This window comes from Cinclus cinclus, chromosome Z, assembly GCF_963662255.1.
Source record: "Cinclus cinclus chromosome Z, bCinCin1.1, whole genome shotgun sequence".
Classification (NCBI taxonomy): Eukaryota; Metazoa; Chordata; class Aves; order Passeriformes; family Cinclidae; genus Cinclus; species Cinclus cinclus.
The window spans coordinates 61280094-61424272 of NC_085084.1; the positions used below are offsets into that span (position 1 = coordinate 61280094).

The following is a 144179-nucleotide window of genomic DNA, read 5'->3' on the forward strand; positions in this document are numbered from 1 at the left end:
GCTGCTTGTGTGGAAACGACCACCGAATTGCTGCCTGGGGAAACTGTTCAGCGCTGTCAGGAGAGCTGCAGTTGCATTTCTCAACTTTTGAGCGCTGAGAAGTTTTTGATTCCAGCCAGCCAAAGGGTCTGCCTCGACAGCAGCAGCCTAAGCCTTTTAAATGTGGTGTGGTCAGTGTTGTTCTAGAAAATTTGCTTGTAATTAGGTGTATGTGGCCACTGTCCTGCCAGAAGTTAAGCTCCTCGGGTAAATGCTAACACCTATTGCTACTGCTAGTGACTGAAGACCGTTGTTGCTATGTGTTTCTGTATGTTACTCTTACTCTTCAAAACGGCGCAGTAAAGGTTTGCTGCCTCTCAAAACATAGCTGTTAGTAAGGACATTCCCATTTTGGCCCATTCTAGGGGAAATGACTGTAGGTGTTCATCCCCAGGAGGGAATCTCCATCCCTGGGGCAGCTCATCACCCCTCAGCAGTGAGGAGCAAAATGCCAGGACTGCATCTTCTCCTACCCGTAGGGAGGGACAAATAACTGCGGACAGAGAAGGGCAGGAGCCAATTCAACTTCCTTGCATGCACACAAAGCAGTGGAGAAGGCAGAGAGTAAAAGACGGCCACCTGCCCCTCTGTGCACTCTCAGAACTGTTTGTGCCTGGACACTTACATAGTGGCGAGGGCTGCTAATGGAAAGGAAACCAGACTGAGTTTCCTTTTCAGCTTTGCTCCCTTGAAACAGGCTTATTTCCTCACTTGCAAAACATTCATAATGTATTTTATGAATATCTTGGCAAAACTGAACTAGAGTGGCATTGTCCAAACCCGTCAAAATCTGAAGGAAGATCAAAGTCAAGTTAAATGGTGGGATTAGCAAGAAATTCCAGGAACCTCTCTCTATTGAACAATACCTTCTGGAGGGTATCTTTTTAGTAGGATTTTGTGACTGGGAGACTGCTATTCACAGCAGTCCCAGAGACAGTGTAACAAAACCAAGGTAAATTAAAATGCAGTTTTGCTGCAATGAGTGATTTTTCAAAGTTATGAAATTAAAGGAATTTGGGGAAAGTTGTTTTTTTTTTTTAAATATGATTTTGCTCTTTGGTTGAGTTTGAGAGAGGTCATTGCTGTCAGTGATATTCCTCTTTATTTCTTTGTTGAGTGAGTCATTGGATTTGTGGACTGAAAACCACATTTTGCTCTTTCTCAAACAAAAGTAACCTTCACCTCTTGTATTTATCATCTTTTTCATTTCAAAGTGCCATGATTTCTTGTATTGTTGATGAGTAAGAGCATTAAGTTAGCATCTGATAATATGTTATATATTACCAAAGTACCATAAAGATGGGGGGGGTTTAGCAAAACAGAGGTGTAACAGAGAAAAGTTCTATTCTAGCTGTCATGATTATTTTTCTCATATGTTTAGGTTAGAAACAGTGCATGTAGTCTGGAAAATTTAAATAATTTTTAGGTATTTAATATGCTCTAATCTGGGTGTATAGGATATTAGTAGTTAAGAAATTTGTTGGACCAATATGAAAGGTCTGTGAAACTGTTGAGCCTACTAAGAGCTGAGTAATTTTTTTTTCTGTACAGACTTATTTATACATTCTTAAACTGTTTTTACAGTACATGAACCATGAACAGAGGTAACTGTCTTCAATAGCTGGTTGTCAAGTACCAGATTTTCAAGTCTCTGTAAAATACGACCTCTGAAGTAGTATATTATTACTGCATTGAACTGGGATTTACAGATGATACTTCCAATAATACCAACATAAACTTAGCAACCTACTCATCACATAAAGCCTTAATATTGAGGTCAGAGTGAAGCCTATGACTGGCTTTGGAAGGGATATAAAGTTTTGAGGAGTATATTTTCCTCATTCTGGAGGGATTTTCAGGTGTAAACACCATAGAGAATGTATATCTACTGCTTTCTACTGGAAAAAAAACAAAACAAAATAACAAGATGCTCCAGGGTTCTACTGCTGGCTACCAAAATCAGTCATATGCTTAAATTCATTGTGCTGAAATTAGTCATGTGTAAAAAATCGGTTTCCTTTTGGCATAAAATTCGTTAGGATTTATAAAGCTGCTGTTAAAGCCAGCAAAGGCTCTTTAGTAGTGGAAAAACTGATACATGTGAATATTTTCCAGTGCCTGGGTGCACTGACTTCATTCTGGGGCCATAATAAATATATATGTCTAAGGGCAGATTCTACTTCAATATAGCTGTCCCTTGTGTACATCCTTGGTTGGCGCGTGCTGCTTGCAGTGAAGCCTTCTGCTTTAGTGCCCATCAGTCAGAGCATAGTGCAGTAAAATGGCTTCAGGACCATGACTAGAGTGCCCTGTAAGAGGTGGTGCAAATGTGCACCCTCTCTAAATATTCCCTTTGTCTCCTTGTTTGGTAAATCCATGCTTGTCTTCTCACAGGCAAGATGCAGGAAGAGCACCAATGGTAGGAAAAGGAGTCTTTTAACTTTCCTTTAGTTCCTACTTCGGTGGCAGACATACGTCCCCTCTGCAGCCACTCACTCAACATCCCTCCAGCTTCTGCTCACACTGATCATCACTTACTGGTTCTGTCTCCCTAAGTTCCTCCTGAGCACTGTGCTTCTGAGGGGAGGCTGAGCTGAGAGTGTTGAGACTGGAGAAGAGCAGACTCAGGGCGTATCTCATCAATGTAAAACTGAAGGGAGGGTGCAAGGAAAACAGATTCTTTCAGTGGTGCCCAGTGACAGGCCCAGAGGCAATGAACATGAAAGAAACTAAAATGGGAGATCCTCTCTGAGCATCAGCAGGGAGCTGTAGGAGTGACACAACACTGGAATGAATAGGTAGTCCACAGATGTCATCTTCATACGTGAATTTAAAATATACATTCAGTTATGCCCATCCCAAGCAACCAGCTATAGATGGCCCTTCTTGGATGTGTGGGGGATTCGACCAGATGACCCTTTCAAACTCAACCGTCCTTTGCTTCTAGGACTTTTTGATCCTGCTGTCAGGCAAAGCATTGTTACTCTTCACACTCTCCTGTTGCTTTTCAGCAGTCCTCATAGTTCCCCATCCTGCAGCAGCCTTCTCTCCTCTTAAGCACACTGGCACATTGCACAGAGAAGCTCATCCTCTAGTTGTGCTCTTTCACCATTGATCTAAAGTAAACAGCATGGGGGTTACTGCATTTAGCGATGCTTCTCCAGAACTGTGACTTCTTATTCCTACAACTTATTTTCTGGTATCAACTCAAATGTATACCTAAGTGAGGGAAATTCATGTGAGAACGGGCAGATTCCTGCAAGGCTGCCTGAAATCAATAGTGAAGTTGTCACTGAATTCAGTGGGAACAGGGCAGAAACTGGAATACTAGGATGTTAAGGAAAACTGACTGCCTGACTGACTGACTAACAAAATAACTTATCTGAGAATTGATATCTATTCAGGAAAAGGGACTGTCAATAGCTAGTAACCAATTTAGGGTATGGCATAGTATTTTCATCAAGCTAAGTCTGCAAAGTCAAAATACGGTTTATGTTCACATCTTTTAATAAAATTCTAAATGCTATTGATACCTGGAGTGGGTAAATTCCCATTTAAAAAGTCTCAGACTAGGTAGTCATCTATTCTTAGAGGTCTTCTGGGTAACACTGCTTAGCCAAAAGTGATAGGTTTTGAGTGCATCCCACAAGTGTATGGGTTCTGAGTGACATTCCTGACCTCTTGGCTCTCTTCCAAATCTCAATTGTGGTCTAGGGCAGGCAGTTCAAATCCCCAACATAAATTTCCTAACCATTAATAGAAAGGAAGAGAGACTTGAGAGTATTGCAATGAATGCATAGAACTGGCTGCTTCTGTTAAGTGAGGTTTTATGACACATTTATCTGCAACTAAGTGCATTATGCTCTGGGAGGCAGTGAGGTCTCACCCAGAGCTGCAGTCTAAACAACAACAAAGGCTGCAAGGTTGAGTGATGAAGCACAGTCTGCTTCATTTTACTTACACTGAGCCTATCTTCAAGGTTGTCCTCAAAGATAGCCACCAGCAGAGCGCCGTGGCAAATGTGTCTCAAATGCAGGATGTAAGCCACAACTTGATTTGTGAACAGTGACAGCTAGTGGGGAAAACAGTTACCTAGAAAATTGTTATCACCAGGGCCAACATGGGCTCGCTGTGGTAACTGGAAAACTAAAAATACTTTGTCAAACAGATTGATGAGCTCAGTCCAGTTTCTTGATGGATTAGCACCTGCCTATGCTGCCATTGCAATGACCCATGAACTACATCAAGAGAGACAGAGGGTAAGGCTCAAAGTCTCCCTAAACATTTTAGCTGTGAAACCACCACTTATGAATAAACTAAAATCTAATTAATTGAAGTGTTTCAAAGCATGAAGAGCCAAAAATAACATATTCAGACCATTTTGTCATACAACATCACAATCCTTGCACCAACCATGCTTCATGTTCCTAGTATTTTTACATCGCTCAGTAAAACTAGGTGGAGAAACAGTGGTCAAACATCAGGTAATATTCCAAGAAAAAGAAAAGGTATATACACAAGTGTTCCTTGGTGACTGGGTTTCAGATAAATGCTTTATTAGGCAAGAAGCATACTGCTTGGATGACATTACCAATTCTTGAAGGATTTATTATGTGCCATTTAAAACAAATTTAAACTAAAATCTTGCAAAGGCTTAAAACCTCCATGTTTAGCTTTACACCTCCTACATAGTTTCACTGAGGTCAATGAAACTATTCACTGTGGAAAGCTAAGAAGGTGTGTAAATCTCTGTAGCATTAAACATGTTTCTTGATTATCTCACCAGGGACTGGAAACAGGGATTGGCAGTTATCAGACAGCTAGGGCAAAATGGCAACTTGTGTCATTGAATATTGGCTTAATTGAAAAGCAGCATTAAGAATTGTGAAACAATTCCGGCCTTTTTTCCCTAACTTGCAGTGGGTGCTATGTGGCTCTAAACTGTTCCCTTCAGTACCCCCAAACAACTGAGATTTGCTTACCCATGACTAAGGCACATTTTGACTGTCAAAATAAGTAATATAACTTTTTTTTGAAATAGCATTTAGCGCCAACTGGGGTGGCTGGGTGTGTTTATGCGCGCACGTGTGTGTGTAATGTTGTCCATTTGGGAGGCTGTAAAGCAGACCCTCTGCCTGGGACACCAGCGGGCTGCACCACCGAAAATGATCCTTCTTCTCATCCTTCTCCTCGTGATTCTTATCCCCCTCCTCATCCTCCTGCGCTTCCCCCCACCCCAGGTGGACACAACCCGGTCGGTGGTCGCAGGCGCTTCGTAAGACGCTGCCGAGGAAGGGAAGGGGTTTGGCAGGTCTGGGGGCCCCGGAGGCAGCGCGGGGAACGGGCGGAGGTGACGGGGAGGCGCCGCAGGGGCGGGAGTGGCCGGGGCAGCGCCAGCGGCGGGGGGAGGCGCCGGTGCCGGCGGCGCGGGGTGCGCGGCGCAGGGGCGGCGGCCCCGCAGCCCGGGCGGGCGGCAGGTGGGAGCGGAGCGGCGGTGCAGCGGGGCGGGGTGGCTGGGAAGGGAAGGGAAGGGATGGGCTGCGCACCCAGCATCCACGTCTCGCATAGCGGTGTGATATACTGCCGGGACTCGGAGGAGTCCAACTCCCCGCACCAGACCACCACGATCTCGCAGGGCACCACCACCCTGCACGGCCTCTTCGTTAAGACAGACGCGGCCGACTCCATCCCCTCCGTCCTCGCCTACCAGAGCCGGCAGCCGCCGCCCTCCGCCGGCCCCCGCCGCAAAGAGCGCAGGGAGTCCGGCGGCGCCTCCGCCCGGTCCAGGACGCCCCACTGCTGCAGCGTCGAGGCGGAGACCCAGACCAGCAGCTCCAGCGCCAAGGTAAGCGTCTGGGCTCCGGAGGGGTCTCCGGCGGTGCTGGCGGGGGTGCCCGCCGGCCCCGGCAGAGGGAGGACGCTGCGCGGAGCCAGCGCCTCCCCCGCCGGAGGATGCTCGGCGGGCGGGATGCAGCTGTCAGGAGCGCTGCCCTAGAGCCCACTGACTCACCGCAGCTGCGGCGGCCGGGCCGGGCCGGGCCGGGCCGGGCCGGGCTGGCACTGCTGCGGGGGGACCGCCTCGCCCTGAGCTCGCCCTGGGGAGCAGCGGCCGCCGGACCCTCGGGCTCTCTCCGCCTCTCCCCGCCCCGAGCCCACAGCCTTGGTGCGGCTCCGGGGCGCCCTGTGCTGGGATCGGTCACACAGCGCACACACAGCGAGCGGGGAAGGGGTTTGTTTTGGGCTCTGTGACCGATGCCAGAGAGTACTTGGTGCTGGCTTTACTTCATCCCTTTTCCTTCCCGCCGTATCTGGTTAAAATGAACTGTTGCTCCTAGGCGTGGATGTTGGGCTGAGATCCGAACCGCTGTGATCTGCACACGTATATGCTAATGCACCTTGCTGGTGTAGGGCTGTGGAGATGCGCCTGGAGGAGCGGGCGGGGGCTGCGTCTGTCTGTAGGGTACCTGGGAGGCTTTGGTCCCCCTCTCAGTGGCCAAGGCAGGCACTGCTGCAACTTGCCTGTCAACGTTTTCACTTAAGTTTAGCACTTGAAAAGAGATCATTGAGCTGGATTTTTTTTCCCCCATGAAGTTTGTTGGTTGTTGGTTTTTTTCTATGTATATACGAATAGGTAACTTCCCTGAAAGCTTTTTGGAAATTAAATTTTACTTTGTTTCCCTCTTCCAAAGTTCATTAATTAAAAAAAACCAACCAAACAAAAAACAAACCAGTGTCATGATCCTAACTGCACCTTAGGTTACTTTTCTGTTGTTCTAAGAAAGCAGGATGTCATGTCACAAAGTAATCATACTACTGTGTTAGAATATCAGTAAGAAATTCCAATAACGATTTAAAATTCAGAAGTCCTCTTAAGGAAAATATAAATGGGAGAAATCACAGAAAAAAACCCAAACACCCCAAACAACCCATTGTCAGTTTGTAAGTTCAAATGCTGAGAAACTTGTAGAACTGTCTGCAGTCACACTGACTGTTTTACTCACTCAGATGAGGAGCCTGAATCACCAACAAATGGGACAAAATTCAAGCATAACTGGAGTAAAATAATTCTTGTATTCCTTGGATTTATAGATTTATTTTCTTTTTACTTGTCAGAGTAAAATACTTCAGTCAAAATATGGTTTATTTTTTAATGTAGAGGAGAGCAAAATTAAAATACTTTCACAATAGTTTTAAGTTGAGAATTGAAAAAAAAATGGAAATAATTGAAAAAAAAGTTTCTTTAGAGCCATAACTTGCTTCTCAATATTATATGTTATTACATTATGTGCTGTTAGAAACAAATATATTTCCCAACTTTCTAGTTATTAAAACTGAATGCATTTCAGATGGTTTTGTACCTTCTGATTAGTATTTTTAATGTTACAGGTTCAACAAGGCCCAGTGCTGGGTCCTGCCCTTGGGTCACAACAACCCCAGGCAGTGCCACAGGCTGGGACAGAGTGGCTGGAAAGGACCTGGGGGTGCTGGTGACAGCAGCTGAAGATGAGCCAGGCTGTGCCCAGGTGGCCAAGAAGGCCAATGGCATCCTGGGCTGGATCAGCAATAGTGTGGGCAGCAGGAGCAGGGCAGGGATTGTCCCCCTGTGCTGGGCACTGCTGAGGCCACACCTCAAATCTTGTGCTCAGTTTTGGGCTCTTCACTACCAGACATCGAGGGGCTGAAGTGAGTCCAGGGAAAGGAAACAGCTGGTGAAGGGTCTGGAGCACAAGTCCTGTGAAGAACAGCTGAGGGAGCTGGGAGGGTTTAGCCTTGAAAAAAGGAAGCTCAGAGGGGACCATCCCACTCTCTACAATTGCCTGAAAGGAGGGTGTAGCCAGGTGGGATTGGTATCTTCTCCCAGGCAGAGAGAGACAGGATTAGAGGTTATAGCCTCAAACTGCTCCAGAGGAGGCTCAGGTAGAACATCAGGAAGCATTTCTTCACATAAAGTACTGTCAAGCATTGGAAGAGATTGCCCAGGAGAATGACAGTCATCATCCCTGGAGTTGCTCAAGAAATTACTTTTGGCACTCAAGAAATATTGTGGCACTTTGTGCCATGACCTCGCTGATACAGTGGCGATTGTTCAAAGGTTGGATTTGATCTTGGACATCTTTTCACAGAATCACAGAATTAACTAGGTTGGAAAAGACTTATGAGATCATCAAGTCCAACCCATGACATAACATCACTTTGTCAACTAGATCATGGCACTAAGTGCCTCATCCAGTCTTTTCTAAATTATTCTGTGGTTCAGTGATTATTTTTGATAGCTTCACTTCTTTTAACAATTTCTGAGTTTGTTATGCGTCTGGGATTTTTAAAGTTACTTAACAACTGTTTCGATCATAAGTAGAAATATTTCCATTCTTATAAGTATTAAGATCTGTAATTTTTTTTTTTTGTACATCACACTAAAATATTGATTAAATCAGGGTTGGATTATTACAGAACTGTCATAAAGGCAAATAGTATGCTTGATGGATTATAAGAAGTGGGAAAGTGTGGAAACATGTTTCTGCAGTAGTACACGATTACAATATATATTTCCATAAAAGCTCAAAATTGAAGAAAAATATTATTTATTTTGGTAGGGAAAGAGTGTCTAGCAATACCATGAGGTTTATCTCCTAAAGTGCTTGGTTGCATGTATTAGCTATATTGGGTATTCCATACCATATGGCATCACACTTCGGGAAAGAAGGAGGAAGGGAAGGGACATTTAGAGTGATGGTGTTTGTCTTCCCAAGTAGCCACTGGACATGATAGGCCCTGCTCTCCTGGGGATGACTTTACACCTGCCTTAACACCTGACTTAATTCCTTGTTTTGCTTTGCTCATGTGTACACCTCTTGCTTTACCTAGTAAAGTGTCAAAATTCATGAGTAATTTCACTTCTACTCTTCAGATTGTCTCCCCATCCTATGGATGGTGGAGTGAATGAGCATCTGCCTGGGGCTTAGCTGCCATCTGGGGTTAAAACACCACAAAATCTCCTCTAAATATATTCAGGGACAAAACCAATATACTGGTCAAATGGCTGTTAGCACTCTTATATATTAAAATAATTTCCAGTTGTGTAACTGCTCAAACCACTTAAACCCTGTCACTTGGTGTGTCTTCATTTTGTGTTCTAAACTGCTGTTTAGTTGTTTACACAATCAAGTATTGCACTATTTGCATCTGATCCTGTCTTTATACAATTTTTTAAAACTCATCCACACCAAGGCATGAAACGAGCATTAAAATAAATCAGCCCATAATAATTTCAACTCCACTCAATTAAAACAAAAAATAAAATAAAAGAGAACCAAACAAAAAATTATCCCATATCACTTAAAATGAATGGCTTATCTAAACTCTTACTTTCAAAGTCTATTTGACCTGTATTAATTTGGCATGAGGTCAGAATTATAAAAGACAATTCTCTCCTCTCCTCTCCTCTCCTCTCCTCTCCTCTCCTCTCCTCTCCTCTCCTCTCCTCTCCTCTCCTCTCCTCTCCTCTCCTCTCCTCTCCTCTCCTCTCCTCTCCTCTCCTCTCCTCTCCTCTCCTCTCCTCTCCTCTCCTCTCCTCTCCTCTCCTCTCCTCTCCTCTCCAATTAAAAGTTCTGAACTGTTCAGAGCATTGAGATGTGTTGGTCCCATCCCAGTCACACTGTTCATGAGTGACTGTTCAGCAGTTTTGGTGGGTGGGTGTGTTTATTTTGATCTTGAAAGCCTGGTAAGTTTGTCAGGTTGCCTGATAAAGGTCTCAAGTGGACTTGTTAAGACTTAGAAGACACATCTGTACCTTGATTTGGGAGAAGACCCACAGTTTCTGGTGCCCAGCCATACACTCTGTTATTAAGGTACTTGGGCAGAAGCACTCTGAAAAAAGCTGAAAAAACAGACATTTCTTCCCTTTGTACCCTCCTTAACAAAGCCAAACAGTATAATGAAAAGAAAGAGTGGTAATATCTCAAACGCTCCATCAGCTTTGTATAAAGATCCAAGGCATTCAGCTTCCATCATGGAAGCATAACAATGAACTGAGATGATGCTGACTCTATAATGGCTGCTTGATCCATTGCTCAGTTATTGCTGATTCTGAAGTGCAACAGTACCAGCTGTTTAGCAAGAAGTAAACTTTTGACACTTCCTTGGGGATTTGAAAATGTTAAAAAAAGTTTATATATGTTTACATCTTTTAATTATGACCAAATCTTAATCCCAGAAGTTGTGAATAGTTCTGGTTTTTTTGAATATCTTGAGACTACAGCATTAACAAAACTTTACAGCAACAGACAAGTTTCAAAGCTCATGTTGCTAACATATTAGCTAGATGGAAAAAACCTCCAAACAACTTGAAGTCTTCCATTGATTACTTTATCATCTTTTTCTTCCTGAAATTACAAGAACAGCAGGTGTAATGATTTGGTTCTTCTTATGCTGTTTTCATTGTGGAAAAGAAAGACGTGTTTATGAACCTCTCTTGATCAGTCACAGTAGGAATAGGCTTTGACAGTTTTCAGGGTTTTCTGTAGCAAAATAATTAGTAGAAGCAAAACTCATAAATAAGCAAAAATATGGAATATGGTGGACAGTATCTCTTAGCAATGTTGGTCTGTGTTAAGTTCCAAGGTGAAAGTGTTGGGACATATCCTTCTCTTCAAAATGACAAGGACCTAGTTCTTTTTTTATTATTGTTATTATTTTTATTTATTTATTTTATTTTATTGTGGGGGAATAAGTCAAATACTCAAAGACTTCAGCTGCCAAATACAAAGTGGAGAAGATTGAAAAATACAGCCACCACAAGAGTTGCATCAGGTCCATATGTCCTGTAGAAATGAAGTCGTAAGTATTGCCTTGATTTCAAATACAGTTGTCTTTCAAGCAGTACCATGTGTAAGAAAACTCAGTGTACTACTTGCACTTCTGGTTTTGTTTGAAGCGTACTATGGTTTAACTGGCTGCTAGTAAGGTCTGTGCATGTGGAACATGCCAGATGTAGTGTAAACTTGGAAAATAAACCTTCCAACTCTCTAGCTTTGTGGGATGAAGGTCCATTTCATTACTCAGTAGGACAACTGAGACATAAGACACCTCTTGAATGTAGTTGAGGCCTGCAGAGTTGAAATAAAAAAATGAGCAGACCAAAAATTGTTGAAATATGTTACAGTGCAGGAGCTTGTTAATTTAGGCCAGTGGTTCACTGAGAGGTGCTGGCCTGAATACCATAAAGAAAATTGCTAGTATAGAAGTGCTCTTCTGTGACTAAGCCCAGACATCTTAAATGAATACAGTGAAAGGACTTCTGCTGCTCTGTATCTGACCTTTCCATTCCTCCTTCAAAGGATGCAGGTAAACTTTGGCAAGCACTGTAGTTATGCCCTTAAGCAATGCTAGACAGAAGGACTATTACAGAACAGATAAAAGCATTTCTTCAGAAATATTAAACCACGTGGCAAAGAGAAGCCTGATGAGTGACTTCACACTGAGCCACACAACATTCTGAACTTTGAAAACTCCTCTGGATGATATGCATTCATATCTCTAAATATAAAATGAGCACACATGCGTATGCACACACGTGTATAAGAGAATTGTTAAAAGCTTGTAAGAGAACAATAAGCCCTAATAATTTCATTAGAACACAATTAGAACACACATTAGAAATCACTAGAACACAACAGGTCCAAGAACCCTCTCAATCTTTCTGTAAAAATTTATTTTGGAACTTTGGCTTTCAGTGCCCAACATACCAAGTGCTTTTAAACTGACCACTAGCAGCATCTGTTTTCCACCTTTTACTGTTTGCTATGCACAAAATGAGATGGAGGTTTTATCTTCTGAGAAGCTTGGTGTAAATCTTTGGAAATTTTCTCTATTGTACGTGTAACTTTTCTAAAAGACCCTTTAGTGAACACTGGATGTACCTGTGTGGCTAGAAAACAGCATGTGAAGTGGTTTATGATGCAGCAGAGTTTACCTCCTTTTGGTGAGCCTTATCAGACTCGGGATTATAGCTTAAGGAAAACAGCAATCATATTTACTCATGTGAAGATAAAAGTACGGAGCATTATGAAAAGCAACCTGTGTGTTTGAAGTGTTTAGGGACATGAGCTTACAGTAACAATTACCAGCTGATGATCTCTTGTGTAGTTCTCATCTGTAGTCTCCCTCTGGCACAGATCAGTAGGTGCATTTTTAGCCCAGAAAGTAACCAGCCTTGCAGGGCAGCAACACAACACCTGGCTGTCCCCTTGCTTCTCCAAGGGCATATTCTCTGGGGCAATCTCACAGGCCATGATGTAGAATGAGCTCATTCTGCAGGAGCTTCCACAGCTCCCCCAAGTGCCAGTGCTTTTGGCTTATGAAGCTTGAGTCACCTATCCCTCTATGTGAGGAAGAACCTCTGTCCAAAGATACATTACTAATTCTGAGTTAAAGTGACATTCTGTACAGCTTTTTGGTGGCGGTGTCTGCTCCACATAACTTTCTTCATATGAGAGGACCGTTAATCCATTTGGTGAACTTTATTTTTCCCTTTCATTCAGCCATTTGTGTCAACCACATCCCCGTCCTTCAGTATCCAATTATTTATAAATGTCTTTCTCACCCGTGTTGTCAGCTGTAATAGAACAAAATGCATTAGAGACATGCTGTTCCTTTGTATTACTTCTGACTCCTTGAATAGCGAGGTACTCTGAAGAATAGTTTTTAAAAATCCCTGTGTATCTCTACCCTGTATATTTCTGACTTAGCTATCCAACATCACATATTTCATATCTTGGAATAGATTTATGCTGAAAAACCTCTCATGGTGCTACTTCTGAAATGGTGCTACTTCAGAAACTGTCTCAATATTAAACTCTTAATAATGTGAGTTACTCACTTTGAAAATGCATATCTAATTTTGCAGTAGATTTACAATTTGTTGATCTTTTGCCCTGGATTCAGACTGCATTTGAAGAGGCAGCTTTTGTTCCGAAAGGATGGGGAAAACGGACCAACACAGTTGGTTTCATAGCATGGAAAAATGGAGCAGGAATTGCAAAGATCTGGGCCACCCGGACTCCAGCACACAGAATTCACCAGCAATGCAAACAAGTGTGAGCATGTGTATAGATATTATTAAACCACATTTAAATAAGAATTCCAAAGGAACAATGGATAGTTGAGAGACTCTGCACCAGTAGGGCCAGTAACATCCACTGATGAAATGGGCAGAATGGAGTTCTGAAGCAATATATGTATTAAAAATCAAGCTATTCAACATCTGTTATTAAGCCTAGGAGAAACTGCTCTCAGGCCATTTTGCATATAGAGCTGCAGCCTGTCAGATTTAATTACAATTCATTTGTTTATATTTGGAGGAGTGAGGTCTGATTCCTATCTTGTTATATGCATGTTTTCATCAAATAGTGATATAGTTATAGGTGGGATACTGTCAGTGATGTAAAAAAAAATATAAAAAAAATCAGTGTAATTGAATGTGGCATTGGACATAAGGTCTCTGGTGTTAGCTTGGGATCTGCTTCCAGCAGTCAATTTTCCCTTTTTTCTTAGGTTTGCTGTTTTGCCAAAAGGACCATGGGAGAGGCTTTCCTCTTCCCTTGTTGCAGATTTGGAAAGCTGTCTGAGGGCACTGTGGACTTGAATGTTGTCAATGGTCATTGTTCTGCAGTTATCATGTTCATTATGAAATGCAATTTATCAAACCATTGTGCTAGCCAGAGAACCAAGAAACCTCTTCTAGAAAAGGAGAGAGAAAATGAGGCTTTAGCTTTTTGTGCGTGTTCTTTTCCAAAGTAAATCAACTTTCTTCTGATACCCCAGAATATGTGTTAATGTGGTGACTCTGGTATTTTTGGCAGAGGCACCCAAGCTTAAGTCTCTGTTTTGAAAGAGTCTTAAAAAGGTTCTCCCATGTGAGTGAGTAATCTTCTTCCTGGACTGTTGGCAATTTTGGGTTTCTCTTTCTCTTGCTTTTAAGATCGCTTCCCTGCAATTCATGCGTTCCAAAGGGTCCTGCCTGATTAATCACTACTTCCTCCTTATCACAAAGAAAAAATCTTTATTAAACAGCTTAAACACAGTATTTCTCAAACACAGAATTTCAGAAAGGGTGGTTATATTAGATTTCAGAATAAATCCATTCACATGTGTTAGATATTTAGGTCTGTCTTAATGTTCCAATCAATGTTGTGGCTTGTGTTAGAAGTCAGTAACTTCTGTTACTGACTGTCAAGCACCTTGTTTCAGGCTGCTTCATTTTACCTCAAATTGCAATGTGAAGGATACTAGGATAGCATCACAAAATATTAAGATTTCTTGCATTCTCATGATCATGGGGCACTGGTCTGCAGCTGCTGGACAGCGCTCCTTCCCCTTGGAGCTCTGGGCAGCAGTGTACTGGTGGAAACCTGGGAAATCTTTGGCTGCCTTTGTTCTAAAGACATAAAGAAGGTCAGCTGGAGTACTATGATGGTGTGGTGGATGGTTGGAGAAGAGATGGTTGAAGTCCAGCCTAAGCTAAGGTGGTTGTGGATGGGTCCTGTGTTATGGGCTGGAGGAGGTCAGGGCAGAGATGTGCCAAAGGGAATTGGGCTTAAGTGGCATGTGGGTAGAGAGGTGGTCTGGGGGGAAATAAAAGTCTTTTCTTGGTGGTACAGGATGTCTTTGACACTTGGGAGTCTTGAAGAGATGTGATGTCTGAATATAGAGATTTCTGTCCAAATCTTAGAGCTGCACAACGAAAATATGTCTTACCTCTCAGTGCTGCTGCAGCAGGAATTGCCTGGATGATGTTCTGTGTACAAAACTGTAATAATGTATCCACTGCTGCCTAAAGTCACTTGATAGTCTGTGCTTGTCTCCCTTCTATTGAGTCCATCACAATAGCAGAGGACCCCTTCTACATCTTATAATTAAACATTTGAAAGCAAGAGAGAAGTATCTAATGTTTGTCTAGACAAACTGAAGATCACTAACCACCTGTTTTCTGAAGAAGGCTTTAACAAAAGAAAGGCAAAGTTGTTCTCCCCTTATCCAAAATTACAGCAAAATAACACCAAAGCAAAATGAGTAAACACCAAGAATCAAAATTTTTCTAATATGGTGATACATTTGGTATAACTGGTTTTGGTATAACTTCTGTGATAACTTGTTAAATGGCAGCATGCAGTCCTGTATTGCTGTCTCAATTAGGAGGGAATTCACACAATGTGTTAGCTCTGTGATCATGGTGCATGAAAATAATTTAAACTTAATGGTAATTTTTTTCTTTCAAATGTGACTTTGTATAAATATTGTCATTTTGTTTGGTGAAACAGCTTCTTTGATACATTCTGTGATTTTTTTCCGTTCAGCATGACAGAGCTTTTACTACTCTAATCCTTCAGGTAAGGTGGGACTGAGCCACAGAACTGTTTTTTTTTTTTTTCCTCACACCATTAGTGGGTTAAAAACTATGTGTTTGATAGATTTATTTAAGGCTCACACTCAAGAGTTATGCTAGTCTTAAAGACAATATATATTTTTAAAGTCATAATATTAAGTTCAATCCTGTGCATCCTGGTAGTAAAGATGTCAGACTTTTTCTTTCAGGTTCATGAAACTGAAATATAAAATTATCAAGAACAGGAAAACTAGTGGGGCTGATGAGTATTACACTCAACCAGAATAGGTTGAGATACACATTAACATGAACAGCTGATGCACATACAGACCTGTCTTGGCCCTCTGGCATTTTAGTGGCTTAGAGGCTATCTATACAGTTCAAAGAGTTCAGCAATGAACTGTTTTCAAAGAAGAGAACATTTTTCACGGGTTCTACTGCATTTATACAAGAGGCTACTTTTAGATGAAGGATTATTGTGCCCCTTTAGAGCTATAAGATATCTGTGACTTCACCTTAGATTTGCTGTGCTGGAAGTTACTCCTTTAAGGCCTTCCTTTCATGTTTGCTTTATTGTTATTTTTCATTTAGTCCCAAATATTTGCAGATCTGTAGTTAGTCAGATAGTTTTAAACTGAAAAGGGCTCTGTCTGTAGCTCACATGTGAAGTCTTGTCAGAGAATACTGTTTTCCTGCATGGTTGATGACAATTGCCTGTCAAAGGATGACCCTTAATCATCTGAATTTTTCATGTACCATTTCCTATCACTGAAGATAGAGAAGCATTTTATTTCAAAATCGTATGAATGAGCTTAAAATACAGTGTTTACTGTACAAAACAATGTTTAATGATACAACATAAAAACTTGGTATAATTTTGCACTTCCAGCCTCAGTGCAGAAATGTGAAGTGCATACATATAGCCCAGTAGTACCAATTCAGAAGCCACCACTCCATATGTTAAGAATGCAAATCTTGCATCTGGAAAGACTCCCACTGACATCAGTGAGATGAAGATCTGGCTTTTTTTAGATAGGCAGTGGGCAAAAGACTATTCACATTTTCTGAAAATTTTTGCTCATTTTATTTTTAACTCAATAGAAATAAATGACTGGGCCATGATATATCCTCCTCTGTTGAAGGGGCTAATGGGGATCAAAACAGCTGGTGCTATAACTCCTACACAGCCCTTTTAACTATTTTGGCTGTAGTTGGGCTGGGCATTGCTGCTTCTCCAAATAGCTTGTTCCTAATGCTTCCTGATAACTGTTCAACATTTCTTGGTGGGTGAAGAAGATAGTGGCAGGGCTTCGGTGCAGCATACAAGATTTGCATCACTTGGAGATGTTAGCAGTGCTTCCTTTAGTTGATCTGCCACTCTGCCTGTCATGGGATTTTTATTTTTCACCTGTTTTTTTTAGCATAGGATCACTGAGGAAGTGATCACATAGGAAGAGAATGATCTGCCTTCTTTGAACAATGGGAGTTTCCTTTGTATGTTTGTACATATACTTGCTATGTTGTTATCTGCAGGTTGGGTGAGCCATCTGCTGGCATCTTTCCTCCAGTTTTGGTTATTTTTATCACCAAAATACATTTCATTTATTTTATTGCCCCTCTTCTTGTACTTTCAAACAGGTATTACCATTACTGAAAATGGGATCAAAGCAGGATACATTTAGATGTGTGGATTTCTTGGTTCTTTTTGGTCACAGTTCACAGCCTGCTTCTACCAGCTGCTAAGTTGCTATCTTAAATCATTCTTCCTCACTCTGAAGGAAAGCTGTTCTTTCTCTATTCCAAGTATTGTCTAAACTGATTAGTATCTGGCAATGTAGGGGTATATTTTTTTACTGTGCCATGGGCTAGAAAAAATCATCACATAAATGTGTAGCACAGAAAAGTACCTTCATGCTGCCTATCACAGGATTCAGCGTAAAACAGGGAAGAACCTTCTGTGCATCTTCTCTAACCTCCTTTCAAACTTTTCCTGCTCATCTGCTTAGAAATTCACTCAGCAATTGAATTGTCTGCAAATAGGAAGTTAGGGAGAATTGGATTTTCTCTTTATTTGAAAATTTCATTTCAACAAGGAAAATATATCAAGGAAAAAATTCTGGAAAAATGTTTCATGTAAATTAGAACTTACTATAGTCAATTTGAGATTCTGGCTACACTTTGAGAAAAACATTCACCTGATTTACTGCTTCTTCAAAAGGCTTTATTTCTAATACAACAGTATCTTCTATTAGCTGGGAGAATCCAGCTGAAAAATTTCTCACTCTCTGGTACTCCTAACTTCACTTCATGCTGCAGTGAGGAGGTCCAAAGACATGTTACCATAGAGATACCCACAGTAGTTTTAAACCAACTTCAGGTTACTAAAGCTTGAGTGCTAATGATTACTGCAACATCAGCTGCAGAATGCACACTGTCAGGCTGGATATATGCTTCAGCAGCTGACTTTACTGACTACACCACCTATACCCCAGTGATGTTCCTTTATGAGGCTGAAAGCATAGGGCTGAGACCTTCCAGCTCCTCCTGAGACACAGCCACTCTTGTACTAGGGAACCTGACCAGCTGCATAAGCACATCAATTGTGCCATTATTGTAAGGGAGAGGCAGGTGGCCTTGGACGACTAGGTCAGATCTAAAAAGGCCCAGTGTCTCCCCAAATGGAACTGCAGTGCTTACTGCCCTTCCTCCTTGTTTGGTAACTGACATGGGTTTTTTTTACTTTTGGTGATGATGTATTTCACATCTCGGGTAGAAGGTGCTCTGTTAGATCAATACTCAGGGTGAAAAATAAATTGAGTGATTATTTATTCATCTCACCACTAGTCATAACATCTTCTATGTAGTTACAGATTTGGCTCCACTGTGTGTTTAATGCTTGCAGATGTACTCAGTGAGCATGTATGGAAGTCGAAGTTCACTCCCTTTTGAAGAAAAAGATGCAGTGGAGCACTAAGGCAAATAATTAAGCAATCTTTAAATAAATATGGTTTCTTACTTGGTTTGGTTTTGATCCCAAATCAGTCAAAAGAAACTAAGAAAGGTGGATGAGTAGGCTGTTGCTGGTTCTGTTGTCATTATGTTTCTTTTCATGGAGAGCCTAGTCATATGAGGCAGCACATAAATGAAATGCTTTCCTGATACTGCTGGCTGTGACAGAAGGGTAAAGTGTATGACAGTGGGTTGTGTATGTTCTGCTGTACATATAAGTTCATGATGACTACTGTGCTGCTGCATGCTGTACACATTCCAGTGAAAAGTAATAATCTCAGGCAGCACCACCTGCAAGTCTACCTGTCAGGAGCAACATAGACAACCATTAAACCAAGTCATCCTAAATAAATGAGTACTCTTGTAGCGGTTTCAGTTTCTTAGAATCAGTCTCTAAAGCAGTAAAGCATGCTTATAAATCTTTTTGCAACGGAGTGTATTTATCCTTTTTCTACAGTCACAGCCTCTTCACTAGTCTTCCAAAGACAATAGAACAATTTGTGATGGGTACCAGTGAAATTATTGTGTTCATAGTATAATCCAGTTACTTGAATCTTTGTAAAGACTGTGCAAACCTCTGTCTAAACCTGTGTAAATAGTGCACTTTTTTGTAAGTGTCTCATGCAGCAAAGAAAATTTAAAGTAACTGGCATGCATGAGAAATGTGGGAATAGTTTTTATTTGCTGTGAACATAGGTAAGGCTTCTTCATTTTCCTAATGTAGTAACATGATCAATAACTACAAAATTATTGCATTTTATTACATGCAGGAGCAGGGTAAAATCTTTTATGAGCTGATATAGGAAAAGTTTGAAATTTCAGTGTCCCAAGGTCTGAGATGGCCCAATGCCTTTCACTCAGTGGCTTTTGCCTCCCCAGAGAACACTGGCTCTGAAGACAATTTCTGCTTTGGTATGAGGATTCCTGCAACACCACGGAGGTGATCACACTGTGACCAAGTGGGAGCAAATCCTTGGCTGGAAAGGTAGTTTCCAATGCACCAATGAAGATCCCACTCCCCAAAAATACGGGAACTGTGCCTAGACTTGCTTTTAGCTTGCCTTTCTAAATTTCTGAATATATGTTTCTTAGCTTACTCATGCTGTTTTGAGGCAATCATATTTTGACTGTGGTAAAAGTGATTGAATAATTTAAAAATGCCTCTGCATACATCACAATTGAAATTAAAATACAAGACTAGAGAATGACTTTTGTTTTCATTTTTACTTTTAAAAGCAAAATATATTTTTGGGGGTTGTTTTAATGAAGTGAAATATAAAAAAGTCCAGTTAATACAAATTCATTTCATTGAAACTTTTATGGGACAAACGGTATCTGCAAATACATGTGTGTGTCTACTTGAAGAGGAATTGAAACACAAGAAACTTCTGTAACATGAAATACTAAGCATAAAGCCAGCACTTCAGATTTTTATTGGGAAATGGCATTTTCTCAGTATTATTTTTTGCATTCAGTTAACATTTTTTAAAAAATTGATGCCGAGATGGGTCAGCTGTGCATGCTTGTATAAACTCCCCATAGCTCTCATAAATAGCAAAATTACTTCTCATCTTCTTTCTTATCTTTCTGCTAACTTTCATGGGCGCTCTTTTCTTGAGACCTCCACTTGTCTTCTAGAGTACACAAGGCAAATCCCCATCCCAGAACAGATCTCTCTGCATGGTAAGTGCACCATGCTGACTGTAAAATTGCCTTTAAGTCTGTCAGGGCTGTTGTCTCTGACCTACTGCAGATTCATACCTACTGCAGTGGTATGTCAAGGCCACTTGTTTTTTAGAGTACACAAGACAAATTCCCATTTCAGAACAGACCTCTCTGCACAGTAAGTCCACCATGCTGACTGTAAAATTGCCTTTAAGACTATCAGAGCTGCTGTCTCAGACTTACTGTGGATTCAGGGTATGTTGATTCACACCAGCTTTGAAAATATGACTATATCTACCTAGAGGACTTAAAAATGTCTCTGCTTTATTTTAAATGAAAATTTTCTGAATATTCTGTATCTGTTACATGAAAAACATAATGACTGCAAATTACAGAATGTGTCAGACTGTGCTGGGCTTCTTAGCTATATACAAAAAAGGAGGTAGTGTTCCATAGTGCACATAGTGTGAGTTCCCAACAACAGTACAAAAATAAGTAAAAGAGCATTTCTGGGAAGATTAATAAGTAATAAATTACTCCTGTATATTTTGGAAATGTCTAAGGCCTTCCATAGGGAATGGATGTGGGAGGTGTCACACATGCTTACACTGGTCTGGTACAAATTATCCTGTGTTGACCATTCTCAGAGATATGATGTTAGTTTGGTGGCTTGATATGACCCTCTGCAGCTGTTATGTCTTTGCAATCCTGACCTTCATTGAAGCCTGACTTAGCAAAATATTTAAGGGCACAATTAGAACCATCCAGCTTGACTGGAAAAACCAGAGCACCCGTTTGACTTAACATTTTCACAGGGTCACTGCACCCAGAAGAAGTCTAAAACAGCCTTGGGGTGGTTATGACCCGTGTCTGGCAGCAAAATTTGGAGCAGTTGGTTAACTCCATGACATTAAGGTCTAAAAGTGGGGTTTCTCCAAGAACTGCATATCTTAAAATTAATTGTTATAGTGATTTTATATAGATCTGAAGACTTGAGGTCTGTATTTGCAATGCCCTAACTGAGAGGGTATGGGGTGCTCTTGTGTTAGTCAGTGTGAGGATCCAACAATGCACATTACCACTTTATCACAGGGTTTCTACAGGTGGGACTAGTAAGTCAGAGTGTTCTATGTGTGACCAGAATTGAACTTTTTATACTCCTTGACTATAACAACTACAGACATTTTATTACATAGGAGGAGGCCTCTAAGCCCAATGTCTCTTATTTGCTTTTGGGAAAGCATTTGATCTTGAACAGGCATTTGCTATGTGAAGTAAAATGTAATTTCTGGACTCTTGGGTCAGAGCTGGCCCTTGCAATTGTCAGAAGCTACCTCCTGTAACTCCTTTGGTTTCATCAAAGCCTTGAAAAAGTTTATTTCTGGTCTTCTCTGATCTACTGATGGGAGTCCTAAGCTGTAATCTCTGCTTTTTCTGACCTACTCAGCTAAGAAGTTTTTAACAGCTAGCAACATGGTTCTTTATATTGTTTGAATTTCACCTCATTTTGATGACTCCTGCCGTCAAGCTTCTGCTATCCTACCTATCTTGCAGTTGTTTTTTTCTCCAGTTTCTAAAAGAGTTTTGCCTGCGGCATTCCAACAAACCCTTTACAGCACTCTTGAGCAGGATGAGTTTATTAAATTTCCTTTCTTTTGAAAACAGCATTTATGATTTTATATATTTTTATATATTTGTATAAATATTTAAATATGGTTTTATCTGCACTCATCTTACAGTGACCCTATATGTTTATAAAATATATTGCATTGCATCTTTTGTTCAATATAACTCAATGTTTTTGTTCAGAACTCTGTCACAGAGTGACACAACAACACAAGGGGCCTAAATGCCCAAGCCACTTTACCTGCTCTCTTGGCAGCTCATTTCTCCCACTTCATGACAATCAAATATTTCTTAACTGCTTTGAAAAGTGAATGGGACCCAGTAAGAAACTCAGAGAAATTACTGCTTCCTGTCTTGTGACATGCACTTGTAATAAGTACATTAACAGGAAATACAACATATTTCCCTGCAGAGTACCTCCAAAGACAGCTGTAAAATAAAGAGATATATGAGAGAGAAATATATAACAGAAAACTTAACAATAGATTTTTCTGTTGTAATTTCACGGGCTGTAGTGTAACTGTGAACAATTTATGCACAAGCAGCTATTCACTGGAGCTGTACTTGATACAGGATCTAATCCACAGAAGTGAAGACATCATGTTTTATAAAATCAGTGTTGGTGAAAATGTTTGTCTGTGAATTGAAACTAAAATATTTTATGGCTTTTGGAGACTAGATTTCTTAATAAGGGTGGTTGGAAAGCATCAGGCATTTACTATCCATGTGATCTCTTGGAGAGGAGAATACTCTTCCATAGTTCATGATATGTATATAGTTCCTGTTGCTTAATAAGGGCTTAATTCAGTGAAGTCCTGGACATTTGGGCTATGATGCCTTTAACTGTACAAGAAGCTCTTTTTGTCTCCAGAAATCTTGCTCATAAAATAGAATTAAAGAATTGTTAAGCTGAGATCAGCTTCTGCAATATAAGGTGCATTGACACAAGGCAATTGCAACTCTACTTTGGGGAGAGAAAGCTTGGCAGTTAACATTGCACCCAGAAGGCAGAACTTCTGCTTTTAATTCTGAAGGGTGGAAGTTCATGCTGTGCATGTGCAGAAGCCATGGGAGAACATTGATTGCCAAGACATTTGCAAAAGAATTGTGCTTCACTCTGTGTGTGGAGTATAACAGTGAAATTTTTTAATCTTTTCATTAATGTGTTGGTAGTAAGTTGCATAATTACATCCTCATGATGGACAATCCTAATGGTGGACAAAAATTACTATATTTAGTTCAAAAAGGTGTCAGTACATAAAAAACTGGAGTAGCAGTAAGAGGTCTCTGTAGAGCATTTCATGAGTCTTGTAATGCTGGGTCTGAACTGTAGCACTTAATTCAATGGTGCTTCTCCTTGATAAGACTGAAACAAAGTGTTCAAAAAATACTTTTTCCAGAAAGCTTTTAATTTCACACACACACAAACACACACACACACACACACACACACACACACACACACTGTGTAAGTAGTGATGAGTAATTCCAAAATTATTATTCCTTATTCTGTAAGTAATAATTTGTACTGGTTCAGTAGACCAGGTGAAGGTCTACTGTATGACTTCTTTCCATGCTTTTGCAGAGCTTATTTGGATTGCAATTGCATGCAAAACTTAAACCATAAAATCAGATTCTGATCCTACCTGCATTTATATGAATAGAATAATGGTAGTCAAATTTTATGACTGCATTCAAGTTTGTAATACTGGGTAAGTAAGTTTCATCACAGTGTTTCTTTTCTTTTGCGAGGTATGAATTCTTCAGGTGTATCTAACACCTGCTCCTCTGTTCCTCTGTGTCAGGGCTTCCCCTTTCTCTACCACTTCATCTGTATCACTTATACCTCCCTTGCATAAATACTCCTTCTACCCTTCCTTACTCTTCATCTCTGTTTGGGTAGGGCTTACCTTATCAGTCAGCCCATGTGCCCTATTGTAAAAGTAAGAGACAATCTTTGTCTTTGAGAATTGTAAAATAAGTGAGACAACCTTTGTAAACACTGTAGTCTTGAACAACAAAACACAGAGGGTGGAAATGCTGGGTTTGGGTAATGTCTGTGTGGCTTAGTTGGATGACTCACGAGTGGGCAAGGCACTGTGCATATCACAGAGTGTGATATCCGGATATCAGTCTTGGAGTATTTGAGACATGACTGCTGCTGTCTGGATTAGTTGCAGTGGCTTTGTCAAAACTAAAATAGAAACTTGAACTGAATTAAATGTGATCATGAATTATTCAGTCAGTGTGAGAGCCTTGGAGCTGTTTATTTTGATGAGAATTTGGCTTTGATTTTCGTTGTCTGCACAATTTTTAGTGTGAGACATGGCACAGACTTTCATGTTGATAATTTGTAGTTTCACAACAACAGACAGTGCTAAACTGGAGGCTTTGTTACAGGAGACAGCATGACCCGTGATACCTGAGATGGTAGGGTCTGCTCTGGGGATAATTCTATTTGTGGGTCTCTAACTAAAGGATCAATGACAAAATAGTTATTTTTGACATATACTTAAATTCTGTTTTTGGATTTTAAAGTCCATGTTAGACTGTAATGAGAAAAGTGTCCATAGATGTCTGTTATCCTATAAACTTGGGAAGATTTAATTTTTGTTTTATTGGTGTTTGTACTGTGAATTTGCAGTTTGGAGTGTTGTTGGGTTTTATATTTTTTGTGGGGGTTTGGTGATTTTTTCAATAGAGTTCCTAGGCATAATTCTAAGACATACCTTGTGGATGCTAAAGTTTTAGTCAAAAGCCAAACTAGCTGTTTTCCACTGCCTGCTCCTAAACTCAACAGTCAAAACAGAAGTGTTGCAAAACAAATGCTGTCTGACAGTGTGAAGGAGCAGGGATGAGAGAACATTATGTTTTTAAAGGACATATATCTGTCCTTTATGTACAATACCCTGTTCTTTACTGGAGTTTGTTTTGGTATATTTGTAAAATGTAGATCAAAGTTCAATGCTGAGGTTTTTTCCTAACTGCAAGACAATTCAGAAAACTTCAGTAAATGACTCACTCTCATTAGAACATGCTTGTTCTGGGTTTTGTTGGGGTTTATTTGGCTTTTTTTCTTCTTTGTTCCAGCAAGAGGAATATAGTGTTTTATGGAGGTTTTAGGCTGAGATAGTATATTTTAGGCTTTCATGAGCTGGCAAAATAAGATAAGAACAGACCTCTCTGAGCCAGAAAAAAATTCCTTCCAGCAATGCCCACCCAAGAGAAGAAGTGAGAGGAGGCATACAAAGCCAACTCTCTGATGGTGACATCCATCATGCATCTCCAATGAAGCAGCCTGGTAACCACTGCAGTCTAGGTTTGATGTTGAAAGCTAGCAGTATCTACAATGAATACTGTTGGAAAAATGGAAGAGCAAAACCACAGGGGTTGGTTTTGCACAGCCCAGGGACCACAGAGGTGTTTTCTGTGAGAAGCTGCTGGAAGCTTCCACCATGTCCAGCAGAGACAATCCCTGATGGCTCTGAAGATGGACATGCTGCTGGGCCAATTAGAGATGTTGGTAATGCCTCTGTGATAACATACTTAAGAAGAAAATCAAAACAGAAGTGGTGACACAGTTTTAATTCTGCCTGTGGGAGGAACTCCATGGTTTTACAGGGAAGGACTCCTCTCCCTGAGCAGCAAAAGAAAACCTTGGGTGATGAACTGACCAAAATCCCCACAGGAGTCGGGTCTCCCTGTGCTGTCAGTGGAAAGGATGGAGGGGCTGGGGGGGGGAAATGTGTTCATTAAGGGCTTATTTTACTTCTCATTTTCCTTCTCTGATTCTGTTAGAAATAAACTCAATATCATTAATTTTAGACTATTTTGCCCTTGGAGAGTTTTCTCCCAGTCCTTAACTCATGAACCCTTCATGAAATTTTCTCTCCTCTGTCCAGCTGTAGCAGGGAGGGTGAGTGAGGTGCCTGGCATTTGGCCAGTGTCAAACCATGACACCACAGCTCATACCTTGAGTCAAAATGTCTTTTTTTTCCTTTTAACCTTTGTAGTAGAGTCCATAATTAACTACATGTGCACTTGCACACCAGGATTTCAGGTGCTGCTTCTGACTACTCTTAGACTGTTGAGGGGCATAATCTTAGTGATTTTGTTTACTTTCAGTAAAAGGCTATACAGTTTATGTTAAACAGTGGAAGCCAAGACAAGTACATTTTTCAGATTATCTACTGCTTGAAGAGTAATGTCAAATTAATTGAGGCAGGTAACTCAGGTGTATGCAGGTAACTTCCAGACGCTTCTTCTTAATCAGTGTTTGGAAGACAAAGTAAATTTTACATTTTAAAGTGAATGTTTGATTGCAGACTAGCAGTATGTTTCACAAGTTATGGGTATTACCTAGGCCAAGAGGTGTTGGAAGACTATCATGACTATGTAGCTTATCTCCTCCTGCAATACGATGTTCTAGCCATTTCTGTTTATATTTCTATTATCATATTACCTGGAATTTCCAGTATTGAAATTTACTTCTTGGGGGTTTTGTATCAATTTTAATAGCCATACCCAAGAATTGATCTACTGTATTAAACTGCAAATGTGTCTGCCTGTTACTTTGTCTTGGGCAAGTGTAAGGAGCCTTAGGCAACAGAGAGAAAAGAGGGCAGCTGGAGAGGGATCACTCCCTGGGCCTCTTTTATAACTGAAGGGCCTGTGAGTCGAGGTTATGTTCCTAGTGATGTGTTCTGCTGCAGCACAAGGGGCCTACCTTTGGTAAGGTTTGTTCAACTGCTCTTTTAACAATGACCCTTCCAGTGGCCTGCTCTAAGTGCAGGCATCAGATTTCTTGTACTGGGAATACTCTTGGTGAGTCATTCTTCCTTCTGCTCTACACTACTTCTGATTTCATAGATACCTATTCAGTTCCTTAGGAGGTTCTCTTCCTTGAAGAAGCAACCTAGTCTTTTTAGTAATCCAAAGATATCTTGAAATTTCATGATTATTCTTGTTGCTTTCTCTTTAATTTTTCTAGTTTTCCTTAGTTTATCTCAAGGAAAGCAAAAGATTACATACAACATTGAAAGCGTTGGTTCACCATAAATTTATGTGGTAGTATAAAGCTGTTTTTTAGCATCTTTGTTCCTATCCTCACACTGGTTGCTTCTTTGACTACCTCATCATACAAAGATGAAAATATATCTTTCTCTCTATATATCTTTCTCTATCTATAGTCCTGGATTTTACTTTCTCACAGATACCAGTGCATGTATTTTTGAAACAGCTCAGTCTCCGTTGGTGTGTTTTTCCCTAAGGTTGATGTAGAGAGATTTGATCGGATTCCTCAATAATGTGTGTGACTCATGCTTCTGTGAAGTTGAGAATGGACAGTAATGACAGAAGGATTTGCAGAAAGAAGTATCACCACACCAAGATCCATAAGTCTGGACATATTCTGTTCACTCTGACAGATGTTTGGAAAAGTTTGTTTTCCCTTCACCTTTTCACACTGTGAGGGCTTTAACATAACTTAACTGCCATTCATATTTAGTTAAGTGAAATTTGTGTGCTAAAAAAGTAAATATACTTTCAGGGAATCTTCTGTTGATAAATTCAACAAAACAACAAAAAGTCAACAACAAAAGTATTGAAAATAAAATTGATGCATTCTGTAGTTGGTTTTCCTTCCAAAATTCAAAGAACACAGAAATTTGGAAATTACAGCACTTGTCCAGTAAATGGGTTTTAATTTCTGTCTTGTCAGAACAGGCTGGAATGTGATTGCTGAACAGCAGCCATGCTGAAAAGGGATAGGCAAAGCCATGACTGGCCTGATCAAGCATTGCAGTAGCACCACTTGGAGAGACTAGCCAAAAGTTTTTCGATTTTTTTATTCATTGTTGTTTCAGTGAACATCTCAAACCATTAGCCAAACCCTTCTTATTCATGTTCTGATAATCTGGGGAAAGGGGAGGAAGTTTCCCAGTGCTGTGAATTTTGAGATACTCCACATGGTCAGTGAAGAAACAGATGATCTTAATTTACATGCCCTGCTGCTTTGTGAGCAGAAAAGCATAAGTTAAGATGAGCTATAAATGCTAGGGGATGTAAAGGTTCAGGGGTGTAAGGGACAGTGTCACTTTATGTTTGCCCTAGTTTTGCTTTTTACAGTTTTCCATTTTTTTTTGCCACTTCTGAAGACAGGATGTTGGACCAAGATTGGTTGGTTTGACTGATTTTTTGATTGTTCCTCATAGGTTTTTTAAAAATGTGAATGTGTTTAGAAATCTCCCTAGAGATTTTTTGGGTTTTATTAAGGAGCATCCTACTCAAATGTATTCAACCAACTGTATTTTGAATACCAAATTTATTCTATGCTTACATCAAGAACCAGAATTTTAATAGTGGTCCTAATAGTGGATCATGATCCTTGAATCCATATAAGAAAAATCTGCATGGTCAGAAGTGGTGTGTACAAACTGCAGGACTGTTTCCAGATGCTGTTGAAAGCCTTAATCTGCAGATTATAGGAATAAGTGGGATGTGGGATATCCTCTACGGACTGAGGGTTTCTGAGTCTTTTTGTAGCCTTGAAAGGTCTACAAGTAGCTGTTGCTGCTGTGAGCAGAATTGAGGACTGCTCAACAGCAGTAGTGTCTATGCCAAATGTAGCACCATAATGGCTAGTAGGACAACTGAGACGTGAGATGCCTCTTGAACATAGTTGAGGCCTGCAGAGTTGACATAAAAAAATGAGCAGACCAAAAATTGTTGAAATATGTTACAGTGCAGGAGCTTGTTAATTTAGGCCAGTGGTTCACTGAGAGGTGCTGGCCTGAATACCATAAAGAAAATTGCTAGTATAGAAGTGCTCTTCTGTGACTAAGCCCAGACATCTTAAATGAATACAGTGAAAGGACTTCTGCTGCTCTGTATCTGACCTTTCCATTCCTCCTTCAAAGGATGCAGGTAAACTTTGGCAAGCACTGTAGTTATGCCCTTAAGCAATGCTAGACAGAAGGACTATTACAGAACAGATAAAAGCATTTCTTCAGAAATATTAAACCACGTGGCAAAGAGAAGCCTGATGAGTGACTTCACACTGAGCCACACAACATTCTGAACTTTGAAAACTCCTCTGGATGATATGCATTCATATCTCTAAATATAAAATGAGCACACATGCGTATGCACACACGTGTATAAGAGAATTGTTAAAAGCTTGTAAGAGAACAATAAGCCTTAATAATTTCATCATTAGAACACAACAGGTCCAAGAACCCTCTAAATCCTAGTGTCTTTTCTGCTTGTTTGTCCTGTTGTCCTACTATGAGAATGTATTCACAAGGAAGCTGCTACCAAACTGTGAACAGCATGTAAAAAGTCCTTAAATAATATTCGTTCTTCAGTTACCATTTTATATCAGATACAGCTCATAGGTGTATCTTAGACCTCATAGGATTATTTCAGAAGTGTCAGCTTGCGTGTTCAAGAGGTTATCTAAAATCTCTATCAACTTGACACTGACATTTCTTTCTCAATTTTGTTTTCCCTAGGATGATCCACTGCTTGTGACCTGTTGGTGCTAACTGCCTTTTGTTTCCCTCTCTCTTCCCCTTGTCTTTCAGAGGTTTACCTGCATCTCCCTGGTTTGCTTTTCTTCCCTTACCACTGATTTTAAATTGAAACAGCAAGATTATATGATCACTACTGACTCTAGTTGCTTTAAAATGGATGATTTATGTCCTGGGCAGAAAAAAAGGAGTGAGAAATAGAGAAGAAACAGATCTGTGGTTTTGACTACTTATTTTTCTAATTTCTTATTTGAAACACAAGCCAGGAAATCATATAGAAAGGAATGAGAATGAAGGAAGCAAGAAATCTTAACATCTGTTCCTGAAGCTGATTCTGAGAACTTTTCAGCTTTGCACAACAGGAGTTGTAGAAGTAGATTCTGAGAACAAAACACAAAAAGACCCTGAGCAACTTAGACATTTAATATGTTATGAGCTGCATAATTCACAGAAATTCAATTTTAGGCATTTGATCCTTACTTTGAAGTTTTTATGAGGACTTCTTTTTATCTCCAGAACTGGTGACTCTCTTATCTCTACTAAGATATGAAGTCTTGGCACATGGCTCACACTGAAGAACATGGAGTTTGCTGCTAGAGGTACCTCTATGGCAGGACCCCTGAGGAACCCAGTCAGTCTGGTTTTCAGAGCACAGGAGAAATGCAGGGACTGCATTGGGCTGGTGGATCTGATATGGGATATTCTATGCCGAGCCATGCTTGGTTTCAAATGCTTCACTGCCAAATGAGTGCTCTCCCACTAGGTGAAGGCAAGGCTGGTGGGGAAGAAGGAGGTAGGAAAGAAAGGGCTTAATGCTCCTTTTCAAACACAGGTCACTGCAGAAAAGGAGCTCAAAGATCATGGGTGAGAGCACAGAACAGGAGCTGGATTTCATCGCCCAGAGGTGAAAGTAGTCATGGAAGGAAGGGCTCTTCCTCTTGACCTCATTCTCCTCCCTTGTAAATTTCTCATTCTCTTGTGTGCAGTGACATAGCTTTAACTGGGGGTATTGATATGGCCTCAGCCCAATTCTGCTTGCTTTTGAGAGGCAAAACCAGATGCAGGTTTGTGAACACTACCCTTGAGCTACACACAGACCCTGCCAAACCTACGTGTCTTGTGGATTTGGGGTCCTGTGGATCCAGTATTTTCATGCTGAATGCCTCAGTGTGTATTATCACACACGTTGTTAACAGGTCACCACTTCCAAATGCATGTGTGCATTTTTTTCTTATCTATCCACCTCATAGGTCAGGTTTCTGCTAGGAGAGCTTGCAGAGACTGCAGTGGCTGCACCAGCAGTGACAATACTTTATTTCTTCTAAGTAATATGTGTGTTTGATCATTGTTTTCAGGAAATAAAATAGCCAGACGTTGCAATATCTTCAGAGTTGAGATATACAGCTATCTAATGCTCTGTACTCCGTGGAAAAGTGGCAGTCGGCTAGCAAGAGTGGAGCAAAGTGAGCTGGCAGCCCTCTAGTGGGGGCAAAGAAAATGAAGGGCACAGCAGCTCAGGAAGCAGATGTAGGATCAACTGGAAACCACAGGAAGGAGAATTTGACAGGAAAAACCCAAAACCAAAACAACAGCAACTACAGAACCCAACAGAATTTGCCAACAAGGTGGCAGAGAGCAGTCCTTCTTGAAAGAGAATTGCTGTAGCTGTGCTGGTGGGTGGAGAGGATAAAGAGGCAGTCAGTCAAATGAATGGTTTCTGAAAATGGTTTCTGAAAAAGCTGGGGAGGTCAGACCAAAAACCATCTAGCTCAGGACCAAGTCTCCAGCAGCATGAGTATGTACTGTAGGAGTGATTCATCCTACTTAGTCTCCCAGCCTTTGCCAAATTATTATTTTGGGGCTTTTTGACTCAGAGGTGAAAAGAGCTCTTCAGTTTTCCCCAGTAAATCTGCCCCTTCTTTGTAACAGAAATTGCTAAACAGGTCAAGTGATACTCTGTAAGAGTTGAAGCTGACAAAGAAAGGGGGAAACCAAACTGAGAAAGAGTGGCTGTGTTTTAAACTATACAAAAATGCTCATGGATTGGAGTTGAATGGACCAGAAGTGATAAAAAACTAAAAGACAAGAAAGATTGTGATATAGTTCTACTAAAGAAGACAAGACAAAGGCAAAGAGGCAAAGAACAGAAGAGTGCAGCTTAGCTGAAAGGGAGCTGGGCACCCTTGTCTGGTGTGCTGAAGCAAGCAGAAGTGCAGGACACCACCTCCAGGCCAAGGGTGTTGGATAGCAGCTCTTGGCCCTGTGTCTCATAAAGGAATTCATGCAAGACTAAGGCCAGGGTTGAAGTCATACACAGCTGTGTACTGCAGTTGGGCTGGGGGGGAGGGGGTGGGCAACAAGGAGAAAAAAATGGATTTGAGGTTAAAATCAAACGTGGAAATGGTAATAGCCAATGAACAGACTGAAGTGCCAGTCTTTGCCAGTGGTGTGGATAGAGGAAACTGAGCTGGAGGGAAGTTCAAAAGAGCTCTTTTTACAAAAGGTAAAGATGCAGAGATGTGGCCAGGGATCACAAGGCTGAGGTGAAAGCTGGCTCAAAAAGAGATTCCTGTTACCTGCTTGCCAAACAAAGGGACAGGTGTCTGAAAACACTGCAAAGCTGAATGAAGGGATGCACTAGTGAAAGGAAAAGGGAAGAGGGCAAGAAGTCTTCAGGGCAAAAGGGTATCCAAAGGGTCCTTGGCATCTGTGTGCTGCCTCTCAACTGGCATATCCATCCTGAGCACTTTCAGTAGGCTGAATTCACCAACACCTTTGCTGCACTCCTTGGTTGGCCCTAGCTGCTATTGTTGGTCTGAAGCAGCACAGAATTATGCAAGATTTTTCTGTACTAATTAGTCAACACTAATTGCAGTGGCGTGTTGGTAATTATCGATGATTCATAAACTGCAAAGGCTGTAAGTCTGCAGCTGAAATGGGGTAAAGACTTTTGTACTGGTGATTTAGAAAGGTGAAAATTCAATGAAGTAGCAAGTGCTATTTTGCCTAATGGCACTGCTATGATAGTAAGGTAATTGGTGATCACTGAATAACACCAAAGCACAAGAGTGAAGAAAGTGTTATTGACTTTGTCTAGTTATTTGTTTCATAGCTGATTCCTGTGGAGATTGCTTAGAAGATTACAATGATACTGAAAATAATATTGGGCAGTTAAAAATGTCAAAACAAACATTTTTTTTTCTCTGTTTTTAAGCTTTTATTATTTCTAGGTAGTTATTTCTTTGCTTGCAACACAGTGTCTCTTTCTCTGCTCACTGAAATTGGGGATTTTCTCACTGGCCTCTTTGGAATCAGGCTTGTTTCTGAATGTTTTACCAGAAAAGTCTGTTATGAGCTACTACACTAATTGATTTAGGTTGCAGATCTATTAGCAGTCCTTCCTGGCAGTCAGTCAAATAATGAGAGCTTTATTTAAATTGGAAATCATCAGCAATATTATACTCCCTTAAGTGAGGAAATGAACAGAGGTATCATGGTATCACTAATATGCAATGTCCACATGGTCAGATTCTTCTGGGAGTTCAGAAAATGTGGAATTAGTTCCTTCAGGCAAGCGAGAGATCTGTAAGATATTTGTGAAGGCCAGGCAGACATGCCATTATTTTTGCTGCCTCCTTCAGCTGAGTTTTGGCAGAGAAAAGTGAGCCAGTTACTTATAGCCACAGCAGTTTGGGCATATAAATCCAAGGGTCTGATTCAGGTTGTAAAGCAGGACTCAAAGATCAGAAATAAGGATGTCAGACATAGCTTTTGCTGTATCTAATGAGAAGGTTTATTTATCCTTCCCATACGCAGGTTCATTACCAGTCTTAATTTGACAGCCCCATCTGTTTCTGTGCATTGTGTAAGTAATGAAGTTGAGCATTTTAGGAACGTAAAGACTACACATAGCAATCTTTCAGGTATAACAGCACCTATTCTGCATCCCTCTGTGGTTCTGACCCTATCATGTCTGCACCCAGCAGGACAGGGACACGTTCACCTACATCGCGGGTCTCTGATTTTCTAATTTTCACTTAGTTTTTCTGCTGTTAGGAAAGGCAGGAGCACCCTGAATCTGGAAGGGAGGAAGAGAGAGAAAGACCCTGGGTTGTTTTTTTGTTTTTTTCTTTTTTTTCCTTTTCTGTTTTCTATTCATGAGGCTGACACAGAAACAGCCAGGAGAAAAACTCTGAGTCAGAGGATTATTTTGTTGCTGTTGTTTTAAAATAAACAGGATAAGAAAAGTGGCTAATCTATAAAGTAATTTCTGTAAAGGACTTGATAGACTCACCTGCATTGATCTCTGTCTTGGACACAATTATTCCATTTTTGACAATACAGAGTGACTAACACAAGATGTCTTCTGAAGTGGTAGAAAGTGAAAGGCATTAATTTACAATGTGAGTTCCCTGATATTTCTCTGGCATTAATAAATGGATAATAAAATAAATATTTGTGTCCAAACATACATGGAAGTGTCTGTACTCTTCTTTTGTTGAAGAATCTCATGCTCTTGATCAACACATTCTGAGACAGTTTGAGCTATGTATTGCCAAAAAATTTGCTTTTGCTCTGAGACTGACTGAAGTCTGCTGTGTAGTCTTACAGATTTGTCTAATGAGATTACTTCAAAACCTTCTTTTTAAAATCAAAATATATGATGATAAAATTTTTATTGAAGAGTTTCCTATTGAATACCACTGGAGTGTGAATGGGCTGTTTTTCTCTTTTGGTTGGGGGGAATAGGAGTTGTGAGTTTTCAGAGAATTGTTTCTTTAACTTACTCTTTACTCATGGTAATGATGAATGCTAACTTCCATTTCTGTTCAGTTATGCTTACTGGAACTAAGCTACATTTTGCTACAGCAGGAGTTCAAGTGGGAAGAGAAGCTTTTCTCTGAGAAAAGGAGAGGTTAACTACACTTATATTGGGGGCAGCTTTTGCTTTGGAAAACAGTGGCAGGCTTTGTAGTTTAATCTTTTGGAGTACTGCCCATTACCACCTTCTGACGTACGTTGTAGGGCTGAGAAGAATCGATGCGCAGTGGTGCATGAAAGTCCAACGTGTCAATTGTAGCTATACATAATGCCACTGTCTCACATGCAGGCAAGGCTGTTAATGCTTAACACAGTATTGTATTCTCTAAAAAAAAAGAGTAGAATACCAGGAACTTCATCTGTTTTAAATGTTTATACACATTCCTTTGAAAAATACATTTTTTTAAGGATTAAGTATAGCCTGTATAAAAGGCTCAAATTAGTGAGCACCACAAAGAAATAAGGCTTCAGCATTCCTATATGCCAGGGAATGGCTTTGGTTATCTGCCTACTATTAGGATTTTGGTTAGATTACATGTCTTGCAGGGTGATTGCTTTAGCTCACCTACACCTGGGACAACTGGGGTAACTGGTAACCAGGAAAGCAAAGAATCTGGCCTTTTGGAGATTGGTAAATTGCAACTAATACTCCATATGCATGAACATTTTCAGGGTTCTCTGAACTCTTCTCATTAAGCATGTGCACCTGTGTGAGGACATATGTATTGTTCTGTTGCTTAACAACCTTCTGTAGCTAACGATTTGAAGTGAAACAAATCAGTAGTGCACAGGAGAAGTGTACTGAAATGTATCAAGACACAAAAAGTACTAAGGTAGTCCAGTTCCTAAGAAGTATAACAAACAAAGCAGCCACAGCCCACATATACTGGCTTTCTTGTAGCAGGTTTAAATTATGATGTGCAATTATGTCTTCTGAAAATGTCATGGCTCACATGGTAGTGGCATTTTTACCTGAAAACTGAAGGCTATGGTTCTGGAAAACAACTTCAGAACAAGTTCGCTTTTCTGAAAAGTCACTTCTTTCCTTATCAATCCCATTAAAATGTTATTATTTACAATACATCACAACACCTTTAATAAAAGTTCTGTATTCCATTCAAATGAATAACTTCTGGCCAGAGATAAATAGCTTCCTGTAGTCTCCAGCAAAAGCAAGTCCTTCTATGTAACCTAGCTACTCTGTTGGGAAAAGAGGAGAAAAGGAAATGTGTTTTTCTTTTTTCCTTATTTAAAACCCTACCATATTTAACTTAAAAGACAAGTAAAACAAAAATAGGAATTTGGTAAAGATGACCATGTATGATGCCCTTAAAAGAAAATAAATTAAGGCTACTAGTCATATGCCAGTGTGCCTTTTAGATTTTTCATGGTTCTGTTTCATCTTTAATTTTTATATGTAAAGTGCCATCTTCTTAAGAACCAGACTGAAAAAAAAAAAATAAAAATCTCTATTTCTCTTCTTTAGCAGGCTTCAACTGCAGAAGTACAAGTTGGACCCATGAGACTGACACAATACCCAATTCAGGTAAGATGCTCCTTCAGTTTCTGAGAGTTCTTCAGTTTCTTCGGTTTCCTTCAGTTTCAGTGTTAATAGGTGGAGAAATTAAGATTCAGCCTCTATAGTTAATACTTTAATTTCACTTGTAGGAAGGACTGTGAGATGGATAATGTATGTTTTGTGTATCTGAATGCTTGAAAAGAGATCTACAAGTAAATGAACTTGGTAAATAAGACCTTAAGACTTCCATTAACATCCCCTCAGTCCCTGTATCTGTTCTGCCAATAGGAATGTGTGTGTATGTGCATCAACTAGAAAAAGTTGATATTAGAAAAATATCAAAAAAGTTGGATATTAGAAACTGGTCAGTTCTGATATACCAAAGCTGAGAGCAAAACAGGACAGAGAATTGTTTTACAGACCACCAATCCAAGAAATCACACAACCTCCAACAAGACAGGTCCAGTAGCAACAACTCTCATCCATACATGCTTCTTTTTCTGTACATTTTTTTCCTGTGACAGTACCAGATGCCAAGTTATTTTTTTCACTTTACAGTGGATGTTGGAACTCTCAGATTATAGGAAATTAAATAATTTTAGCCTTTAACATAGTTTTAGGGATACATAATTAATCTGAATTAATTTATGGGGTCAGTTAATTCTGTAAAATACAGAGACATTTAGTGATCAGTCACCCTTTCTGTGAAAAGCCTATGTGTGGAAGAAAGGCATAAAGATTTCCATTTTTATGTCTTTACAATCGGTTTTAATGATGACTCAACCTGATGAAATTACTTGTTTTTGTTGTAATAAGACTGTGGAGCAGTGGCTTCAGCAGTAGAACTGTCCTCACTTTTGCAGGGAATTTTAACATAGAAGTGTGGAACTTTTCACAGAAAAATGTTTTTACATCATGTTCATCTTTAGAAAGATTATCAAACTGATATTCAACAACTACAAATACTCTCAGGGCTTTTGTCAGGATATTACTTTATAGAAATTGAATTTGCCCAAGGGAAAGTTGGATTTTTGTTATTTTTGAAAACTGACATTCTTGGTATCTTTTCAGATGGGGGTGTTATTTTGTCTTACATTTCACAACTGAGAATCTGTGTAAGAAAAGAATCTGTCTTAAGCAGAAATTATTAAGTAAAATCATTAACTGAAGCATTTTTCTTAAAGATGTTGCCATACATTAACTTATTTACAGTTAAGTAAAACACTTTATGTAAACCCACCTCGTTTGTGGAACAAATCACATTATCTCAGATAATGTGGCAAGTAATGCACACATCCACACATTTAAAAACATGTGCTAATATTTTATTTCATTTTGACAATACAGTCATGTGTTTCTCTGTGCAGTGCAAACATCTACTGAATATCACATTTTAAATGTCTATTTGTGCATGATTAATCATGTCTACAATTGTCTGAGAAATTAAATTCCTTTTGTTACAACAATTGCCACTGGGGCTTTTCTTAGTGAAGTTCATTTTATTCTGGTGTGTTTCATGCTGTTATGGGACACCTGTGCCAACCTCCAAATGGCACATATTTTTTGTCTGAGAAGTGACCTCACTTGTGCCTGTGACCTGCCATAAACCATTTAATAGATTCCCCACTGGACTTCATGACCATATATGTCAGAGTAAAAATCTGGTTTAGTTTGTACAGAATTGTGACCCAGGCGCTCCTGGCCTTAAGAGGCAAAGGGAAGCGTCCAAAGCAAAACAGCCAGCTCCAACCCTCCAAACATTCCATATACAGCTTGCACAATTGTCTCAACTTTGTACAAAGGCTTGTAAATAGCAATGGTTTGATTTCAGAAATTACCATGCTGAAAGTACACGAAAATGTGGTTATTATAAACAATTAGTGCACGTAAAAAAGGTATTGGATCCTCTTACTGAAATGTTTACTCATAAATGTTTGAATGTGTTCCTGTTCAAATGCTGCATTTTCTCACCTTTTTAGGACATTTATTTGCTATTATCTCTTTTCAAAGCATTGACTCTGTGATATTCCCTGACGAGCTGCAAATGAAGCACAATGATGCACAGCATTTTGCTGTTCCCTCATACCAATGTAGCAGGAGTCCCTCTGCAACTTTATTCAGAGATACTATGTCTTTTCCATCTTGAAAGTCTCTTGCTGGGATATGATGATTTGAAAATAATTATCTTCTTAAGTTGCTGTAACTTTCTTTTCTCTTTAGGTATCCTTCATACAGCAAAAACAAAAACAAAAAACAAAACAAAAAAATCCACCTATATGAAGTTTTTTTCCAAGGAACACAGATGGAATATAATTATTTCCTTTATTGTGTTATTTATGTGGATTGTTATATTTTTGCCTTGATGTTGACAGCATTGTTCAAATATACTTGTAGTTACATTATGTTCTGACGATTTATAGTAAGATCCGCATGAATGTTAATGAGAAAGCATAGTAGTAATACTTTAAAACAACTTTTAGAGTTAATATTCTTGGAAGGATTTGTGCACTGATAATTAGGTACCAGTGAGAGACTGGATGGTTTAATTAAGCTCCATTATTTTACAGCTGGTAAATTACTGCATTTTGTCATCTTTTATTTCCAAACTGGGAATGCTAAGAGAAGGAAGATAGCAAAAAATGCACCACCCCCTCTCCCCTCAAATTTTCTTTCCACATAATGTTTCAAACTAGGAACAAAATAAAACTAATGGCAGTTGGAACCAAACAGAAGATTGTTGTCAGAGTAGGGACTTCACTCAGGAAGAAAACCTGTGTCTTGGCTACATCACTGCTTTCCAGCACTTTGATGGCTGGGAAAAAAAAAAACAAAAAAAAACAGGAATTAGGAAGAATGACAGCAGTTACCTTGGATGTTAACTGTTAACAAACCAAATCTGCTTATTGATAACTGTAATCAAAAACCATGCAATACATTGAAACTTTTGCTTAATATTTACATAATAGTTACAGAATATTTACAGAAATTCTAAGCATATAATTTTCTTCCATTGTATAATGAAACTCTGACTGCTTGTCCTGTCACAGTAACGACTGATTTTTTTTTTATTGTTTAGAATTCAACAGTAGAGACAGCTAAAGATCAGAGGAAAGTTATTGTCACCTTTTCTAGCTTCTGAAATTCATGTGCTGACATCACAGCTGCATAAAGCAAGGTGGATAAAGGTTATTGAGCTTTCCTACGGGCATTTGGAGCAAAATTTTGCTATTTTTCTTGAACAGGTTGTTTCAGTAAAGTCAAGGGATGACTTTTATTTGTGAAATGAAAAGGATTTTGCTTTATACATGACTAGTCTCTGGTTGCTGACTTTTTGTGCAATTTTAATAACTGTGGATAAACTTTTAACTTTTTGAGGCCTTCTTTTTCACAGCTTATTTGCATTAAATTAGCCCTTTTCTCCATCTGACATATAGGGTAGCATGGTTAGTTACCAGTCTCTATGGTAAATATGTGCAACTGTAATAGGGAATGTCTGCATGAATGTCTTGGATGAATAAATCGGTGCTGATAAACTGCATTATGGGGCAAGGATGAAATATTTATTCTCTCTGAAAAACATGACAAGCACAGAAATACAGCTGTTTTCAGCTTCTATTCTGTGTGTCAGCTTGCAAACAAGCTTCCTACAGCATCTGCTTGATCTTTAGAGTGGCACCTCAGTACACTTCCAACCTGATCTTGTGTGAACAGTTCCTTAAGTATTCAGTTGGTTTGTCTAAACTACTTTTATGCTCAGGGATAATCTGGTACAATTTATTTGGTAAAAAATTCTCACATTTGAATATTTTTCCTCCTGTACGTACCTGCTTGCCTCTTGTTCTTTTCAGCATAAAATAGTATTGGTTAATGCCATTTTTTTTGTGATTAAAGAAGAAATAACAAATAAAACTGTGTTAATTTTTGCCCATGTCTTCAGGGATGATAAGTGATAATTAAGGCAGTTGCATTTCACACAGTTCATTACAATCAAAAGTGTGTGTAGCTGGGATGGCCTGATGAGAGTGGCAATGATGTTTGAACACTCTGGCTGGTTGCTGATTGAATTGGAACAGGAGCTAGGAAAAAATTATCATGTGGCAAGCTGGTTTTGTCCAAAATACCAGTCCTTGTTTAAAAGAGTTAACTATTGATTATCTGTTGATGACCACTGTATCCATTAAGAAAGATGTACTACTGCTTCCCACTTTTAAAGCAGATTCAATCTTCCAAAGGGCAGAAGCGTTTGTTAAGACTTGCTCCATGCAGAGGACTACTTTATATGCTTAATGTGGTGCTGATGTTTTCCATCCCCTGCAGGTTTTGCTGATCTTTGCAAAAGAAGACAACCAAAGCAATGGTTTCTGGTGGGCTTGTGACAGAGCAGGATACAGGTGCAATGTTGCCTGGACTCTGGAGTCAGCACTTGAATGTTTCCTGGATAAGCACCAGGAAATAATTGTTATAGATCACAGGAACTCCAAATATTTTGATGCAGAAGATATCTGCAGGTAACCTGAAACACCTTATGTTTCTCTTAAGCTTCAGAATACACCATATGAAACCAAAGCACCTAATTTTAAACCAAAAAATGGGGGGGGGAACAAAAAAAAACAACAAACAAAAAATGAGCACCTAAAATTGTGGTAGAATGGAAGTTTGGGGTCTGAGGACAGAAGGTTTGCATAAATCTGTAAGAGAATAACAATATGAAAACTACAGTATGCCAAAGCTGAACTGTAGAATTATCTCCAGGTCATGGGGCTTCTATCAGAGCATAAGCCAAAGCTGTTGTGATGCTATTCCCTTCTGCGGGTGCTGCTTCTTTCCTGGCTTACTGCTGCAGCAAAATCTGAAGCTGCAGACTTCAAAGGAATGTGTTTGTTTGTCCACAAGGTCAGGCACTGCCAGTTCCTCGCAAAAGTTTGCATCACACTTCTAGTCCACATGGTTGTGTTTAAGCTACTTTAAGATTACAAGTGCTCAGTAATGGGATCCTTTGCTAAAATACACTGTTTCAGCTGAACCATACATTTTGCAACATACTGTGCTACTGCCATGAGCTGAAATTTGCCAAACTAATGACAAGGGATATTTTAATGCTCAAATCCTTGTGCTGATCTAAATTCTTCTAAAAGACCAATAGATAAACGTAAAGATTGTTTACTCAGAACAGTGTGATATGAGTGAAAAAAACAACCTTATCATTTGCCAGTAAAACACAAACAGAACGTTCTTCTGATAGCTGGTTTCTTTTTGGTTTCTCAGTAATATGAGACATGGTAACATTTTGTTTATTCAGGATTTAATAAACTATAGGATTTTGTAATTTGCTATGCCCACTTTTCTTACTTTCATTCCTTGAAAGCACTTCTCACCCTCCAAACAAAATTTTGCAATGTCTAGAAGGACAGTGGTAAATATGAGAGGGGGTAGAGATTCTTGTTTAAATTAGTCAAGGGCACTGAAGATGCTTTGCATGGACTGACCTTTCTTGACTCGCGCATTCAGGGCAATCTGCCCCAGATAAGGTCAGTACCTTAGCAAAGGGGAAACCTTCAGAGTGGGTCTAAAAAGCTAATGTTTGCCCGCTGTGGTTTTGGAGCTTTTGCCTTCTTACCTATGAAGAATGCCTTCTTTGCGTAGAGCAAAATGAGAAATGTGGTGGCAAAATGAAAATGGTTTGTCTAAATGGGGATAGTTAGGTTTGGCAGGGCACTATCACATTGTTTGGCCTCAGCATTGTCTTTTAGTCCTGACTTCCATTTATCGTTTCAGCGAAGGTACTCAGAGCAATATTGAGAAAGCATTCAGTGTAACTGAGAATTTTTTGTTTCCTCAGGTCTATTCGTGCCACAGAGCTATCAGAGCATACTGTAATACTTGCTGTGGTTCCACGCACGTAAGTATTACTGGTTTGTGAAAAAATTTTATTTTACCCCATAAGAACAGCTATTTAATCTACAGAAGTTATTTAATAATAAAAAGTATCTTACTAGCAAGTCTTACAGAATAAATGCACTGTTTTTTCATCTGAAATGGGCTAGTGATGTTTTATATTTTATTTGAGTGTATGGTAACATCTCTGTCACCTTCATTATGGGTTGTATAGTAAGGATGTCAGACAGATACGTGGTTTTTTCCTAAGAGAAATGGAAAATAAAAATCCAAACCAGAAAGCTGCGTATTACTTTCTAAAGGAAATAACTAGATAAATAACAGATTGTTGTTTACTGAACTGGGTGAAAGGGGCAAACTTCAATCCTGTTGATACTAAATCCACCAGAATGTTGTCCTTAAACCCTTATTCAGTAATTCATAACCCAAGCATTTAGGAAGAATTCTTACTGACTTAAATATACATTTATCAAATACCTTCAAATACCCCAGTTAGAACTCCTACACACTACTGAATCCATTGCCAGTTTTATTCATTTCCTAAACCAATTAAAGTATTAGGGAATAGAGTGGCAAGTGAACTATTACTGAAAGATCTGAAAATCAACTAAATTTGCTGCTGAACAAGGTTTTACAACTTAGTTTCACCTTTATCTTAATAACATGTTCTTAGATTATTTCTCATAGGATACCAGACAATGTCTTTTATCTTCTTCATACATATTTTTTTGCAATCCCCTTCTGTGTATGTAAAGAGATACAGGACTCCTCTGGAGGATTTGTCAGGTTTACTGTAGGAGTTACTATCAAGCTGTATAAAAGCTGCAAATATCTATAACAGAGGACTGTAGCACCAACTTTTGCAACAGTATGATTTTATGTATGTATTCAAGGAAAAACTCTTCTCACTGAATTCATTATACTTAGAGAACTATGTCAGATTCATGCCATCTAGTGCCTCAGGTGTTGTGTCCCCTTATAGTAGATAATATACCAGCCCTGCTTAATAACTGTATCAATTACCTGGACAAGGGGATTGAGTGCAGCCTCAGTCAGTTCACAGGTGACACCAAGCTGTGTGGGTTATTGATCTGCTGGAGGGCAGGAAGGCTCTGCAGAGGGATCTGGACAGGCTGGATCATGGCTGAGGTCAGTGGTGTGAGGTTCAACAAGGCCCAGTGCCGGGTCCTGCTCTTGGGTCACAACAACCCCAGGCAGTGCCACAGGCTGGGACAGAGCGGCTGGAAAGGACCTGGGGGTGCTGGTGACAGCAGCTGAAGAGGAGACAGGGTGTGCCCAGGTGGCCAAGAAGGCCAATGGCATCCTGGGCTGGATCAGCAATAGTGTGGGCAGCAGGAGCAGGGCAGGGATTGTCCCTCTGTTCTGGACTGATGAGGTCACACCTCGAGTGCTGTGTCCAGTTCTGGGCCCCTCACAACAAGAAGGTCTGAGGGGCTGGAGTGAGTCCAGAGAAGGGCAATGGAGCTGGGGAAGGGTCTGGAGCACAAGTCCTGTGAAGAACAGCTGAGGGAGCTGGGGGTGTTTAGCCTGCAGAAGGGGAGGCTCAGGGAGACTTTGCTTCTCTGTACAAGAGCCTGAAAGGAGGGTATACCCAGGTCAGTCTTTTCTCCAAAGCAGCAAGAGATCTGACAAGAGAAAATGGCCTCAGGTTGCATTAAAAGAGGTTTCAATTGGTCATTAGGAAAAATTTCTTCCCTGAAAGAGTTGCAAGCATTGGAACAGGCTGCCAAGGACAGTGGAATCACCATCCCTTGAAGTATTTAAAAGATGTGTGCATATGGCACTTGGGAAGTGGTTCACTGGTGGGCTTAGTACTGCTAGGTCAAAGGTTGAACCTAATGATCTTAGTCTTTTCCAACCTGAATAATTCTGTGGTTCTGTGATTTTGTTTTGTAGATCTGCTGACCAAGAAGAGACTTCTGTTCTCCCTCTTCTTGATGCAGGCTTTGATAGGGTATGTATAAATTGCCAATGTAATACAGAAAACATGGTAACTTCATAAATTACGGACATGTCTGCTTCCTCAAATTGAAAATTACACATCCTCTTCTGTCATAAATTTATTGATAAGAAACCAGTGGCAGTTGATTTAGTTTTCTTTTCAAGAGTGTATTCCAGAAGCATATGAAACATGAAGTTCTGTGATCTAGCTAGTCCTTTCAGAATAGTAGCTGTACTGTGATTATCTTTGTTTGGTCTGGCTGGGTAGAAGGTGGTTTTTGTTTATGACTGCACTAAGAAATAAGGGTGGGAGACTCTGATTAACATTGCAGCATGCTGGCTCGTCACCCAGGCCCCTCTGTGTGTCTCAGGCTGCTGGGATTTCTCTTCTAAAGGGATTATAAATCTGGTCTGACCTGTCATGTGAAGATTAATTTTCCCCCCAGTTTATCTGTTATGTTGGTTTGCTCCAGTTCTTCTCAGTACAGCTAGAGACACTCCCGTACAAGCAGCAGAAGGGAAGGTAGCTGTTCATACTGTTCCTCAAAGCGCTTTGTAGGAGAGAGTAGAAAGGCAGGAGTTCTCAGCTCTGAAAATCTAGTTTGCTTACCCTCTTCCAGTCTTTGTGTGAGTGGCTTTGGATGGATATTAATGTTATATTACTCTAAAATAAACCAGCTGTACTTTCTTAAATATATATATATGTTTAGGAAAATTAACTGTAGTTAGGAAAATCAGGGAAGAGATGAAATTAACCCAGGCAAAATCTCATTCTCCTATGCTCATACTGAGTCCAGTATCTGAGCTGACTCACATTCAGCCCAAGTTTGTTTATACAAGCAGAACATGAACCAGAATGACCATTTTCAGATGAGCTCCCAAAAAAGACGTATATGATCTTGTCGCTACTGTAAGAGTTTTGTGGGGGCAAAGCATTTCCAAAGCACTTAGACACTCTGAAAATTGGAAATGTAAGTCTAAGAAAAAGGTCAGCCCAAGAATGCCAGTGCTTTATTAGTGTAGTTTCTCTCTCTCTCTCTCTGGCTTTAATATTTTTCAAAGAAAAGTTTATTACTTCTCAGGTCTAGTGTTTCATTTTAACACAATGCAGGGCAATGTGTTTTGTGAGCTAGATTAAAACTGTAGGTGTAGTACCAAGTAAAGTCAGAGGTGACTCAATGGCTGTGACACATGGCTCAGTGGTACTCTCTGACTTGGAAGGAAAAATCTTTTTTGCACCTGACAGCTGCACTAACTACTCTCTCTTGCTGTCCCAAATTTATCGGAGAGCTTGCATAATGTAATAATTCCCTATTGGAATTATTTTCAAGACTTTAAAACACATCTGATGTCAAAGTTTCTATTTTTGCTGTGGGGTGGGCATCATAATTCTTTTTGCTAGGATGAGGATCAACAGGGACTAAATCCATTGCCACACATAGATTTAAAAATATGCCTCTTCAAACAGAGAGGTTGTATTTGCAGGGAGTCTCTTCCTCAGCAGCACAAATGAAATTTATTTTTGAAAAATTGCACCTGTTTAAATCATAAATTTTTCTTTATGCTGACTTATTTCTGGTTTTTCTTCCTTCTTCTCAAGAAAGTCTACTTTATTACATCTGATTTTCCCTCTATATCATTAACAGCTTTTGTGTTTATGTAATAATCCTGCTGCTAATCCAGTACATTAATTAGGCTGATATTTTTTCTCCTCTCAGCCTCACAAATCTAATAGTGGTGGCCTACTTAGGATGGGCTAATTTGAATAAGCAATTTAGCTTCCTGACTGATTTTTAGCTATGATTCAAATCAGCAAACAGGGGATTTAATGTTTGCAGTTACTGAATTACAACCTTGTCTTGTATTTTGGACTTCTTTTCCTTAACAAGTGTTGATTGTCATTGACCAGATACTATTAAAACTTTCTGGATTGTAATAAAAGAAGTCTTTAATATTAAAACTAATTCTTATTGCTAAGCAAAAAGAAGGATGCATTCCTGCTAGCTTATAACTCTTGTGGCTTGTACTAAATTCTGTATAGAACAACAATGGCATCCCATTATGATGAAGTAAAAAAATAATTTAAGAGTACGTGTTACTCAAATCAAGATGTACTGCATAAATACAAAACTTTGTAAAAAGAAAGTGTTTTGTCTGCCTTCTAATATCTGAGAGTTCAGAGATTTTACTCCTGTGTCCCATTAGAAGCAGAGATTAGAAAAAGAAATGTTTCCTGCTGTTTTCATGTCCCAGTTGATTTCTCAGTTTTGGGTCAGCTAGCGAATGACCAGCATCAGCACCATGAACTTAGATAAAGTGATTCTGTATATCTGCAGAAGACTATACAACAGTTAAGAGCTTGGTCAGCACTTTGATAAGCTGCAATTCTTGATTCTTAGCAAAAAGATTTGTGTCAGAAGTGTTGCCAGTGAACAGCAGTACTTAATTTTTTTCAGTAAAACACACTACAGTAAAATTCAGTTTCTAAAGAGCCTTAGTATATTCTAGTAAGTCTATTTAATAAAATAGGTTGCCATCATGGATACATTTTATATTATTGATAGATTTGTTCTTATTGTTTTAAAATTAGCACAAATGTATTTGAATATTTAAAAGAGCATCCTAAAACTGAAAATCTAAGTCTACATTGCTATAGAAGAGAAGTTTGTTTGCAGGCAGATTGATATGCAAACAGCACAACATTGTTTGCACATCTGCTTCTGCCAACTTGTTATTGTACCTTTTGTTTTCCCATGCATTCTGTAGTGTGTGAAGTGAAAGTTCCAGAAATATTTTAAGACCTTAACATTAAGGAGTGAAACAGACCCATGCCAACAGTTGTTTTTAATTTTACTTTTTTTACATTTTGCTCACAACTTGGAATTAAGCCACTGGTCTCCACAACAGTTTTTCATACAGGACAGAAGCAGAGATTTATTGAAAGCCTTCAAGAAATTCTTTGGAGGTATGCATGCTACTCTGGATCGTGCATGCAGCTGTGCTGTGAGAACTAGTGACAACAGAGGACATTTCCTATGATAACTAAAGTCACTGCATGAGATTGGTCAATAAACTTTAACTGAAGTCAGAGAATCTACTTCTTTTGTAGCAACTTAACATTTCTGATTTCAGCAGGACCAAGCACAAGACCTTTCAGACCTAACAGAGAAAGAACATTCTCTCCTGTCTGGCTGGAGTAAAAGTTTTTTTCACTATGGTCAGATGCTTCTTACTTTATATACTTTTATGCACTTCTGAATTCACAGTGACAGCTCAGTGAGATTACTTGTGAAGCAAAGTTATTTCACCTTCAGAGCTCCAGCTGCAATAGTTGCTTGGAAACAAACCAGTATATATTTTTATTTCTTCCATTTTTTTAGCATGTATGTTTTATATCTTTAGGGTTTTCCATTTCCATTCTGAATAAAGGATAAATATTCAAAATAAAACACCAAGGCAACACTGGTTCTTTGTGAGACTGTGTTTGGGGTGTTTTTTAGAGTATCTGTTGTGTTACTAAACCAAACGGGAAAATCCAGTAAAGGATTTAGCATATTTTTATACTTGCTTTGTATTTAGATATTTGTGTTGTTTAAAAAACTAGAAACTCATTCATAAGGAGAAGATCATTATTCACAACACAAAAGGTACAACAAAGGCTTATTTCTACCAAAAAAGGAAATACAGTTGAGGTTGGAATAGACTTCTAAAGTTCATCTTGCCTAACTTCCCTGCTCAAGTAGAGCCCCCTAAAGCAAGTTGTCCAAGACCATGCCACACAGCTTTTGAACATCTCCAAGGATGGAGATTCTGCAACCTCTCTGGGCAACCTGTGTCCAAGTCACCCCCATAGTAAAAAAAAAAAAGTGTTGCCTGATGTTCAGGCTCCCTGAAACTCCTTTGCTCCTGTTTGTGCCCACTGCCTTTGGTCCTGTCACTGGGCACCACTGGATAGAAGCTGGCTGTGTCTTCTTACAGTGTCCCTTCAGATATTTATATACCTTTATATGTTCTCCAATTCAGTGTTCTCCTTTTCAGGCTGAAAAGTCCTAGCTCTCTTGGCCAGTCTCACAACAGAGGTGCTTAATCACCCTGGTGGGCCTTTGCTGACCTCATGCCAGCTCTCTTTAAGAAGTTAAAGTTTTAGACATAGAAACAGAAATAACAGTTTAAAACTGTTCCAGCCTATGTCATGCACTTTTGATTTGTCTTGCAGCAATTCATGGAGAACAGCAGCGTAACTGCTTGTTACAATGAACTGGTTCAAATAGAACATGGCGAAGTACGATCTCAGTTCAAACTGCGGTATGTAAAAGTGTGAGAAACTGCAAGCATCAACCTCTTGGTCTAAATTGTGTTACTTTTCTGCTTCTTCTCACCTATGTATATATATATGCCTTGCATCTATATGTTTACTGCACTTTTGTATTTCCTCCTTATGTTACTTTGCAAAGGATGAACTCAGTGCTTTGAGTAACTGGTACCCTGAGAAATCTTGGTAATGTAGATGTGGGCTGCAAATTTACATGATGGTAAAACTTAACAAAGTCATTCTTGATTTCATGTGTCTGAGCTTTCATATTTGAAGGCTTGAGCTGAATGCAATCTTGATTCAGCTCTGAGTTTTTATTTTCTTACTTGGCCAAGACTTGGCAGACCAGGAGTACAATTTTATGTTACTGGGAAGTAAATTATGTTCATTCCCATATGCACTTTTTCTTTAATGTGACTAATTCTATATGTAATACAGGTTCTTTTGCAGGCATGTAGATATTTTTGCAATGCAACCATATGAAACTAGGAAAGAAATGCAAAGAAGGGGCTGTTATCTCTGTGGCATAAATTAATTCCAGTTCCATCTCCAGAAAATACTATCATTTTTCTACAGTTTCAGTGTCTCTGTTTAAGAAGATGATTTTTTCTAAGATTTTCTTTGCAAACTGTCTATACCAAACTGTCTTCACATTTTGAGTGATATTCATGCATGCAAACTGCAATTTACAGTAAAATATCAGGGAAAAATTTGAATTTTCATTTGTACAATTTTAATAGTTGTTTTCTGAAACTCAGCAGGAATGTCTTTCCCTTACCTCTGTCTTATTAGGCAGATGCCATTAAAAACTAAACAGAACTGATACAGGTTATGACATTCAGGCATTTTTTTTTTTCATTTGTGTGGTTTAATTAAGTGGGGAAAAGAGTGTTGCACTGCACATCTGTGCTGCTTGTTGTTGATCTGTGGGTCTTCCATACAGCTTTGTAAAAGTGAAAGAGAAGAGAATGCAGTTGATAGAATTAAACTCAGGATACGTCACATGCTCAGACACAAGAAAAATGTGGTGAAAAAGTAGCACCAGCCCCAGAGAGTAGTAGATGAGGTCATGTCAGTGGTCAGAAGTGACTTTCCACTCCTAGCACAGACTCCGCTTTTCCACCCTGCTGGTTCTGGTTTGAAACTTGGTTGGACATCTGTGTGGTTATTAAAGGGGATATGGGCCATTTAAACTTGTAATCTTGCTAACTTGCTTGCCAGATCAAATGAAAATACTAAGGCTTGAATAGTGCAAACATAGCTGTGTGTTTTCTTACAGAAAGTCTATTTAATTACATTTGTTAGCAGCTGATGTACCAGACAGGCATCTATCACTGAGACAAATTAGTTCCTTCACACAGCACAAAATCACACTTGGGAACCAGCTTGAATTGCTAGAAAATCACATATAAAATTACACTCTGAGCTCCTTTTATTATATAAGCAGAAGCACTACTGTCATCTTCTGTATAAAATACTTTTTTCCTACAAATCTTCATCAACATGGCTGCATGTCTGTGTTTCTTCGTATGTCTCTTTGTGTATCCTATTTTGTTTTGAGTTACTTCCACAATAAGCACAAGCAGCAGTGTCCTGAATTTCTTAATTCTCCAGTCAGTTGCCCTAACTCAAGTCTTACTATGCAGCCTGGAAGCAATATGTTCCTTTTAGGTAATAACTGTACAAGAATGTTTATGCATGGTGTGTTTTTGCTCCCTGCAATGAGAGTTATATAAAAGATAATTAGGTTGTCTTTAGACCAAATCAAAGATGAGGTACTGACATCTACCAAAGCAAGAACGCCTGAGCTGTTTCTTCTAGTCTTCATTCTTCCAGGCCATGGTAGGGTCTTGGAACTACATTATCTTCATGTCCCTTCCAACCCAAATCATCCTATGATTCTATGAGATATACATTTTTTCCCCAGTATTAGAAGTCTATATTAACATTATTGCCATCCTGTGTAAATCATAATTTAAGCAATTTGAATTCTGCAGCAAGAAGATAAAGCTTTTGTTTTTCTGCATTAGTTCAAGGATAGCCCTGAAAAAAATGGGTAACAAAGGTCATCTGGGTCCTGAAAGATCAGGATGTACAGAAATCAAGTCACTGCATTATTACTTGGAAGAAGAAAAATTGGTAATTTTTGGACTAGACTTTTGAGATAGCTCAAATTGTTTCCTTCAACTGTGTTGTATTACAGTTTCTTTGGTAGTGCCAACGCATTTGCTGTATTGAAAACTTTGTATATATCTGCTGTCATGATTCTTGTGTTCCCAATCTTATATGATCACAAAACTTTCTGATGTAATAGTAATTGCTATTTTTACTGCTAATTGTTAGTTCCTGCTGTTCAGAGCATGTGTGTAGATACAAGCATACTATTAAGATGATGCAGTACCTATGAGCACTTATACAATGTAATCTACAGTAAAAGCACATTAATAACAGGGATGTCTGAAGCAGGATGTTCTGAAAAAGTCATAATAAAGACAGTGATATGGTCTAGTCAAAACAACTGCTACTTTGTGGTTCAGCTATCAATAAGTACAATTTAATCACGTATTTATAGTGAACAAAATGTTCTAACAGTAAAACTAATGTGCTAATCATTTGCTACTTTCAGGGCTTGTAATGCAGTGTTTACAGCATTAGACCATTGTCAGGAAGCTGTAGAAATAACCAGTGAAGATCATGTCATTCAGGTAGGGGAGGAAATATTAACTATTTTATAGAATTTGAAAAGAGGAACCCTAAAGAGATCTTGGCTCAGCAGTTCCTGTTCTATATCAGCATTTTAGTTTTCTTGCCCATTAAAAAACCTTGTGCATTAAACTGCTTAATTTCTGGTTGCTGCACATTGAAGCCTGATGAATTTTTAAGACTTTTCCTTCTGTAACTTCATTTAGATGATAGTTTTCAGTAACACTGTTTCTGGTAAAACCTGCATTAGTGCTCATTCTGTGACTGCTGATGGATTACATATTGCCTTCTCTGTTCAGCCTCTTACTTGAATACAATGTTTCACCATTACATAGTACTTTTATATGAGAAACACTTAATTGTAGGAGTGTGTGTGTGGCTGGGATTTAGGATATAACTTATATATAACTTACTAGCCTTTAAATAAGTTATTTTTTTATTGTCCTAATGTACCTTTGTTTTGGCAGTATGTTAATCCAGCCTTTGAACGGATGATGGGGTACTGCAAGGGAGAACTTATTGGCAAGGAGCTCACTGAACTCCCTAAAAGTGATAAAAACTCTGCAGATCTTTTGGACAACATACACACATTTATTAAAAAAGGAAAGGTAAGCAAATGAAACAAACTCATGTGAAATTGCTATAGAGCTCTATTCTGATTTGGTTTTATTGCTGTAGGTTTAAGAACACAAGATGTGTTCTTCATGAGTACTCATGTAAGACCAGAATACTGTTTCTCAGATATCTAAGCACAACAGCCCATACCACAGACAAGTGACTACATATTTCATTTGCTTTGATTTTAGGATCTGACTGAACTCCTGCTGATTTGCTGGCTTAAGATCTGTATCAGAATGTTTTCTGTTTCTGTTTTGCTTAGAGCCCATGGAGCTTTTGTTAGTTGGAATGTAACAATTTGTCCCTCAGTTAGTCTCTCAGGTGGCTGAATCATCCAATCAAAATGTGTAACTTCTGTCAAACAGCCCAGCCTTCACTGACTGCATATTTAAAGCACCAAAATGCATTGGCACCCAGTGGGATGCCAATTGCTTTCCTAGTAACTATAGTTAGAATATCTGCAGTGCACTGTGAACTCCTGTCCTTGAGGTGATGGGCCTGGCAATACATTCCCCTAATTCATGCAACAGTCTCTTACCCCATCTCCCCTGGGCTGCAGAAGTACCTGTCGCCCTTCTCACATTCTGCTTCAAGACCTTTGGGGAGTTCTTGAACCTTTGAGTCACATCCAGCAATGATCTGAGCTTTGTGAGTCACTGTCTGGAGTTGTTTGCAGGTTCACCTTGGTTCATTAGCAATACCTACAGGACGGTCCTGCTGTGCTCCTCCTCATTTATATGGGCTGCCCAGCAGCTAGCACTGTCTGCTTAAAGGTATCTTCCACCCATTTTCCAACTTCATCCTACCCTGCTGCCAGGTAGCTCCCTCCTTAAGATCTTTCCTCTTTGAGGTTAGTTGAATATATTGCATGACAACTGACAACTTCAGTCAAATGGTGCTTGGCACAGGGCTCATTTTTGCCTGTTCCCAGGGAAATCCTCTGGAGGTGTTGCAGCCACTGCTTCTTATAGTGGCACCTAGCAAGAATGTCTGTCACCTCTTTAAGTAGATGATACCTAAAGTTCCTTGTAAAATTGTAAAGGTCCTTGTAAAAAATAACTTCTCCCAGGTGGAACATAATTATACTGTCCTTCTGTTAGTTAAATGTGCTGCTCTCCATTGGGTGAATATGTGCTATACTCCGTGTTATACTTAAGAGTACGTTAATTTTATACTATTTTTGAAAAGGCAACCATGAAATAAAAAAAATAATTCAGTACATAAGGACTATGCAGTAATAGATGAATACTCCACTGCAAGCTATGCATGCTCAGATGCTGTCTCTGTTTTGTGTGTTTCTTTAGGAATGGCAAGGAGTTTACTACGCAAGAAGAAAATCAGGAGACAATATCCAGCAGCATGTGAAGATAACACCTGTGGTTGGTCAAGGAGGGTAACTAACTTGTCCGGAACATAATTGCTTTCTGGGTTTTAGGGCCTTCTCTCTGCTTTCTGCATCTGTAAGTCTGATATGAACCTCCATGTATTTAGCAACTGGGCAACCCCCATGTTTGTGTGTATGCTTGTAAATGTTCCCACCTTCACAATTTAGAATGGACACATCGCCAAATTCAACTCCTAGATGTGCAGGAGAGTTCCTGGTCCAACACAAGGATCAGGTGTCCTGGGACAAAAATCTCAATGTTATTCTGAAGGAGTGTTTGTCACCTAGTTGTCTTGCTGGTGTTGGGTTTGGTATGTTTTCCTGATGGCTTGAAAATCTCTCCTTTAGAAAATAGTAATGTATCACTTCACTTCTCTCTTTACAGTTTGATATGGTAACAAGTTATTATTTCTGTTGCTAGGAAAATAAGACACTTTGTGTCCCTCAAAAGGCTGCATTGTACCAATGAAAACAACAAACAGGTATTGTATTTCTTTCATGTGATAATTTTCATAGCTTTTAGTGAACTGATATTTTTTTGGTTTATAAATTTTTCCAAGAAAATGTGATCTGTATTGTCAATGAGATTCTCACTGATCATTGGAGCAAGAAAGAAAACTTCAACATTTGCATGCATTAGTCTCTGTAGGATTCCTGAGCAGAGGAAGACCATCTTTCATTTTCTGGAGCATGGATATGACAGTTGAGCCCATGACACTGTGGAGCAACACAGACCACAATTCAAAGGGAGTTCAGCTTTTTTCTGTAGAGCTGTTTTTGCCAGTCTGATCTGGTATACTTATGACAACTAATGACCTGTGTTCAGTGGTCCCAGGGTTTGACAGTGTGTAGTACTTACATGAAGCGTAGCCCTCATGCTGGCCCTGAGATGTCACACACCTGCCAGAACAGGTGCTGAAGAAGGGTGCAACTCAAGTCATGATCCAAGTAAACCAGAAGTAGTGGCAGAGCTGGGACTGCGGACCAGACACAAATGCCACACCAGCTGTTCCTGCAACAAACCTGGTGGTGTCTGCTGTCATCTTCTGGTTTCCTCCCTCTCATAGTGTCTGAGGCAAATGATCATATCACATACTTTGCCCCAGAAATCCTCTAGTAAGTGCCCTGTAGAGTAAAGATGTCTGGACTTGTGTGAGCAAACAAATAAAGCCTGTCTTTGGCATGTGGTCTCTAGGGGTGAGATAGAAAGTGAGAAGCATAGGAAGTGGCTGGAAACATTTTAGACCAAGCATGTGCTCCACAAATAGGGTATTAGGGGAGGGGTTATATATCTTGTTTAATTTAGAATTTTATGTGCTTTTATCTGTGATGTGGGTAAAGACACTTAAGCAGGAAAAGTATTCAGAAAGTCACTAGTATGTCTAGTTGCCCCTTCTTGAGTAGAACAATACTCAATATTAACATATTATTGGAAAAACACTAATGCTAAAAGAATTTCATATGTAGTAACATTTGACTGTTGAAACCATCCTCCTTGTACAAGTTTTTGTGAAGGTAAATAGTAACAAATCAAAGAGAACTCTGCATAATTCAGAAGAACTTTTCAAGTCTATCACTGAAAAATAAGACTCATAGTATTTTAAGCTGACTTAATATTTGAACTACAACATGTATTTTAGTATTACAAGTGAAGTATCACTTACAGTCACAGGATGTTTTAAAATGCTCAGGCTAGAATGCAACAGAGTTTTAAAATAAAAGCAGTGATAATGTTACAGGTATTTCTTTTTAATACATTGTTTAAACCTCATAACTGTTGTTTCATTTATAGCTGCTTTGATGTTGAATTTAAAGTAAGACATAATCTGATGGCTTTTTCTATATTATACCCACAGCTGAAAGAGCGGTACAGGGAGGTGTATACATAATATGTTTAATGCAAGATAATAAGTATTACAAACTTGTACCCATATGTAAAAAAAAGCACTAATATACAAAAAAGGTCCTTTTGTTCTTATTTGCCTTGTAGATTGGGCTACTTAAACCAGTAAGAATCACAGAATCATAGATTGATTTGGCTGAAAAGGCACCTTAAAGATCACCTAGTTCCAACCCCCTTGTCACAGGCAGGATCACTTTCCACTAGACCAGGTTGTTCAAAGCCCCACCCTACCTGGCCTTGAATTTCCAGGGATAGGGCATCCACAACTCCCCTGAGCAACCTGTTCCAGTATCTCACCAGCCACACAGTAAATAACTTCTTCCTGATAGCTAGTTTAAACCTACCCTCTTTCAGTATAAAACCATCTCCTCCTTGTCTTATCACTACTCACCCTTGTAAAATTTCCTCTCATTTTCTTGTAGGGCCATTTAGTAACTGGAAGATGCTAAAAGACCTCCCAGAGTCTTCTGTAGACTAAACAACCCCAACTCTCTCACTCTTTTCACATGAGAGAGGTGTTACAGCTCTCTGGTCAGTTCTGTGGCCTTTCTCTGGATCTGCTCCAGCAGGTTCATGTCTTATGCTGGAGGCCTCTCTGGCCTGTTGTGGCCCCTCAAACAGCTGTCACACCACAAACCTTGGTGTCATCAGCCAACCTGCTGATGGTGCACCTGATCCCACTGTCTGTGTCCCTGACAAAGATGTTGTGCAGTACTGGTCCTAGTGCAGACTCCCAAGGAGCACCTCTCATCCCTCCTCTCCACCCAGACTCCCATCCATTGGCCACAACTCTGAGCAGGACCATTCAGGCATTCCTTATCCACTGAGTGATCCACCTGTCAGATCCAGGTGGCTCCCCTGTGTAGTCAAGGGTGAGCATGGAAGTATCAAATGCTTTGCAAAGGTCCAGTTAGATGACATTCCCTTATCCACCTGTTGTAGGAGGCCACCAAATATGCCAGGCATGATTTGCCCTTAGTGAAGCTGTGGTTGTTGTCACCAATTATCTCCTTTATTTTCCATGTGCCTTAGCATAGTTTCCAGGAGAATTTGCTCTATAACTTGCAGGGCACAGAGATGAGACTGGCCTGTCATTCTCTGGGTTTTCCTTTTTCTTTTTTAATCTTTAGAAACTACAGTTAAGTAAATTTCCCCATTTCCAGTCACTGGAAACTTCACTGGATTGCCATGACTTCTCAGATCTGATTGATAGTGGCTGAGCCACTTACTTCACCAGCTCCTTCAGGACCTTCAAATGCCAATCAGGTCCTGTGATCTGGTGCACCTTCAAGTTCCTTGGATGTTCCCAAACCTGATCTTCTCCTACAGCAGGTGGTTTTCATTTTCCCAGTCCCTGCCTTTACCTCCTGTTACTCAGGCAGTATGTGGCTGGAACACTTGTTGGTAAAGACTGAGGCAAAAAAGACAGAAAGTACCTCAGCCTTCTATATGTCCTAGATAACCACATCCCCTGTTTCCTTCCAGAGAGGGACCAGATTTTCCCTAATCTTTCTTTAATTCACCAAGGTACCTGTAGCAGCTTTCCTTGTTGTTCTTTATGGCCCTGGCCAGATTTAATTGTGAGGCTTTAAATTTCCTAACATGATCCCTGGCTCTACAGACATTTTCTATACTACCCCCAGGCTACCAGTCCTTGCTTGCACTCTCTTTAGGATTCCTCCTTTTGTTTGAGTTTGTCAACAAGTTCTTTGTTCATCCACACAGGCCTCCTGGCATTTCTGCCTGACTTCTCTTTGTTGTGAAGTATCACTCCTGAACTTGAAAGAGGTGATTTTTGAATATTAACCAGGTTTCTTGGGTCCCTCTTCCCTCCAGGGTTTATTCCATGGCACTCTACCAAACAGGTTTGTGAAGAAGCCCAAGTCTGCTCTCCTGAGGTCCACAGTAGTGAGTTTACTGTGTGCCCTCATCAATGCCCTGAGGATCTTGTACTCCTCCATTTCATGATTCCTGCAGCCCAGGCTGCCCTTGAACTTCATGTGCCCCATAAGCCTCTCATTAGTGAGAAAAAGGGAAGTTAAGAAACAAATCTTATTTAAGGACTTGTGTCCAAGGCAACATTTATATTCTCCTGTACTGCTAGAAAGCAGCACCCATTCCTGTCTTCTTAGTATTGGTCCACGAGAAGCTACTTAAGCACTACAGACCTGGGGAGTTTTACACTTGGTGATCCAAGGCAATATGGCCTTCAAAAGATTCTACACAATTACAGAGGTCTGCCACCAAGGTTAAAGACTGCAGCCTAACAGAACATACGGTCTGTGGAGATTTAAGGTCACTTGGGGAAAAACAAGGTGTATCTTACAGAACTATGTAATTGTTCTGTTTCACTTCTGGCACAGAAATATCTCATGCCTGTAGGAGATCCTGGACAAGGCAGTTTTCCTAACATCCATGCCTTAATACTTGCAGCAGTACAACTTTTCCTTACACTAAAAGACTTGGGTTCCTTTCCAAGCCACAGATAAATCTTTATGGAAGGATAAAAAGAAATCAAATGAAATATTTACTTAAGTTACAGCACAGCAAAAGCTATCATAATTCAAATTTTGATGCAAATGTCTAATATTTCACTGCATCAACATAATTTTAAACAGCTTGATCTCAGCACTCAGAGAGTATATGTTGACTTCAAAACACCCTTACATTATTATACACTGTTTCACTTTAAAAAATGTCTGTGTGTTTTCTGCCAGTACCAACAGCCTCTGTAAGGGATATCAGAGACCACTGGAACCTTCATGCATTTCCATGCCAGATTTATCACACAGAAAAACCTAGCACATTAAATTTATGCATGGAAAAAAAAAAAATCTAAAATAGCATTGAGCATTCTTACAGGGAAGATTTATGAATGGGGATTGACTTTCATGTGACTATTCCCATGTGCTGAGCCTAGGTAATCATTAATGCTGCCATTGTCAATTTGAGACCTGGCAGGATAGAGTCCAGTCTTTTCACATTCATAAATTTACAAGAGGTGTTGTTTCTTTCAAGAACATATTGACCCAAGATTAACTGTGTAACTGCCCTCATAACTTACCTTACATGGCTCTTTCAGGACATGCCTGCAGAAGGGGAAGAGAAGTATTCAGAACAGAAATGTGGTTTATTTTTTTAGTAAAGCACTTGGAGGACTCTGCCTATGTTTCTGCCAGTTGTGCAGTAGAGAGAGATATATCCATTGGCTTTGAGAGAAGCTCCAGGCTGAGGCCAGAACAAGCTGTTCAGATGCCTTGTGTCACTGTACCATATTTGATGAGATTTCCTTAACCTTACTCTGTTTGAATGAGGTTATTTCTCTGAGAGTTTCCACGTGGTTACAAGACAGTTGTTCAAGCTTTCAAAATTCTTTTGGATGAAGAGTCAGGTCTTACACTCCCCTGAACAAGATTTATATGGAGGATGAGCAAAGGGCTTCCCATTTGTGTTTTTCTAATTAATTACAAAAAGCCATGCCTGAATTTTGTGGGTTTTTACTCCTTTCCATTTTCTCTTTTCATTTACCCTCTTTACCTGCCTCCCTCCCACAGCAGAAAGAAAAAAATAAAAGGTTTGCAAGAATGACAGAAAAGAGAATTTGTATTATTCCTTTCCTTTCTTTCCTGAATAATCCCCATGAGGACCCTGCAGCACGCACTGTCACAAACTGATACAGACACTAAAAGCACAAGTACAACCTTGTCATACTCTCCTTTTAACTGACAGGTTGCAACCATGGATTTCATGCTTCCATGCAATCTAGTGCTTTGCTACAGGCAGGTGATGGATTTGGTCAGAGGAACCAGTCACCATACGATAGCAATGGGCTCCTAAATATTATGTGTACTGAATAATGTGTAATTACAGTGTCAAGCACTGACAATTATTCATCTGAAGAGGGTATGTGTATCTTCTTTAGTGACTGCAGTAAAAAAAAGTAATGCATTATTTCATGTCTTTCTCTGTGACTCTGTTAGCTATACTTAAATGCATCACACACCAATTTTCAAGGGATAACTTAAGGAACTGCCATTTCTGGTCAGTTTTCCTATTAACAGCAAAATACTTTCTTCTAATCACATAACAAAGGAAAGGGGTGAGGTGATCAGCAGGTATTAAACTGTCACAACTAGACAGTACTTTTGTTTTTGAGAAAAATGAAAAAGCAGAGGAACATTTAATCTGTGTTATTGCAGACCAAGCAATAGCTGTAAATTTCAACAGATGGAAGTATCTTATCTACATTCTAAGAAAGCTTGTAATACCTACTGCTGGAACTACCCAAGAAGTTTCAGCAGCACAAAGAAGTAAGATTTTGTGTTTAACTTTTCATTCATGAGAATGATTAAAAGCTACTTGGAAATAAAGGTCTGATGAACAACACATACTTATTTCCTGGAGAGTAGTTTTTTATAACTGAGTTTTTTGAAGTCCAGTTTATCAGTGATCCATGAAAGGATGCATTCAATATTAGTTTCAATAGTTCCAGGAAAATTATTTTTAAAGCACAAAAAATAATGTTGTAGGATTTTTAAAAATTTTATTCTTTCAGGTTCACATGCAATTTGCACTTAAACACTGCCTAAATGAGTATCAGCTCTCTTGTAAACACCAGCATTAATCAAAAATTCAGTACATAAAAGCACTTGTATCTGTGGTTTTCTGCCTGGTGTAACTGTTTGATTTCATATTATTTCTCTACATCTAATTACATGTGAAGAAGAGTCTTTGCCAATTTTTTTTTTTAAATAGCTGAATGGAAAGTGCTGGATATGGGCAGTATTGAATGCAGCCTGTTTAAAGTGTTTCTGTGTTCTTTTTTCTTATGTATGTATTTTACTTTTATCTCCAGCTCTACAAGAGTCACCGTGAAGATAAGAGCACAGGAGACAATTCCCAGTCAGGTTAGAATATTACCATTTACCTCTATATTCCACTGTGCTGGACATGGTTCTCTGGGTTCTCTGCTGGTATGAATTGTCTCTTCTCCCTGTCTTGTCAGTGGTCAGAGCTGATGGCCAAGGACAGATGTCAGCTGCCTGATATCACACCATGAATTGAACTTGCAATCATCAGTAATTGAGTCACCTGTGAAGACCACTTGCTGTGCATTTGAAGTTCAGATGCATTGCTCTTTGTTGTATTAAAACAGTGTGTTTGATCCTGCAGCTGGTGTACCTTGGCACCTCTTTTGGAATGTGCTGATTTGTGCCAGCACACCTGCCAGTAGGCCATTGGTTTGGCCTCAGCCCAGGCTAAGACAGTTGTCTGAGGTGTCCAGGCCTGAGCAACTCAGTTCCAGTCAGCAGTGAGTTGCTGCAGTATGTCTGCAACCCTTGTCTTGTGTCTTAGGTAGGTTTGCTTGCAGACAGCACAGTCCAGCTGTCCTTGAATTTTGCAGAGAGCTTTTGACTAGAAGTGTGGAGCATAAGAGAATAATTCCTTTCTCCAGTGTTAGGTAGTGTTTGGAATACCACTTTTCCCTGTAGAAGAAGGTACTTAAGTCCAATTTTAAGCTTGTGACTCTAGTGGTCTCAGCCAGACTGATGTCTTATAATTATGAGTGAAAAGATTCTCATGCCTTGTTACCTTTTGGCACCTGAGACCTTTCCCGCTATGAAAGGTGAGACAACACTGCTGTACAACTTCAGGCACTCACATGGGAGGAGGATGTAACATACTAAGGGCATGGGATGTGACTGCTTGAAATCCCCTACTCTTTCAAGGAGCCTGAGAATACATACAAACATCTGAAAGCTTTGTGATGCCAAATAACAGTGGGCAGGGGGAAGAAGAGACAATATGAAATCAGCTGCTCATTCCCATTGCTGCCACCAGAACTGATCCACAGTATATTAAACCATTTGCTCCTGTATCCCTGTAATAAAAGCAGATTTTCTTGTCACTGTTTCTTTCCTGTAAACAGGAAGGTGAGGAAGCCCATGAATTAAGCAGGACACTTGTTACTAATTAATACATTTATATTAGCTTATTAATGTTTTAGGTTTGCTTATTATTGTGACAGGTTTCAGCAAGACTGGGAAGCCCCATCCTAGGACAGCACATTGACTACAGTGCAGTGAAAGCAGGCAGTCTCAGAGCATGTGATGTTGGTTATCCTTCCCTGCACTCCATGGCTGTGCTCCAAGAGTAAATTTTCAGAGCCATGGGCATACACCAATATGCAGTGAACATATAAAAGTAATCCATGTGTATTGTGCTGCTTGCAGTGGTGTGATTCAGAACAATCTGTATGATAAGATTTTCTGCTCACCAGGTGAAGGAAAAATTTTTATGTGGGCATTTAAATATTTACAGATGAAACCACAGTATGGCAGAAAGTAGCTTTTATGCACCTGTGAGTTTCTGGGTGGCACTAGCGAAGTTTCTGACTTGTTAGTTGGTATTTAACACAAAGAGAGTTGTTCCATCAGCTATACCCACTCACAGCTATGTTTATGTGTAAACACTTGCTCCCACTCAAATGCCTTATGATAAACACATCCAAATGTTAATGAAAGAATGGGGTTTGTAAGAGGAATACTATCAAATAAATAAATAAAATTATTCAATGTGCATTAGTTTTTCCCTGCTCTTCAGTGTCAACAGAGGAAGATGATTTCAATTTTTCCTGTTCAGACTACAGCAGAGAAAACCCAAGCTGTCTTATAAGTCTGTGGTAGAAAAAGTGGATTAAGAAAGAAACTATTTCAGTAATTTTTGGGATGGATAACCTTCTAATTCTAGAGAATTTTATGTTAACATTTTATTTTGCTAAAGAGAGTCTGCATATGTACTGCCCTGTGATATTATAATGAAAATTGGTCTTTATGTTAAGAATATCAAAGTCATGATACTTCTGATTCTTCAAATGGTTTTATCTGATTTTGAAAGCCTGCTAAGGTCTCTGTTCCTTAAGCAGCACTTTAGATACCTGGGAATAGGTACTACAGAGACTCTTGGAAAGTGGTCAATGGTTGCACAGTTGCTGTTTTCAAACATAAGGGAGTGTGCAGACTTTAACTGGAAAAAAATGAAATTTTACCAGATTTTTTTGGAGACTCTTTCCTGGCATTTCATCCAGCTTTTGAATTTAACTGCATGTGATAATTTCTCTTGCTTTAGCAAACAGCAGTTTCAAAAATAACAGCTTGTTGCATGGCCAATATTCAAAATAACTAAATAGATTATTTAATCATTCTCAAGCATGTTGGATTTTCCTTAAACACAGGCTACAAATAATTATTGCAAATAAAAGCAAAAGCTGTCTGAGTCTGAACTATGCTTTGGCTTTAAGAGTATGGACTGAGATGAGACTCTTCTCAATTGGCTAAAGTTTTAGGCAGTTAAACTCTGGCTTGTTCAGTGGCCAGAGGAGATGAAAAAGAACTTGCACAAGAGGTTCATCGACCTGCCTGAGACATCTCTCCTGAAGCAGGATCTCTGATAACCTTAGATGATGACAGCCTCCAAGACTGCTGCTTTTAGGGAGCTAAGTTAAAAAAAGCAAGTCTCCTGTTCCATAAGGAATCTTGACTTCCTTGCAAAACACCCTTCCAGGTGACTTCAGACAAGTTGCTTTAAATTGATAGACACTGAGCTCGTTGTTCTGATGTGCAGGAATTGCAATATTTCCCCCACTTATGTGATATTGTTAAGATCACTTAATTAAATTTCCAGAATTTTAGATGGATATTTTATAGAGGTTTTACTTGATGCATTTTTAAAGCTTTTGTTTTGTACTTACAGAATCTGGTTCTTACAAGTGCAAGAACAGAAGGAAAGACTCAGTTGACGTTAAGTCAATAACATCTCAAAATAGTGATGGTAAGAAAACAAACTGTATGTACAATACTATAAATATACACTAATATATATTTTAATATATATTTATAAATAAATGAAGAACAGACTTGGCTTGGGTAATAAAACTGCTGAACAAAAGAATAACCAGACAGATTCACAGCTGACTAAACAGAGATTATTCAATTTTTCTGTAACAGCTGTAAAATTTCTTTCAAATTTGCAAAGCATGCCCCAACCTAAGTACCAGCATCATAATACAATGCATGGCAGCACTGAATGACTTCACAGGGAGGAGGAGTGACTCTGCCAAGGGATAGAAGCAGCCTGCTGAAAGAGTGTGTGGTGAAGCATTAGTGCCACCTCCCTTAGAAAGCTGCAACTTGTGCTTCTCAATACATATTTTTGGTTTATTAGTGTTTAACATAAAGGAACCTATTGCTGTTGGTTTCTTACAGTACTTCTACTGATCCCATCTGTGACTGCTTACTGGGGTGGGACAATGGTGGCAGAGATTTGTTTCTGCCCCTGTGTGTACTGAGAGAAGCACTCATGGGGAGTAGGAATGGTTTTCATTAGAGCACTTATACCACCAAGATGAGGAACACACACAGACTTACAGGAGGAGTAATGTCTGATAGAGATTCATTGCAATCAAAGGACATGAACCATTCTGAAGTGAAGGATGGATGGAAAATCTGACAGCAAAAATGAGGGGTGGCTGCCAAGAAGGCAGACAAGTACAAGAAATGAAACAGTGAAAAACTTGCAGGGGGAAAGATACAGGAGAAATACGGCTGTATTTCATTGTGCTGTTCCCCTGCCATCTGCACTCTTCAAATGCTGTCTTCTGATTCACACTCTCTTTAATGGCAGCTCCAAGTTTACAGACCCGACGGTACTCTTCAATGGCACGGATTCATTCTATGACAATAGAAGCTCCTATCACAAAGGTGAGTCCCGAGCACTGACTTTTTCCACAAACTCCAGTTTTGAGTTGCGCTCATAGGGAAGTATGTATTTTCTGGACAGAGAAGTAGAGGCTTCCTGCACTTTGTATTTAACAGAGTAAGTAATTTTTTTTATCACTTTCTACATCTCGTCATGGCATCCCAAATGCTAGTCATAAGGAAGAATACTAAGGAGGGGAGAAGGGTGCCCTTGCTAAATGCATGGCTTTTGGCAGGAAAGGGACACTGGTGTGTTGGGTCATATGTGACTAGGAGGATGTTCTTCCAGTCTTACCTTTGCTCTCACTACTGCCATGCAGAAGAGGGAGCACCTGCACCATCTTCTGTCTCCCCAACTTTTTTCAGCCTTCCTTCACTATGTTATAAAAATTCTGCTGTCACAAATCAGCTGCACATTGACTTATAAGACACCAGGGTATCAGGTATCTTCCACTTTGAAACCATCCTTTCCCTTTCCCTTTCCCTTTCCCTTTTCCTTTCCCTTTCATTTTTCCTTTCTCTTCCTATCCTCAAGCTCTTACTTCCCAGCACCACTGTGAGTGCAAGAGCAACTTACATGTCTCCTTTCCTTTTCTTGATCCTCAGTCATATCCACAGGGAGACTTGTAGTGGCTGTGGAACAGCCTCTAGCTCCTGGAGAAGACAGCACTGGGACTTTCTTCCTGCTATTCTTGGCAGAGCTAGGAGCAGACATTGGTACATTTCTGGATTGTGGCTGAGGCACAGTGTGGATTTCAAAGAGCCTCTTCTCCCACAGTCCAGCTCTTTCTGCTCTCTACCCTTCACTTCTACACGGAGAAAACTAAGGCATTACATCTAATATCAGAATATCTGAGTCACATCCAAGAGTTTGTTTTGTTTGGGTTTTCCTCCAGGAATTGAATAATTTGTTTCAGAGCAGACCTGGATATGCTGAAGGTCTAGGACATTGCTAGCTTTTGGTCCATCCACTGAGAACTATTTCAGATACTTCACACCATTCCACTTCCACTTTGCAGGAGTTTGCCAGTTAAAAATAGCAGATGGATACCAGGAAATCGGAGCACAAATTTACATTTTCAGAGTTGTACTTCAAGGGTTGTGGGGAATTACATTGCATTTGATGAGAATTAGCATAATCAAGACAAGAATAAAAATCCTGTAATAAGAAAGAAGTGTCATTCACTTTTCTTGCCTGCCTCCTTTATCTGCTTTCAGGTTATTAACATAATTAATGCTGCCCAGGAAAACAGCCCGATCACAGTAGCAGAGGCCTTGGACAGAGTCCTGGAAATTCTGCGGACAACAGAACTCTATTCCCCTCAGCTAGGTACCAAAGATGAAGATCCTCACACAAGTGATCTTGTTGGAGGTTTGATGAATGTGAGTAAAATTAGTAAAGATTAAATTGCTGCTACTAGTGTCCTACATCACAGTTCAGTGCTCTGCTGTGCTAAAATTTCCCAAGCAATGGGAAGGGGACTTATAATTCATCACCATTTCATTTAATTATTTTGGCCTCTTTACCAGAGGTAATGCAGGATGTAGTAAGCTATGGCCACATCTCAGTCCACTGGGTGCATTCATCCTCAGATACAACTGAACAGACTTGCCACCAGAAACTATATCCAATCTCTCAGAAGATACTGAAGGAGATACTTTATACAAATTCTACAAGCTTACATGGGTTTAGAGGGATTGCTCTATAGCTGGTCCAGTGTATCAGTGAGGTGGCTTTAACCAGGTTCCAATTTTGGTCCCATAAGAGCAGCAAGACACAGACGACCTCAATTTTGTCATTAAATTACTAATTTTTTAATAGACACTGAGCTAATCCTCACCAAAATAATATAAAGAAAATGAAAAATAAATTATAATGGCTGATTTGAATGATGAAATCCTGCAGGTACAAATGAGAGGGTCAAGGAAGGGAACACCCTGTGTATTTAATATCTTTTCTGGAGGTCTCATGCCAGTCTTCTGGGGATCCTTTCATGTTTGTTTTGAAACACCCTAAAACAAGGATTATGTTACAGTATCCCAGTAAGAGCAGTGCTTTTAATACCCAGGAAAAGTACCTGAAGTGCATGTAGTATTTTTACAACTAGTGATTGAAAAAACACTAAGATAAACTGGCTTTGTTTTTCAGGATGGCTTGAGAAGACTGTCAGGAAATGAGTATGTGTTTTCTAAGAGTAAGCCATCATTTTAAACTTCCCTTTGCACGTGTGACTTCTCTTGTTGATATTGCTAACATACAGCTTCTGGCTAATTTGCAGTGGGATATATGTCTCTGAAAACGCTTGCCTAAATTACTGTGGCACAAGTGCTAGGCTGCTTCTATTTTGGTGGTGAAACAGGCTCAAATAATTAAAATAATGCATTTCAAAATGTTGGCAAAAAAACCAAATTGTCAAAGAAATATTCATTCATCTTTTTGGTTTATGTCCAAATGCTCTGTAATAAACCTTTCTATTATAGGCATTTACAGACTTTTTCATGTAAGGAGAAAAAGCTGTTTTTCTTGAAAAGCAGTTGTTCTCTAAATGGAATGCTGAAGAGGGGTTGTGGCACTGTAGAGGGAATAACCCAGAAATGTGTTAATGCCCAAATTCCATTTCAACAGATATGAACCTGAGCCATACTCACCTTCCAGTGCCAAACACCATCAATGATGTTCCACCCTGTATTGCACAGCTCCTAGATAACGAGGAAAGTTGGGACTTCAATATTTTTGAGTTGGAGGCTGTTACAAATAAAAGGTACTGGACTCCTTTGCCTGGGTGCCCATAGAAAGTTTGCTAAAGAACTTGTAGCTCTGGAAAAACTGAAGCAAGACACAGCAAATCTGTGAGAGCTGAACTGCTTGACTCACATCCACTCTATCCAAGTGACACTGTTCAATATAGTCCAATGTTGTCACATCTTGGGTCCCCTCCAGATGCCCCTTTTTCTTGCTCATGTGCAAATAATCAGGCTGGAAAAAGCAAACCTCTCACGTTCCTCACCTAAATAATTCCATGATTTGGGAAGATCTAAAGCAACTGTGGTTTTTGATTATAGGCATAAAAAAATGGGATGGAGGATAAAGCAGTGATAGGATCAACAGACTGGGCTTCTAAAGTTTGTAATGAAAACAGACTTCAGTAGTTTTGGGGTCATGCAGACTGCAAAAAAAAAGCACATCATACAGAGAGATAAGTTGTTTTCATTCCAAGACACAAAGAATCAAACAGACTACCTGTTCTTGTGTACTCTTTGCATAAAATGGCCATTTTTGAAATCTGCATTTGCCTGGTTTTAATCTGCCGATGCTGGGGTTTGGTTATGCCTTTCTCAACTCAGAGGCTGTGTAGATCATCTTGCAGGATTGAAAAATGTAACTAATGGATAGGACTCTCACAGGCAACACAGAGTGGATTTGGATTTAAGAATTCACTCTGTTTACTGTTTCACACATGGGCTTCTCAGCACTGCACAAACACACACACACAGAGCACTTCAGAGTTGACATTTGACCTTTTTTTGGCTTACGACGTTTTAGTCTATGGCATGTACTCATGCCACATTCAAAGTCTGCTTATTCCCCTCAGGAAAAAATTTAATGGAATTTTATTTCATTGACAGATACTAAACACAAAAAAATGGGCTTTTAAGATGTTTTTTTCTGAAGCCACAAGAATTGTTTTAACTCTAATGGAAGTGTACCATTTTTACAAAACATTAAAATAATGTCTGAAAGGATAATAGATGCAATCATTTTGTAACCTTGACCAGGCTTTTTAGAGGTTATAGATATGCAATTTAAAAATGTTTAACTTCACTCACTCCTTCTAGAAGGAAGTCTTGGTTTCTTTGTTGAATGTATCACTTCTAGAACACCACAAGTTCCTATTTTACAGCAGTGCTTTTTTTCTTCTGTTGTTTTTCAGGCCATTAGTGTATTTGGGGTTAAAAGTTTTTGCCCGGTTTGGGGTCTCGGAGTTTTTAAATTGTTCGGAAGCAACGCTGCGGGCATGGCTGCAGGTCATTGAAGCCAACTACCATTCCTCCAATTCATACCACAACTCCACACATGCAGCAGATGTTCTGCATGCTACTGCCTTCTTTCTTGGGAAGGAGAGAGTTAAGGTAGAATCATCATCTAGGAGTTCTCTGAGCTAGGATTTCAGCGTGTTTGCCATTTTATGTGTGTCGTCCAGAAGTCAAATGTTTAAATAACGGCTTCATAAACTTTCTCTGTCCTTGAAGTCTTCCTGTGATGCAAGCTGGCCCACAGTTTCTCTAAAGTCTGTTTATACAAATTTACATTTTTAAGTAGCAATGATGGAGGTGGGGAGGGAACCTGGCTCTTTTCTGTCTCTTGTAAATTGGTTGTAGGTAACAGTTCTTAATAAAGCTTCACAAAAGCTTTGGAGAGGGAGGTGTGAGCTAGTCTCCCTGGTACCCAGCAGCATATGGGAAAGGCTCAAAGTTGTGCCAGGGGAGGTTCAGACTGGACATCAGGAAACATTTCTTTACTGTGTGGTTAAATACTGGAACAGGCTTCCCAGAGAGGCAGCCCCCCGCCACTGTCAGTGTTTAAGGGGCATTTGGACAATGCCCATAATAACATGCTTCAACTTTTGTTCAGCCCTGAAATGGTCAGGTAGTTTGGCCAATGATTGTTGCAGGTTTCACTTCCAAGTGAAATAGCCTATCCTATGTTAAAAATGTGTAGGAGCAGAGTCAATACAGATGCATTCAGGCAAGCAACAAAGTGGAAGGAAACCCCAAGGTGATCTATCCATTGAAGAATTCTATGCAAACATACTGCTCAGGTGACAGCAGTGTAAAAAGCTTCACTAAAGAAAGCATATTTGGATAAGGGTAGGAGTAGAAATTTTGTGGTTGGTAAGCTGTGGGCACAGTGAATGGAAAATGACTGTAAGGAGGTAGGATCTCTGTTTAAGTTTACACTTGTCTAATTGTGGGTACCTGGAAATTATCAGAAAATATTTATTGTAACTTTTGTGCCACATCGTAATTTTTCTCTCTTCCTGTAGGGAAGTCTGGACCATTTAGATGAGGTAGCTGCATTAATAGCTGCCACCATTCATGATGTAGACCATCCTGGACGGACCAACTCATTCCTCTGCAATGCAGGCAGCGAATTAGCTGTCCTTTACAATGATACAGCTGTATTAGAGAGTCATCACACAGCACTGGCGTTTCAGCTTACAACAAAAGACAGCAAATACAACATTTTCAAGAATATTGATAGGTGTGTCTGCTGGAGTGTCCACATGTGGACTGCTTATTTGGCAGTTTTACTTTGGGGCAAACTGAGAGCCTACCTTCTAAACAAGAATACATAGTTTAAATACAGATAATAAAATTTAACTGCTTCTAGAATCCTATGTAGATATGATTTATAAAAAGTTTGTCATTTGCCCCTCACCAGCCCTGTCTTCCAGTTTGTAATTATTGGAAGCTTAGAGAGATGTTTAATAATCTTTCATTAATTACATTAATTTTGTCCAGTTAACAGCCTCAAGGCTGCATGTAGGCCCACTGCCTTTTCATTGAAAGAGCCCGGGCATTATTTTTTTGGGGTATGTTTTACACACCAGCAGCTAGATGCTGCATGTTGTGTCTGCACAAGGTCCTATGCATCCCAGCACTCCATTTACATGGAATGGAAAAGGTGGTAGCAGAGGACTTGAAGCTCTGGGAGAGCTGGAAGCTCCGTGTGGTTGGCTGGGCATGCAAGTAGCTTAAGAGTTCCCACCGCATGACTCCAGCTTTTCTAGGGACAAGGTGAGAAGAAAAGAGCTCTTAAAGGGAAAGAAGTAATTGATTTGTCTACCTCCCTGTTGTTTTTGAAAAGCCTGAGATTTGCATTCCAATCTAACACACTAACATGCAGTGCAATGGACACATTGGTACCATTCCTGGAGAACTTAGTCTTACCAGCATTATGCAACTGAGTTGTAAATTTTTGTTGACTTCACAGGATTGATTTTCATTAGGTAAAAAATAACGTAGCAGGGGGAATTTAGAGAGGCATGATCTTGTCCATTCCTCTATCAATCCTTAGAATGTTCCTAACTCTGAAGGCCCCAGCTTGTGGCTGAGCCCCTAAGCAGTGCTTTGTAGCAGTGTGTGGGCAGGGATGAGGAAAGGGCAGAGTCCTGTCTGGCAAGCTCATAAGCAAGAACTCTCTCTTTCCTAGAAATCGCTACAGGACATTGCGACAGGCCATTATTGACATGGTTTTGGCAACAGAGATGACGAAGCACTTTGAGCATGTCAACAAATTTGTGAACAGTATCAACAAGCCTATGGCATCTGAGGAGGCCAGCCCACGTGTAAGTGCTTGCAGGACTTTATGTCTTCAGGTATTTCAGTGAGATTTTTTCCAGACAACCTTAAGTACCATTTTCATTCACCTTGCATTAATTTGTGTTGTGGTAATGTCCAAAAGGCACAAATGGATTTGTGGCCTCACATATCTAAGTGTGAAAAAATATAATTCCTCTCTTTTCTGCTCTTACTTCATTTAAACACTTCGTTTTATAAGCTGTGTTCAAAGCCATCTTGTATTAAGGAAATATATGGGTGGATGTTGTTTTACATGGAACATTCTGTGCATGGAGCCGGCTGGCACCTGTTCCTATGATCCTGTCTCCAAAGAGTGGGATTTGTCTGAGTGTAGGGATGTAACTGAGGAACCTCCTCAACAGTTTTGTCTCAGTGTAATCTGGAGCCTTCAAGATCTGAGACCACTCCTGATTTTACTAAGAGATGTCCAGAACTTTTTGTCTAACAGTTACACACCCTAATGCTCCACCAGCGTTTATTTAATTAGCTGTCTCTGAGTTTCCTATCCCCTCTTACCTTCTCTTGCTGCCTCTTGAGGCTGACCCAGGGCCTGACCAGGTTTTTCAGGGCACTGTTACCTGAGGAAAGACTATCTTAATTCGCCTTAGTGAATATAATGCTTTGCTGGAAACATGCAAAAAAAAATCAGACAAGGTCAGCAATGCTAAACAGAAATACCTTCTATTAGCTATCCATAATTGGACTTTGTACTGTAGGCTGTCATGGGTACCGTTTACAACTTTAAAGACATCATTCTGTTAGCTGAAATTAACTGCTTCTAGAGACCACTGAGCTCCACTCCTGCAAAAATATGAGCTGAACTTATCTCACAATAAACAGAGAGGAGAGAACCACTTCCACTACAGACTTATTGTTTTCCCTATTGGGTTGTTCTGTTCTTTACTGTTAACAGTGGCTCCTTCTGGTTTTGGTCTTGAATAGCAGTTAAGGTACAGGGTTAACCTGACAGTTCTTTGCTGGGCTACCCATGCTGAAAAAGGATTAACTGCTAAATATAAAGTTAGAAGATAAATGCCTAAATTGGCAAAAGTCACTGAAAAATATTTCCCCATAAGCCACAAAGATACTAATTTAGTTGTGGTGACAAAAAGTACTTACATTCAGTTTTTCACTCAAGAGTTGAATTTAGCAGTCAGTGAAAGGAAGACAAAATTCTATAAATACATTATTTTGAGAATAGCATTAGTGCCATGTGAGCAGAGTCATTACTCCATAATATACCAGTGCCTTTCTAAACTGGTCAAGACCCAGAATATGATGCCACAGCAGACTAGGAAAAACTACCTTATCACCTCCACCTGGTCTCCAGAGAAGTCAGTAAGAAGTTTGGAATTTACTGTCTAAGAAGCAGAGAATTTCTGCAGTCAGTCTGCTGCTCCTGTGATTTCCTACTGTTAATCTCATAGATTATGTAAAATTTCATCCTCCCTGGGAACTGAAATCAAAGATTACTCCAGGTTGAAGGTTCAAAATCTGGTACAAAGAAAGCAGCTCTCCTTAGAAACATGCTGGAACTGAATGTCAGAGATCTGCTCTTCTCTGTGTAAAAGAAATAGTCAATTCAACCCCTGTGCCTGTCTCAGTTTTCTATTTAGGAATAAAAATCTAACTCCAGAAACATCCCGGAGTGAAGTAGTCCCCTACCATTACCACCCCTATATTTAAACATTCAGAAGTGAGGATTGTTTATGAGCTTGCAGTTAGTGGATGCATCCCTTGTTATGGTCCTCTTCCAAGAGGGCCAGGGTGGGATGCAGAGTCTGTGGCACCTTATTTCACAAATTTTGATACTAATTTTGAGAATGTCCACAACTGTAGTTTGTATTTTGGCTATCATTAGTTACTTAGCAAGGCTCCAGTTCTCAGACATCACCTTCTTCTCCAAGTTCTTGGTGCTCTGCTTGAAATTGTAAGACAGCCTACTGGGTGCCTGCTTAGTGCCTATGTCTGGTACAGCTGATGATGCCGCCCTCGGTCCTGCTAGCAGGGATGCTGCCACAGGTCCCTGTAACCAAATCTTCTTTACAGAGTGAAGGCAGCGAAACTGAATGCACAACCAACATAAAGAATTTTCCAGACAACCAGACATTGATCAAGCGTATGATGATTAAATGTGCAGATGTAGCAAATCCATGTCGCCCCCTAGAGCTATGTATCGAATGGGCAGGCAGGATTTCAGAGGAGTACTTTGCACAGGTACGTATTATTTTTATGATTTAACTATTATGTCGGCTGATCTGTTCCACAGAGGGTCGGCCTGGTGTCACCACCAAGTCCAGATGTATGTTTTTTGTTCACAGTCAGAAGTGGCCCCTCAATTTCAGGCAGAAGAATTCACTTCAAGCAATTAGCTAGTTTGCTTATCATGAAGCTCATTGTACAGAATGGTGGAGAGGTTTACACTTTTGTCATCTGAACAAAACTATTTGATTGGTCCTACTCAACTTAACTGACTGAAATTCAAGATGGTCAGCATTCCAGCTTCTTGTCCCAATACCTTCTCTGAAGATCCATACATCAGCTGAACTATTGAGATCATCCTTTCTCTTCTAAGATAGAATCTGAACTACTATCATTGTAGGCAGAAAAGTAGTGCAGACATGTGGGCAGTGTAAATACTTATCACATGGGATGTCTCCAGACAGTACTGGTAGCTCAGCTTTCTTTCTTCACATTCTGTTTTTCTCACAGAAATGCAACCAGCTTAACTCTTTCAGCACTTCAATTAACAACTGATAAAATACTAGCTTTTATTTGCCAGTAATGTGTGGAAATAAAAGTGATGAGTGAAGACAAAGAAAAGTGGGCATGCCTACTGCTCAAATTCAGGTCACACGTGATAGTTACTACTGAAAGAAAATTGTAGCTGCTACCTGAAACATGTTTGAATTTCGTTTTAATTATAGTGAATAAATTCTGTCATGTCCTAAGAAAGATCAAAGAACACTTATGTTGTGTCTCCCTAGCAGTCAAGGTATCATAAACTAGTTTTAAAATGCCCAAATTAAGCACTAGCCTACTTGCAACAATGCGAGGTGCAGAGCTGTTCTCCAGTTTATTCAGCTCTGCTAATTTTGAAGACTGCTCTGCCACCACTTCCTGTATTAAATGCTGCCTGTACTACTTAAAAGGGGATGTTATTTGGAATTGCATTGTAAGAAACTGCTGAGGTGATCTGATCCTCCACCAAAGTGAGCGCAACAAAACCAGGCCTCTTCCAGCTGGGGACAGAGTTAAAGGGCATACCTTTACTTACATTTATCTTATAACCTGATATAAGCAGAGGAAGTAGCACCAGCAACAATCTCTTCTTACTTAAAAGACAGATGGCTTGTAACAGATGTGGAAAAATGAGCGATCAAACCTGTTCTCTGCTGAAGTACTCTGCAACGCCATTTTCCTTATTTTTAGCTGGTGTACCCTACTCATGAGATTACAGCATTCTGTCTTGTTGGAGCTAAATGCAATCACAGGGCTGCAGTAATAAAGAGTACTTGTGAAAGGGAAGAGATGTTGATTTCAGTCCCTGTTCCAGACAAAATAACACACATGAAATTATGCAGTTCATCTGAGGGGTTCTGAGGCTTGTCTCAAACTTTCTACTGCAATTCATCTAGTGCTACTCCAGCATGAAAGTCAGGAAAGCTCTAGTTGCTAACTGGAGTTTTGTCTTCTTAGACTGATGAAGAGAAGAGACAGGGCCTGCCTGTTGTAATGCCAGTATTTGACAGAAACACCTGCAGCATCCCCAAGTCTCAGATTTCCTTCATTGATTATTTTATAACAGATATGTTTGATGCATGGGATGGTAAGTACTGATTTTTCTTCCTTGCTCTGACACAGAGATTCCTACAGTCCAAAATTACTAATCTCAAGGTGGCCTGGTGTCCACTTTTTTCAGAGGCAGTACCCATACATAAGCAGTACAGCACAGGATATTGTGCAATCATGACACTGAAGCCTGTTTCACTGCACATTATGAAGTTGCGCACTTACCAGGCAATCTACGTAGAGAAGGAGCAATGGCTTAAAACTAAGCTTTTTTATCATCTATGTACTTTTTCCCTTTAGCACTGTATTTCTTCTGAGCAGCAGAAACTAAGACCACCAAGGCTGCACCTCAGCATAATTTAATAAAGTCACCAAGCAATTGAGAAAGGATCTTCTTGAAAGAGAAACATACTAAAAAACCCAAAATATATTTCCCCTTTTAGTCTTACTCTAAGGAATTAGAAGAACAAAAGAGAGTAAGAGAATGCTAATTTCAGATCAGGCTGGGCTGTTCTTCTGCCCATTCTATAAACATGGTAAAACTCTTTTTCCTGTTCTTTCAGCATTTGCACATCTGCCTGTTTTAATGCAACACTTGGCTAATAACTACAAACACTGGAAAACACTGGATGATTTGAAGTGCAAGAGTCTCAGGCTCCCATCAGAAAACAACAACTGACACTAAGTCAAGGAAACCAGACCTCTTGCTCTACCAGTTTCACTGTGAATCACTTACAGAAACTCTTGGCTACAAAGGGGATTAATGTTGCTTTTCCAGTGAAATTAAGACTGCGTGACAAGAAGGAAATATTTTCTCATTTTTAAGCTTCTATGAATTCTACAGAAAAATGTTTTTAGAGGCTATATAAACACAGATGACTAAGTGCTCTTTGGAAATAATATTTTGTGGCAGAAAATGTACTTCTGAAACTAGTTTCTAATACTGAATATGCACTTGTTGAATCTTGTAATTGACACAACTTTATTTACTAATGCTTCACACAACTGTTTTTCAGAGACAGGGATAATCTAGTCACCAGGAGAGTAAGAATAGCCTGTCAAATAAGGATAGAAACTTCTCACTTATTCAGCATAAATTTGTTCAAATTCTGTCAGTGTTCTACAGCTCTCTGAACCATACTTTTAAAGAGAACATGCACAGCAAAACAAGTAAACCTTAATAAACTGGATACATAAAAAACCAAACATGACACCTTTTAAAACAACTTTCTTATTACAGAGACTCTCTCAGACCACCATGTGTTTTTTCTTTTCCATATAAAACCTTGGTACAGCTCAATGTTCTCTAAAATTGATCATATAATACAGGAAAATAAGCATGTTCTGTCTAGGTAGTGCCATCCACATGGTTCTCTGCCATCTTTTAGATGTCATAACACAAATTTTCACCAAATTTTACACAAAAAACTATTGTGGCACTTGATCACCATCCTTTTTTATAAAAATGGTGTTTGTAAACATGGTCATTACTTTTATTAAACTGATAAATTTTATGACAAGTTCATTTCTTGTGCTACTTCTAGGATGAACCTTTCACTTTTTAAAAAAAATTTTCAGGCTATAATTTATAAAAACATTATAATTTGTATTACTTTATTCTCCTAATAAAATGCTGATTGGTTTTGTGATGTAAGAAGTACTTCAAAATATGTAAATCAGTTGAAAATCAAATATAGTTCTTCATTAGTTCTAAGATATTAAATTTATGCTAAGGCTTTCAAAGCACAAATGCGTATTTTTGTACATCTCATTTTAATCACATGCAGAACATGAGTTTAAATTTTAGACTATTCTCAGACTATTCAGTAAATAACTACTAGCAGAACTGCTGATTTTTAATACTGTGCACTTCAGGCTGCAAGCAAGACTGTCAAAGCTGTGGCTGCAGTTAAAGAAGCACGCCATCTACCCTGTGCTGTATCAAAAATCAAACTGGGTAAAGAAAAAGGGGGAAAAAAAGCAAACAGCATAGATTGCTATGGAAGAATAGTGACAATGCTGTTTACTGCACGTAGCTTACATATGTGCCAACCTTTTTTGTATGTTTTGTACCAAGTTCTGAAACAAAAGGCAACATTCATAAAATGTATGTGCAGAAAAATATATAGAAGCTATATTTTTGTTAGAATTGTAACAGATCCTTACTTTTGTCATAGCCAAGGCAGGTTGCTGTGTATTAAAATGCTACATCGTGTATACTTGAAGAATGGTGTTTCTGGTGAAGCATGATTATTCTTTCTTTCCTATTATCTATGGCAACATTTTTCAGTGGATTTTTATTCAGAGAAGTTGAACCTCAGTTTTTTAATACTGTATACTGTTTGCTTTTACCATTTCTTTATTTAGAACTAGTGCTCTTGGTGGTTGTACCTTAACTATTCTGGTAACTGAACATTCACTGCAGCTTGCATTAGAGAAAAGAATTTCCCAAGATTTAAGCTTTGTTAAATTTAATTTGTTAAATATAGCAACAATGTAAGACCACATCCATGTAAAACATTTAATTCATAATTTTTGTCACACTTCTGTCACACAGAACAAAATGTCAACAGTGGAAGGCATCAAAAAAAATAAAGTTTTACTTGTGAACCAGAACTGAAGCCAAGGCATTCATTCAGAATCAATATATTTGTTGTAGGATCTTGTGTATCTTCCCAGTCAGACTAAGAAAAAAAAATAAATTGAGTGGATATAGGTCCTCTTTAAGCAAAATAAACCAGCACAGATTAATCATCATCTGCCAGTTGTGCAAGATCTCCTAGACTAGTCCAGTTTACTGACAGCTACTTGTTCCATGCTATTGTCAGTGCATAGATGTAAAACAGCCACGTCAGAGTTATAAAAGTATTAAGAGGAGGTGTGATAAAGATATTTACTTCCATGACATGAACATACGGAATTCAGTGTTACTGTAAGGTGGAAAAAATTTAGGACATCGGTTAGATGTAAGAAGTCCCATCTAGTCACCATAATTTTGCGCACTGCATCTCCCAACAGCAAATGACATTTAACAAAGGAATAGGATATAGTTTTGTAAAACAAAGAACTCAGTACTTTTAAGTCAGCCATCTTTAAAAGAAGAGACCCTTGGGAGATCTACTGCCAATGCAGTCTACCTGAGAACAATGGCACTTTTGATAAATATTTATACATGCGTGTAGGACTATTTAAAGATTAATTACATCCGTGTAAAATGCACAGCAAGTTTTGTGACTCGAACTGTTCACTTAAATAGGTCTGTTTCTCTACCAGGTATTTACTTAAAAGCAATCACATAAAAAGGAAATCGTTGTTCTCATGCTATAAGAAGAGATAATAAAAATATGATCTTCCTTCTCACTAGTTGTAACTGACGATAGCTCTCCAAAAAAACCTAAGTTTTATAAGCTTTCACTGTAAAGGTGCCATAACAATCTGCACACACAAGCTTTATATACAACCAAATAGTTATTTTGTAATTAAAACAAGGAAAAAAATATTCAGTGAGAGGTTTTATCTCTCCAGCTTCTCCTGCGTAAGCCAAAAATGCAACATTTGCTGACGAAGACATGCTGAAGCAATGTATACTTAATATGCTTTCTTCTCTCAAGTTTAATACCAGATACCTAAAGGCATGTTATCCTCAGCTGTAATCCAAACATCTTTGCTACTTAGGTCAACAGAATAGCCAGCCTTAGCAAAGAACACAGAGCTCAAGATTTAAGCGTGATTTAACCTCCCTTGAATTGAAAGGAGAGGGTAGTTTAACAATTCCTCCATTTGTTTTGTGGTATTGAAATATATTATTTTGAGCTCTACACTCAAGTAAGATTAGCTGTAAAACTTGACTAAGGTATGGCAAAATTACAACTCAAAATCTTACTACCCCTCTGCCCTGCTTTCCAGAGATTATGGTCTCATAATAAGATTCAAGAGGCAAAGGTGGGCTGCTGGGGAAAGCAAGTCTAAAAGGTTCTTTGGTTTCTTCTAGGAAGCTAGGAGCTTTCTCCTTTTGTTTCTGCTCTTGCAAGAATCTGCCTAGCCCTTTGTTTCAATTGCACTTACTGCAACCACTGTATCTGAAGTCTGGAATGTACTGAAAACAATTATCGATTCAAAGAGAAGAGATGGCACTGAAAAGTTGTGCAAGACTTATTCCTACACCATTTAAGTGCTGTGTATTCTCAGTAGACCTGAGGACAGAAGCACCCTCTTTTACATAGTTCAATGACCACTAAGTCCCCAAACTTTCCCTTTTTCTTAGCTTTTTTCTGTTCAAATGGTAATGTACCACACATTATCTTGTCCTTCCTAACGCCTTCTTTCTATCAGTTATAGGTTTAACTTTGCTTCGTTTTTTGGTTTGTTGTTGTTGTTGGGAGGGGGAGGGGATTATTTGCTTGTTTGTCTGTAGATTAGTTTTCTGCTTTTGTGTTTCTGTTGCTGTGGTTTGAGCTTTATGTTTTACATTGCATTTCTTCCTGCATTCTTCAATGCATTTCTTGCATTGCATTCAATACTCCTGTTTAGCTGCTGCTATCTCAGACTCTTAGTACCTGTGTACTTAGACACTTTTTTTTTAACTCTGAAATACTATTTATCTGTACAAACTTAGTGCAGATTTCTCTGAAGTCAGACTTCAGCTGGGAATTTAGTATTCATATGGCAAAACACAGTTTCACTACTATTTAACATATCGACTCCTACTGCTTAAGAAAATATTGTACATTCTGAAAATTCATGGTAAGGCAAATGCTTTTTATTAGATGCAAATTTAATGAATGCACTATGGAAGGATGAAGCTAAACTAATCACACTGTGTGCTAAACTTGGTAATGGTGCTGCATAAACTACAGTAATGTAGGCTAATCTAAGTAAAACTGCAGCTACTTATAGTAAACAGTTTCTATGAACCTCAGTTTGCCAAAAATTAGAACCTCACAAACTGGCTTTTTTTTTTTTTCCTACCACTGGTGCAGGATATTAACACTAAATGCAAAATTGCTATTTGAGAATGCTTCCTTTTGGGGCTTTCTGCATACACAAAACTCTGAGCCACCAGTGAGGAAAGTTCAGCTTCTAGAAATAAATTAGATAAAGCAGAAAGCTGCAGATTTCTTCCCATGCCTTCTTCCTGCACAAAGCACTGTGGATGCCCTCAACTGCTTTAATTATGATCCATCCAACGTATTTCACAATTCTTATTTTTGACATTCACCCACAATAATTTTAAACATTCAGAATAATATTAGAAACTATTTAATGAGTCATCATTAGTCTTTCAAGAGAATACAATTTCTGCTGACGGAGCATACCAAAATGCAAAATTCTCCTTTGAGAAGAGTAGCAACTAAGAGAAGTTCCAATATAACTCATGCCATTGTGTAAGCTTTACTAGTAGTCAGATTCCCAATAGCTCAGTACCTTTACACTCACATTTAACACACATCCAGTTCACAGAAATGCAGCCTGTATTCAAACAATTTAAAGTTTGAGCTGCAAGTCACCATTTTGTGCCAATTTTTTAAACAGCATTAAACTGCGGAGGCTAGATTCTCGTTCACCATCCTTCCACAAAATAATGAGGTGGTCAGCAGAGCATGTAGCCAATCCCAGTTCACCAAAGTACAGGAACATCTGCAATGAAACAACTATTATTACCATGATGCTTGCATGAGATGGTCAACTTGCTTAATTATTTAGTGTATAGCTGGACTAAACAAATACACTTATCTGAAATGGCTCTGCTTATAGAGAGGAATACAAAATTGCATACTTGTCCGTATATTTGAGATGCCATAAAATTGCTACATAAAAACAACTTTTTAAAGTTGCTACACAACAATAAACTCTTTAGGCACTTCATACTGAAAGATGTCCATCTAAAAAAAGCAATAAAGCCTTACAGATAGGGAAGCTAACAGATAGAATCCTGAAGAAACTTATTTCAAATCTGAAGTAGAAGACTGAATGACTTATATGAACTCTGATCTGGTTTCCTGGGAACAGAAGCCACAGTGCTCTGTTCACTGGGTACACTGTCCCCCCTCCCCCCCACAACACAGTAATGTACTACTGCAGGCCTGGAAAGATGAAAGAATGAACAATTGTGACAGACATCAGCACATGCCTAGTCACACAGAGTAAGTGAAACAAGCAAGAAACAACACTGGAGGGAAGTACATCACCAGTGGAAGGATTCTGCAAGACCAATTAAGCTGACAAATCATGAATTAACCTCTTACTTCTGAGATCTTCACAAGGCTGCCTAAAATTAACTACTAACTGCAGTTCAACATGACAGCCAATGAAACCAGTGATGTCACTACAGTATGTGAGCATGCTCACAATGTCCTGATTCTTCAGTTTAGGGATCTTCAGTTAAAGGGATATGTCTGGGGGAAACATTCAGCCAAAGCCTACCTGCCCTGGGAATGGTCACTTAATAGCTACAGGGCTCTAGCAGACAGTCTCCCAAGCCCTCATCTTGGCCATCACATTTCATCACTATTCAACATTTTCTTCCTCAACAGCTCCCATCTGCCCAGAGTTTAAAAAAACCCAAGATTTTCCATATGTAGACCCCTGCAGGAAACCACATCCACCATCATCTTCACTACGCCTCTGCTCTATATCTCAGCCAAGACCCAACATATCCCTCTCACCTTCTTTTTGTCTCTTGCTGAATTACACACTATGTCCTCTTTCTTAGATAGCAACCTTCCAAGTGGATAATAAGACCTCTTCCAAGAGTTTCTCAAAAGGAAGATAGCAAAAAGGGACAGAGAGCCTTGCGAAAATCCCTTTGGCAGAAAGGTTCACCTTAGCTATTAAAGAAAAGCTTTCAGGTTTTAGCAGCAGCAGTTCTGAAATCCAGTCTGTCTCATGAATGCTTGTAAGCAAAGCTACTGCACACCATCCCCTTCTACCTGTCCTCCTGCTAAGAATGTATGTAGAAGTCCACTGTAACAAAGTGCTTTGTTACTCCAACAGGTTGTCACAAGAAAGTGTGGAGGGAAAATGCCATTTAAAACAAACACACACTATCTTAGGCAGACAGAAGAATGGAATAATACTGGTAATACTGCTTAAGTTAGAAGACCTCCTCAATGCCCACAGCACTAAGGGCTAAGAAATTACTTAGGGTGTTTTGGTTTTGGTTTTTTGTAGGAGCTCTTGTTTAGATTGTGAATTTATGATTCAATTTGTACTCGTGGAAATGTACATGGTTCCCAGCTGTATTGTCTGCAGTTTATAAACGAAAGTAAAATACTCTGTCAGATTATCTCTAGCATATACGTGCAAATACAGTCCTCAGGTGTCAGTGAGCAAGTTGTCATTAGAATATTAAGTCAGTAGGTATTTACTGTTTTCACACTGCACTGAAGGTACCACACAAACAATGTGGTTGTAGCCTCCATATCCAGATAGTTAAAAGTTACAGTTCAAGAAACGCTATCAAATTTATGTTCTTACTAACATTCACTTCTCATTCTTAGTAAAGCTGACCTACCTGCACAGCTGATGAATGACCAATCAAATCACCAACCAGCTCCAAGAAATACACAGGTGTATTCTCCTGCATCTTCTTAGCAGCTTGGTTTGCCTGCTTGTTTGCCCTTCCAAATCCCCACATGTTGAAAAATCCTGAGGAGGAAAACAAATTCTCTTATTTTGGCAAAAATCACAAATACAATTAATTTCTTCTAGCTAAAGAGAGAACTACAAAAGCCACATAAAATCTAAATGCAGGACATTTGCATGGCAAAAAGACACAAGCATTGTACTGTACAGCCCTTTAGCATCTGGATTATTCATCTTGAGGGAAAGAAGGAAACATAGGAAACATAGGAAACATTGGTTCTACTTAATGTAATTTAGAAAACATGCAGAATTACACACCTAGTTGAGACAATACTCAGATTTATGAACAAATACAAAGACCTCCTAAAATAATGAACTGAACAGCAAAGGCAGATGCAGGACAAGTGGTGTTTATCTTTGCTCTGCCATCCTAAATTGTAACTTGCGTAAAGAGCACAAAAATGAGGTGCCAATCTCTCCCCTGTATGTTCTACACTACAGCATGTAAGTGCTGGCTCACTGCCTCCTTCTTTCAGTTTTAAAACTATCAGCCAGTGTGGAGTGTAAATATAGTACCCCACATGTTCCATTTAGATTGTATAGAAGTACACAGTCACAGCCTCCAGAACTACATAGTAGTACTGACAAAAGTAAGGAGATCGGGCTCTGTTCACAGAGCAGTTCAGACTTTCCCAATCCTTCCCTCAGCCCTGTCAGCACATAAAACTAGAATTGTGCTAAACCATGGCCCTGATGCATGCGAAATATCTGGTGAGATTAACAACTTCTCAGGGGATCCCTACAATAAAAATAGTGCAAATCAACAGCACTATCTCCCTATGTTTGTTTTTTCCCAAACAGCTTGATTCATAGAAGTTACAAATTTCTAATGTGAAACCAAATACCACTTGCTACTGTGTAGATCAGTCTGTCACCAGCAATGCTGAAGACAGAACATTCATAAATCAACCCAGGCAGCAAAAATATATTTTCAAAAGTTACCAAGAGATGAATAGCCAGGTAGACAAGATAAATCAAGAAAATTATTCACACCTTGAATAAAAAAATCCTACAGAACAGCAACAGCCTGTTGCTGCTCCCAGTACTTGATACTAATGATACTGTCCAGAGCTCCTGTCAAAGACCACAACTGCCAGTGTGCAGGGGAGCCTGGTCGAAGACTAGCCAGTACTACAAAGGAACTGCCATTACTCAAGTGTAAGCAGGAAATACACAGGAGATGAAAGCAGGGTCAGGCCCCTTGAAACAAATATAGAGAGGCTGTCAGAGTAAGTAAAAATGAGACTGTGAAGGCCAAGACCCATCTGGAATTAAAACTGGCCAAGGATGTCAAAGGCAACAAGAAGGACTTCTTCAAATATATCAATAACAAAAGGAAAACTAAGGATAATGTGGGCCTGTTACATGGAGGGAGGCACCCTGGTAGACCAGAATGCAGAGAAGTCAGGTACACTGTATTTCACTTCAGTCTTCAATGACAAGACCAGCCCTCAGTATTCTCTGACCCAGTGTAAAGGAATGCTGGAAGGAAGACTTTCCCTTGGTCAAGGAGGATTATGTTAGAAGCCACATAGGGAAACCTGACATTCACAAAACCATAAGCCTTGAGTGGATGCATTCACAAGTGTTCAGAGAGCTGGCGGACACCACTGCAAGGCCGCTCATGATCATCTTTGAAAGGTCATGGAGATCAGGAGAGGTGCTGGGGACTGGAAGAAAGCAAACATCACCCTGGTCTTCAAAAGGGGCAAGAAGGAGGACCTGGGAAACTACCAGCCAGTCAGCCTCACCTCAATCCCTGGGAAAGTGACAGAGCACCTCATTCTAGAGACCATCTCTATCCACATGGATGACAAAATGGTGATGAGGAATAGGCAGCATGGGTTCAATAAAGCAAGTCATGTTTGACCAACCTAATTGCCTTCTACAATGAAACAAGTACTTGGATGGATGAGGGGAAGTACTGGATATTGTCTACTTGACTTCTGCAGGGATTTCAACACTATCTCTCACAACATCCTCACAGATGTGGACTGAATGACTGGACAGTGAGGTGAACAGAGAACTGCCTGAAAAACAGATCCCAGAGGGTCAAAATCAGTGGCACAGTTGGAGCCTGTCACTGGCCATGTCCCCCAGCGTTCAACACTAGGCCCAGAATTGTTTAACTTGTTCATCCTTGACTTGTAAAAGGTGGAATGTGCCTCCTCAGCAAATTCACTGCGAATACAAAGTTGAGAGGAATGGCCAGCACCTCAGCGTGCTGATGCAGTGCATCCCTTCAGAAGGACCTCGGTAGGTTGGAGAGATGGACAAAGAAGAAACCTGTGATATTCAGCAAAGGCAAGGGCAGGGTCCTGCACCTGGAGAGGAACAACCCCAGGCACCAGCACAGCCTGGGGCTGACTGCTGGGGAGCAGCTCTGCAGAGAAGGACCTGGGGGTCCTGGTGCACAACAAGCTGTCCATGAGCCAGCAGCGTGTCCTGGTGGCCAAGAAATCCAATGGGATCCTGGAGGGCATTAGGAAAAGCATTGCCAACAGGTCATGGAAGGTGATCCCACCCCTGTACGCAGCCCTAGTGAGGTTTCCCCAGGATTGCTGTGTCCAGTTCTGAGCTCCTCAGGACAAGCAAGCAGGTCAAGCAAAAAGCTGCAAAAATGATGAGAAGACTGGAACATCTGGATATAGGCTAAGGAAACTGGGCCTGATCAGCCTTGAGGGGGGACCTCATCAATGTCCATCAGTACCTGAAGGGAGGTATTTAGACAATGACCAGGCACTTCTCAGAGGTGCTAAGTAGCAGGACAAGAGACAGTGGGCAGACACTGATGCACAAGAAGTTCCACCTGAATAGGAGGAAGAACTTCTTTACTGTATGGGTGACTGAGCACCATAACAGGCTGCCCAGAGGTTCCCCCTAACTGGGAATATTCTAGAACCATTTGGACACAATCCTGTGTCATGTGCTCTAGGATCACCCTGTTTGAGCAGGGAGGCTGGACCATATGACCCACTGTAATACCTTTCAACCTTATCCATTCTGTGATTCTGTGAACATCAGTACCTGGGCAAAATGATTACTGTAACACTATCAACTAGCTCTGAGAACTGCAGTGCCCAGTAGCAGTATGTAAGTTTGGATACAACTTCAAACTGAGTCCCAATATCATTTCAAATTCAAAGAGGAGATGTAGAAAACACTTTTTTGGTGCCAGCTGCTTATCTGCAAGCTTTCAAAACAAGGTCCTGTGACTATTTACTCTTGTATGGTATAGAATACTGTACTGTTTGGTACAAAGAGGAAAGGATCAAGGTCAAGGTTTGTCAGGTAATTTTTTTTTAACCAGCTCATGCAACTGTAAACACTAAGTAAGCTTTGTGGCACAGAGTTGCTTCAGCTGGACCTTCTACCATCCTATACCAGATCTTGGAGGACTAGTACACCCACACTCTCTTCAGTTTCCCTCCCAAACCTGTAATCAGCTGGTTAAACACAAGACATCATCCCTCTTTACAAAGCCTGAAAGCATCTCTTAAGCATCTCTTAATGCCTGAAAGCATTCCTGTATGGTGAATACTGGGTTTTTAAATGTTCCTTTCATGCCCCACTACTAGCAAACCTGCTGGAACTGGTTCAGCTGGCAGCTGCTGCTTTTCTCTGAGTTCCCAAATGCGCACACTGCCATCTTCTGAACAGGAGATCAGCTGCCTGCAAAAACAGTTGATAAGCAACATTAGCATGGATATTTACCTGTACAAATCACCTTGTGATGCTTCTGTGAGAGAGACAGTAAGTGCCTCAGGCTTCACACGTTTACTAGAACTCTTAAACACAGCAGAGTGTGCAGAGGCTTCACAGAAACAACATTCATTAGTAGCAGAACAAACTATAATACTTAATTGTACGATAAGTGGAAAAAAATAAACCTTTTTTAACCCCATATTAAAAGCATACCACTATATAAACCAAAACACAATTAAACCGCAAACATGGCTCCAGTAATTGGTTTCTCTAAGATTACTTGCATTACCAAAACCCTAGTTTTTCTTAAGAAAAATTATGAAAGGAAAGGTACTCTATTTCATGACACATTAAGAATAGTTAGAACACATGCATTTACAAGACCAAGGCCTTGGATTTTATTTTCTGGCAGACTATGCCCCATTGAATAAGAATATAATGAGACCTAACACTACTATTAATATATATGTATATATACAGCAGTTGTCCAAGTTGGCTGTCAAAACAAGTTCCAGCTAGAAATTCTGCACTAACAAACAAAAACTGCAAGTTATTAATTTCTGTTAAAACATTTCAAGTCTTATAAAATACTTAATGAAAATATATTCTGAATATGCTATATACCTTTGCTCTGTAGAAGTAAAATACCATTAAGCCATATTTTCACAATACAGAAAAAAGTGTTTCATCAAATCTGATTTTGAAAATAGCTGACATATTTTAAGCCTGTGTACCAGTCATACTGGAATATAGGTTTACCCACTGAATTACAAAGACAAATTTTCCAAAATCAGATCAACAAGCTCCACCTAATAAAAGCAGCTCAAATTGAAGATCAAGTCCCTGCCCCAGAAGTCCAGTGCAGCCTTTGCAGTCTGTCCCTAGTCACCCTTCCAAGTTTTGCTTTTCTTTACTCCAGTAACAAAATGTACTGTTTTCTACCTGTTTGAGAACTTCTCAATGTGCAGCACGGAGGAGTCGTGAGCAGTTCTCTGGCAGGCAATCACACGCTTCATTTGAAGATTATATACGTATATGCCTTTCCCAACAGCAGCAAACACACACTGGAAAGAAAATTCAATAGAACAACTTACAGAAACAGATACTGAAGGATCACCTTGCATATAATGGATTTTCAGTAATACTACAACCTAGCTAGTTTCTGTCTTTATGTTACTGCTTTATCCCAAACATATGAAATTAGCAAGTTATAAAAAGAGATGGATTTTTAAAAAGTAAATGTGGGAAATAATCTTATACGCTAAGCAGTAATTTAATGTCTGTATTAAATTACAGTCTAAGCATAAACTAAGGATACCAACAAATCAATACACTTCTGTAATTAAATGCTTATGTTCTTAGAGTAAAATAATGTCCCGTGTTTTGAAAAACTCTTGTTTTATCAAGAAAGACTGATAATACAGGAAACTGTTTGGCATTTTTTACTTTTTTTTTTAATTTTAACTGAAGATAGAAATGGATGAAGGGGTCTTGCTCAAGCATTTGAGCATTTTCAGCATTCTACTGAATACTGAAAATGAACTTTCTCATAGTGAAGTATTACACAGTATTATTATACTGCACTTTATGTTCAATGCCTTTCTTCAGAAGAGTGCAGGCATTCCATCTCATAACCATCATGACTCTAAGACACAACAAACAACTTACAGATCTTTTGGACCTAGACTGCTTCATGACTTGTGATGAACTTAAAGAGGACAAGTGTACAATCCTGTGCATATACACATGATTAATATTCAGAACCAGAGGAGTACAAAATGTTTCCATTCAGTACATATTTGCAGTTTTGAACATGCCTTGTTTAGATGACTGTGTGCTGGAATATTTCCCTGAACAGCCTGCTTCCATTTACACAACCCAAATATTAACATCTCATACACAATTCACACTACATGCCTATCAACATTTTGTAACCTAGGGTCTTTGTACAATTTGTAACCTAGGGTCTTTGTACACACTTCTGGTGTACATTTCCTATATATATTCAACAATATTTTGACATAGTTCAAAACTCTTTGTTCACGTTTTTATTCTTTTTTTTTCCCTTATGTATACCTGTTGTGGAAGAACTGAAACTAACCAGATTTCTGATAGCACCATTACCAAATCAAGACAAAAAACACAAACCACTGATCCCATTATCCTAGTTTTGCATAAGGCCCAAATTCTACATAATTCTTCCACCTTGAGCCATACAGTCTTACAGCTTTGCAAAAGATGCTCTTCATGGAGCACTCTTCTTTTATCACAAGCCCTGGCAAAATCCTGATCACCTCAAAATCCAAGAAAATAAAACATAAGAAGCATAAATTGCACACTTCTATTAACAGGCAAGCTAAACACACACACACCAGGACAGCAGATGCACTACTTAGCACTGTTTCCTAGTTTTGGAAACTTTTACCATCCCATTTGTTTCTGAATCATGTTTTGCCTACAAGCTCAGTGCCAAACTAGACAAGTGTATCTTCTCTAACTATCTATCTAGCAAGTCTAGAAAACATAGGAAACATATATTTTACACAATTTTTTTTACATGAAGAACAGTGTTCTGCTTTGAGGTAGTGGGTAACAAAATAATTCATTATACAAGTATACATTTCTGCACCATCTTTGAAGTAGAAGCTTTACAAAATAGACACCACTACCTTAAAAGCACCTTCTATTTGAGTATGTAACACTAGAACAATGTTTTCCCACGATTCAAAACTCTCACAATGAAAAAAAAATCACAGCAATTTATTTAGTTCAGTTCCATAAATGGAAGAAAGCCCTCAGCACCCCCAGATTCCACACTGAATGTCTTGACAGCTTCTGACCTTCCCCAAATTCTTTTCTACTCCCTTAAAACACATCATATGTAGCTTTCAAGCATGGAATGAAAACGTTTCAAAGCCAAGTTACAGAACTTATCCTACACAAAATTCACTTTTGGTTCATTGTAGAAATAAGCACTGACAACAGAACCACTGGAAATCCCACCTTTAAAGAAAACAACATCTTTTAGCCCCCCACATCCCACAACATTTCTCTCTCCAGGGTTTTAGGAAAGTTCTATTCAGAAAGAAGCAAATGCATCAGGTGATTATTTTGTCCTTACCCTACATTCAGGCTTTTCCACAGCTTTTATTTTTTTACAGCTTATATATCTGAATCCATTTCCAAGAATCTCTTTCTTAAACATTCCAAATAACTGACCTACATGCCCCAAAATCCCACTATAGCCCCAATGAAAGATCTTTCCTCTTACCACTAACATTTCAGAAAATTAAATATCAACCTGAGTGCTTTTAGTGTTTGCTGTACAATAACTGAGCTCTAACTGAGTATTCTGACAAAGAACTCATGTCTAAAGCATGACTATAGTACATCTGATGTTGGAAACGTATCTGAATATACAATTCTGTTTAGTCCACCTGAACTAAAAGAGCAATACTGATTTACTATAAAGCATAGACATATGCCTGCTCTTAAATAGTACCACACAGTATTCTCATAGTAACCTCAGCTATAACTGCTCAAACAGGTGCATTACTGGGAAAACTGTATTTCCAGAAGCTGGAATATGAAAGATGCATGTCATCAAAACACACACCCATATTTATTTTTCTCTAGTGGCATTGTAAACAAGTAATAAATATTTTGCTGTTGTGACAGACCATTATGTTAGTTTCCATATCATCAACATATTAAACCCTTCATAGAGGTCAACAGCCAGTATTTTATATAAAAACTGCTGACCACATAAAGTAGCTGTGCACATTTAAAAGAAGCCTCTCATATTAAAACGAGGAAACTGGAAACAGAAACCATTCAGTCTTCCGTGGTAAGATCATCCCAGCTTAAAGTAATTTACTCTGAAGCTTTTTACCTCATTGTCAGATGTTAAGTGTTGAACTGAAGTTTCATGTGGGCTCTGGGATAACTTTATTTCTGGCTGTACATCTGGATGGACAGAGGAGTCCCAGAAGTTGCACTCAGATGCCTGCTTTGTCCAGTCAAGTGCATCCCAAACTATTAACTCACCTACGTGAGAACCTGTCACAAAAGTCAAATCTGAAGGGGAAAAAAACAACACATAGAAATCACATTATATGAAAAAAATGTATTTCACACAAAGTTACAACCCTAGAAAGGGAAGACACCCATTTATTACTGTGTAGTAGTAAAACTATGTAGTGTAAAGCTACATAGAATGTGTGGCACATAACTGACTGGACAAAAACCTCTCTCTTTGAATACTCATCTGATTACCTAGCATAGTTCAGACGAGCTCTCTTGTAAAACTGGAACTAGGAAGGAAAACATTCACTGGCCACAGTGCATGGTACAGAGCAGCAAAGGCAAGGAACACTACCAAAAGTGTGTACAAATATTTGAACTTCATTTCTATGTACAAAACCCTTACATTCCTTGGAGAAGCAGGCATACAGACATCCCTCAAAAAAAAAAAAAGTATGTTTTTCCCATAAATGGAAATACTCATCACAAATGAAATGAATGAGTTAATGGCAATATTGAAGTACTGCTTATTAATTTGTTTATCACATGTGGAAAAGAACTTCTACAACACTATTTAATGCAGGTAGCATCTTCTCTTTTTAGGCCAAACACTGCTTGCCTTTCATAAGCAAAAAGGAAAAAATAATGGCAACAGTTAAACTCAGAAATATGCACCATAGAATCCAAGTTTTCTTTTTTCCAGCCTCTTGTAACCTCTGTAACACAGCCCTTTTGTGCTAACCAGGAAGACACAGGTAGACCCAAGGATAAATATACACTCTCTATCCCATCAGAAATACCTTTTCCTGGTCTGTGGGGAAGAAAAGAGTAGAAGAGGCTGATACTTGCAGTAGAGTAGACAGAATTTCAGGTATTAGTGCAGTGTTACCCTAATGAGCAGCACAGATTGTATCAGCTTCCAGACCCCCTCTATAATGGATCTATATGAAGGATTTCATCTGAACACTCAAAACCTGCAGTTACCTTAGGACTACAACTACATTTTAAGAATAAGAAGGAACAAGAAAAAAAGAGTAGCATTTTTAACTTTCTGAACATAAAGACCAAGAGTTTCATTTCCATCAATGACATTGACTCTTCTACATTATTACTTGCCTTGTTTCATTTCATTGTTAATCCATAAACAAAGGAATCATATCACTACCTTTGCAGCTACACAAAAAGGTACATCCACTACACAGTAAGTTTCACTCCAATTAAAACTTTGGTTCAAATAAAAACTCCATAGGTGAAATATCCCATTGGTAACTAACAAAACCAGTAACATTATAAAATTTTTCTTACCATTGACACTGACTAATGATGAAATGTTATCCTGATGGTCAACAAGGCGCTTTACTTCAACAATATTCCAATCTTCAGACCCATTGCTAGTAACACTCAACCTAAAAATTACTTCAAAGATAGAAAAACTGTCTAAATAAACTTTTTCATTTGGAGTAAGACACAGCTATGCTTAAATAAAACATTTTTCAGACACAAATTAAACATCTTAAGTGAGACCATATTACAAGAGCCACTTATGATCACTCATTACATCAAAAAACGAGAAGCAGTTATTTCAGTGTTACCACTAACCACAGCAATTATAGGATAAAACACTCCAGCCTAGTAACTCTGAAATTCAGAGAACTGGTCAACACCAGAAGTGAAAAGTATTGGACACCTTCATGGATAAGTTACTGAAACATGCTTCTTAAGGACTCATCTATCTGAAATATTAGTATTCAAAAACAATGCAATATCCTCTAGTAAGCCAATCAGTATTGTCAGAAATCAGTATTGGAATTTCTTTTCTATTTCAAGGCTACTACAAAAGCTACTCATTATAGCTTTGGATACTAAGAGATCATCCGTAACATATACTTTGGATCCTGGGACAAGGAGGCTCCAGAGAATCTGAGTATCTGACAGCTCAGGTAAACAGTTCCAGACCTTCTCCAAAAGAACAAAAGTCAATTGCAACAATCAGATCTGGACAGGTGGCACTAACACTGAGGGAGCTGACAGAGGAGCTCACCAAGCCAATCTCTGTCTTTTATCATCAGTCCTCGTAAACCAGGGAGGCCCCAGTCAAACAGAGGTTGGCCAATATGATGCCCATCTATGTGACTGGTTGTAGGAAGCACTGAGGGAACCACAGGCCTGTCAGCCTAACCAATGCCAGGTAAAGTTATGGAACAAATTATCTTTAGTGTGATCACACAGTTCATACAGGACAACCAAGGAATCAGGTCCAGACAGTGTGGGTTTAAGTAAGACAGGCCCTGCTTGACCAATATGAGCCAAGGTGGCCAAGAAGGCCAGTGGCATCCTGGCCTGTATCAGTGATACTACAGCCAGCTGGACCAGGGCAGTGATTGTCCCCCTGTACTACACACTGGTGAGGCCCACAACAACCACTCGAAGCTACACCTCAAGACACCACACTTCAAATTCTACATTTAGTTCTGGGTCTCTCATAACAAGCAAGATACTGAGGTGCTGAAGCATGTCCAGAGAGCATCAACAGAGTTGGTGAGGGGTCTGGAGCACAGGTCTTATGAGAAGAGAGCTTGGGTTGTTTAGCATGGAGTAGAGGGAGACCGTATCACTTCCTACAACTCCCTTAGAGGGGATTGTGGCAAAGTGGGCACTGGTCTCTTCTCACAGGCCACAAGTCACAGGAGAAAAGGAAGTGACCTCAAGCTGTACAAGGGAAAGTTCAGGCTGGACATCAGGAAGAATTTCTTCACTGAAAGGGTAGTTAGGCATTGGAATAGGTTGCCCAGGGATGTGGAAGAGTCAGCATCCCTGAAGGTGTTCAAGAAATGACTGGACATGGTACTTAATTCTATGGTCTAGTTGGCACAGCGGTGATTAGTCAAAGCTTAGACTCAATGATCTTGGAGGTCTTTTTCAAACTTAGTTTCTATGATTCTAAATACAAAAAAGTTTTGTTTTGCATGTCTCTAAAAATTCTTAAGTAAGATTGTCTTCTCTTTGTCAATGGTAGAAGAAAAAGTGTTAATTACACCCTAATACCATTTACTTTTCCTACACAATTCCAGCAGAGTGCTCGTCATACACATCTCTGATAAGCAGCTGTTATGGAGGAGCATGAACACTGGCAAATGCAAGATACTCACTTAGCTCTTTGCCAACTGCTGCTGCAACACAATTTTTGGGTAATTCAACCAAAGCACTGATACCTTTAAAAAAAAAAAAGGGGGACATAAGGGAGAAAGGATATTAATTGATCACAAGAAAACACAAACTGCTAATTCCTTATTAATAAAGGAATCACTTTAAATTAAAGGAATACACTTATCAAAACAGAAGTCTGAAAAGAAAGTTAAATGGCATCAGAAATGAACCTATTATCTCAACTGGAGGCAGGGTCCTGAATCAAGTAGAATTCTGAACATCAAACTTGTGGTGAAGTTGAAAGTAAATTATCTTTTTATTATAAATATAATAAAGATATTTATGTCCTAATGCTGGATAGTATTAAAAACACCATAACAATTACTGCAACTCTAAATACAGACAGTACCAAAATTATTAGATACTGATACTACCTCAAGTATGGAGTAGTCTAAAATAATGCACAGAGCAAGACGAAGGATAATGCATATGATTAAATACCCAGCTTGCTGTTCATCTGTCTTCATCCTGCACAGAATTTCCCCACCCTATGTTGAAGCACCATTAGAGGAAAATTCCCCAAGGAATAAGTAATCTCTTTCCCCACAAAGGAAGTGAGAGATTAGGACAGAAGAGAGGGCCCATTCCACACATTCCATTGACTCCTTGTACCAAAGTTGCAATAGCACTTCATGCTAAGCACCACAGTCCAACTGGTATTTAGCATGATATTCCATACTGAACCAGAAGAACTATTAATAACGTCAAGAATTCAGAAGGCTTTGCCTACCACTACTCTATTCTATGACAAAAATAAGACAAATACTGGTTCCACCTGTGAATGCAATTTACATTCAAAGTACAGCCTGGTAAAGTACAGCAATAACATGCAACAATTTTCTTCGCATGGACAGATAATACAGAAGTTTATTAACAGAAAAGCGTGCTTGACATTGACTACTAATTAAGTTATTATATTCTTATCAAAATATGCATTTTCTATGATAAAAATTCTTAACAATAAAAAGTAATTTTTACTGCTCTACTATTACAAAGCTTCACTTAGAAATATAACAAAACTCTCACTCAATCACACAAAAAGCCAGTGAAAGGATTGGGTACATGTTACAGCAAACACATAAATCAGCATCTGAGCTGTAGCCTTGTAGTCCAAGATAATCTACAGTTACTGAGATCTGAGATATTCTAAAATTCACACAGCACAGAACATTAAAAGCAGTCTTAGTTCGGAAATTATTAAATGTGACATTTAAAAAAAAAGAAGAGTGGCTCTAATACATAATGTTATCACTAGAATTAAAATTAATTTGCCAAGTTGGTTTTGCATCATTATACAGATCCATTTTATTTGCACTTTAACAGTTATAATGAGTCATTTCCACTTTTACCTGCATCAGTAAGATGACTGGTCTTACACAAGAGATCTAATTTTCGGTTCCAAACACACAGATCACTCCCTCCAGACAACCATACATTCAGTCTCTGAAGAACTGTCAAACACTGCAGAACAAAAATCAGACACGTGTCTCTTGTAAAAGTTCTTTAGGGAATTTCTCAGAGAAATGATTGTAACTTTAGTTAGATAAATCTGTAAGTACTACGAAATATAGTATCAAGGTCTCTCAGAAACACATACTCAAATACATATTAAAATGTTAAAATTTTCAACAGTGAAAAAACTTTAAATGTTGTAGGTTGCCTTTTCCAACACAGTAATAAAACCAAGTCACAGCATTACCTCTGTTCTTTTCAAAAAGAAAACTGAGGTACTAAAGAGTTTCAAAAACAAAGTAAGAATTCTGTCCACTTCTCAGCCACTCATTCTCTTAAACAAAGCAATGCCACTCATTCTAACACACCTGCCCACATGACCTAAGAGCCAGATGTAATAGCTAAATGTATAAAACAAAACAACAGACATTCATAGGGCTTCCTCAGTACCTTTACAGTAGAATGGAAACATGACACTTTCCGAACCTGTCTGCCACTAGTGCAGTCCCAAACCTGTCTTTATTCATTAAGGAAAATGAAAGGTTTCTATGTATCATAAATGTAAATACTGTGCTGGTAACTAAATGACAGATTAGGAAAGATATATGCAGAGACTCAGACTCCTAAACTCTGACAGTCTTTTCAATATTTGTCCTCAATAATATATTCATAAAGGGCATGTTATGGATTAATTTTTGTGGCAAGGATTGTATCTACATGTAAACAATAACTAGTGAAACACCTGTGTAATCCAATTACACCTAGTGGGTATTGGTAGCCATTAAGTTTGGAGGTGGGCTGCAGCCTGTACCAGTGTTATCTTTAAAAGTAAAAACCACAAAAAGCCCGTAGAATTTTAAATTCTCTCCAGACCAAAGGATACAATAACTGTTCTATCAGCTGATGCTGTTATAATCAAATCAGTTTTTTCTTCAGTAACATCTGATGAGGAAAATGGTGCTATAGCTGTAATTTTGTGTGTGTGCCCATGAAGTTCATAAAGCTTTTCTCCAGTCTGAAAAACAAAAACATAGAAAACTAAGGTCAAAATAGGAAAATACTTACTGTAGCACAAAAAATAGGTATTAAATTACTTTTTAAAGCAAGAACTTCTATGAGTCTAAACTCTCCCTTCCTAAAGTAATTTAAGGATTTGCTACTTACTACCTTCAGTGCTGTTTAAGGTCTAAAATTATATAACATACTATGAGTAAGTTTAAAGAAGTAGTATATAATGCAAATTATTCTCTGAGTAAAAAACCTCTAAAAGCCCTTAAGAACAAAATTCTGTATTAAACTCAATGAATTTTAAGGCAAATATTGGCTATTCACCCTTCTTAAATACTACAGCAATTCAGATTTGTTCATAAACCCTTACTTGAAAACGCAGTGTTTTTTAAATTTTACCTATTGGAAAAGCCTGACCTACATTTATGGTCAACCTCCTGCCAGAATTATTTAGTATGCACATTATCTGTAGATTCAAGCTGTTGCTTTACACAACTATAGCTACTACTACTACTAATATTTTAGTTAAATGGAAAAATTCTACAAAAACTTGTGGAAGCAAACTAGCATTTCAAACATGCAACTAAAATACAGGGTAATTTTAACTGCAAACTTCTTGACAGATGTGGATTAATGCTTTAAATTAAAAGTATAAAGATTCACTTTAACAAACATGACAGAAGTCCTACAGAAGTAGAAAACAGAACTCAGTTCATAAAGCTGGATATTCAAATAAGTTTTATGTTCACAAACTGCTCGGAACACTGGGCATATATATTCACACACATAGGTTTTAATATTCAAATCCCTTTACTTTCCAAATTATAGAATTATAAAACTATAAAAGACTTTCAAAACCAGCAAAGCACTACAAGAAACTGCTCAAAAGAAAAGTTTCAAGTCTCTCCTTCTGTATTTCAAGATTACACCATCATAAATGTCACATAATTTTTTCAGAAGATTTTTAAGAAAATTTATAAAGTCTGGGAGTTTTTCTTCCTCAACTGAATGTCTGATGCACTGTAAACTGTACAGTGTATCTCCCCTTCAAACTTCTTATTAAACAACATTACTCGTATACTAGACTTCCTTAACCTAGGTCTAACGCTCATCCATTCTCTACGGTTTTGTCAATGATATGGAGAAAAATACTAGAAGAGAAAATCAGCAGGTGTCACACTTACAGAGCACTATTTGTATGATAAAACTAATTTCTTAGCAAGGTTTTCAGAAGATATAAGAAGATTTTTATCACAGCAAGCAATTTAGGGCCTGTTCCTGAACAGTACGAAATGTTTAATTTCTACTGACTTTGGTATTTTTCCAATACAATTTTGCAATAGCTCTCCATTAATCAGTCACACTAAAGACTACTAACAGAGTGATTGAAATGTATTTTTTTTTCAAGTATATATAAAAATCCTGGCAGGTTTGGGATCTTGCTATATATTTGTTGAGTTACTAGTTAGCATTTCAGAATTTACAGCAAACACAGAACATACTTTCAAAGAGTAATTAAAGCCACACTTCTGCTTTTAACACCATAATTTCTCTAAAATCACTATGTCTTCCCAAAACACTCTAAATTTCAAAACATACCCTTCCCTTGGGTTCGCCCAACTTCTACTTTCCTAACTCTCTTTCATAAAATTAACTAAGATTTAACAGACTCCCTCCACTTTTACATTTTCAAATAGTAACTCTGCAGTAATTCTTATTTATTCTGCTTGTTTGCTCCTATACATTTCTACTTCTTCACTACAACTCCTACCCTCTCCAGAGCACACAAGCCACCCCTAAGAAAGACAGCTAACCTGAGCATTCCACAGAAATATGATTCCATCATCTCCTGCAGATGCAAACCTGGAAAAAACAGACAAAACAAAAAACCATAACAAACTGAAAACTTCATTATAACGTAATGCAATGGAAAACCAGTAAACACCTATGGAAGTGAAAATTCTTGTAAGATACATCAGATTCTGTCTTTAAAGAATAAGCATGCATTTGTAAATCCTAATCACAGTTTCTAAATTGAAAAAGTATATTTAAATAGGAGATTATCAACATACACTTAATATAAGAACTAGATTTAAAAATTCCAATAGTGTTATAAAAATAATGTCCTTAGGGGTCACCTCAGTCTTTTCTAGACATGATCACCATCATTTATAACCTTGTTAGTTTCCTGAAGGAGCAAGAAATGGTCAAATGATCAACAAAAAATCTATTTTTAAGAAGTGTTATGAACTCTGTTTAATTTGTCAAATGCCAGAGTATTACTTGCAATTTTATCTCAGTCCAGTTTCTGGAAGACTCTTGCTGAGGCTTAGCCTTCTTTAGTGATCTTCCAATCAGTATGAGCCTTACTTCATGTTCAAAAGTACAAGAGCAAAGAAGAAAAAAATCCCCCCCAAAAAAACTCAGACAGCTTTCTGTTACATTCATAGAGGATTTATTTAGTATCTTCAAAAACCAATCTGAGAAAATTTTCCACTCACTGGTTTTAGCTGAGCCACTGAGAAAACAAGAAAATCCTTCTGTAAAATTCTCACTAAGATGATATTATCTAAAGATCTGAAGCGTGAAACTTGGCTTACAATAGTTGACAAAAAGCACACAATGGAATAGCTATAGAAACTAAATGAAAACATTTCAGAAGCTGAGTAACAATACTAATCTTACTGAAAAGAATCAAGTGAAAAATATTATCATGTGTTTAATAATATAGGAAATACTATATTCTTGAAAAATAAAAATTTAGAATTACTGTCCAGTAACAATTGAAACAACTCCATTAAACTCCTCAAATTCTCAGAATACTAACCAGCTATATACAACTTACTCATTATCCATATGCTATTTCATAACGTATCTTAAATGTCGCCACTAAGGCTTTAGTTTTAAAATTATTATCAAAATTTTAGCTTTAGTCATTTACCTGCCACCAAATAACAAAGCCAAAAATGGTAAAAGACTTCTTAGTATAAGATAGCATGTGCAAGCTAAGAATATTGTGTTGTTTTCACAAAGATGAATTACACATATTCAGTATACATTTGAGAAAGAACATACTTTGATAAAGGGTTATTTTAAGTATAGGGAAAAAAAAAGGACTGAAGAAACCACACAAGATTCTTCCATTTTTATATTAATCTTCTGGTGGACTACTACATATAAAAAAAAATTTCATTATCATACATGTAACTTTCCTGACATATATACATATATATATATATTTATGACATCAAAAAAACTGGCAAGATAAAAATCCTCAATGGAGTCTTCTCTAATAAAATATATATTATTTATGTATATATATAGATATACATAATATTAGAAAATAAGATTCTGTGGGTATTTCTGAACTGGAAGAGACCACTATCATAGTCTCTTCCAAATGATGTGCATGAGCAGGGAGAGAACCTTCCTTCATGAAACACCTGCTGTACACTGCAAGAATATAAAACAAACTCTTGTCCATGTTAACTTCATGCAGTGTATTGATGAATATATCAGAATTTCTCTTATGTGTCTAATCCATAAAAGATATAAATTACTACAGCTCCTTAACAGAGTACTCTTCCCTACTACTTATGTTCTTAGACATTAAACGTTCTCTATTTAATTCTTCACATCAGTCAAGAGTCACTACATTTTATGACTGAATAAAGATTTCACAATCTTATTTTAAAGGCATAAAATTATTTCTTCTCTTGCAGAATTATGTTAAAGAACATGTGAGCCTAATTTAGACAAAACTAGAATAGAAACTAGGTTGTAATGTACAACTATCGTAATTCATTCTCTCAGTCACACTTCCTAAGTGACAAAGGTAAATACAATTACTTCCTCTTCTTAACCAGTTTTCCAGTTTTTAGATAACTCTGTCCTCAGAACACAGATAACTCAGTCTTCAGAAGTTACAGATAGAGATTGTCATGAAAAACACAGAAAGGTGCACAGAGCTGAAACCTGAAGGAGAGAAACAAACGAACTATCAGGTTTCAAAGAAGTATAAGCTGAACCAGATCAGACTGGAAGACACACATAATGCAGTGGTTATGCATATGGTGACTTTTGCTAAGCAGTCATTCTGAATAAAGTAGCTAAAAATTTTAAAACTTGTAAAGTTAAAATTGCATTAAGCAAAGCAATGGAACTTAGCACTACAGCATCAAAACAAAGCGCAACAAAAGTTCAGAAAGAAAGGAAAAGCAACACTCATTGAAGATGTCATGTCCAATTGCTACAGCACACCTGCAGGAGTCTATGACATTCTTTTGCAAAAACAGAAGGTAAAACAGCTATCCTCAATTCAGAAACATAAAACACAGTCATCCTGTCAGAACAGCAGCAGACAGTAGGGCATACTGTCCTGTGACAATCTATGCCTGTACAGAAGGCAACACACAGACCAGGAACAGACTGAAAAAAAACAGCTGAATTAGCAAGAGGCAATTCTTACAAACAAATGAATCTGTACTGAGAAACACAACATTATCACCATTATTTTCTTATTAAAGAATGACTTAAAAGAGAAGCCAAAAGATACAGTAACATAGCAAGAAAAGGGAGTATTCATCCCTTGCCTTAACACCAGTTTTTCCTGCCCTCACCCCTCAAAGTAAAAAAACCAGGATTAAAATGTTAATACATTTTCACAAACATATTGCCAAGGGCATTGTGAAACAATTTGAAATGGCATTTCGTACCTGCAATCATCTATTTGTACAAGAAATCGTATGATATCTTGATGGCCTTTCAACACAAGGAGCTCTGTGTAAGGATTCTGTATTTGCTCTTCACCAATTGTCTGTACAGAAGACTTCTAAAATTAATATAAAAGGAAGTAAATTTATTATGTACTAACATAATTATCTTCATCAGATCTTTCTAACATCTAACAATCTACATACAGACTCGTGTGAAGTTTCTGAAATACCATTTTGCCTTAATAAAAATCATTATAAAATACAATTTCCTGTTATTTCACATAATAATAGCTTTCTATAGCATTTTAAATTATTATATAGCATTTTCTGTTCAACAAAAATATTTTGTACTGATTTCATCGCTGATACAGTGAGATGAAAACCCAGCACAGTTACAAGCTGTCATGGGAAGCCAGCTTCATGATTCAGTTCACCATACATTCAGTTTTTCATTAAATTATACCTCTTACAAAATGGCTGTGAACCTCTCATATCTTTCACCTACTGTTCAACTTTTAAATCCTAAATAAAGACAACATATTTAAAACAAATAAGAACAAATGCTGTTCTGCTCCATAATATATAAATCACCCACCAGTACTCTATTCTCAAAATACCAAAGCAAACCACTTAAAAAAACATAGAGAATGATTAATCATTTTATAGAACAGCATCTGCAATTACCCCCAACTACACTATTAATTAAAAGAACAATCAATCACTTGGAGCAAGCTGATCACTAGGCAGGGTCAATAAAATACTGCATAGAACTGCATTTTCAAGGCAGAATAGTTCTGCCGAACTCAATCATCATTTTATTTCAAGACAACTTTTTTGTAATTAAGGTCTTAAACATTCTGGAAGAGCTTGCTGTCATACATTATTAAAAAAAAAAAATTCTAAATAACTTGGTAGTTAGTGACAGCACTTTCTTCCCTCTAGATTTATTTTACACAACAGTCAACATCATACTATTTCCAAGACTGTCCTTTCTTTGAGAACTTCAACAGAATGTACATTGCAAAAACAGCAACTACAGAACACTGTACAACATGTAGCACATGACAGGTAATACCACATGAAGACAATTGTTCCTTATTTTACATAATCACATGAGAATAGCAGCTCCCCTTTAAAATAATGCAAGTAGAATCTGCCTGTATAATAAATTAAAAAACTTGGAGTTCACCCATCAAAAGCTAATCAAAACATTCCTTAAAAAAAAAGTGAGTTCTAAAAATCCTAAGGAAAACTCAGTATAGTAGCAATACTACACTCAGAAAACATGCATTCAGAAAACAATTTAAACACCATTCTGAAAAAAATCTGAATTTGTAAGAACACCCCAATTCTACAGTCTGATGTCACTTCCTATTCAACCCAAGATGATGCTATTTCTTTTGAACAACATGTCTAATCTTAATTCTAACAGTGCCTGTGAATACTGAAAGATACAGCACTGATAAGGTACTTATAGATGTGAAAAAAAACATATTTTCCCCCAGAAATGTCATACAAGTTATGCTCTCTTTAGATCTTCATTAATATTTACCCAAGTGTTGGGTTGTGTGAGTGTTTTTTCTCTGAAGACATCTTTTTTTTTTTATACAAACTCCTAACTGGAGTCTCCTGTAGCAACACCAAGTTTTTGCAGGTAAAAGCTGGATGCTGATGCTAATGTAATCTATTCCAAACATGCATATTTTTATGCTTGACCTGTAAGAAACACTACGTAATCAGAAAAAAAAAATATACAAAATGTTCACCTCAACCCCAAAACCTCCTATAACCCCTATGATGTGAAGCATTTAAAAAGTGAGATTTTCATAAGCAATTCATTAAAAACATGGATATAAGAATACACAGGAATACTATGGATCATGGAGAATGACAGATTAGCTGCTATGGATCATGATGCTCCTGCACTTAAGTGCTCCCACTACCAGAGCCACCCTGCCTAAGATGTACATCATGATTAGCCATCAGCTGAAGAGATTCAGGACCTTAAGTCTAAATTACTTCCAATTCCACAGTATAAAAAAAAATTAAAAAAAAAAAGGAAATGGGTGAGGAAAAATTTACATTTCACAAACTTAGGACAGCTTTGCCAGAGGCTTCCTCTATTCATGCAGTGCAATGCTACTCTGATACATCTGTCTGAAGTCACAGCACAGGAAACAAACATTGTATGTCCATAGCCCACACACTGCTGTGGGCTCTCTTACCTGTCGAAGAACTAATGGTGACAAAGATTATTAGATGAAACAATACTGTGATGCAGGGGTGTGGGGGGAAGGTCTTGGGACAAATCCTCAACAATACTTGTTCCTCAGATTTTCCACTGAGAAGCAAAATTATTACTGTCATTCCACAATGCTGTGAGAACAAACCAATGAGAACTAAAGTCCCGTGAAATGGATTTAACCAAGGCATGAATGACAGAATGGAACAAGCAGGCCACACCTTGATTCATGCTCATGCTCTATTAAATCACAGCATATAAACCAAAGCCAGAGCCTAAACTTTGGAGAGGGACATATCACAAGGCAATCTTCAGGCCCATCTTAGAAAACTGCACTGTATTTCCTATCCTCCTCCTAAAAACAACTGCACACAAACCTGCAAATGTGACTGCAATCCAGCTGGCATTTTGACTGATGACAAAAGCCAGAGGTATTCCCACACATCGTCATTGCAACCTGATGCAGACCTAAATTAAGTACTGATCTTTGAAGTCAACCATGATATTGGCATGACTTGCTCATGAACAGCAGATGAAAAATAATTATATCCTCATACTTACCTACATTACAAAAGCACTAAGCATATGGAGCGCAGCAATACTTTTAATTAAGTATTGTTAAGTTCATGTTGAGAACTTCAGCAGACTCTCAGAGATATGAAAATTCAACTAATTTCTCCCTCTAATTCAGCAGCATTACTCTTAATCTGAGTAGCAGCAAGGATGTCAGTGTACAGTGCACTCCATAACAAAGCATATTTCACATATGAGGAACTAAGAAGAAATGCTGGAAAGCTACTACAATCTACTGTGACACAAAAAAAAAACCTGCTGCCTATAATTTACTTTATCAACCTCACAGTCCTGAAGGCAGGACTTGCAAGAACTGCGTGTAAGCTGCAGACCTGAACTCCCGAGCAGGAGCTTAGCTCGGTCATTCCGCTGTTCACAGAATTAATTAGGTTGGGAAAGATGTCTGAGATCGAGCCCAGTCTATGACAAACACCACCCTGTCAACACGGCACTGAGTACCACGTACACTCCTCAAACACCTCGAAGGATGATGATTCCACTACCTCCCTGAGCATTCCACACCAGTATCTTATAACTCTTTCTGTGAAGAAATTATTTCTGATGCTCAGCCTGAATCTCGCCTGGTGTAGATCGAGACTGTGTCCTCATCCTGTCACTGGCTGCCTGGGAGAAGAAGACCCCCAGGGCTACACCCTCCTTTCAGGTACCTGAAGAGAGTGACAAGATCTGCCCAGAGCCTCCTTCTCCCCAGGACAAAGCCATCCAGCTCCTTCAGCTGCTCCAAAGAGGTCTTGCGGTCCAAACCCTGCACCACCTTTACTGCCCTTCTCTCGACACGCTCCAGCACCTCCATGTCCTCCTTGAACTGAAGTGCCCAGACCTGGACACAGTCCTTGATGATGCTCGCCTCTGTGTCCTCCCACCTTCCCTGTCTCTCTTCGAAGACGCCCATAACACGTTCCACTAGTCCTACTGCCCCGCAGGCCGAGATCCGGCCCGGAGCTCGGCCCATGCCGGGGCCTAGACCCACCCAAAGGGAAAGGCCATGGCCCAGCGCATCCCGACCTCATGCCCCCACTCGCCCCAAGCCTTAGACTCCGCAGAGAGCCGCCTCACCTCCGCCAAGCCCTGCGGCTCCCGGCCGCCGCCGATCAGCCAGCGCAGCATCGGGAGCGGGACCACGACCGCGTCCGGCCCCTCCTGCGGCACCGGCGGGGCGGCGGCGCTGAGGGACAGACAGACTGCCCAATCGAGCTCCGCGCTGAGGGACAGACAGACTGCCCAATCGAGCTCCGCGCTGAGGGACAGACAGACTGCCCAATCGAGCTCCGCGCTGAGGGACAGACAGACTGCTCAATCGAGCTCCGCGCAGAGCCCCGCCCGCCGGCGGGCGGCACCGGGCGCGGCCGGAGCAGTGGATCGCCGAGCGGGTGCTCCGTGAGGGCTGTCCCGGGTGGTACGGCGCGGCTTCGTAGGGGGGGGCAAGTGCGATGTTAACTGACCTTTTACCCTGCTGTCCTCCGACGTCAGAGAAGATTTAGGCTATTACCTTTTACCATATTGCATATTACCAATTTTGTTTTTGCCATTTTATTGTAACAGTCTCTTCAACTGTTTCTTGAAGTGGAACGAGCACTAAAATATTTTCTAAGTAACAGATTTGCCTTGGCTGTGGCTGTTTCCATCCTCTTTCGCTGGGGACTTTGATGCTCCTGTCAGGATGAAGCAACAAATACAGGTAAACTCACCTGATTCACTGTCCTGCTCCACTGCTGGCCTTCACAGAATCACAGAACCCCAGCATGGGTCAGGTTGGAAGGGACCACAGTGGGTCTGACCTGGTCCAACCTCCCTGCTCAAGAGGGTCATCCTAGACCACATGGCCCAGGATTGTGTCCAGACAGCTCTTGAGTATCCCCAGTGAGTGAGACTCCACACCCTCTCTGAGCAATCTATTCCTGTGTGCGGTCACCTGCACAGTAATAAAGTTCTTCTTCATGTTCAGGTGGGATTTCCTGTGTGTCAGTGTCTGCCCATGACCTCTTGTTCTATTGCTTGGCACCACAGAGAAGAGCCTAGATCCATCTTCTTCACACTCTTTAGACAGCTATAGACATTGATGAGGTGATGCATTAATCTTGGAAGCCTTTTGAGTTTTAGATAAATGTGGGGCAAGATCACAAAACGCATCACAAAACCCATCCCAAAAGGCCACACAAACCCCATTCTTGAGCAGACACAAGAAATCCCAGAGGTGTACAGACATGTCCAACAGGCAGTGCCCTGAGCATCTGAACATATACAAGTCACTTGCCCTGATGGTTTTGTGGCACACATTTTTTCAGATAATACGATGCCTGGAATTTCCCATAGGGCAAAAGATTGTGGTGCTTTTCTAAATCACAGAATCATTGAGTGGTTTTGGTTGGAAGGGACCTTAGGGTTCATCTAGTTCCAACTCCTGTACTGTGGGCAGGACCATCTTCCACTTGACCAGGTTGCTCAAATCCACATCCAGCCTGGCCTTGAACCCTCACAGGGATAGGGCATCCACAGCTTCTCTGGGCAACCTGTTCCTGTGTCTCACCACCCTTACAGAAAAGAATTCCTTCCTAATACCCAATCTAAATCTACCCTCTTTCAGTTCAAACGCATTTCTTCTGGTTCTGTCATTTCATGCCCTTTCCAAAAGACCCTCTCTATGTCTCTTGTAGGGTCCCTTTAGGAACTAGAAGGCCACAAGGGGATTGAGTCAGAGCTTTCTCTTCTCCAGCCTCAACAATCTCAATATTCTCAATCTTTCTTCACAGGAGAGGTGTTTCACCTCTTCTGAACATCTGTATGGACCAGTGTCTGTGTCTGGTGGGATGGGAAGCATGGGATGATAGCATGAAATTATACTGTAGTTACCTAAGTTCGAAAAATATTTGTGGTGTGTAACCTGAGTTTTGCCATTTGCTAACTGCTGTGTATTCCTTGTAGCTCTGTAAATAACTGAAGTTGATAACAATCATAAACCAGTCTTAAAGCAATTGTTTACCTACTTTAGCAAACTTCTGCTTTTACATTTCAGTTCAATCATGCTGATTTCCATCTTAGACATGCAGTTCCTGCAGACTAAGGGCACAGCCAGTGGAATTACTTGATGCATGTAGATACACCTGCCAGGGTTTCCATGGTAATCAGCAGTTTTGTCATCAGCAATCTGGTGCCTGGCAGTGTCCCTAAATAATTTGGTATATTCTCCAAATTGGCAAATGTTGAGTCATTTTGTTACATTTTATTTATTGTAAGGAAGGACTGCACAGCATAACACTATTTACAGTTGTATAACCTGTATGACCACATGAGATGAGCTGACCACAACTTCTTTCCACCATCCCCCTGTTCATCTGCAGGAGAAAGAGAATTTGTGAATAAAGTTGAGCCCAGAAAGAAGGAAGACTTGGAGTAAACGTGTTGTAAGATTTTTTTTTCCTTATTCCTCATTATTCTACTTACTCTGATTTGATTTGCAATCAATTAAATTTAATTTTCCCAAGTCAAGTCTGTTTCTTCTTGACAGTAATTGGTGGCTGATGTCTCCCCATCCTTATCCTGACCCATGAGACTTTGGTTGCACTTTTTCTCTCCTGTCCAGCTGAGAAGGGGAGGGATAAAGCAGCTTGATGGGCACCTGGCATCCAGCCAGGGTCAACCCACTGCAGATGGACTTCAGGAGAATGCTTTTTGTCTCTTTAATTAGAACTGACTTCACAATTCTGTTTCTGAGCGTTTTTTCATTTCTTCTTTAAACTAACAGTGCTGTCTGCTTCCAGAATTTTTCTCCATTTTCCATCTTTCTGCCTTTGTAGATTGTATGGATTTCTGTACAGAAAATCCTTCTTGCAATGTGAAAAAAAAAACCTGTTTTGTTGTTACTGTTTCAAACATCTAATGTACTTTACACTTTCAGGAAACAGAAGCTTCTCTGCTTCCCGGTGTGGTTGGTACAGGTGCTGTGTCTGTCAGGGTGCCTGGGTAAAGAGTGCAATTGATCACAGCATTGCATCTGCTCGGCCAAGATGCAGAGTTTTCTGCAATTTATGGCTTGTTGCTGTCAACCATTGGCAAAGGATTGTGCTCAGCTCTTAAGCTATGCAAAAATGATGGAGTGTTGGAGGATAACACTCACTGCAGGAAATTTGCAGCACATGTTGTTTTTACATGAGCACACCTTTCCACCAATGTGAAATTTATTGTCCCCAGGCCTTAGTATCCGAATGGAGGAATACTTTTTCTTCCCACCTTCTAGCATGATGGCTTCCCTTGCAACTTGCCCCAGTGAGATCCTGGCCTCTGCAGTGGTGACTAGGCACAGAAACAGTCACTAGGTTATCTCTTGCTCTATTAACTAACATTTCCAGTATGTCACATTAATCATATACCTCTTATAAATTGCTGAAGCCTTCTACAGTTTCCTCAAGTTACACAATTCAAATTTTTTTGTAGATTTTATTCATTGAATAGAGTTCCTAGGAGCAAGTAAACAATTTACAATCAGTCTTACTGTAAGAATTACTTGGAAAGATTTTTACAAAGGAAGTACTAGAAGACAATATTTTAAAGGTGGCTTCTCTAAATCAGACTGTGTACTTTTGAGATATAATTATGATTCAGTTTCAAAATTTATGCCTAATCCACACAGTATTTTCCTTAAAATCAGTTAAAAAGTGCCTGCAAGTTTTTCACACCCTGCCAAGATCATTTACAGCCCAAAACACTTTGTATTAAAGAAACAGATTTAGAAGTAGCCAACAGATGATATTTCAGTGGACAGCATATGCTACAGTCCTCCACAACTGGCGTATATGTCTTAAAAATCCATGCTGCTGTTCCTTGTATTCAATGGTGGTTAAGTCCACCCACTCAGGAGACAGCTAACTTTCCATTACCAGGTCAGGTGAGTGGTATGAAAGTTCAAACACCTGTTATTCCTACAGAGACATTAAGAGTTTCAATTCTGTACACCCTCTTAGAAGTGCAGAGTGGCCCTGGAGAATGGGGGATAACACAGCTAAGTGTCACTTGCATCTTTCTGGCTCTTGAGGCTGTGCTGTCTAACCAGTTCACTTTGTGACTGAAGGAGATAAAAAGTGCTGAATAAAAATGGACCCTGTGGGTCCTGCCTGTTCAAGGGCACTATTGGTGATATGAAGTGTGCCAGCAGAGCACCCTCATGGCATTCTTTGCAGGATTCAGTTCATTCTGTCACATGACCATCTGTCTCCCAGCAAACCACCAGCATTTAGAGGTTTAGGGGAAGGGTAGGAGAACTTTCAGCAGTACCACCTGAACATATTGAGTGCCTCCTCTTGGCCTGAATCCTGGTTGCACTAGACCTGGCCTAGGGATATTAGCTTGATTTAGGTGAGCCTCAATCTAAACTCTAGGAACTTGTGAGGGAATGGAAGTGGTAATTACCTTGACCCCATTTACCTTAAGGGAATCTCTGCAGCTCCAGCCATGGTATTGTATCTGAGAGAAATTATTCTCCACCTTGACGGAAGGTTCAGCTGCCTCCATCACACATTTCTTGAGTTGCACACAGGCCAAATAAAAGTATGGGTTCAGATTCATAGATGAAAATAATTAGTTCTGTATTTTTTCTAGATTGTTGTGGCTGCAAGAAAAGTCTTTGTCACCCCTTCTAGTCAATGGCTTCAGCTACCCTTGAAGCCACAGTAGAAATTCACATGTTGCCCAATTATACGGGGTCACTTTGCATGCTGTCTTATTTCTGTGTTGATCAAATGACCCATGATGTGAACAAACACAAAATAACTCTGCCCAAAAGATAGGCATCCTTCATAGTCTACAGGGACACCCAAGTTCCCAGATCCTTGGCACCAGAGCAGCTCGGACCAATCAGCAGGTACCTGAGTGCTTCAGGGTCTTAGGGCAAGCTGAGATAGGAGCCAAATAGAGCAGTGCTCCTCTCCACCCCTTCTTGGAGAATTTCAGCAGACTGGAGAGTAGTGGAGATGGTTATCACACTGGTCCTGGCCACGGGAAGACTAAATGGTGACTTGACTAAATTCTCAAGAAACTATCTTCTGTCCCCTTGGGCTTAGATTTAACATCTACATGTGCAAAACATGCATCAATTTCTACTGTCTGGTCAGATTCGGAAAAGTTCACCAAAACTGCAGATGAATACTAGTAGTGTAGGGATGTTACCCTACCCCCATGCTAACAGTCTTCATTTGTATTAAATTGTAATTTCTGATAAGATTCTTATCAGTTCTCACTTTTGTCATACTGGCAAAATCCCTGAAATTAAAGTCAAGGAGGAAGGTTTTTTTGAAACACTAGATTTATGAATTAGAGTTATTTTCTGTGCATTTCCATCTTTAGTGCTTTGATGTTGCAGTTTATCTGTGCTTGAGCAATCCCTTTTCTGCCTCCACAAACTGTGGCTTTCTCCATCTGGTATAATCTAGTCTTTTCTAGGTGTTGTCAATAAATAAGCTTATTTTTGTGTTTCTTGTGTTTGGTTTACATTTATCTGTGAAAAATAGAGTACCTCATACAGAGCGTAATGCTGTGTTTCTCTTCACAAAGCAAATTGGTTTGTTTCTTCAGTGCCTATTTCTTGAATTATATTCTTGCTGAAGGTCTAAGGAAGCAAGTGCCATAAAATGGAATAACACCTGCATGAATTCCTCAGTCTGACTGTACTTTGTGAAGAAAATGGGGTGAACAAATTTTTTTTTATCTGACAGTACAAATTGCATGCTGCTCTGATCTAAAGTGGAGTGTGATGGCAATATAAGCCCCCAGGTGGCATTCTAACCTTGTTTTTCTAAAACGTTTGTTTTCATAAGAAATAGATCTGATTCTTTTGCTTAAAAAGACATTTTCTTCACCCTCATGGTAGATTTGAACAAAGAAATTAAAGCCATAAGCTGTTCCTTTCTTTTTTTTTTTTTTGAGGTTTCCAATTTGTATGTGTTTTGTTGATTTAAATGCAGTAGCCTCAAACCCAGCTTGAAATCTGATAGATGTTGGATGGAATGATGTAAATTATACTATATTCCGGATACTAAAGTCCGTAACATGATGTTCTGCAACAGCTATTCAATAAAAGATACCATTTAATTTTTGAAAATCACAATTGCAGTAAAATACTTTGCAACAAATGTATGAAAAGCATAAATACAATTGTGACTAATACCTTACAACACATGGATATTAACTGATTCTGGGTTACAGTGAAATCCGGGCAGAATTCAATACTATGACTACATGAAACCAGTGTGATTCTGGTTGGATTTCTACTTCCTTCCAGGAGGACCAGGTAGGCCTTTGCAAAGAGCACAACTTGTACCTCCTAGCTTAGGCACCCTGTTTATGTACCAAGGGTGCTGATGGTTCATCTTCAGGTCCCTCATTCACCAGGGGAGAGATGGCTCCCACAGAGAATTGCTCAGACTTCCTCACATAGCTCCCTGCTGCAGAGTTGTTCCCTGCTGAAGCATTTCTTTCCCACCAGCTTCACAGTTCAAAGCTGTGGTCTAAGTGTCACTTTTGCACTGTTTATTCCCTTTCAGCTCTCTCATACCTGGATGTTATTTTGCTAGTGAATACTTACGTCCTTCCTTCTGCACTGCCTGGTACATGTGGGAGGAGTGCCCACAAAACAAACTTCAGTCACCCCTCAAATCCTTTCTTCCAACTTTTCTCTGCAACAAAACCCACAACTTCCTTAGAAACCACTGGGTTGATATGCTGCACGTTGTCCTTACAGCTCTGATCAGAACTGTCACCTAGTTATGTGCACCATGGGCTGCCCCACCTGCAACTCTTTGCAACCTCTGCATATATTTGGATTACAAGCTCTTTGAAAGACAGACCAGTTTAACTTTCTGCAACACTTGGACAAATGGAATCTTTGTCCATCTTTAGGATTCCAGTGGGATACGGAGCACAAATACACAGTAATCATATTTAATAATGCAAATTGAGCTAATTTAAATTACTGCTTAAAATATATCGGTATGTAATAGGTCATAAATAAAAATTGACCTACATGCTGCCCTGGACATCTTTCAGAGTGCACTTTAGGAGGAGTCACTAGGTTGGTGTATCATCAATCATGGTTCCTAAAGCAGCAAAACCCAAATTGTTGCTGCACTGTAAGACTCTATGTAGCCAGAAGGCACAGAGGGAATGTTTTAAATTCAAACTTCATCTGTCTTTGTTGTGTTTCAGCCCTAAAGCTCACAACAATCCTTCTGAAAAGTCATTCCAGTACATTTTTCAATAAAAGGACCAAGCCTTAATTTATAGTAGATACCATCTTGCAGGTGGTATCTCGGGGCTTTGGACTGGACAAATGTAAAAGTTCTTGAGTTCTAGTGGATTTTGAAACAAAGCCATGTATGTTTGCTCACAAAGGCTTATGAGTTACACACCCTTTGGAGTTACCCTCCAAGTCTTGCACTGTATACATTATACCTTTCTGTTTAGTTATTTTCACATTTATTGAACTAGTTTTTTCATCCTAAGTTTTCTAGTGACATTTAGGTATGGATATGTTTAAATGCTATGGATAAACTTAAAATTTTAACACCCTGTCCCCTTCATAGTAAGTTCAACATTTATCACAGGGTATTCTCTTCTTCCCTAATTCAGAAATGCTTGAGGGAATCCTTTGCCCTTACCAAAAAAAAAAAAAAAAATTCCTCTTGAGAGGTGAAGTATAGCCTGAGAGCTGAGGACAGTAAAGTATCATGCATGCAGCAAAGAGGTCCAAAATGGAAGAAGCCTCACTGTCTTAACTGTGGTGAGTACTCTGGCAGCTACAGCAAAATACCTTCAATGCCTACAGCACACTGAGTAATCATGATAAGAGGATGGGTCACTTCTTATCTTGCCAAAGAAGAAGTTGTTGAATGTCCTCTACTGTCAATTTTTTAATTCCATTGGAGTGACACTCAGTTCCTGGCCATATGAGTATGCTGGCAGTATGATGCAAATGTACAGCTAATCTCTGCAGCTACGATGGTGAGATATTGCTAGTGAAGATTTATAAAGACCATCGTACAGGGTGCTAGACAAGATCTGATGCACCTGATCTGATATCAGCTGCAAGTCTGGTTCTCCACTCAGAGAACACTAATTCACACCCACACACAAGCACAGAGCAGTCACCTTAACCCCAAGGCTCATCATGTCATCTGACACCAGAAGTTCAGCTCAACCAAACATGAGTGAAAAGGGGACAACAGCACTTGCTTGTGTATCATGGAGACACTAGAAGAAGGCTGGGAATTGGGAAGAGTTTCCAGTCAAGAGCAAGGCTGTGGTCAGAGAAGCTCTTACGAGGCTGCACAATGGCACACAGGCATCCTCAGAAAGGGTCTATATGAACAGAAGTGGTGGTTATCCTGGAAAACCCTTTCCTGTGCTCCTGTCATGCACCAGACTGGCAGAAAGCCAGGGTACCTGGCAGGGACATACAATTAGATGGGTATCAAAGATGCACATAACTTGCTCTGATCTCTGAACTGAACACAGTGATGTTAGGGAAATTTCAGCTTTTATTTCACAAATCCAATCTAGCAAAATATTTCCATGACATTTGCTATATACAGTATCTGAATTGTCACCAAAAATTCTCACCAAAATATTAAAAGGCAGGTCTGTGTTTAATAGTGTTGCCTGAACACTATGTGGACCACATGCTGGTAACTGGATTTCATATGCTTTCAGTTATTCAAGAGAAATCTTCCTGCTCAGATTAAAAGAATAAAGCCAAATCCTTGAGCATATTATTTTATTAATTTATTCCAAGTAACTTACTGGGAATCAGGCCATTAAATATCTGAAGCAGTAAAGGCTCAGTCATAAAAGACAAAATATGGTCTCACTGCAAAGTCCAGCCTCCAGGTCAGAAACACACTGAAGTACAGGTTTTGTGAGCACCAGATATTGAGATTTTTTTCCTTTCACATTTCATTCTGCATAGTTTGCCATAAAATGTCGTTCCAGTTTACATAATAAGTTCAAACAAAAAGTATAATTGATGAGCTATAATGATTTAGGAGATTAGCTAGGGAAAAGTTCCTTCTATGCATACCACGGTTTAAAAAATATTACAGTTAATTCATACTGTGTCAGTAAGTATAATGATTTTCCAATTCTGACTCCATTCTATGTATGAAACTACCGAAATGCAACAAGAAGGTAGTGGTATTAGGCCATATTCTTTGCTGCCTTTTCATATGAATTCCCCCTTGAAGTAATGTGTAAGGTTAAGTTAGGAGAGGTCCCCATTTATTTTGTCCTTGATCTGTTAAATCCTTGCACAAGGTAGAGTTGGAAGCTTAGAAAGGCTGTTCTCAAGCTAATTTTTTGGCCAAGAGTCTGGATGATGTAGCATTGAGTGTCTGACTGTCAGCTAACCAGCTGTGTCATTTGTCCTGTTGCTGTGTGGCTTTCCTTGCCTCCTTCCAGATGAAACTTGCTGCAGTTGTTTTCCAGAGCAAGTACAAGCAAATGCTGTGTCTGGATAACAAGAAAATTTGGGTGAGACCTGCAATCTTACATTAGGTGTGTAAATGATTCACAAGAGCCTGTTCTCTTATACTTTTAATGACAAGAAGTGTAAAAAAGGGCACAAAAGCTGTTAAAATGAGTGACCAATGATAGTGGGAAGCTTGGTCAACTGAACAAGCTGGAGTAAAAGCAACATGGATTTCAGGAGAGTTGGATTCTCTGACTAAACAGGGACCCCCAAAATTACACTACACCTCCTGTCTCCTCTTCCTCTTAGAATAGGACAAGCTATGTTGATACCAACATTGGGCAAGGTTATCCCTTCTTTTTCAATACTGCTTTCTTGAGTACTGTATTTTCTCCACTGTGTCCTGGCTTGAGGAGCATTTTAATAAGCTTTCAGACCTTTCAAAACATTTCCTCTTCTTTTCTATCAGGCATTCTTCCAAATAAATCTGTCACTTCAGAAATAAATAAACCAGAAAGAGCTACTTACTGTGTTTGGTAAGTCATATTTTCTGTGTAACACAAACCAGAAGAGTTCACCCAACCATTTTGTTGGGGGTTGGTTCTTTCCCTTTTCCCTCTGTGGAATTTTCCCCATTGTCATGCTAAGATACCTGTTGACTGGGCCCTGGTGGCAGGGGAAGGGAGAGGGAAGAGGGAAACCCCTCAGTATCCAAACATCCAGCAGAGCAGACAGAAGGCTCTGGCTCGGCCCATTTCCCCCGCGGAGTTCGGACGAGAAGGACGATTGGTGCCTCAGCTCCATCCCTTCCATCCCAGCATCGGGAGCCATCCTCACTCCTGTCAGACCCTGCCCTGCTGCCTTCTCACTGTAACCTGCCACCATCCAGCACTCTGCTGAGCACCAGGACCCACACCGTGAGCAGAGGGCTCTCTCTCCATCTCTCTCTCCCCCTGGGACAGCGCTGCCATCACCCCCAGCCCTCCTGCAGCTCTGCGGGACCTGCCCGCCCCCAGCACCGGGAACTGCAGCTCAGGGAAAAGGTGCCTGCAGCCAGAAAGGGACTGGGACTGAGTTACTGCTCTGTTTGTGGCTAATTTCATAGCTGCTATTGTTGTTTTTGTTTGTCTTGTTAGATATACTAGTAAAGAATGTTATTCCTACCCCCATATCTTTGCCTGAGAGCTCCCTTAATTCCAAAATTATAATAATTTGTAGGGAGAAGGGATCACATTTTTCAGTTCAAAGGGAGGCTTCTGCCTTTCTTAGCAAATACCTGTCTTTCAAACCAGGACACATTTTTATAGCAAGCTTCCACACAAGCTACAGCATATCCTCATAGAGGTGTATGTTCTCCCTGTAGGGATTTCACATGACTGAATCTGGCACACATGTTGTCCAGCTACTTCAGAGCTTGATTCATCTCACTGTTCAAAAATGTTTAAAAACCTCTTGAATTTTTTTCTGACTGCGACGTCCAGTGACAAGGATCATGGTACTTATTTTTTCTGACAGATTTCAATAGCTAATCTCCCAGACAAGCCAGCAAAGTGAGAAACAAAATATTCCCATGTACTTTTCTGTTCTTCTGAACTGTTCTTTTTCCTTCTTTCCCAGATACAATCTTGCTCTCCACTTCAGCATCTGGGCTGTCCTTCCTGACCTCCTTATTATGCTAATGTAAGGCTGCAAGCCCATTCATACCTCTTCTTTGGTTCATAGACTTGTGAGACTTCAAACTCTGTGGCATAGTCTCACCTTCTCTCTCTACTCATCTTCAATTAAATAAAGAATCAGAGGATTCTACCAGAGACCATGTGTAATTCTGTGAGAGGATTGTGCTTGAGAGAACCTACATAAGTAAAAACTGAAATTTCTGATATGACAGAATTGTAGGCTTTGATGACAGATGATTTTTGCATTTTGTCATTCAGCATGCAGTTGAAGAGACAAAAAGCCCAGTTACTGCTTTTCACAGGCAAGAGCTGCTTTTTACAAGGAGCCACCAGATAGGCAGCTTCAGTCTGTCTGAAAAGATTAGGGGACAAAAAATATAAGTTCCTGCCCTGGGGCTAACCACATCTCCTGCCTTATGTGGGGGAATGGGGAAACCCCAGCCCCATTGCTCCTCTCCTGCGTCTGAGCACCTTCAGAAATTACTGGGAAAGAGTTGGTGCTCTTGAACAGATAAAAAATGATGTGCAGCTGTGACCCAGCAGCTTTGACCATGTTCTGCACCCTGACAAAGGATAACCTCCTGAGTATGAGCTGAGGAAGGGTGGAGGTGAGACTGATTTAGCAAGGACTCACTTGGTCAAGCGTTGAAATAGGAAAATCTTTGGTCTCTTGCTCTTCTCGTCTAGAGATATGTTAAACACATATCCCATCAAGAACTACCTAGAGTCTAAATGCCAGAGGACCTTTGAAAAACAAATCTCAGTATCTTCTATTTTAAATGACCACATTTTAGGGTGTTTTGGTGTGGAGTGCTAGGATTAAGGTCCATTTTTAGAAGTGCTGAGTGCTGCCCACTAAAGAAAGGCTGCTCACAGCTGTCAGTGTTCGCTGCCTCTGGGAAACACAACTCAAGAGGCTCTAAACAGCCAAAAATCCAGAACAGCTTTTGAAATGTATAAACTTCCAAAGCAGCTGAAACATCTGTGCCACTAATCAACCAGCTTGCTACACTGCCATCCAGGTCTTCACCAGCACCAACTTTTAAAAACAGACTTGATTGTTGAATAAATAACATGGCCATTTCTGCAAGTGCTTCTTTGTAAATATGGGTTCGGAATCACCACCCCCTTTTTACTTGTAGCTGTGTTTATATCCAAATGGTACGTTTGCTGCATCAATTCTGGATCAAGTGAGAATTCAAGAGAAGCAAAGGAAAAGGATGAGGTTGTTAAAGGAGAGGCCACAACCCAAGAGTTCTCTCAGCATTCAAGGAGTGTCATACACACCATCCAGGCTTTCCCTGCAAGCACTGGAGTCTGTTCTCAGTGGGACTGATGGGTTCCCTTTCAAACCCTTGCACACACGTTCATTCTCAGGGGCACTTCCTCCTTCAGGCTCTGTCCTGGGTTTCTGCAGCAGGATCTAAGGTGTCAGATTTATCAAAATAAATAATTTAATAGACTGATAAGGCGGGCAACAGATCACCTTAAACTGACCCTGAAGGAAAAAACCTCCAGGCAATTAGACCTGCACGATTTATGCACCTGTCCTCAAACACTCTTCCTGTGAGTTCAAGTCCAATGGCGATTTTTGGTGTTATAACACCTTATTGGATTCTTCCTCTATATCCCCATAGCCAGGCTGTTTACTGCTCTTAATCTTGTCCAGCTGTAGCTTCTGCTGATGGCTGCAGCCTCCTTGTCTTCTAGTTTGTGTTTCTTGTGCACTAGATCAGTCAGGATATAGTAATGAAAAAAGGCCTAAACTTGGAATAAAAACCACTTAGCAACAACTAAGCATCAGTGTGTTACTGATATTCTTTCCAAACTAAAGACAAAACACACCGCCATACCAGGTACCAAGCAAACCAACTCTGTTCAACACATCTGGGTGAAAGTTCATGGCTTGCAGCCCAGGGCTCCCAAAAATCCAGCTGCTCATGCTGAGCAAAGAGAGCCAAGCAAACAGCAGATTAAATCACACAGTATTATAATTCTGAGTTACCCATTCTATTTAAAACTCCCTTATTTAAGCAAAACAGAAAGTATCTGTCAACAGAGAAAATTTTTTTCTTCGTAACCAAAGAACAGTCAGGGTCCCCTGCCTGCACTTGCTAGATATCCATCTGGATTTCCATGCATATCCACCTGTGTATGCGTCTGGATATCCATCTTAGCATTATCTGAAGGTGATGACATGGCTGTTCATGTTTTTGGTTTGGTTTGGTTTTGGTTTTGTTCTTTTTTTGTTGTTTTGGTTTTGTTTTGTTTTGTTTTTCATTTTAATGGGCCTAGAACTTCATTCAGATTCTTCATAGGGTCAAGGAAAATTTTGTATACAACCCTGGGGACAGAGCTCTGCTTTCTTATGCAGGGTGCTAGAACTCCTAAGGGTCAGTGTGTGTAGAAAAGACTGGTTCCTGGGCATCGTCCTTGTCAACACCAACTCTGCCTTCAGACTCCACTGATGAGCTGCTGTAGCTGATACCAGCGCTGTCACCACTCTCTCTCCAGCCTCCATGTGAGCCTATGAGTGAGATACCTTTTTGCTTTCCCAGGTCTGGATTAGAGGCACCTCTTGTGATTAATACAGGTTTGAAACGAAACAATGTTCGTGGGTCTGTGATTTAAACCCCACCTTGCGTCATACTCCTTGATCGGACTGGGGGTCCTTCTGCTCTCTCCCCTTAGCTGCAGGCAAGGGGAAGTGTTTTCCCTGGGCTCAGACAGTTAAGAGATCCTGACAACTGGGTGAAGACAAAATGAAAAATACATAAACTTGTAGGCAGACATTCCCATCTTTGCCAGACACTTCACCTCCTCTTGTCATCTCCTGTGTTAGACAAAGAGCCTGTCAAAACCAAACAGATTGGTAGATTACAAAAGCCCCTTTGACCCACTCTCTTCTCTCAAGAGGATTCACTTCCTTTCAGCTTTCACATCATTAGCACTCTCACGGCAGGCAGGGGGTCGTTTCTAATTTGTGAATGCCCTTGGACCACAAGCTGGGATTTTTAATTTGTTTACGTTGCATATTAAACAGTACTTTCAAAGGTACTGTCAATAAATCCTCTATGAATCAGAATCTTCACTCCAGACCTTGTTGTTACTTTCACTTTTTTGATCTGACTAGACAAGATTGAAAAACATTCCATAAGGGCAATCTCAGTCACCAAACACAATACCATCACCAAAATCCCTAGAGTGCTGAGGGCAAACCTCTAGGGCATTATGACATGAGGCAAGAACATGACTTTGCAAAGGAGAAGTCAAACCAAGGTGCTACATCAGATCCACAAGTGGGGACTCTATTCCAAGGGTTGTGGCAGTGAAAAATGCCTCCAGAGATAAGCTCATGCAGAGCTCCACCCATCAAGAGGGATGAATGGTGCTGTATCACCTTGCCCAGGGGTATCTGTAGGAGTACCTAGACCTGTGTTATCAATCCCCCAAGCACCACACACAAGGAACCAACAGGGAAATCTCAAATAGTTCATCAACTTAGCCTTCCTTCTGAGATCCATGCCATGAAGACAACAATAGCTGTTACAGCCTTACATCTTCATGAAACCTTTCTTGTAACTTTGTTCCTCCTATGTCTTCTCCAGGGTAAATAAGAGAGTTTTATTTATTTCTCATATTTTGAATTCACAAAACAGTTCTATTAAGTTTATAGGACAAAAAAGGAAATTCTTGTATATGTTTGAATGTAAACATATGACAGTACCTCGGCAGCGCTCACACTTTCTCCCTCTCTTTGGCTGATAGGTGGTGTTGCAGGGCTGTTGAAATCTGACACTGATCACATACAGAAGTATGTGGAACCCAGCAGTTTCAGTTCACAGGGTTTCTGCTAACCTTGCTCCCACTTTTAGCTCCTGGGAGGTTTACTCACACAAGGTCTGAGTTTCAGGATATCTAAAATGTTGGAGGAAAACTTAGTTCAGCTTCTCATGGAAACTGTGGCAAAGCTATCACATTTAATAATATGCAATCCAATGGTCATTTGAAAGAGGCACAGTCTAAACTGTCCCATATTTGGTCCTTTTTATTCCAAAATTAATTCAGATTTTTGGCCCATTTCCCAAAGGTATGTAAATTGGATCAAATATGTTAGGAGATAAGAGATCCTCATTGGGCCCAGACAAATTTAATGATAGATCAGTTTCCTGGTCCTTCTACTCTGGTACATTTCAGTAAATTTCACTGGGCCCCTCACAGGAAGCTGCAACAGGGAAAGGAAATAAAAGAACAATATAAAAGAAAAGCAAACCACAAACTACCTTTCAAACAGTTATGACTTTACCTTCTCCAGGGTAAGGGGTAAACTGCCTTTCAAATAATAATGTTTAAAGCTTACCTTACATCCTGAAACGTCAAGGATATTCTATAACACAGCATGGGAAAAGAAAGGAGTGCTGTCAAACTAAACACACATTTGAGAAAACACTGTCAGGCAAGGGACACTAACTATCTCAAAAAACAGTTTATATTTTCATCACTTCCTGGGCTTCCCTTCTGCTTTATAATGAGCAACTGCTGCAGTGACCAGAGCCTCCTCTTCTAACCACCCTTTCCTGTGGTACCTGTCCTGTGGTACCTGGGTCCTCCAGGTAGGGCTGCTCCATCATGGAGAAGATCCATGCAATCCATCCAGAAGGTACCAGGAGTGTGAATAGAAAAACAAATTTAAAAAGAGACAAGAGAGGCTGTGTGTAACCTCGGCTGAGACCACAAAGAGCCACCTCTATTTGCAGTATGTCTCAGCATTTATCTTCCTAGCTGGGTCTCCTGTCCCACACTGCTCATCAGTATTTTCTTCCCTGTGATCAGTGCCATGATTCTGGGCTCTGGGGTTGTGTACTGTTTAAAGTGTTTTTGCACATGTTTTCCATGCCCCATGGAGAGTCAACAAGTGCAAATGACCTTCTATGTCTAACACAGTGGCACAAGAAGTGCCGCAGGTGCTCCGTGAGCTGGGGTGTGAAGCCACACTGGTGGTGGGAGCAGCACCACGAGGGCCCTGCATAGGACCCTCCTGAAAACACTGCAGTGGAGTGGGGGGACTGTGGCCACACCAGCAGGGACAGCCAGCTTCATAGGCTGAGTCCCCTGGAAAGGAGAATAAGAGGCCAGAAGAGCCCCTTAGACAATGAATTATCTAAATCAGGGAGTAAGATGTAACACTGATTGAAAAGCTTGTTCAAATTGCATTCACTGTGATTCATAAACTCTTCATGTAAATTCATACATTAAGATGAGCACAAAAATTAGAAAGCTGGAATAAGATTGCTTTAATTTAAATAAGAGACATGGTTGCGAATATTAGGCCTTTACACTGTTAGCAGTAACCCATCAGATGTTAACAAAATCTGATATGCAACAGTTTTACATATCCCCTTGTGGGAGAAAGATCAACTTGCAAACTGCTTTATAAATCAGCCACACTCTTAGAGTTAGGCTACTGTATCTAAATGGCTTTTAGATATGCTTCCTGTTTTCAGCTACCATATTTACAAATGAAAGCTTTTTCAAACCACGTCTTTTAATATAATTTGCATATTTAGTAATACATTGATTAACATTAAACACGGATTATTGCAATTTATTTCAGAAACAGATGGGATGCATTAAGTGAAAAGCCAGAGCATTTAAACAGAGCACACTCCCAGGCTGACTCCTGATGATTGATGAATACAAAAACTTTATTAACTATCAGAAAAAGGGAAAGAAAAAGGGAAAGAAAAATAAAAGGGAAAGAAAAAGGCACTTCATGCTGAGTCCTTTCCAAGTACTTAACAGCGTACAAAACTGCCATTAAGGGGAATTAAAATAAAATAATGCGATTCAGGTATGTGCATGGCTTTACAGAAGGCCCTGGCACGAGGAAGACAAAGTCCTGACCCTGGGTGCGAGCCGTGAGGAGGAGGAGGAGGAGGCTGCGGCAGGAGCCGGACCGGTCCCCAGGGCGGGCTGGTCCCCGGTGCCGGTAGGTGGCAGCCGCCCACAAGGCACATTTCCAAGGCATGTTTTTTTGGAATGGCTTTTTCCTCTTTCAGCGTTCGCGGGGAAATTACCGGGTTGGGAGAGAGTTCTGTCGGGTTTCCTTCTCTTCGCAATGGCCTTGTAGCAACTGGCCTTCAAATACGCTGTATTCAATCTGCACCTGATAGTAGGAACACCCTGCAATATGTTTTGCTTTTGCGATTGTGTGTGCAAGTATACAGGAGTAATTTTGACACAAAAACCAAGATGTACACAAACTGTATAAAATTATCTATGAATCAGCCACATGTACAAGGGTATGCATGGTTTTTTAATAGAAAAATGAGCATTTAGAACATCAATACAATGCAAACCTCTTTTTCATATTTACAAATATTCTCCTCAAAGAGGAACCTTCATGTCCCAAAAAACAAGTTGGCAAGTTTTTCATCTTTACTTAGGAATATACAATGCAATAGTCAAGAAAGGAATAGGCAGTGTCATTGAAAGGTAGGTCCATTGTTGGTATTAAAACATGACAGTTCATGAGCCATGCAAGTGTGATATGGGGGGCATTACTCCTCTATGTGCCTTGCTTCTTACAATCTTGTAAGAAAACGTATCCACTGCTGGGCACTGATTAACCCACAGCCTGACCCAGTGCATTGGTTTGTATCTTATTTAAATTAGTTTTCTGTATAATTAATGATGCAGCCAATTAGTCTGACAGAGCCTGGATACCATAGCTAAAATAAGCTATGACATATCAATAGATCTGTTCAAGTAGATTACCTAAATGCTGTTTCTGTACTTCCCGTTCAGTCTTTCCTTTTGTCTTACATTTCTATCAGGAATGGTCCTTCCCAAAGCAGGAGGTGGAGATCTCCAAAGGGAAGCAGTTTTACCTTCCTTTCAGATCATTTTATTTCCAAGAGGGCCTTGTTTTCCTCTCATGCAGTTGCACATGAGATTTGCAATTTAGTATAGTGAAGGAAGGGAAAATATTCTGTCTTGCGCACAAGTACAAACTCACAGGCAATGTAATTGTATTATTTTCATTCTGGATGGAGAACATAAATTACTCTAGAACTGGGAAAATAAGACTCCCTCCATCAGAGCACATCGTGATCTTGGGAGAGTAAGAATGGCTCCCCTTGGACAAAGTCTGAGGGAAGAGACCTGGGAAAGGGAAGGCAATTTTACCTAGGGTTCACCTGGGGGGGTGTACTCCAAAATCTGTCCAAAGAGAAGGAGCAAAATCACCTAGGACTGACCATACTGATGCCGGGATTTAACTCTCAATTCTCAAATTTTCCCAGGTTCTCTGTGAACTTGGGGGAAACTAGCAGAAGGAACCTGTGTGCTCAATCATCTGTGAGTCAGCCCACCACCCCTGCAGTCAGGTGTCCATAAGGTGAGAGGACAATCCAAACCCCAGGCCCAGGGCTGAGCAGGGAGGTTAGCCACTGGTGGACACAGGGGAAGAAAACTGTTTCTCTTTTTATCCTTCACTGCTGTTTTTTTTCTCTGTCCACTTGATCCAAAGGACTCTTGTAGGGGGAAATTATTTCCAACAGCTCCACTTTCTGTGAAGGGAAGAGGGTGAGCTGTGTATGAGCTGCACAGACCCCAGCAGGAAGATCAGCCTGTACATACCTGTACCAGTTTGGGTGCTGATCTGTAGCACAGCAGGACACACAGTATGGCTGGGAGATGGCATATGGCTTGGCCAGCTTATGTCCTACTGTTTGAGCTCCCCTCATTTCCTTTCAGCCTTGGCTGAAAAGTAAACCATGTCTTCCCTGTTTAAACCCCTTAATCTACAATCCCTCTCTTTTCTGTTCATTTATCTTTGTGGTGCTGTTAGACCATGAAACTTTGGACATTCAGTTAGATCACAATTTCAGGAAAGATGCTGTGAACAACTCTGTCTTCACTTAAATCTCTTGCAGATTAATCTATTATTTAAGATTACTTGAGTAAGTTTCTTTGCATTCACTAGAATAAGAAGAATTTATTTAGGGGGGAAAAAAATAGAGAGTATTAATTCATGAGCTTGTTAATACGTATCAGCTCTCCCAGTTCTGGGAAAAAAATTTCTTTGTTAATATTCAGGGTTGCTGTGGCACAGAGCCAATGTTTCAGTTACACTACAAAAAGTACCCAAAACTTACCAATACCTCTTTTCCTTGTCTTCAAACTTTTATTAAATACTCAAAAGTATTTAAAAGGTCAGTTACCCATTTTGCTGCTATCAGGAGATTACTCTAACATGATGTGTTTGTCTCCTATTGTGAGTAGTGAAAATCCCCCTGTATCCAGTGTGTTTTGTTTGGATTGAGATGGCATGCAGCTGATGGCTGTGACCTTCATGGTGGCTTAGATCCCTGGCTGGCACTGATTTTTGATTTAGTGCCGATCTGCTGCGCTTGTCACAGGCTGCAAGGTGCTTTCCATGCACTAATGGAACAGCTCAAGGGCAGAGGGGCCCTGTAAATGTCTATCTTTCACCAACACTGTGCTAAATAGAGAGCTGAGTTTTCTACATGTGAATGACAGAACCTGAGATTATATACAGGAGTGAAGTGGGAGTTCTTTCACCTGGGCTGATGTTCAGCAGTAAATAAATGTCACTGTAAAATGAGAAGTTTTTATTATTCTGAGTGGTAATGAATATAAGTGTACTGTATTAAACAGCGTACTTAATATTGCCTATATATCCACATCTGAAGACAGGAACTAGCTCCATACAGCCCATCTCCTCATAAGCAGTTATTTCCTTTGAATACCAGAAGATTTGTACCAGAGTTCAGTTTGACTCTGTCTGCATTAATAAGTCATTAGTTAATCCTGTTCCTTAATGACATATTCAGCTAAAAATGAATTCACCCCGAGCACTTCCTCACAGATAACCAGCACACTGGATTGCAAATGGCAAAGGATTCCAGGTTAACTCTTTGCTTATTCACTAAAGTTAGTAATGGATGAAGGGTCAAGACAATGTTATCCACATAGGAAAAATCTCCTACTGATGGAGGTTTCTTTGACTATGACTGTGAGGAAATACTATCAGGTTTTCCTCAACCTTGCCCTTATAAGGAGTAATGCAAATCTCATATTTTATTTATTTATTTTATTTACTTATTTATTTACTCTCATATTAATCTTACAGTTTATTTTAAACAAAACAGGTCTTAACAGGATAAATGTATTTCTTACACTCAGGACTTCCTGGGGCACTCCTCTGTAATTTCCATGTATTAGATATAAGCTAGAATATTCAGATAACATAAACAAATGGGATAATAAATGGATGCCCTCTTTAGTATAATGAACCAGATCATGTCATCAGTTTCTGCAAAGGAATCCTGAGTGAAATAAAAATTAAGAACTTTGCATGGACTTGAGGTGGAATGAGGAATTCTGCTTAGAAGACAGAACTGTCTCTCTCTCAGCTGATCACCTCTCTCCTTATAGTTGGAAAAGCATCTAGGTTTTAGCTACTTAACTGCTTTTTAAAGTTGTTGGTTTAATCAGTAAGGTTGCCATCACTAATTTCTAAGGTGGGAGATGAAAGGAAAGAGGCCTCTGCTTCCTTGTTCTTCCTCTTGACAGTTAAGAGCATTCTCAAGACTACTCAAAACAGCATTTTGCTGCCCATTGCCCCATGGAAAAGCAAGGGGTAATTGTAACCTGGGAGCACTTTGTGATGTTCAGGACCAGCTTTGCTGACTTCAGTCTACGTCCTGGGTGAAACCATTAAATCACTTTTCTGACCAAAGGGGTATAAAAAAGCCATAGCAGAAGAAAATTATTCAAGTAATTTTTCAAACAGTTTCCTTGCATATGGAAAACAAGCAAACAAACAAAAAAAAGCAAGCAAAGCTATGATGTTGAATTTATGTATTATGAGTATATAAATAATTATATCAACTGAGGGATTTTTATGGGGAAGGTAGAAAGAGTAACATCCACTATAGAATTTTTTAATACACGGATTTATTGTGATTTTCTCCAAGCCTTTTTTTTTTTTCCAGCAGTACTCTTATTACTGTGTTTTTTCTACAGGGAAGGACATATCAAAGAGGACCCACAGTCCTCTCATTTGGCCCATGAATGTACTTCCATTGGTTTTGACAGTAAGAGACCAAGCAGGACCAGGCTATAGGCTATAGGTGCAGTTTCCTCATCTGTGACAGACAACTTCTATTCCTAAGGGTCTTGTTGAGCTAATTAATTGCCATTGTCAGGCTACAGCAAGCCTTATCTGGACAAGAGTGAGAAGCTAGCAGTCCCACCTTGGGCTGAGCTCTTTCTTGGGCTTCAACCTGAGCCTTGGCTCAGAGGAAGATGACTTGGAGGGATGAGGTACAGTTTTAGGCTGTGTAGGACCAGGCTTTCCCTCCAGCACCTGCTGCTTCCTGGGGCTCATTTGAGCACGATGGTGGCTTGGAAGACCTTGAGAGGAACACCTGGAGCTGTAAATTCATACACTGCCCAGAGCTGCCAGGCTGGCCCCCTGCCCACATCCAGATTACAGCTGGGCACACAGCTCCCTCCACCACCCGTAAGGGAGACAGTATCTGGCAACCCCATACCACTGCATTCCTCCCTTCTGCATAAATTCAGACACTGCAAGAAGTTCAATACCTCATAGTCTTGTCTGCCACGAGTAGAGGGCTTAGGATGCTGTTCAAGTGCATTGAAATGCACTGTGTTGTGCCAAAGCCTGGATCTCTCTTGTGAAGACACAAGTGCCACCTCCCCTGCACCTTGCCTTTTGCCTTGAGGCTCTCCCCATGGTTCCAAGACCCCCATACCTGAATTTTTGGACATGCTTTTTTAAACAGTACTGGGACAAGTTTTGTCCTGGTGGCAAAACTGGGACCTTGGATATGCTACTGCAAGAAAGGCTTAGACATCAGTAGTCGAGATCTGGTGTGGAATATCACAGCTGCTGACAGGCTGATGGGAGACTCCAGGCAGACGTGTATTGGGGTCATACTTAAAAGACAGTATTTGCTTTTCTGTGCACATGATGGTTTTACACAAATTAGTATCCCTGGATACTCATGTATTCCCTAGCTTGGAACTAAGTTTGGGGGAACAGTAAAATTACTTTCTTCACCTCTTCATTATTCTTATGATATAAGAAGATGACATAAGAAGATTCTTAGATAAGAGATAAGAAGATCTAGGATGTAAATGTTTTTTGCCCCAGCCACAATTAAACTATCATTGGAAATTCAAGACCTCTACAGACAGCATGTGAGAGCATGGATTTACCTATCAGGTAAATGACATTATTTGAGAATGTTTCACCTTTACATTAACTTTTTCCTGTAAAGCGGTGAAGGTCAGCGAGACCTGGGTTCATCTGCTGCTTAAGTGCCAGTTGTTTAAAGCAGAGCTGCTGTGGAACAAGACTCCCAAAATATTCCTACCTCCCAATTCAGTGAATCTCACATGTGTGTGTCAGAGCCTTTACTGGCCCTCCTTCTCCCCTGCTGCCATTTAGGCTTTCTAGTGCAGCCTATTTCCAAGCGCTCCTCTGAAGACACCTGCCCTCTGGTACTTTGAGAAAATAAGGCATTATCTAACAACTTGCTTTGCAAAACTTACAAGAAAGCATTCAACATGCTCTTCCTTGTTCAGCTTAACAGTGACATGTACAGCACCTAATGCATGAGAACCGTAGATTCCTATGGGTGATCCACTCTGCAGAGCTGTCAATAGATGGATAATGTAGTCATCACATCCTAGGAAACACCTTTTCCTTCTTCTTAATATTTTTGCTATTGACTTTTTGAGGTTTTTAACCAGGGCTTACATGCATAAGTCCAAACTCTGAGTGAGTTTCTGGGCCCAAGGCCTGATCTGTCTTTTTGTGTGCATGAGGCTGATCACTCAGTCGCTCAAATGGCTGGAGAGTCCCAAAGTGAAGGATATTAAAACCTAATTTTCAGACTTAATTTTAGAAAAAGCTGCTTCAGTGTTATGTGGTACAGAGATATCTCATTAGCTCTTACCAGATCCCTGCCTTTGGAGGGCTCTTTCACTGTGCTAATGGCACTTTGACATTTTGTGGATTAGTCTTTCAGGTTCCATAATCAATTTAACATTAACATTCATGTAAACTATTAATGAAATAATATTAAAAAAGAAAAATGTTCCTACAATACTGCAACATTTTAATGCCTCATTAAAATCATTAGTAATGCTAATATTAAAGAACTTACTTCATCTTTCAGAGAACCCCAAAATAAATCATAATCAAATGTTTGTTAACGTACAGCCAGAGAAATAATTTATACATTGCTGGCATATAGGCATCACGTACGCTAAAGATGACACTGTAAGGTCACATTTTCAAGCACTCACAACTAGTTCTGGCTTTGGAAACTCATTGTACACAGTATTATTTTATAATTATCATTAAACATACTGAATATTGTTTGTGGTTTTTATTTATGAGGGGAAAAAAGGATATAGTGTGCCTTTCAGCCAGCCAGTGCTTTCATGGAATTCAAGTTGCAAACAATGACATGCTTCACTGACCTCAATGACTTACAAAGGCCATTTATATTCAGTACTCTCATTTACTCTATCTTTAAAAATGAGTAAGAGACATATATTAATAGCAAGAAACTGGGAGAATGATTGCATCACTACCCATCTCCAGACTCATTGCAACACTTCATTCTCCAGGAGTAGAACTGGCATGGGAATGTAAATGTCACAGTAATATTTATATAAATTTTTCCTACATGTGTAAGGGTAGGCCTGTGGTCCTCCCTTTGCTAGCTAACTTTTGCATATCATCCTGAAGTGCTGTAGCCACAGGAGTAGCCTTTATTCAGTGAATTGTAAGGGTGAATACCAGAGCAGAGTTCTGATTTGGGGCACACCAGAGCTTTAGACATGTAACAGGGATATCCTTAGCAGTGGGCTGGGAGGAAAGCTGGCTCCAAGTGAGGTCAGCACTGCATCACACCAGCAACTTCTAGGGAGCGGTCTAGAAGAGAGACAAGACGGGTGCCTGAGCTGGAAAGAGCTCTCAGATGGGTATAAAATAGATGGGTGTATAATAGATGGGTATATAATTGACGGGTATATAATTTGGTTTAAACCACTGTGGACATTCATTTACACCAACGAGCTACCCACTCCCAGAGCAGTAGTCCTGGAAGGTAAAGTGTCAAATGGGCAGGTAAATGAGCATCCAGACCCACAGCAAGGAACCAGAGAAAGAATCCCTCCAGCCTTTCCCTAAGAGCCTTTCTCACACTGTCCACCAGTTCAGCAGTGCAGCTACAAGGACCGGCCTCCCAGCCCCTCTCAGGGTGAGCTCCATGGACACAAGCTGCCTCTTGGATGAGGTTTGCCCCCTCCAGCATAGGCAGGGCTGCTCCAAGAGCAACTGCAGGTTTCCCTGCCATGAGCCAAGGTAGTTATGTTAGGCTGGAGACATGTTGTGCTGCTGCGCTCAAAAAAGGAGTTAGCTTGGCTTGGATGTTCTCCCCACTAAGACACAGTGTTCAGTTTGTCCCTCATTCTGCAGCAAAACACATACAGTTTTTGAAAACTCACCTCCTCACCATTGGGTTTTGCTATTCGCTGTGCCAGATATTTGAGACCAGATCCACTGGATTAAATTGGAGCTTTGGTTTTAACTTGCAAAAATGAAATACCCAACCTTTCCCAGACAGTGTTCCAATCCACTCACTGGGCATCCCTCTCCTTTATAGCAAACACAGCATTGCATGTCTTCCCTTTATTTACACCATGAGCTGACCCAAGCCCTCATCGCTGAACAGATTTTACTTTGCAAAACCTCCTTGAGGAAACTCAGCAAATAAATCCACTGGCATAGCCTTCTGAATTCAAAATCAGAGGGCTGATTCTGGCATGGTTTACATTTTCTGTTTTAATCTGTCATTTGATTTAGATGAAAGGTTAATTGTGTTTTCTCTTAATATATTTAATATATTGTAGTAAAAAGCAAGCTCTAGAAATGATAAAGTAATTTGTTAAAAAACTCAGCTACATCATCTTTAGCCATTCATGTTCCCTTCATAGAGAAAATTAATTGTTCCAATCTAGTAAGCTACAAAAGAAATACAGCCGACAAAGGGTGAAATATGAACATCAATGGTAAGTTTCAAATTTACCCTATTTATTTTGAATGTAAGATCTTGTGACCCACTAAAATTCAGTTCACAGTGTTTTATGAAAAATAATGGCTGAAATTGAATGTCTTAATTTACATTTAATGCAATTAAGAATGGTTTAAATTATGACTGATGAACAGCACACACAGATGTCAGTCAGTTTCATCAGAATAAATTGAAGTCAGTGTCAATGAATGCTCCACTGATAAATCCCACTTTACATAAAATTAATAAAAATAAGGAAATATAATCCTTAGCTAATTGCAAAATGTTCTGGAATTCCCCTGAATTTTGGAGGGTGTGGGGGAGTGTAAGTAGAGAAAGTCACTAAGTAAAGTACGAAGAGCAGCTTATTTTCAAAGGTGTCCTGTGTGAAATTGTGTAATGGTCTGAAAGTTTACTACAAAGGGTGTTTTTGTGCAGAAGTACCTTGCTGTACTGAAATGAGTTGTGGGAGTGAGGGAGATGCCTGTAAGGTTGCAACTGTGCATGACCACAAGAGAGCTGCCTTCCTTGCAATCTCCTGGGAAGTGCTGTGCCTCCACACAGGGTGCAGCACCTGAATTGGTATTTCCCCTGCTTTTGCAGCTTGTTGGGGACCTGACATTACTTTGCCAAACCTGGTACCAGCAAGAATTTGCCCAGAGTTTTTAACTCTGTACAGTAAACGCAATGTAAATAACATTTAGAACTCTCACATGTAAAGAGTGTCAACTCCTCCATACAGGCATAATCTTCCAGCTCTTTATTGGCACATGGTCTGGCACAGCAGCATCATGGTTCATTGTGGGTCCCCTAAACACTTTCACAGTTAGGAGGGTAATTTTCATAAAATTAATATAAATTCAGACCTATTTATAGAATATTGTTGAAGTAAAGCAAGTGTACATTGGAATGTCACCAAATATTTGATGAATGTTTTTCATGCTAACACATGATGACAGCTTTCATTCTGCATTCTGTGTTGAAGAGATACCGTTGCTTCCTAAACAAATACAGAATATTTTCCAGTCTGCCTTCCTGGAGCAAATGTCAGAAGTAGGGAGTGCTGTAAGCTCAACTTTGGCTTACAAAGTAGTTATGGAGCAGTCCTGCAGTTCTAGTACAGGAAAGAGAGATCAAACTAATGCTAAAGTCAGGAGACTTTTGAGCATTTCTTCTGTTTCTCTAAGGACTGCAGAGGCTGATTTTAACAAATCTAAATTCTCAGAGTAAACAAAAATTCTTTCTGTGGAAGACCAGGGCCATGCTGGAAGACATCAAGTTTCCCCATCACAAATGCCTACATGTGCTTGTGGTGGTCATTGTCATCAGAAAAGTTCTCGAGAACAGGGTTATCTGACATATGTGAGCTGTTTCCTGTGATTTCACAGGTAATCATAAACACTTTTATTTGTGGAAGCTGCAAGATACCAAAAATTTTGTTTGCATATATGTAAAGACAAACACCTCTGAGATAATACCTATTTTCAGCCAAGTTGGAGAAGTTTTATGTGAAGGAAAAACCATAATCTTCTAAGACCAAGCACCACACCTTCTAAAATGTGGGAAATACATAAATTATGATGCTACTGTAAAATCTCCCAACAGTGTTTTACAGTTAGAAGCTGACATTTTCATGCAGCCGTTGTAGAACAGGTGGCAATAATGCAAGATGAAGTTGGCACTTAAATGTACCTGGCATATATTTCACATAAGTAGGAAATGACTCCTTACGTCTTTCAGGATATGTCTACTCCCTGTTGTATGTCTGTTCTGTGATATCAGATTAATCAGGATGCCTTAATTGTGTATTCTCTCTGGGTGCAGGTGCTCATTGTCTGTGTGTTAAAGAGTTGAGTGTCCTACCTGTCCTTATAGAATACAGCCACTGGGCCAGTGTGTGCCCTCAATAGGTCAGTTGAAAAGCATATTAAACCAAGGGAACTGGAATGATTTATGCAGCTCCTTTCTGGTGCCCAAAGAAAAAGGACACAAGTTTAGGTCACTGTAGTGTCATGCACTCCCACTTACCTTTTGCTGTGAAATGTTTACCTGCCATGCCAAGCTCAGCTCGCTAGGCTTTCAATTCCATAGCCCTGTGCAGAACCAGACACTGACCCAAAAGCCATGGGAAGCATCTGCCACTGTGGGAGCTGTGGGTGCTCCACATCTGGTGTTAACCAAGTCACCCATTTCACCTATGCAGTGAATACAGCTCATTTAATCCTTGCCAGAGACTGCAAAGGCACCAATTTAAGCACTTACCCAAGGCCAAATTCTCAAAATGGAGGTGCCCAAGACTGCAAACCAAAGAATGGACTCAGAAGTGCACTCGGAATTGTATGCAGTATCAGTATAATGTGCCTTTGCTATGCCCTTATTATCTTGTAGATATATAGTGTAATTTATGCTAATGGACTGACTCCCAAATTTACCCTTGCTCTGTTAGTTACTTTTCTAGAAAGTACAAGTGGCACATTGTTAGCAAAGAACCAGAAAAAACCGGAAAGTGAGAGCAGGGGAGCAGACCCTGGTGATACACCCCAGACTCCAGTGCACAGAAAAGTGGCTTATATTTTATTCTCCTTATATTTCCTCATGCTTTTTCAATTTAGGTTTAAATGCACAGGGCTTCATGTGATGGAGCTTCTCTGCTTCCCGTGAGAAATTGCTCCAGAACTGTATTATAGATTTTGCTCCCAGGAAGTTTTTCCTGATTCTTCAACCTAAATTTTTCGTTTGTTAGTTTCATTGTATTACTCCTACTTATACCTCTTTTGTCAGCCTAAATAGCTGTCCCCCTCTCATTTGATAGCTGTACCCTTCAAATGTTTGTGGTATGCCATCCTGTTCTTCCTTCATGTAGTCAAGCTACATATATTTTGGGAGTTTAACCCTTTTTTTTCAGTCATACTTTCCATTCCCTTACCAACATTTGTTGCTCTTCTCCACACAGTTTGCTCTTTTGTTCAGACAAGAAAGAAAAGAATGTTCTAAATGCTTGTTTCTCTTGAAAATAAATGCCATGCTTTTGCTTGTTTGCCTCCTCCAGCTACAAATTTTCCCCCTTGTAGGCTAAGCATACAGAGGGGAACACAAATGAAGGAGGCAGGATTTGCATAGGCATGTAGACTGCCTTGGATTGACACTGAATGCTAATAAAACTGGTTTAAGGTTTTTTTTCTATGAACATTTTTTTTCCATTTGACTTTAAGAGATCATCACTCAATGTTATTTCTTAAACTGAAGAATCTAAGGCGAATGCTTTGACTTGATTTTAAAGACATTGAATTTTTTCTGCTGGTATAAATAGTATGGACACAGTAAAAGTACTTGAGAGAGCCTAATGAACCATTTCTTACACCCCATTACCTTTAGTCTGATATGACTGAGAGTACGGGCACTAATTATCCTCTCTTTCACAGGCACCGACATAGATCTACAGTAGGTCTTAAAACACAATATTCCATACAACTCTTAGCAGTATCTCATGTAATACATTTCTGTATTTTTTTCTAATAGAAATTTAAATTAGAGGCATGCCACTTTCCATCTACCTGCCACTTATATATGTTTTATGAACAATTCTTTTAGATTATTTCCTACAGAAAAAAAAAAAGTGCAGGTAGCACACGACCAGTCACAGAGTGAGTCCTAAAAATTAAAGGATTTGTCTTTGAAAGGAGTGAGGCAACCATACTGCTCTAATGACAGAGAAGCTCTGCACAGTGGAGACTAACTCAGGAAAGCTGCCAGCTGAGGGAATCTAGGGAGTGTGAGACGAGCACAAGATCAGAGCACATTTCCCCTGGGTCTCTCGGAAAATGGAAAATTGCTTTTACTAGTTTAGCTCTGCTCTTCTGTACAAGAAAAGAGCGGGGAGCAAGGCTGATCTAGGGGGAATAGCAAATCATGCATTGCTCTGCACTGGTTTGCATTTCACAGATAGCCTTGCTGAGGTGATGCAGGTGCATCAGGCAAGATGTATGCCTGTCATTGTCAGTGGCTGTGCTTTTGCAAATTACCTATAAGACTTCCCATACTTAGGTCATGTGAGGAAGCTTGCCCATATCCTGCAAATTCTAGCCTTGTTGATTTACCCGGAATGCAAAATCCAAGGCTCCAACACCTCACTGCCCTGGGGTAAATGCTGCTCCAACCTGGAGTGCTGATTTGCATGACTGTTACTGAGCTTGAACCTTTATCTCACGTCAGATGGAAGATGAAGTTTTCCTCTGGTTAACGAGGAAACACTTGGAAACATATGAGCTGCATATTGGGATGCAGATGGTTCTATAAGACAGTACATACATTTATAAAGGAGACATGTAAGGTCATTGGGAACCATCTGCTTTAAATATTTAAATGTCCTTACACTAAACGTATGAGTAGTTTTGCCCTGGACTTGTAATATTAGCCATCTAGCAATTTTTTATAATAATGGCGAAACAAAAGAAAAATGGGAAGGTGGGAGACAAGGCATGGCAACCAATTTACAACATCTGGGGCCTACACAGCCAGCTCAGCAGCAACGCAACCTGCCCAGGAGCAGTTTGCTCTTTTTGCAGTGGTTTGCCCCCAGGCAAGAGCACATCCTCTGGGGCTGTTATAAAGTCCTGTGCTGTCCTGACCTGGCAGAAGGGAAGTCACTAAGCAATCTAACTATCAGGAAACCTCCATGATCCTGCTTCTGCTTGGACAGGGTGTTTCCATAAGGGGGTAGTTTTGGGATGATTTGCCTTGTCCAAACAGCAAAGATCTTTTGATTGCACTAGTCCATATTCTAACTGAGCATTGGAGAGCTATAGCTCCAGAAACTATTGCCCTGCTGACTCTGCATTAATTTTCTCAAGAAGACAGGTTCCTGCTTTTTTTCTTTTACCCCCAGTTACAAACCAAAATAAACCCACTGCATGCCCCTCTCTGCATTGTACTCCTAGCATGGTCTGAGAGCCCTATCCCTGCAGGCAGTCATGCTGGCACTCAGAGAAACCACCACCAACCACAGACTCATGCTTTTTCTACTGACACATGTAGTGTTAAATCACTTCGGTCCTCCTTTACTTTGCTGAAGTATTTTTCAGCAAAAAGAACCACCCAGGTAGAGAGAGAAGAGCTGGAGAGCTCCCAGGATGCAGTAATGTTCCAGCCCTGACTCTCAGCTTCACCTCTGGAGCCCACAGCATTGCAGTGCTCCCCAGAGCTCCCAAGGAGGTGCAGTCCAAAAGGATCCACAGACTCTGGGTTTACTACCTCACTGCAGCTCACTGCAATAATCAACATGGGAAGGCAGAGAGCATCGGCTTCTTCCCATCTCTGGGTTTCTCACCTGGGTTTATCTAAGACAGGTGCATTGGGCTTCCTGGGCCAGTGTAGTCATAATGCTGGCTAACAGCACTGAAGAGCCCTGCTGGGACAGGTCAGACAGGGCACCCACAGCAGGCAGAGCTGCTGCTCATGCCCGTGCCACCAGCAGAGTAGTTTCTTCACGTTATTTTGTGTCTCTGTCTCTTGCATAATCTGAAGAACAGAATCCACACAGTGGAATTTTTAAACGGTTATCCAATTTCACACCCTTTGCTGGGAGTATACATATACCATATTCTTCATACTTACATACACATATATACATATGTACATATTATTCCTGGGGTCATATTTTCCCTGCGGTCTGTGCTTGCACTACAGTTCTCCTGTTCATCTCTCTATCAAACATATGCAAGTATGGGGATTAACGAATTTACCAGGACAGATGGATTATTTTTGATGGTAAAATCTGTTACCCACCAAAAGAAGGAAAGCTGTTCGTTTGCTATCCTCTGGAAATAAATGAGGGATAAAACCACAGCTAAAACCATTTGTGAATGTTTTTTAGTCTGAATCATTCTCTCTCTAACTGCCTTGAACTGTAAGAACAGTTCTGCCTGAAATTACCAAAGCCTAGGAGTATACCAGGATAACCTCCTTCCCCAACATGAAGCCTTCAATCGTACTATTGAAAATGACAGTTGGTTGTTGTTGCTATTGCATTTCACTGATGTTATGATTTAGAGCCTTGTCTTACACCTACTGAGGAGAAAAGACAAACTCCTCCACCTTCTGGGAGCCCCCACGCTCTTCCAAGTTCTCTTTGAGATTATTTGTTTTAGGTTTGTTGTTTTTTTTCATTTTCCCCAGGAGACCTTAGTCTGTGTTATTACAGATTCACTACATCTATCTTATCTTCATTTCAGTATTTCTGTTCTTTTTAAAGATCCCTTCACAATTATTACTTTCACTAACTTGATACCCACTTTCAATTCAAAGCAATGATGTGACTTCCTAATGAAATTTGTGCATATGGGTATCCTTGGATAATATTCACAATAAGCCCCAAATGGCTACCCAGAGAAAGAGTGAAGAATCTGGAAAGGGAAAAAACAACAAAAAGGATAGATGAAAACCAAAAGCTTGAGAAATAATTGCACTGCTTTGCTCACACAATTAAAAAGCACATTGGAGGAAAACAGTTAAATTATCTCACTGAGTGCATACAGGAGTTTTAAAGCTCTACTGTCAGGTCAATCAAAAACATACTCTAACACAGCACACAATGATTTATAAAGCAGATGACATTCTCCAGCAGCCTGAGATGGTCTCTGTGATACCAGTGGCAGCCACTTCCTCCTGCTTTCCTTGTCCTTTGGAACATTATAGACTACTCAGGATGATTTCAGACTGTCAGGGCTCAAAAACAGCTGTTCTTTTTCTGGAAACCAAACAGCCCAGCCTTCCACTTTCTATGGCAACAACAGTGAGCCCTTTGCAATCTGACCTGCCGAGGAAAACCTGCTGCTAATTAAATGTTAATTGCCTTAATGCACTATGCATTATGTGGAAAAATGCAAGTTATTTTAAAGAACAAATCTGAGGCTTAAAATGCCAGGCAGAGGCACCTTATAAATTGACAGATATATATTGCTTTTTCCCCTCTGATGTTAGAAGAGATTCCTGTGGGTTTAATAGAGGTGTTGTTCTACTATTTTTCAGACTTTCAGGTCTCTTTCAGACAATTCAGTTTTATTTCTATACAAATCCAAATGCAGCATTATAGCCAAGTTTGAGTGATATTAAGATTCATGTTTTTTTTACTACACTGATTATTCATTTTTATTTTAAAATATATCAGGAGCTGAGCCTTTCTAATTCCAGCAGGCAGAGTGTGTGATTTGATTGAAGGATCTTTATTCCTGGATACGAACACTTTTGTGCTCCCCCTCTGTGGTAGGCAGGCACTCAAACAGCCATTCTCAGAGGGGCCATGCCACATGCCACTTCCAGCACCCTGAATGATATAGGATTGTCAGCTTCCCAATTTGAAGGGCTTCTCTAGAACAACCTGACTCCCCCATGCTCAGCACCTTGCCTTCCCTTAAACTACCTAGCACCTGGGCAAAGAGAGCTCATTACTGCAGCAGTTTTTCTGCCAGTTTGGCCCAGACCCTGAAGAGACTTTCCACTCCCAAGACTGAGGTGATTGGGATGAGAGAAGCTAGAAAGCATAAACTTTTTTTGGTGTGTAGGGGAACAATTACTTCATAGCTGCTTGCCCTGGCCAGAATCCATTGTCATGAATGTAATTGTCATGAACCCAGGTGTGCCCAAAAGTTCCTGTCTGGGGATGGCTGGGTATGTTACACTGCTTTTTCTCCTGGCCAGATTTATTATTGTATTTTACCTTAGACTGCTGCAAAAACCATGACGGTCTGTGAAAGGCATTACAGGTGACAGAAACGCCAACAAAAAAAAAAAGAAAAAAAAAAATTCCCATTGACTTTTGGTTGACTCAAGCAGCAGTGGGTAAGAAACAAGGTATCCCACAATGAGTGTTGTGTAAAATCACTGATCATGTACCTATGCTGCCCAAATTGTCTTCTGGGAAGAATAAATTGTGCAGGAATATAAAAGACCTGATAGCAGCAACCATAAATACGTCACTTTCCCTTCTTCCCTTCTTTAACTTATCTGCAATTCACAAAGGCAAAATACCAAAGTTAACAGTAGGGAGGGTTCTGTTCAGCTTTGCTGTGCAAACAGAGAATCTGAAGCTGATGAAGTTCTGCTGGCTTACACTAGCAGCAAATGTCACTTAAAATAAGCTGCATACATGCTGCAGTGGTCTCATGGGGATGTGGGAATACCTGCTCCTGTGATTTGATGCAAAAACTATTTATAGCCTCAGAATTTAACCCCTTAGACAGGAAGCTGCCAGAAGAAAGATGTCAGCAGCAGCAAGTGCTGTTAGGGAAGCGATGGCACTGCCAGCACTGCCCAGGGGCCTGCCTAAACACAGAGTCAGCACCCATTCCAGAGACCCAAGCCTCTCCCAACCACACCTGGATTCGATCTCCAATGTTTACAAATCTGGGGAGTGTCTTAGTGTTTTTGAACTGCTACATGCATTATTTTTCTCATCTTAAAGCTGCCCATGTAGAGAAAAACACAAGACTTCAGTAACAGTTACCAGCATGATTTGCTTTTATTACCTTTCTGTTCAAGACCCTTGTTTCCCCTTGTAGCATGTCAAATTGCCCCCAAAACCATATTATACAGCAGAGAAATGTCGTTCACACTTCACTGGCTATTGATTTACTTTACTTATTGGCACAAAATCAGCCTGAGATAAACATTTTGTCCCCCATTTCCACTATTGTAAGCGATATAGTTCACTGCAAGATAGGCAAACCCCAATGTGCGGGGTCACAATTCGACATGGCTTTCTAATCAATGTGTGAAAAATTACCTAATGAATAATGGGTTGCACATTTCCACAAACAAATTAACCAGGGTGAGACTGAAACTAATGATTATATTTATCTAATGTAATTTCACATCTGTTACTAGAGCTAGTAATTTTTTTTTCTTTCCATGGCATCCTTAGAATTGCAGCCTAGTTTTTGAAAGACAGACATTTTACATCCATTCAAACACACAATGTTCAAGTTTCTTATATACATAATTTTAAAACCACAACATATTTGGGAAGTTTGTTATTATTTTATGACATTTTCTGGGGGCTGAACTGCCTTTTGAAATGTAATGTGGTTCTCACACCAGAGCCAAGGGGCTCCAGCTGACAACATCTCCCATACAGGGAACAAAAGTGATCTTTTCCCCAGTATACTCTCTGATAATTTTCACTGGAGTTAGGCTAATGTTATTTTCAGATGAAAAATGGGAAGGCAGAAACCTCACAGTTATGTTCTTTTCCTTCTTCTTAAAATAGATTTGTATTTTTCTGATGAAATTATCAGTTTTGTAAAGTAGAGATTCCTGGTTCTAACTAATCTAACTGCTGCCCCCACACATACTCAGAAAGCAGTCAGGACCTGATGTAGCAGGATCTTCTCAGAATGGGGAGAGCAATTGGCTCTGTGGGGTTTGCTTTCCAGCTGGGGCTTTTTATTCTCCAGGAGCATTAAATTATTTTGCTTGGGGTGACAAAAGTTGCTGAGGCACCCTCCCTGGCCTTGAAAATTTGGGGCATTAACATATCTGTCCCTCTCCCAAGAGAAGTGTTTCAAAGAAGGGCATGTAAGACCACCAGGGAGGGACAAAGAGGACAATGCTGGGGTTTCCTCCCCTAAAGTTGGTTCACCTCAATTACCACAGGGAATATAGAGACCCCCCTCACAGCAACCACCTTCCTTCCTATCACAGGGGGTTGTGTCTGGTCTGTAACATCCACCAGCTTCCAGCTGTCTTTAAAGATGTTGCAATACAAGCAAGAGTCTCCAAATGATATCACTGTTTGAGTCAACATTATTAAACAATTTCACAACCTGTCTCAGTCGTGGTGGTGGCTTTCCTAAGGATTTATTATACAGAAAGAGAAGAAGAGAGGGGGCTGAGAGTGCACAGAGCTTTGAAAGTCATTGTACCGAGAGTTTAATTACTGCATTTTTCACTGAAGTTGAAAGTATTGAGGAAAATCTAGCCAATTTCATATTACCTCATCTGATTAAAGAAGTTGTATGATTGTTCAGAAAGTGTAATTGCCATTCAGTACAGCTAAACTGAAAGAAAGTTTTTTGACTTCACATCCATAATACTTGGTGATATTTTGTAGCCTCATTGGACAAGCCAAACAAAACAGGGAAAACAGAACCAGCTTTATTCCAAAAGCATTCTGATAATTGTTTTGATTGAAAATTATGGTAACTCAATGTGTATTTTTGTTTGGATTTGTGTGTATGTGCTGTTTTTAATAGTATACGTTTATGTTATTGCCATTGGGAAGAGCCTTCTATATTACCATGTTGTGTATAGGGCAATATGTAACTTCACAGGTGGGGTTCCAAACCACAGTAAATAAAGCGTGACACATCATCATATTTATTACATGAATTAAGACATGCAGACATCCTGCATTTCTGTGCCTTGTAAGTCTACAGTGATGTTTTGTTTTTTAAGTACTCTTTTGTATTTGGCTTCTTTATTAAGAAGACAGACTCTAAAAAGAAAAAAAAAAGAGAGAAGATAGTCCTCATTCCTTCTGATATTTGTTGCAGAAATAAATAACCTTGTTTTGCCCAGAGCTTGTAGGACAGTTGAGAAACATTCTGTCTGGGTCACTCAAACTGTTTGGTTACAAGTCGGACCTCTGGATATCTTGATTTGGAGACTCCTTGTTCTACCAGCTACAGAAGACATGTCCATGTACTACTAGCACATGGACACTAATGAAAAATGGATTCCACATTTCTACAAACAAGCTAAACCAGAGAAATAGACACTATCAAGAGTCAGCCAGCCTGGCAATGGTTGAGTTGCATCTTTCTGTGGGAGTATCTTCTGCTCTAGCTTGTTAATCCCCACCTACACAGCAGAGAACTCTGGTGCAACACCTGAAGAGGAGTGTTTCTGACATCTGGGGTGTGAGTGGACTGGGATAACAGCAGTGTATCCATTCACTCATGGAGACTGAGATATGTGTTGGCACTGGAGGAGGCAGGAGGTGTGTGGGTGTCAGGCACATCCCTCTGCATTGGGGCAGCTGAGATGCTTGACAGTCAATACCTGACTCACAGGTAACTTTGGTGGAGTTCCAGGGCACATATGATGGCAGTTGAAAAACACTGTGAAAATAGAGCACAACATACTAGAGACAAACTCATGTGTAGCCACCCTGTCCCAAGCACTTTATTGCCCAAATGTACCGTTCTTCCTAAAGTGCCTTCTTTTCCCTACTGTGAGCATGACTGTAGCATGTCCTGGGCTGCCACAGTCTGCAGAAGCCACACAGTGGGAGGGCTTTGACAAGGCATGGAAAACCCAGGGATCTCTTTTTCTGAGGACCACAGTGACAGATAGAGGTAGAGTTACTTGGGGACTGAGCTCAGGAAAACATTTGATGCCTGCTGATAACGAGTATATTCACTCTGTTATTTTTGCTTCTCCTTTATCCAGCACATTTGCTTCAGTTAATGTCTCTTAGCCTAAGTCAGGCCCACTCAGTCCTGAAGATATAACTTCATACAACAATTCCTGTTTTAATAATAATTCACTGATTGCTGCATAGGCGTTCGTTGCTGGAGAAAGTAGTGAACTCTGTTCACTGAAGAACACAAAGAACATTGATGTAAGCACAGCACAGAGCTGTCCAGAGGGATTCAGAGCATTTCTAGTGAAAGCACACCAAAAATAAACTAACCATCAGTTTTTCTAGCAGAGGCAGTCTGAGTGCCTCAGCCTGAGTCCAGAAGGAGGTCACACAAGAGAGGCATGGCGTGACGACAGCCTCCGTGCCTTTTCATGATAACCTGGCTGCACCACTTGTGTTTCTCATTTTCCCTCTGGTACAAATTTCTCACTGAGGGTTTTGGCAATTTTCAAATACTGTCATGGAGAGTGTGATAACATGAAATGAGAGTAGAGTACAATGATGCAGTAAATAGTTACATTATTAGAAAGGCAGATGCTGGTATTGAAGCAGGGTTGTTGGCCTAAAAAAATAGATTAGGAGGGAGAAAATAGAAAAAAAATCTGTGAGATATCAGAAGCAGTTGATAGCGTAATAACATTCATATGCAAGCAAGCGTTTTCTCTGGCAGTGTAAATCAGTTCACATGCCGATATGACCAGTAAATAAACCATAGTAGGATTCTTCAGATGATACTTTTACTCACCAAATATATCTCCAGGCAGTGATTCATATCAGGGGGTTGCATTTTGGACTCCAAACCCTAACATTGCTACCCAGTAGGCAGAAATAAATCCTACAGAAATGCTTGAGCAACACCCAGATGTCCACAGACAATCCAAATTCATCATGAACACGGTGGTTTTTTGTTCCTATTGGCTTATCCTTGTCATTCTTTAGAGTCCTCAGAGATGCACTGGAAGTGAGTGCATGGGTACTGCTGAAATTAGGATTTCTGAAGGTGTTGTGCTACTTATATTGAAGTCAGCAAGGCTGTTGCAGCCTGGTGCCCCACTTAGGAAATTTTGAGAAATGGGTTCTCCTCATCCTGCTGTGAAAGCTGTTGTCCACCTCTTGTGCCTATTGTCCTCTACCCAAAATTCTATAAACTTCAGTCTAAATTCAGCTCATAAGAAGGAACTTAAGAGTATCAGAGGATTTTATACATGTTTCCCGGGTCCAATGACTCATGTAACAATCTGCTATTCTGATTGTCTGAGAATACAATATTCTCTGAGAATCTAATATTCAGAAAGCCTGGGCACCAAAAACTCCAGCTTGAAGAGTTTCAGCAAACACTACCTCAAAAATCAGCCCAAACTGAATTGATGCAGGCACCCAAATAAACTGTGAATTTGTGCAAAGGCTAACTCACCTTTAACAAATGTAGGAGTGTTGTTATAATCTTTGGTAAAGCCATGGTAAGTGAGAGCCACTTGTTCTGTAAGATAATGTTGTAAAGCTGAATAGTCAAAGCGATATGTCAGCTGTCTGTGCTTAAATGCAGCAGGTTGCATTGTGGATATTCCTCCACAGAAATGCAGAGAGAAAATGTCATGTGTTGCTTTCTTGCACATGGCAGGGCAGACTCAGAAGCAAACAGAGGCATCCCATGGAGGTACTCCCTGACAATGTTAGTCTCTCAGGATCTGAGGAAGTAATGGCCTGGCCCTATGCACAGCTACTCTGGCCAGCACATCTCAGCTAGAGTGCAGGTGGGACTCCAACTCTCTCTGCCAGTCAAACTGCTTCCCTGGGATCCTCTAGAGAATGTACTGAGGCAAACAGGACATCTTCAGGATTTTCCACTGCTGCACAGATTCTGATACAAGACAGAACCAATTAAAACTGCCCTGAGTAAGTTGAAGGAGGAAGGCTTTTGCCACTAAACAATTTGCTGATGAGTCAAGTGCCAGATGGTTTGAATTTCTTCTGCCAATTTGGAAATGAGAAGACCTAGATGTAATCTAGATAAATCAAAGTCATTTCATGGAGATTCACCAGTTGAATGGTACCCATGATGACAGCTGAAGGTGAGGGCAAAAGGCATAGCCAGGAATGGTGCTTCAAATTGCTTTTCACCTGGAGTGATTCACACAGGTAGTCACAAGAGTATGTGATGTGTCAAAATCCTAGAGGCAACAGTGATAGCAGGAGTAGGCTGGTAGATAATCTTTCACATACAGGGTCATAAACTGCTTTAGGTCTGTGCTGGGTCTACCTGACGGAGTTCATTTTCCCACAGCAACTCTCACAATGCTGTGCTTGGCATTGGTAGCTCAGTCTGAAGCTAGAGACAAAATACAAGGGTCAAAATGAGATTTAAACATCAGATGAGGCTTTGTGGCTTGGTAGAAAAAAACTCTGGAATGACTAGACAACTGCAACATTAAAAGTGGCCAGTTGTGGTTAATGGAAAGCAAAGATCTGTGTATTCATATAGATTATAGATAGAGCAATCAGGGAGGACATTATTTGATAAAGAAGGAAGTAATGAACTCATTGTGGAGTTGATAAGAAGCTAGTGAAAGTAAAAAGAGCATTAAAACTGATGAAATTTTGCAGCCTACATTACTTTGAAGAGGAGATCTGGATGCCAAAACACTTAGATGTTTTTGAAACAAGTACCTGCAACATTGGAAACTTTCATTTAGTAGGGACTAGTGTAACCAACTGCTGTCAGAGTAATAACACTAAAGGAGCATGTATATGGAAAGCATCAACAAGCAACAGGCTAACTTTGTGGTTTGGATGTAATTGACTGTAGAATCCATGAATGAAATCTATAGATTTACACCTTACCAAAGAGGCCAAGAGAGGATGTGATAATGAATGAACAACTATTGGAACAATTTATTGTAGATAGAACAAGAATCATCTTCAAGTTAAATGAGAAAGGTCTGATTTAAGTGAGTATACAAAGCACATGATGAGTGGATCAGAGGCAGCAGCTTCCTGTGTGAGACATGAAGACAGGCCAGAGCAATTAGCTAATAACACAGGGTCCTGCATCCTTTAGAAAACATCTCCCTTGTAGCTGTCTATGCCTAGACAAGGTGCCCCAGAGCCCAGCAGCATTGCCCACACTGGCAGGGATCTATCCAGTCACAGTTTGAGCAAACATGAGCTTAAAATTGCAGAACAGTTAAAGCAGAAAGGGCAAAGTGACAATAATATAAAATATAGTGGCATTATCTTCACATATTTCTTACAGTAATTAAAATTTAAGAATAAAGTATGAGAACTATGAGTCATTTATTTGCTACCAAGACCTGAAAATCACAAGCTGACAAAGAATACAGTTGTGGGTGTTAATTACTGCTTATAATAGATAAAAAGATTAGAGCCACAAACTGCACCAAGTATAATTCTTTATTTAGTAATTTAATATTCCTCCCTTTTCATTTCAATGCATTTTTATACGTCTGACCTTCTGTAGACTCCTCATTTTGTTCTCCAGTTGAAAGAGCAAAGCTGGTTAATTTCTGATGACATTTTGTAGCCATGTAGAGGCTGAAACACCTTTTTACACTTGGACTTGTTTATAAATCTGAATTCAGTGGATATCTCCCTAGCCACACAAGCCTGTAAGCTGGGTGATGTTACTGAAATGAGAGCCTATTCCTTCCCAGGAATGCCCCTGATGGGAGTTCATCCTGTTCTCAAGGACCATGGGGACAGTGAAAAGTAGCTTACAATGGCTTTAGCCATGGAAAACAGCTGGACCACTCTGTCTTCTTCCTGTGTCTTCTACTCTCCCAGTGTACCATTGACTCACACGGACTGTGATTACGGCACAACAAAATCCTTCAGATTCCATGGCACAGGGAGTCTTTTTGTTAACAGACAAATCAAGTTTTGTCTGGACTTTGGTATAAGGCAGAAAGCTTAAAGTCACAGCCTTCCAGTGCATAGAAATTTCATTATAAAATAATGTTTATGCCTTGAAACAGGGACTGGTGCTCTCTGTCAGTTGTTAGACATCAAAACCAGGAGAGGATGCTCAGAGCCATTCATAAATGCTCTTTAAGAAGCTAGCAAAAAAATAAACCTTAAAAGCTTGTAAAGGAGCCACAGGGAATCATAGCTGCCACTTAAATTATATTAAAGGGCAATAAATTGAAACCAGTAAAAAAGAAATGTGTCCTTACAGGGTGCATTGTCAGCTTATGAAATTCACTGTAGCAGGAGGTCAGTGAAAGAAAGTCCATAGTTTGTTTTTTCCCAAAGCACTTTTTGGATCACTACCATGATGCTTCCAGTGCTGAGAAAAAAGGCTAATCAAACTTCATACTCCAAGGCACAAACTGTCTATGAGGGTCAGGAGAGAACGTCACCCTCAGAGGCAGTGTATTAAGCATATTCTGCATTTTCCCTCTCGACCTTCGAAGGAGAGTAAGGATCTCTGCAGAATTGTTATATAACCTCCAAACACAAATTCTGCACAAATGCCCCTGGATTCCTTGCTCCTGGGGAGTGATTCTCCTCTGGCAGATCTAAAAGCAAAATTTTAGCTCTAAAAAATGTATTTAAGCATTAGCATTGATGAATGATTCAACAGAAAGGTGCAGCAGCACTCTTGAGCC

General features: G+C 39.7%; 2 protein-coding genes across 3 annotated transcripts; one reads left to right on the forward strand and one right to left on the reverse strand.

Moving 5' to 3' along the window:
- Window positions 1-5572: 5572 nt before the first annotated feature.
- PDE8B (phosphodiesterase 8B) lies at window positions 5573-73957 on the forward strand. 2 transcript variants are annotated; one of them, XM_062512673.1, is made up of 22 exons: window positions 5573-5884; window positions 35558-35617; window positions 39908-40098; window positions 41430-41489; window positions 43403-43460; window positions 47664-47752; window positions 50386-50464; window positions 50930-51070; window positions 52385-52473; window positions 52886-52946; window positions 59223-59274; window positions 62120-62197; window positions 63050-63126; window positions 64342-64506; window positions 65273-65318; window positions 65750-65885; window positions 67056-67254; window positions 68169-68386; window positions 69338-69473; window positions 71536-71703; window positions 73186-73315; window positions 73842-73957. In XM_062512673.1, exons 1-22 carry the CDS (start codon window positions 5573-5575, stop codon window positions 73955-73957), a joined length of 2661 nt encoding a protein of 886 aa, XP_062368657.1. The 2 variants fall into 2 exon arrangements, with proteins under 2 accessions (XP_062368657.1, XP_062368658.1); XM_062512674.1 differs by having other exon boundaries at window positions 35561-35617.
- A 4805-nt stretch (window positions 73958-78762) lies between these two features.
- On the reverse strand, window positions 78763-103016 carry WDR41 (WD repeat domain 41). The gene is made up of 13 exons (XM_062513588.1): window positions 102925-103016; window positions 99033-99148; window positions 96132-96180; window positions 94193-94324; window positions 93760-93822; window positions 93207-93318; window positions 91800-91862; window positions 89956-90066; window positions 88520-88704; window positions 85570-85691; window positions 84506-84594; window positions 80792-80925; window positions 78763-78915 (listed from the first exon to the last, which is right to left on the reverse strand). The coding sequence occupies exons 1-13, from the start codon at window positions 102973-102975 to the stop codon at window positions 78763-78765; spliced, it is 1380 nt and encodes a 459-aa protein (XP_062369572.1). The 5' UTR covers window positions 102976-103016.
- Window positions 103017-144179: the final 41163 nt, after the last annotated feature.

Bases quoted from the DNA above. Each gene is read 5' to 3' on its own strand.
- PDE8B (XM_062512673.1), top strand. From the start codon at position 5,573: ATGGGCTGCGCACCCAGCATCCACGTCTCGCATAGCGGTGTGATATAC. The intron at 43,461-47,663 runs GTATGTATAAAT...TTTGTCTTGCAG, and splicing joins TTGATGCAGGCTTTGATAGG to CAATTCATGGAGAACAGCAG. The intron at 63,127-64,341 runs GTGAGTCCCGAG...ATCTGCTTTCAG, and splicing joins TAGAAGCTCCTATCACAAAG to GTTATTAACATAATTAATGC.
- WDR41 (XM_062513588.1), bottom strand. From the start codon at position 102,975: ATGCTGCGCTGGCTGATCGGCGGCGGCCGGGAGCCGCAGGGCTTGGCG. The intron at 99,149-102,924 runs GTGAGGCGGCTC...TATTAATTTTAG, and splicing joins AGCCGCAGGGCTTGGCGGAG to AAGTCTTCTGTACAGACAAT. The intron at 78,916-80,791 runs GTAGGTCAGCTT...GTTTCATTGCAG, and splicing joins GTCATTCATCAGCTGTGCAG to ATGTTCCTGTACTTTGGTGA.